Below are 138,115 nucleotides of genomic sequence, written 5' to 3'. Positions count from 1 at the left end.
GAGAACAAAGGCGTCTCAGGTGAGATGAATGGGGGGTCTGCAAACGGAGCGTCCGTGTTGCAAAACTTGAACTCCGGAAAGTTATAAGAAAGACCGTCTTTTATGTCCAGTAAGGTTTGTCGGTCGTACACAAGGAGACAAGTGCTGCTCGTGAAAAAATAAAGGAAAAGTAAAATTAAACACAGAAAAAAGCTGTTGCTTGGGGGAGCTCGCGACGAGGCTGCCATACTCGGCGCCATCTTGTTAAAGAGTACTTAGCGTAAATATTAAGCAACCTAACTAATAGGGTTCCAACTCCCAGCATCAACAAAAATAAATAAATAAAAAATAGGGAACCACCCCTCACGCTCCACCTCATGATGCTTAATCGACGTAATCAACCTTAATTTGATGCAGTGTGAAAAAAAATGCACAGAAATCAATTATTTTTCAAGAAATATTAAATAGATTCAACATCTTTCTTCAACAAAATTGCAGACTGCACAGATGGTACCTTCCCAAAGGAAAAAGTACTATAGCTTACTAGGGTATTTAAATTAGACTTAATAGTTACTATATACAGTAATTGACTTCTATTCATTTTACATCAAATTAAAACTTTGGGTGTCAGATAATTATTTATTAAAAGCTTGACATTTTAAATGAGAATAAGAAAGAAAAGTATGTCTTTGTGCCCCCCTTTTCCCTGTTAATGCCCTATCGGCCCCCCTGGCTAAACTTTGCTAGATCCGCCCCTGCACAGTGACCAGCGTCAGCTCCTGGTGTAGAAAGTAATATTAAATAAATTCTAACAACAGCTGATCAAGCTTAAACGTGCTGCTGTTGTTCAGCCGCTGGTTTCCTCTTTCTGGTGCAAAGTGGGCCAAAAACAAACAAGAGAGATGGACTCACGACAGAAAAGCCGATCAGCTGATCGTTAAGCAGTTTCATGATTGAAGTAGCAGCAAGAAGAGGCAGTCGCTCCATATATCGCTTGTTAAGCTTAACGCAGGAATGCTTTACAAACATTCAGAGATGGACTTACACACTTGCTTTACTTCTCTCGGGGATAACTTTGTTGGAGATGAAATGCCGGGTAGCTAGCGAAGCTCCAAATGCTATCCAGACCACCAACAGGTCCCGCATGCCACAGCGCTCTATCACGTGATGCATACTGCTCCGACGTGCTAACGTTCTGAGGTGAGTTACGGCGTGTTGCAAGTTTTGTGAGGTGCTTTCGTGATATTTAATGGATCGGATTACATTTTTTATTTTTCTCCGATATCCGATCCAGTAATTTAGGTCAGTATCGGACCGATACCGATACGTAATATCTGATCGGTCCATCTCTAGTTACAACTGACCCACATTACAACTATCCCCGGTCTCCCCCCCCCCCCCCCCCCCCCCCACACACACACACACACATATATATATATATATATATATACATATATATATATATATATATATATATATATATATATATATACATATATATATATATATATATATATATATATATATATATATATATATATATATATATATATATATATATATTCATTATTCATTCAAAACAGCCCAGAGCATGATGCTGCCACCACCATGCCTCACAGCTGGTACTGTGTTCTTAGGTTTGAAAGCCTCACCACAATGGCACATACCTAAAATATGTAACCCTAACCCACAAATAGCTCAAACTGTGTCTCATCTCACCATGAAATTTTTCTCCAGAAGACATTTGGGTTGTCCATGTAAGCAACTACAAATTTTAGTCAAGCTCAACGGTGTCGATTTTGGAGCAGGTGCTTCTTAGTCCATGGCAGGCTTGAGCTTTGGTTGTTCCTGGGAGGTTTCTGCAAATCCAAACCAATTTCCTGACATCTGCAGGTGACATTTTAGTTATTCTTTCAGATCTTGGCAATTTTTTTGACACATCCAAATAACTTTTGTACAATTATTTAAACTTATGGTCTTGGAATCTGCAGGTGTTTAGAAATGGCTCCAACAGACATTTGAAAGTTGTGTAAATCTACAATCTCCTTAGATCTTCACTGAGTTCTTTGTACTTTCCTTTTGTTCTGAGTGTTGGTCAATCCAATGAGAGCAGTCAAACAAATCCTTGTTATGCTGGCAAAGAGAAACTACCAGTTGTATTCAATCATGATCACTATAAGGAGTTAATAGGACTTATCCATTTAAAGACATTTCATAACCTTCAGCACCATTTAGTGAAAGATTTGAGTGTGTATATATTTGAGCCTTTATGTATACTTTTGGCTCTGTGTGGACTAGAGAAAATCCAAAATAAATTCCAACTTCTGCACAAAGTTCCCGTATATCATTACAGTTCCATATAATCATTCCACCCTGGAAAAGAAACAGGTCACAGAACTGAAAACCCCCAATTTTCAGTGACATTCACGTCCATGATGTGTGTATGAAACTGCTGACCAGAAGCATATATGTCCTTCCCAACAGTATGTTGGATTATTTTTAATGCTAAATATACAAACACAAAAGCAAACAAAAGATGCCCCCTGCACACACACACACACACACACACACACACACACACACACACACACACACACACACACACACACACACACACACACACACACACACACTTAATAAAGATAAAAGGAAAGCAAATAGCTCCACTTGTTTGATACACTACATGGTCAAAACAAACAAATTTCTGTTAGATCAAAATCTTCAAAAAGTTCAAAAAAGGTCCCAAGACATTTCCAGATATCTTTGTCTTCTCCAGAGCTTAACATTCAGTCAGTGAGCTGTAACCTCAAAATAATTTCATCAGCATGAATTAAAAAAAGGAGAAGAAGCAGACATTATATAAACAATCCAAGAGAGAAGTTACTCCATCTGGGTAGTAAGTTTTTGTTGTTGTTGTTTTTTGTCATCTTAACCTAAACTGACTTTTATATTTATTTATGCAGTTTTTGCAAGTTTCCCAACTCTGTGAAAAGAAAAAAAAAATAGTGGAGCAGTACTCCTCAAGCCTGACATATAAATATAAATGCGGTGCCTTTGCGCTTAAAGACGGAAGATGATCTCATCAGGGATTACTTAAAAAAAAAAGTTTAGTGGTCTTGATAGAAAGCTGAATAAATAACAAGGAAATAGTAACAATAAGGACAGTATACAGCCTCATACCAACTAAAACTATATTTAAAACTATTATCTAATCTATATTTGGTGTTATATGTGCAGCGGTGACTTTCGATCCTAGTTATTAGGATCATGTGACACCCCTATGTGGTCACGTGATATCTTTTGTTGACGTTTCTCGCTGTATTTTACATGCAATATATCCATGGGCTTATCCAGAAGCTGGTGCAATGTCATCGCCTCGCTAGCAAGCAGCAAACTCCGGAGGGTATAAACTTGCACTGGGCTGCCGGCGAATAGCTTCACTAATGCTACCGAGTATCGACAGCACTGGCGAAGCAAAGAGAGCCGAAGAGATGCTTTTGTTGTCGGTTTAAGACGATACGGAGGGACTGTTTTCACCTCGACAGGAAGAGGGACACCGCAGTTCGTGGAGTTGTTGTGCAGAAACCTTTCTTTTTGAGGTAATTGAGCGTATTTACAGTACTATTTACACTATTAAATAGTGTGAAATGTAACTGTGTCGATGAGTCAGTGCCTCAAATGTAGGAAATTGCTGTCTTTTTTCCCCCTCGGCTGCATTATTTGCATTCATCAGAGCCCTTTAAGGATTGACAAGAAGATTGACCAATCGGGAGAGCCAGAAGGCCCGGGATGGGCCAATCAGAGACGATGTCGAGGAGGTCCACGTCTTTAACTCCCTGTGCGTGGTTATTGTTTGCCAGAAAATACTAATAAGGAACTAGGTCAATGCGATAATTGAGCCCTGACTTATTATAGTCAATGAGACAAGTTCCCAGTTCCTTCACAGAAGGGTCAGTTTTATTCTGTTTTATTCGTGCTGTGCTGTGAAATAAGATTCTAATGGGACAAAAGTGTACTGTGAGACTGCGAGGACATCCTGGTTTAGGAGTTCATGTCTATCGATCGCGCTTTCTGGACTGTGTGTGTTTGTAAATGTGGTATTGCAGATGTGCGCATTCTCGTGTGTTTTGGAGCTGTCACAAATAGCTCTCTGTCTGTGATCTTATTACTCCTATAATAACCTATTGGGGAATTTCCATTGACTATTTATGTAAATGTAAATGACCTGGTTTTTTTTCTTATCACCTCTTTGCCCATGTCCCTCTGGTGTCTGAACAAATTTCTAGACTCTTATCATCTATTTTGTATTTATTATAGCTGTTCATATTTATTACCGATCACAGTTTGTGGAATTTCCTTTTAGCTTCTCTTGTTTTGGTTTTCCTCATGGTTCTCAGAAATTATTAAAGATCATGCTTTTGATGATTGCTCAATTTCACTTCTCTTTTCGAATCTGCTGTTAAATAGAAACTCAGAAAGAAGTCATTACAGTTTAGTAGAAGGTAAATCTGGAATGAAAACCTGACTCGCTCTCTTTCTGTCTCCAGCTCCAACAGAAGGCAGCTTGAACTGTGTCCTATGTACCCTTCAAAATGGCCATTTTCCAACAATTTGGACTACTGCTGTGGAAAAATTATCTTCAGCAGGTGAGTTAAAAGAAGGTGTACCACTTCTAACCTGCCTCTATGTCCTTTTTAGGTGCTGATATTCTTCGCAGCACCATTGTGTATTGTCAGAAGTAGCAGTGTTTACAGAGGGGCCGCCTGGATTTACAGCACTGAATTGATAGCAATATGAAAGCTCATAAATACAGTAAACTGACTAACAGTTAGTTTCATGAACTTAAGATGTTACCCAGTGGGTTGAAACCTGTTTAAGCTCAGAAATAGACAATATGTTTGTACAGTTTCTAGACTGGTCAGCTTATTGGTGGCTATCACATGCGTTTCCTAGCCTTATATGGCTGTCTTCGGGAGAAGTCATGGTGTATATCTTTAGTTATTTCAGTTTTTTTTTCTTTCAACATAGATCATGAGACAAAAATCATTACAGCTGAATTTTTCTATTGTGTTTATGGGAACAGCATGTGATTACATTCAAGGCCTGTCAGTTTACAGAAGACTGGAAATCATTTTTGCAATACAGAGTGCTTGATTTATACTGGCACAGGCTATTGGTACAGTTCTGTTTGTGCATTGTGCTCTGTAGCTCTTGTACACTTTTGAACATTAATACCAGTTGATGATTTCACAATCCTGCACATTTTGAGAAATGGCTTTTGCTTTCTGCTGCATAGCTTGTGTGCTCTGAGGGCTGTTTCTCCATCACCTATTTGTCTTTCACCTGCTGCTCCAGCTGTTGCCTTGATTCCGTTTGCAGAACACAGGCGCACTATATAATTTAATCTGTCTTACAAAATCTCATATATGATCATATTTGACTTTTACAATGAAATTCACAGACACAGTAGCTTAGGCCTGTTAAAGCCCACAGCAAAGCCCATACATTTCTGGTTCATCCTGTTTTTTATTTTGTGGTCATCACCCCCATGTTGATTTTGACATTATTTTCTAGTTAAGTCTTTTAAAACTTGTAAGCAAGCGAGTTGTGTAAGCAAGACAGATTTCCCACAACTATATGCAGTCATGAAACTAAGTACACACCATGATTCAGTAGTTTTTAGAACCTCTTTTAGCAGCAGTAACCCAAAGTAATCATTTTCTGTATGACTTTATCAGTCTCTCACATCATTGTGGAGAAATTCTGGTGTATTCATTACAATGTTGCTTCAGTTCATTGAGGTTTGTGGGTGTTTGTTTCTGCACAGCTCTCTCAAAGAGCCTGCTACAACATTTCAGTCAGGCTGAGGTCCGGACTTTGATTGGGCCATTGCAACATATGACTTTTTTCTTTGTCAGCCGGCAGCAACCTGCCAACCAGTTTTGGCAGGTTGCTGCTCCACACCAGCAAACTGCCAAAACTGCTGTTGTTACAAAGGTGATCATACTTGCTGATGATCAGTTAATCCAGTACATTTTATTAGCAGCATCTGGCTGCTTCCTACCCATGGGAGCAGTAAGGGGACACTACAGTTCACACTGACTTTTTTGCATGACTATATTTTACTCTGTGCTTGCATTCATTCTCCTAAGTAGCAATTTGGATTTATTGCTGAAAGGGGAGGGTGTAATATTGAGATTGAGATTAATGTCCTGAAACTGTCCAATGCACTTTGTACTTCAATCACTCAGCTGTGAAATTGTCTCATTTCACTCCATAACAGGTTAATAGGAATAAACCGATGCCCCAAACCCCATCCTGATTCAAATGATTAGTAGCTTGCATTATCATAGAGAGGTTTTTGCAGAGCGGTTGTACATGTTAATGTCACAGTATTTTTCCATTTTGGATGACCTAAGGGAGAGTTTATTTATTTCCCAAGATGTGTTGCCTTTATTAAAAATGATCAGTACTTTGTGTTTCTGTATGCACTTGATACCAGTGTTAATACTCTCCCTCACTCTGCTCCCCAGAAACGACAAATCCTTGTAACTCTGGTGGAGATCCTTCTTCCCCTGCTCTTCTCCTGCATCCTCATTGTATTGCGCCAGAAGGTGTCTTTCAAGGATTACCCAAATGCTACAATCTATGAGAGCTACTCAGTAGAAACACTACCAAAAGATTGGAAAAACTTACAGCTGACATATGTGCCCGGCAACTCCAGCGTGGTGCGTCAGGTGGCAGAGGATGTGCAAAGAAGCTTGTTCCTATCCTCAGGTGGGGAACGAATGTCGTATAACATGTAAAGATTTGTTTAAGAAGGAATTTTAATCCAAATGTAGATCTGTGAAAAGTAGGTCAGAAAATATATTCCATCTGCAGTTGATCAGTCAACAGCCAAGATTTGATTGGCACCAAAGATGATCAAAGGCATTTTTTTGTAAAAATACATCTAGATTTGAATCAGAAGGTATTCACGTGTCCGTCTTTGTGTTTAGCTCTTTCTGAATGTGATCATCCATCAGCCTGTTTGTCTCATTAAGGTATAGTTTGACATTTTGGGAAACCTTCCTGAAGATTAGATCAATACCAACTCCACTGTCTGTCTGGTAAACACAAGGTTACAGAATGCAGCATGTTAGTTTGGCTTTGCGTAGAACTAAAAACAGGAAAAGAGCATGAAATCTACCCTCACCTCTCAACTAAAGCCGACTTATAAACATTAAAATGCGTCTTTCCCATAATTCCAGTCTTTATAGTGAGCCGACCTAACAGGTTTCTGCCTTTAGTATTTATTTTAGTACAGTTTCTTGTCAGATGAAGTAAAAAAACAAATGTTTGCAGGAACATTTATTGCCAGTAAAACAAACCCTTTAGCCCTGACACCATTTGTAGTTGAGGACAAACCTGGGAATACTTGTTCTTCCAGAAACAATCCTCAGAAGGGCCACACCCTGCTCACGACCAAACGGTGTCAGCTTAGAGTTTAGACAAGGAAATGAAAAGGACACACACTGTAGCTCACATGGCTGCTCCCCCGGGGACACGTCTTTTTAAAAACTCAGGCGCTAACACACATCTGCCCTGTGTGACCAGTTATTCAGATAAACATGCAGACAGCCTGACAGACAGGTGTACAAACAGGCTTTTTGCATATTTGTTTTCATTTTGACTGACAATTGGCACGACGGGCAAATGGCTGCCGTGTGAGGTGAGCGGAGAGATACACAGGTAGCCAGAGATCTGTGGAACTGCTTCCCTGAACACAGCTATTTGAGATCTAAGCTCAGCTGTTAATAAATAATTTAACTAGTCTTAGCACTCAGAGGGGAAGGTGAAGAGGGGGTGATCAAGGCTGAATCACTGATATTTTGTTTTTCCTGCTGTAATTCTACAATGTTGTGCCTAAAATGAGGGATTCTTTTAAACAGATAACACATTAATTAATAATTAGAGATAAATAATGGAATTATTTGTGACTCCGGTCATGAAATTGTTTATTTTCCAAAATATTGTGAAATGGTGTGTTACAAAACTATTTTTCCTTCCTGTCATCATTTAAGAATAATGCTTCCCTTTTTAAAATTTGCAGATAATCTACTTCTTTTAAAGCTTTAAACACATAAGTGAACAGTTTTACTCAAGACAACAATTAATAAAACCTAATCTTACTTTATCAGTTAAATCACTGTTTTTTGAAAATATGCAATTCCAACATCTTTATGTCCTCAGTGATCTGTTTTCAGGGTTATTGAGGTTGTCTCTCGTACACACTGTTTTACCTTCAGTCTCATGTTCTCACGCTCCAAGCAGACCCTCCTATAAAAAGAAGAAAGAAAATGGTTCTTTCTGCCAAGTTAAGTCTGAACATCTGGCCTTTTCACATTTCAGCATCACCATGGACACATAAACATCATATTATGCACCTGAGGAACTGAAAACGGGTGGCTTACTGTCATTAGGGAAATACCCGTGTGTTCGTTCGTGTTAATATCCTATTGTTACAATCTGTTTGCTAGAAGCTACAGAAAGTCTTTCTAATGCTGGTAAAGTGAACTGCTCTTAGGAGTAGCAGTGGGCGATATAGCCTCAAAATTATATCTGGATATTCCAAGAAAATGTGCAATATTATTGCAAATTCGATGATTCTGACAAATTTTATTGATGCAGGCAGCAGCTTTTGTAAGTAATTAAAGGGAATTTTCCATCTTTCTTTTGCAGTGAGCATTGATGACAGACTGCCAAATTTGTAGTGTGAATCTATTGAAACAAGGTGCCAGCAGCAGCAGCCACAGGATTATGGTGTATTAGTAGTCACACAGCATTATATCCAGTGACAAATGCAAGCACAGAGTAGCCTACGAAGAGTTCTCCTGTAATTCTGGAGGAGATGCACAATATTGTCACATAATAAAACTGCAAAATATTCTCTTCCCGGGATGTTTTATCTTTGTAAACAGCTGCTTAAAGCCCTGGTTTTCAACCATGTAACCGCATCACTAATTTAAATCCACCATTTGCTCTTCCTGACATATGGACTGAAACTTGTGATGGTTGGTTGAGTCATTGGTTACTTTTGGGTTGTACACCACCAGCTGCTAGCATCATACTCGATGGTGTGTTTTTTGCCAAGTGGTGAAACACATTTGTTGTTTCCACCTTTAACTGGAACAGTTTCCTTGCATATTTTACTGGATAAATACTGTTTTCTGTTGGAGGTTGTTGAAGTAGCTTCCTTTTTAGGAAGAGGTACATGGATCGATCCGAATACTTGCAGTACTGGCCTTGTATTTACTTGTTATTGAATTGATACCAAAAACTGCATGATCGCACAGCACTAGGTACTAAGTCTTCAACATAGGGTGACACATGGCTCTTGTTATCTTGTCTTGTTATTGTGAACTAGGGAACATAAACATAGCTATTGCTATTGCAACCTCAATATGACACATTTAAATCACGTAAGAAATATTGCTGGTATTATCGCAGATAATATAATATGGTGCAGTCCTATTTGGAGAAGACCTATGCTGGATATTTGTTGACTATATTTCCTGGTTTTCATTGTACAAACTGACCAATCACAGCAAGACTTTTTGGGGACTAGATAGTAGCATTTCAGAGGGTGTAAAGCGGTGCAGAGAATAAGATATAGATGTGTCTATATGTCTATATGTGTATATCTATGTCTATATGTCTATATATATGTCTATGTGTCTATCTATCCGTCTGTCTGTCTGTCTATCTGTCTATCTGTCTGTCTGTCGTGTTTTATGGTGTTTTTATGGGCCGATGGATTTTTTTTTTTTTTTTTTTTTTAGGAAGGGTATATATAATGAAAGGTGTTGGATTGGCCAATTGGTCATGATCGACTCTGGGCTGGACCAATTACAGCCGAGGAGGCCGGATGCACCCTCTCCCTTGTTTAGCAATCACGTGATTTTCGCGCATTGCATGCCGGGAACTCGTGGCAAAACAATCCAAGTACCGCATCAAATGCAAGCATTTGCAGCACCGCAAAACGTTCATTCTCCGGTTCCAATGCCTTCTTGTTTTTTCTTTGACACACAAAAAGGAATGTACAAAAACAAAAGGAGAATAATGCCGGTCCGTACAAAGACAGACTCGACGAAAGGACAAAGAAAAGATATGAGGAAAAAATCAAAGGAGTGAAAGGGCAGTGTTGGGAAGGTTACTTTTAAAATGTATTCCGTTACAGAATACAGAATACATGCCCCAAAATGTATTCTGTAACGTATTCCGTTACGTTACTCAATGAGAGTAACGTATTCTGAATACTTTGGATTACTTAATATATTATCGTGCTTTTTACAACAACGTGAATGTACTATTGCTGTGTGATTTATTACTATTACTGAAGGTCCGCGACTCCGAACTGTAGTAGAGGGACCTCTGACTAATACGGCGGGGTCCCTATCGGCTCGTAGCCGAAAAATAGCTTTACTTTGTTGTGTGGGTCAACTTTGCTAGCAGAGACAGAGAGAGGCGTTGAAAGACTGCTCCAACGGAACTTATTGTTTTCGGAGGAAAACACGAACACGGTGTACAGTCGAGTCTTAATAGCTTACTTACAACTGCGCTCGTCAGGCACTCTTCTTGGCTGCAGTGGTTATTATTATATTTACATGCTTCCAGCTCCCGTTTTTCCTCGATGACAACTCGTACCTTTCGACTCCCCTTTTTCTCCCTCCTCGCGCTCACAGACACATAACGTGTATGGCAGTCCATTCTCCCTGCAACACGGACTATACTGCCCATGATGCTACATTCTTTAGAGCTATGCTTGTAGCATTCTGCCTGTTAGCTTAGCACAACAACAACAACGAAAAGGCGCTCTCTCACCCAGGAAACACACAGTCGCAGAAAGAGAGAGAGAGCGTCGCCCTGTAACCATGGCAACCGTAACGCTGCCGCCTGGAACAACAGAACGTAGCTGTCAAACAAAACCCAAACAGTCCTGACCCGCGACAATATGAAACAGGAAAGTACCGCAGTGTAATCCATTTATTTCAACAAAGTAACTGTATTCTGAATACCACCTTTTTAAACGGTAACTGTAACGGAATACAGTTACTCATATTTTGTATTCTAAATACGTAACGGCGGTACATGCATTCCGTTACTCCCCAACACTGTGAAAGGGTTAGACCCTTACGAGCACACAGAGTGGACAAAAGACATTAGCGTGCTGCCCAACTTTCACCACGCTCATATTTATAATTATACGGTTCTTGGAGTGAGTGCATGCACTCATGAAGTTTAGTAACTTCAGGTCACTGCAACAAGCCCAGGTACAGTTTACCGACGGATGGGTACAGGACCTTGAAATGCACCGTGTAGAACGAAAGACGATCGTACGAACAGAGGTAAGTTTACCAGTCTCACAAATCGTCTTCATAAATACACATTCGTTAACCGTTTATTAATATAACCTTTGAGCTCAACGGTAATTAATTAGTAGTGGAAATAATTTCTGGTAGCATTACAGAAATGTAGCAGTGACAATAATATTGTATGCTGTAATCGTACTGGACAATTAGTGATACAAAACAACTGTTTATGTTTTTGTCAATGTACCATGGTAATAACAGAAGCGAAACGCAATATTGTGTCAGGACAATTCACTATTTATGCACAATAAACACAATAAACAAAGGAGCATAGCGCAACAATTTCTGTTCAGCGCCAGACTTGCTTGTAACCTATATCACCAATTATGTTAAGAAAAATGACGTATTAACTACTACAAAACTCTGACCTTTGTGGGAATGCTTGGAGCAGACTAACCTGTGAGCTGGAGTGTTCTGAGACGTTATATTTGGTATATCCAGACCATCCGTCGGCTCTTACTTCGGAAACATGGCTTAAAAAATTTCTCTTCAACGACTTAGTTGACCTGGATGACTGAGAACCTTCACAGACTTCAATGACTTAATCCCATAAAAAAAAACAAAACGATCTCTTTACCCGTCGGCTTCCCGTGGCTGTCATGCGACCGGCTATTGCAGTTAATAATACAACAGCTTCTTGTCATTTTTTGGGTTTCTTTTTATCGCTGTGTAACTGAGTTCAATTGAAAGCCTGCGTGCGCTAGTACCTCTTGCCACAAGTTCCCAGAATCCTTTGCGGTTTTAACCCTGAATGACGTCACATTTTCAATCTTTATCCTGGTGGGCCGGTCTCTAGTCAAAATGCCCGGGCCGATTTTTTTGTCCCAGTCCAGCCTTGTTTACACGGGTGCACATAAGTGGTCCGCATGTGCGCATTCGCTGTCAAAATAAAAGACGCGCACCAGATAAGAAGTTGCAACGCAAGTTTGCGTCCATATAAAAAGCACAGTTTTTGTCTGCTAGAGTGGGATTTTCACGGCACATTCCGCACCACATCTCTGTGCGTTCATCATTTGTTTGAAGCCAGCTCACCTCCTGCAACCACTTTTCCGAGAATACGTGCTTCTTTTGTGGTTTCTTTTGTGGAGGAACACCAAAGTAATTGCTTAAAGGAGCTTGCTTCTTCGACATCTTTAAGAGTTCTAAACAAATGTCTGTCCTCCCAGAAAATATTATGTATGCAAACACCCGTTGCAACTTCATATCTTGTGCTCTGTTTTTTTTTTTTTTGGACAGCGAATGCGCACCTGCGCTTCTTCTGGGCTATATTCTCAGCAGCATATTGTAGCGGGTCAGAGCTGTTCAGGGTTCTGTTTGTACAGTTATGTTTTGTTTATGTTGCCATAGTGACGGGTGACGCCCTCTCGCAACGGTGTGTCCTTCCGGGGTCAGAGGGCGTCCTGTGTGTTGTTGTTGCTGTTGCTGTGCGGTTGCCGCGCTGAGCAGTTAGCTAGCGGCAGTGTTCTTCTGCAGTTGTCAATAAACGGCTGTGCTCCCTGGCTAGCTCACGGGAAGCAAGACCAAACGACACCTCCATCTCCTTGTCTGAGCTCGCCACATTGGTGTCAGAAGTGGGATGATGGTGGCACCCCATGTTCTGACCCGAGTGACTTTTCCCCCGCCGGTTGTGACTGGCCGGTGCGCCAAAAGAAGGCACCTGGACATTTGCAGGACTTTGTGTGGGGTAATGGGGTCGTTGGGGACGACTGACCCCTTAGGTGGGGGCTATGTAGCGGGTCAGGGCTGTTCGGGGTTCTGTTTGTACAGTTATGTTTTGTTTATGTTGCCATAGTGACGGGTGACGCCCTCTCGCTGCAACGGTGTGTCCTTCCGGGGTCAGAGGGCGCCCTGTGTGTTGTTGCTGTTGCTGTGCGGTTGCCGCGCTGAGCAGTTAGCTAGCGGCAGTGTTCTTCTGCAGTTGTCAATAAACGGCTGTGCTCCCTGGCTAGCTCACGGGAAGCAAGACCAAACGACACCTCCATCTCCTTGTCTGAGCTCGCCACATTGGTGTCAGAAGTGGGATGATGGTGGCACCCCATGTTCTGACCCGAGTGACTTTTCCCCCGCCGGTCGTGACTGGCCGGTGCGCCAAAAGAAGGCACCTGGACATTTGCAGGACTTTGTGTGGGGTAATGGGGTCGTTGGGGACGACTGACCCCTTAGGTGGGGGCCATGTAGCGGGTCAGGGCTGTTCGGGGTTCTGTTTGTACAGTTATGTTTTGTTTATGTTGCCATAGTGACGGGTGACGCCCTCTCGCTGCAACGGTGTGTCCTTCCGGGGTCAGAGGGCGCCCTGTGTGTTGTTGCTGTTGCTGTGCGGTTGCCGCGCTGAGCAGTTAGCTAGCGGCAGTGTTCTTCTGCAGTTGTCAATAAACGGCTGTGCTCCCTGGCTAGCTCACGGAAGCAAGACCAAACGACACCTCTGTCTCCCCCTTGTCTGAGCTCGCCACATTGGTGTCAGAAGTGGGATGATGGTGGTACCCCATGTTCTGACCCGAGTGACTTTTCCCCCGCCGGTCGTGACCGGCCGCTGCGCCAAAAGAAGGCACCTGGACATTTGCAGGACTTTGTGTGGGGTTAGGTGGGGGCTATGTAGCGGGTCAGGGCTGTTCGGGGTTCTGTTTGTACAGTTATGCTTTGTTTATGTTGCCATAGTTACGGGTGACGCCCTCTCGCTGCGACGGTGTGTCCTTCCGGGGTCAGTGTGTTGTTGTTGTTGCTGTGCGGTTGCCGCGCTGAGCAGTTAGCTAGCGGCAGTGTTCTTCTGCAGTTGTCAATAAACGGCTGTGCTCCCTGGCTAGCTCACGGGAAGCAAGACCAAACCACACCTCCGTCTCCTCCTTGTCTGAGTTCGCCACAATATTAAACATATCAGGTCCCCATAAGGAGAATCATGTGCTAACGGCTGTCTAAATGACTCGGGTAAAGTTTGTAGCATGCATGCTTGTTGTTTTTGTCTGCTTCCACTTGTCTTTGCACTAGGATGATGTCGGTGTAAATGTGCAGTCATATTCGTTGTGTCTGTGAAGGTTCTCAGTCATCCAGGTCATCGTAGTCAAAGGAGCTTGCAAAGAAAAGCGTCTGGACTTCTTTAAGTTGCTTGAAGACGTTTCACCTCTCGGATGAGAGGTGAAACTTAAAGAAGTCCAGACGCTTTTCTTTGCAAGCTCCTTTGACATATTCGTTGTGTTCCCACTAGTGCTGTCAGCGTTAATCTCGTTGAAATGACGTTAACGCCACAACACGGAAAATCTCCGTTAACGAGCTACCCCTGATCGCCTGTGCCTGGGGTTAGACGGCCAACACCTTAACGAGCTAACTGCGCTAACACACTAGTTCCCACCCATGTAATTGAGCATTGCGTGGCACATCCAACATACTGTTTTACTTTAGTCCGTGACGCGCTTACCTTCAGGGTCATACGTCACATGAAAACCAAAATAATTCCAAATGCCAGATCTGAATGAGGGTGGGGGAGGTTCAATTTGCCATGTTGCAAGGAGAGCTTAACTTCTGTCTCGCTAGCTTGCCCTGCGCTCTTCCTTCTGATGATGCTGTCTGTGTTGAGCGCTCAGTGGATCTGCGCTTGACAGTGCAGCCTAGGTGGAGTAGTCGAACGCAGATTCACTGAGCGCTCAACACAGACAGCATCGTCAGAAGGAAAGTTGATAAAATAAATTACAAATGTTGTATTGTTCGATACATATGCGTACCGAACCGAAAGCACTGTATTGAACGGTTCAATATCGATACGAATATCGTTGCACCCCTAAAAAAAAAAATATAAATATATATATATATATATATATCCCATAGCAGCTGGATAGCGTAGTGGTTAGACTACACGCCTTTGGAACAGGACGTCGCCCGGATCAACAAGGTCCGCGTCAGGTGTTGAGGAACCAGGGCACCCTGACGAAAAGTGGGCTACTGGAACAAGAAGGCATCGGTGGGCAAGAGACGAAAACAGGGCGTTGTTGGAATGCTACTACGCAAGTAACCCCGGCGGAAGGGGCTACATGAATAGGATGTGGTGGTCCCCGTGGTAATCGGAGCACTAGGTGCGGTGACTCCCAAGCTAGGCGAGTGGCTCCAGCAGATCCCGGGAATAACATCGGAGATCTCTGTCCAGAAGAGCGCAGTCCTGGGAACAGCTAAGATACTGCGCAGGACCCTCAAGCTCCCAGGCCTCTGGTAGAGGACCCGAGCTTGAAGGATAAACCGCCCGCAGGGGCGTGCTGGGTGTTTTATTTTATTTTTTATATGAGTTCAACTTGAACTCCAGAATAAACCTGAGGATTTGAAGGGCTAGTTAACCCAAATTCCTAAACCTTACAATTTTGTCAAAGACCATTAAGTGGTAAACTATCAGCACAGCTGCACTGTCATGGCTCGCACTCTCACTTCAAGTGGTAATTGACAAACCTGCTGTTCTAGTACTTTGCACTAACCAGCTAACTGTTCCAAACTCTAACCATTACCTTTAGCTACTTGTTTTGTACTGTTTAGTGTAATTTAGCCAACAAGTATGGCTATTACATGGCTAATTATTGATTCATTTTAAAAAATACTACACCTAAACTAACGCTTACTCTTTAAACTGTCTCTACTTGCTTCGAATAATCCGATTTTTCACTAATACAACTGAGCTAACCCAAAATCTTCCCATGTATCTATTTCTAATGCTGCTAGATGGGAATTACTGAGTTATACTAGTGGTAACCATTTGAGGAGCGTGAAGGATGTCAGGTGAATATGTGAACTGTGTCTTTTGGCTGATTGCCCTTCCTCTTTATCTCTGTGCAAGTGTTTATTTTATGATCATGAACCAGATTTAACCCCGAGACCTGTGTGTAATCCTGACGCTCTTTGCCAGGCGCAGAATACCTTCATGCTTGCTTGATAAGTGCAATAAAGAGTTCAGCAATAAAACCGATTTAATCAACAGTGAAACTACATAAGAAAAGGTGGTTTAGTCTTATTTATGGTGCTGTGACATCTTTTTTTGTGTTTTGAACCCCACATGTTGCTCCAATTTTTTTAAAGTGATCTGTCATCTGTGTCCCCCCCCCCCCCCCAAAAAAAAGAAGCATATTCCAGTGCACACTTGTCTTCTGGGGGACTGATCGGTTCTATTAATAATATTTGTGACAGAATTTGGTATGCTGTCCGCATCGTGAGCAATTTCATGCCTGTCGGCAAGAAAGGCAAGCCGCAAGGTCAAGGAGCGAGACAGGCGTGAAAACACCTGTGTGCATGAGATGAATACCAAAACACAATTCATCTAATGTTCTTCGTCTGTGTGTGTGTATTTGTCCCTGTTCCAGTGCGTGGTTTTGAGACAGAGGAGCAGTTTGAGAACTTTGTGAGGAATGACCCTCAATCAAGAAATGTGCTGGCTGCTGTAGTTTTTGAGCATCACTTCACGCATGATGATGAGCCCCTGCCCCAACAGGTAAAATGCAGCGTACACACTGACAGACAATTCCAGAAGATTACTTTGTTTTTACAGCGTTTTACCCGCAGTACCTGTTAAGGCACATTTATCTTCTTCCTGAAATTCATTCATTTGCCTTACCTGTTGAGAGGTGGTAGTTGAAAAGTCTGACCAAACAACCTTTAGTTTTTATAGTGAAACCTGATGGTGGAAAGATGCATTTAGAGGGTCACGCAGTCTAGCACTGTAGGAAAAGCTTCAGCTGACTCTGATGAAAAAGCCTGACAGGCTTAAAAGGCTTGAAAGCTTCACATCGCTCACTGTAAAGCCTTCAAGAGACGTACTCCTACATTTTAGGGTGAATCATTTAAGAACAAAATGTCTCTTCAGTCGTACTGGATTACGCTTCCTCTGTGCCTGTCTCCCTGTGTGTCAGCCACATCACTTCAGTACAGCTTGCCAGATTAAACCTTAAAAAAATACAGGTGACAAAAGGAAGCGTGAGACATGCACATCTCTTTAATGCTCACCTTTTACTGGCAGTTTTCTCTTTCTTTGTATAATGGGATTCACAATCAAAGCAGTGAACTGTTAGGCTAAAGGAAGGCACTCGTAGATGTCAGCTATTCTTTCATTTCTTTGCAAGAAACTACAGCTACATCCACATGTTCACGGGTATTTTGGTAAGCATCATCTGTGAGTAATAATGACATAAACGACGTTTCAGATCACTGAAAATGGAGCTTTTGAAAAAGTTAAGCCAGGGTAAACATTTTCAAAAGCTGTGTTTCTGTATTTACGTGCAGAGAAGAAAAACTGAGACTTTGACTTGCAACATTAAAAGTGTATGTTTTTATGTCTTTTTCTCATGTCAGACTGTGCCATGTCATTGTTTCTGTGCTTCTGATTGGCCAACATTTCCTCATGGTTACGGTTATATTGCCACTTTTGAGAATCGTGTGAGAGTTCTTTCTTTTTTTTGCGTTTTCATGTCAATGGAGGAACTTAGAAAAATTTCTGTTTCAAAAAATACCTTATCATGGTGATGTAGCCTAACACATTGACAGATGGGTGGATGGTAACTTGGGGACAGGCGAACAGACACACTGCACTGTAAACACACATCTGTCATAGCTTCGCCTTAGTTTTTATTTTTCTTTAATGTACAAAAGCTCTATATGCGCTTTATTTTGAAAACAAAGCACTCCTAAATTAGGATAGTTTTGACCCCTCAGTGTATATCAATAAAAACATGGTTTGAAAGCCTGGGTTTTTCCAAGGCTAGCCCCAGTAAGCTGTATAGGCAGAGATCATCCTCACTAAATTCAGATGCACACCCAGTCATTTTATTTTGGAAGCATGCCTGAAATGTGAGAGTGTAGGAGCCAAAGATGATTATGTTTAACATAGATCAGTTTCTAATATTACTTAGTTTGAGTCTGCCCCATCTAGTGGTTGAAATTGGTGTCGAGAGGACATAAAGGCAGGTGATGCTACCTGGAGTGGGGTGGCTGAAACAGGAATACACAATCTTCGACCTCACAGATCTCCTCCTCAGATATTGGCCTCTACTTGCGCTGCTTTTGATTTCAGACAATCCTTAGTTAATCTTTGTAATCCCTGTTCAAGTTTAGTTTGAAATCATGGATACTGTATGTGTTTATTACTTCAAATTAATAGCGCTTTATCTCAGTAACAGCGCTGCTCTGTGGACTTTGGATTATTTTGAATGTGAAAAGTCAGGCGTTTGCTAAGCCACTACAAGTCGTTTTCAGAAGGACATTAAATAACCAGTACAGACAGAAATCTCTCAATGGCTATATATTACTTGAAAATGGAAAAATTGTTAAGGACAAAACCACTGGAGGTGCTACAGTTGTTAAATTCACTGCACGACTTGAGTGTATTGCTTAGCGTATCACTCTACTCTTCATTAACGTCTGTTCTCTTTTTGCGCTCTGACATGCAGGTGAGCTACCACTTGCGCTTTACTTTTTCGCCACGCAACGCCCCGATCTCGGAAAAGTCTGAGCTGAACCCCAACAATGACTTAGACTGGCACACACACAGTCTATTTCCCCTTTTTCAACTGCCAGGACCAAGAGAGAAGCACTTCAAGGAAGGGGGAACACCTGGTGAGAATTCCTATTGTTTTAAAATGCTGTTTTAAAATGTTATTTTTAAATGACACCTAAAATAGTAGGTATTTATTTTTCTACTTAGAGATTATGCCTGATAAAAAGCTCTTAATTCTTCGACTTTGAGTGGAGAGACAGCCCTGCCTGATCAGGCTACATTTCCATGGCAACCATACCCCTGCACATGCTCAGCATAATCGGCGTTATCTAGTTTTTGGCAGGGCACAGTGTGCCCACCAATCACTTATGGGGCATTTTCAAGGCGTTAAGAACCCTTCAGGAGGCATGAGTTGCTGTTAATCTCATTTTCACATTTGCCCGTCAGCTGGTTTAAATAATACAGTAACAATGGAGGTTGCATTTTCCAGTGTGTCCCAGCAGCCTTTTATTTCTCCTTAAAATGTTTTTGTCCTTAAAAATTGTTTGCAGCTAAAATAGAAAGAGGAGGTATACTCCAAAGCCCTTCTGACAGCATAATAAAAGTGACATGCTTTTATCATTTAGAGTCACATGAATATGGATTTCCAGCCTCCACGTGCATAATAACTTGTGATTGCAGCTTCAAGTTTGTTACTCAAGGCTGCTTGTCCATTCTCATGTCAGCTTCTAGAAGGAGGTTGGAAAGCTTTGACCTTGTGGAGCAGGTCACATTTTAAGTGGGCTTAAAATGCCCACTGAGTCATTTCATAGACGCTGATTACTGATGGTGTAATGGTGGTGTTAATATATTCTATTAAGTGCTGCTGCTTATTTTCTTATTTTAAGGTTATTACAGAGAAGGCTTTCTGGCAGTGCAGCATGCAGTGGACCGAGCCATTATGCACTCTTACAACAGAACCGCTGCCTCGCACCTGCTGCGTCCTATCAGAGTGGTCATGTCACGGTTCCCCTACCCTGCTTTTAAATATGACGTCTTCATCCTGGCTATTCAGAACCAGCTGCCCTTACTACTGGTGCTAAGCTTCACCTACACCTCCCTCAACATAGTACGAGCTGTGGTGCAGGAAAAAGAAAGGAAGCTCAAGGTATGTTTTACGAGCCTCTGTATGAGCTGGAGGAGTAATAAAATTGCCAGACTCTTTTAACCTGTGCTTTTTTTTGTGCATTCTAGGAGTACATGAGGATGATGGGTCTCAGCAACTGGCTCCATTGGAGCGCTTGGTTCCTCATGTTTTTACTCTTCCTCTCCATTTCGGTGTTTTTTGTTACTCTGCTCCTCTGTATCCAGGTGAGCCAGTGTTAAAAAACTGTCTTTGCTTACTGCACATTCCCGCCTGTGATGCCTTTAGCATAGCAAAAGAAACCATGGTACACATACCAGACTAAAGGTAAGAAGTGTAACGTATATAAACGCCGAAAGTGTCAGCTTCAGGTGATGATGAGCTTGTCCTGATGTTTCTAAACAAAACAAAATAAATAAATGGAAGAAATGGAGATTCTGAGTTCATCCAGTTCTCAAGAGATGCCAGGAATTTCATGGTTTGATCCAGGAGTTGTATCACAGCCACTTTCATGCATATTTCAGCATGTCAGTGGGGCAGTTTGAGGTCTTGTTGGCAGAGTTGTAACCACATCTGAGAAATTAGTAAAATAATGTCTGACCTGGAGGAGCATCTGGGTGTCTGAGGTAAAAAAGCATTATTTTACTATTTGTATATTGAGTGCTGCTTTGCATTTTGAGCTATGAGCATGGCAAAGAGAAATGGCAAACAATTCACAAAAATGAAAAGGCAGCCCACATTTTCATGCACTGAGCTGATTCTTTAAAGGGGATCAAACTCATTTTAGTTAACAGGCTCATACATCCCAATTAAATCTCAAGTGGGCTTTTCCACTAAAGCCAATACAGAATAACCTATAAAAACATTTATAAGTTGAAAGGCTGCAAAAGGCTGTAAAAGTGACACAGCTGATCTATGCTTACACAGGACACATTGCTTCCTGGTAGAAAATGCAGTAAAAAGCCCATAAATGATGCCCTCCAGCCCAAAAAGCTGTGAAGCAGCTATTAGGCTGGATGGGACCCTTTGGCTGGCCTATGTTTGACACCCTCGGTTTAAAGATTATAAATGTTGTGATTACTCAGACCCAATCTCGTATTTTAGGTGAGCCCCAACGGAGCGGTGCTGACCAGCAGTGACCCCACGCTGGTCTTCGTCTTCCTGCTCGTCTTCACCGTGGCCACTATCAATTTCAGCTTTATGATCAGTGCCTTCTTCTCACGAGGTGTGTGTTTCTGTCACTCCACTCATTTCTAAATGATAATATAATAATAATAATGTCTCTTTTTGACTGCTGCTGTCTTGCTTTGTAATGTATGTGCGAGAAAGAACTTTTCACTTCATTTCCTGAAATGCACGGTGTGTCTCTGAGACCAAAGTTTCTGCTTTGTTCCTTTAACTTTGTCTGCAGAATGCACACAGCAGTAAAAAAGAAAGCTATGTTTTATTTGTTGATTTGCACAGAATAATTGGATTTCTTTAGCGGTTGAGTATAGCACTTAATATTTTAATGGTTTTTAGTTTGTTTTTGCCGTTTCTTGGTGATCAGAAGTGTTGTGTTCCCTTTTAAAAAAGAGCAAGTCACTTTCAGTTCTTTCCATCTTCAGTCGAGTGAAATTCAAGCTCGCCTGCTCGGCCTGGACAACCTCCCCAATAAAGGAAACTATTTAAATCTCTCCTTTCCCATGATCCCTTTCCTTTGCTCTCTTCCTCATTCAAAGCTCCTCATTCAGACTAGCAGCCTCCTCTTTCAGCTTTCTACAGCGAAGTATCTTGAGCTCCAAATGCTTCTCTGCTTCAGTGTCTTGCAGTATTTTCAAAGAGCACTTATTTGCTTGTTTTTACTTTGATTTTTTTTACAATTTCCACTTGCTCTCATAAGAAACATGAATTCTATGACGGTAATGCCTAGGCTTTTAATTGAAGGAAACACCTTAAAAACCTCCATTTAGTTGTTTACACTGATGTTTTGACTTCTCTCACATTCAGATGTACTGCGTCTCTGCTCTGAGTAATGAATATGATGTGCTTAGTCACCTGCCCTGACAGTTTTCATTTGGTGCTTGAACATGAAAAGGTGCCCTGCCTTTTCTCTCTGAACAATGCTCTAATTGTAACATTTGACAACCTTATTAAAATCATTAAAACTAATCTCATTGAACTAAAAAAAAACCCAAAATAAAAATAACTCTGTCATGTTGTTTTCCTTCTGACCCTAGACAATGAAATCATTATATATTGAACCCCAGCTGGGTTCAAGGGTTTTGGTTCTAAGTGTTGACTTGGAGGCGGTAGAGGAAGAAGGGGGAGACGAGGCTTTTGCAGAAAATTGGCAAGAAAAAAAAGGATCCTTGAGTGACCTACACGGCAATTTTTATAAACAAAACAACAACAAAGATGGGCTGTTTTTCTCCCCTCGCTGTCTTTGTACGCGCAGCTGTGTGCACATACCCAGTGATGTGGTTTTTAAGAATAGATGATGGTACTTTGTAAATGCATGTTCCAAGCAGGCTCAAAATGTCACATTGTCTGTAACAAGTGGTTTTTGATGAGGTCTGTCAGGCTGTCTACAAATGGAAGTGCATTACTCTGCTTTCTTCCCCATTTTGCTCATCTCTCTTTTGTCCTATTTAATGCTTTCTTGTAGCTGCACTCAGGCTCGTCTGCCTATCAGAGAAATGGGTTTCTCAGCAAATGTAGTTCTTCTCTCAGTTATTTTCTCCGTCAGCTCTTGTCTACGTGTCTGTTTGAGTTTATCAGGTAGCATTTTGCAGTGTACCTCTTGGGTAACTCATGAGTGGACTGCATAGCTGACTGTTTTTATATATTTATTTAAAAAAATAAATAAATAAATAAATATAAATATAAATATAAATATAAATATATATATATATATATATATATGAGTGCTCAGTGAATACCTCAGGCAGCAGAAACCCAAGAAAGAGGAGGGAGACGAGGAACCATCATGGAAGGACAGGCCCCTGCACGGTATGTACCACCGGCAGATAGAGGAGGTGGCTGATATCCAGAAATCCTACCAGTGGCTGGACAAAGCTGGACTGAAAGACAGCACAGAGGCACTAATCATGGCAGCACAAGAACAAGCTCTGAGCACAAGATCCATAGAGGCTGGGGTCTATCACACCAGGCAAGACCCCAGGTGCAGGCTGTGTAAAGATGCCCCAGAGACAATCCAGCACATAACAGCAGGGTGCAAGATGCTAGCAGGCAAGGCATACATGGAACGCCATAACCAAGTGGCCGGCATAGTGTACAGGAACATCTGTGCCGAGTATAACCTGGAAGTCCCGAGGTCAAAATGGGAGATGCCCCCAAGGGTGGTGGAGAATGACCGAGCTAAGATCCTGTGGGACTTCCAGATACAGACGGACAAAATGGTGGTGGCTAACCAACCGGACATAGTGGTGGTAGACAAACAGAAGAAGACGGGCGTAGTGATCGATGTAGCGGTTCCGAATGACAGCAATATCAGGAAGAAGGAACACGAGAAGCTGGAGAAATACCAAGGGCTCAGAGAAGAGCTCGAGAGGATGTGGAGGGTGAAGGTAACGGTGGTCCCCGTGGTAATCGGAGCACTAGGTGCGGTGACTCCCAAGCTAGGCGAGTGGCTCCAGCAGATCCCGGGAACAACATCGGAGATCTCTGTCCAGAAGAGCGCAGTCCTGGGAACAGCTAAGATACTGCGCAGGACCCTCAAGCTCCCAGGCCTCTGGTAGAGGACCCGAGCTTGAAGGATAAACCGCCCGCAGGGGCGTGCTGGGTGTATTATTTTTTTTTAATATTTTGTAAGATGACTGTTGAGTCTGTTTCTTTCTCTTCTGTGTGTTCTTAGCCAATGTGGCGGCAGCAGCGGGGGGCTTCATCTATTTTCTCAGCTATTTGCCTTATTTGTTCCTGTGGCCGCGCTACGACTTACTGAGCCATTCCCAGAAAGTGTCAGCTTGCCTTATCTCCAATGTGGCCATGGCCATGGGCGCACAGCTTATAGGAATGTTTGAAGGCAAAGGTGAGACTTTGATGCGGCAATGTGGCATTCCCAAAATTTGTGATTATTTGTGCACAGCTTTGAAAACATGGAATTTTAATATTAATATAGGTTAATTTTGTCCGTGCCTTGCTCCTCAGGTACAGGAATCCAGTGGTCAAACCTGTTTGACGCTGTTACGGTGGACGATGATTTCTCCATGGCTCAGGTTCTGTGCTTGCTGCTTTTCGATGCTGTGCTGTACGGGATGGTGGCCTGGTACATGGAGGCGGTGTTTCCTGGAGAGTATGGCGTGCCTTTACCATCGTACTTCTTTTTACTGGTATGTTTTAAAAAGGCGTTACTGATGATGTGACAGTAAACGATGAATAGATGAGGGGATATAAGCATGAATGGCTATTTGCGAGCCAAAATTATGAAACTTTTCTGTCTCTCCTTTATTGGCAGCATTAATACCAAGTAGTATTTCAAACTTGAAAGAAACACTGCAACAAATGTAGTCCAATGCAAACACGATGCCGATCATTTTGTTTTTGCAAGTTCAGCGTAATTTGTCTGATTTATTACATTTCACGCTGTGCTCATTAACACATTCACCTTAGTACTTCCCTGGCTATGAGCTCTGCCAAGTTAAACGGGTATTTTCATGCTACCAAAGTCTGCAGGTGGGTGGCGTTAGGCAGCACTAGGGAGTGTCAGTGGTAATTGTTGAGATCTGTTATATCCAAGAGCTTTTCTCTGATAGAATGAAGCTGCTCTCAGTGAAAGTGGTTGTCACATACGGGGGCAGAAGAGTTTCCAAAATAGAGGTCTCAACATGTCGACCAGAGGAAGCCTTGGGTTCAGCTAGTTAGAATAACAGGAAATGTCTGAGTATCTAGAGCCAAAACAAATAAGGTTTATCTATATAACAACTATGAGCGATCACGAAATGGCGTGCCTTTATAGACATGCGCGCCTACACAAAAATAAACTCCTGCTAACCTTTTTCCCAGTTGTCAGGAATTTAAGGGACTGCCAGAAGGGTGTGGATTAGATGTTGACGCACTTTCCTCCATGTCCATTGTGTGAGTGGGTGTCAGATGGTGTTTCTGCTCCGTAAAAAGGGGAGGTTTGACTCCGGTCTTTAGGAAGTGAATCAGGAGGTGGTTTGGCTGGGAAACAATCTCTTCATGCAGAGTGTACATGAACAATAATAATGTTGGCTCGATCTCTCTTTCTTGTGATTAAGTGAATGATTGTGTTCCTCTTCCTTCCTTATGTCAGTGGATGATTACCTGATTCAGTGATAAGTCAGAACACACTGTGTGTGTGTGTAATATACGGTGCTATATTACACACACACACCGTGTGGTTAATATAGGATGCTATATTTGATGTTCTCCTAGTAAAATTATACTGTTAGATATACTGGAAATGAATAGTGAAAATATGGGGTAAAAGTTTTGGAAGAAATGCTGGTTTACTCCCCTTGTCTTCCCTGACTGTCTTCCTCTGCAGCCTTCATACTGGTGCAGCACCCCTCGCATGGCTTTGGTAAATGAGAAGGAAGAAGAAGAGGATGCTGAAAAGGCCATGAAAGGAGAGTTTATAGAAGAAGAACCTGCTGGACTCGTGTCTGGGATAAAGATTAAACACCTCGCTAAGGTGAGCAGCAAAACACTATGATCCAGAGAGTAATCATGACCACTTTAGCGTACGCTGCAGATGCCCCAGTGGAAAAGAAAGGCCACTAATAACTCCACCGTAGTACTCAGTGTTACTACTAAAAGGTAAATGGACAAAAAGGTTACGCTTCATGCATTCCATTTCTGCTCATGTCACGCGTTTTAACAGGAATTCAAAGTGGGCAACAAGACACGTCAGGCCGTACGAGACCTTACAGTGAACATGTTCGAAGGACAGATCACAGTCCTGCTAGGACACAATGGTGCTGGGAAGACCACAACATTGTCTATGCTAACAGGTTAGACGCCTAAATGCACATGTAAACAAGCAATAAATACACGCACACACATTAAACATGCCCCCTAAATGAAAAATTTAACTACCTTCCTTCATGTTTCAGGCCTGTTTCCTCCCACCAGCGGCAGGGCTTATATCAGTGGTTACGACATCTGTCAGGACATGGCTCTGATCCGACGCAGCCTGGGACTTTGTCCCCAGCACGATGTATTGTTTGATAACCTTACAGTACAAGAGCACCTGCTGTTCTATGCACAGGTATTTACACACTTATGCACTTTTATGTAAAAATACATCTCTATGTACTACACATCCACTATAGCTTAATGTTTCCACTTGCTGTTATACACATTATAGTACGAGGTGTTCACACTGATTCCATTAAAGTGAGTTTAATTGGTTTTGTTTATTAAAAACATTAAAAGCAGCACAAAGCATGTTTTTATTGTACTTTTATTACCCTTTTTTTTTTTTTGTCTTTTTCCTCACACAAAAACTTTGTATGAGTTGAGTAGCAAGTGAACTTCTCCATTTTCTGCACTTTCCTGCTGTCTCCCAGCCTCTCAGTTTGTATTAACGTAAATTAGCTGCAGAAAAAAACAGATGACAGCCTGATCCATTTGTTGTCTACTTTATATCCAGCTGAAAGGCTACTCCAAAGACAAGATTCCAGATGAGGTGGACCGGATAATCCGTATCTTAAACCTCGAGGATAAGCAACATGCTCGTTCCAAGACCCTCTCTGGTGGCATGAAGAGAAAACTTTCTATTGGGATTGCTCTCATTGGAGACTCCAAGGTCTGGAATTAAAAAAACAACAACAACCAAAGAACATTAGAGTCATTTGAGTAAAATGTGTAAGTATGGGCGGACTACTGCAAACCTTCTTTTCCTTTCTGCCCATCTGCAGGTTGTCATGTTAGATGAGCCCACATCAGGTATGGATCCATCAGCACGACGTGGCACCTGGGACCTTCTGCAAGGGGAGAAACGCGGCCGCACCATCCTGCTCACCACACACTTTATGGACGAGGCTGACCTGCTCGGTGATCGAATTGCCATCATGGCAGGAGGAGAGCTGCAGTGCTGCGGCTCACCACTCTTTCTCAAGAATAAATATGGTTAGTGAAAGCATACTGTACTCTCAGATGGATTCTTGAAAGGCAGTTTTTCTTTCCTAGACTAGCGGTGGTATTACAAAAGCATGCATTGAAATTTTGCTGTTTTGTTTCAACAGAAATACTGCACGTGGACCAACTCACATGCAGTTTAACTATTCTTGGGACTGATTCTGTAAATGTCTTATGTAATATTTTTAACCAGGTGCTGGATACCACATGGTGATCGTCAAGGATGCTCTTTGTAACGTGTCCGAGATCACCCGCCTTGTTCACATGTATGTTCCCAATGCCACTCTGGAGAGCAGCGCTGGAGCTGAGCTCTCTTATATTCTTCCCAAAGAAAGCACCAGCAGGTGAGCATTGATCATACGCACAAAAACACAGCGTGCGGACTGACCTCTTTGTAAGAAAGACAACAGGCTAGAAGTCACACCGGGTGAAATGAACAACTACTATTAGACTGAAAAAACTGAAAGACTCGGGGTTAGACATACAGGGACATTGGAGTTATTTCATTCAAGTATACAAAGAAAAACAGCAACTGAATAATAAAATAGTCATATAATAAAAGATGTAATAAACTGTAGTATTTTAACACATTATGCGCAATAAAATGTAGTTATTTAGGAAATTGTTCTGCTCTCACATGTCTTTTTATTGCAGACGATTATGTATGTATGGGGAAGGAAAAGAACAAAGAAAAAATGGAGTGAGGGAAAAGCATGGAAATATTACTTTGAACTGTTAGAAATGGGTCAACAGATTATACAATACCACAAATTGAATCAGTGAATGTATTTAATAACTCAAGCCAGCTTTTCATTAAAAATGTAACTCATTTTCACTTGACTACTGGTGACATGATTATATTAAATAAAGGTAGCAGCAATTTTGGCTCTGTGTTTTGTTTTGTTTTTTTAATTTTATAATCAAACTCTTTGTTGCTTTCTATCAGGTTTGAATTGCTGTTTGCTGAGCTGGAGATGAACAGAGAGGAGCTGGGCATCGCCAGCTATGGCGCTTCAGTAACTACTATGGAAGAGGTTTTCCTCAGGTAGGAAATATAGGACAAGTGACAGTTTTTCTCTCCCTTAAAGTCATTTTTCTCTCGGGTATCACAGAAAATTAGTCTCTGATCTGTAAAAATACCATTTTTGTAAAATTAAAAGCTTTAAAATGACGGATCACAAAGGCAATAAAATATTTTCTGGGGAGAATTTTAGTGAAGATGGGGATAAAACTGGTTCAGAGCGTATTTAAGTAGTAGGTTTAATTAAGTTCAACTGACTCTGATCACATGGGGGACATTATGTTTGCTATCAAATGTTTGCTCTAAAGTCTATGAAGATTCAGTGAATTTTGGAGAAGGAAGTGGTTTTCTTCCGGACGTTTTCAACAGTAGGAGTTGAGCCTGCACAGAAAAAATGAATGCTATCAGAACCTCCTTCCACAACACACTGCTCCTTCCATGTCATCAGCTTCCAATGTAATCTAAAACAGAGTATGCTGTTGCAAAAATGGGTTAAAGGACACTATGGATGCCAGCAGCATCATGTATCGCGTGACAATGATATTTCTCTATATAGTGTCGTCATCAGTCAGGTATCACTTGGAGCCAAACGGTGTGCAGACCTTTCCTCCTTCTTTTACGTAACGTAAGATAGTGTTACATTCACAAGCAGTAGTGTAAGACTAAATGTCTTCTAGTATATAAAACAGTATGGACGTGATAGAAAAGGTTATAGTTGCTTCTAGTCGTAGGTATAGGGTGTTCAGTGCCTGAATCTTTTACGCTTTACTGAAAATCGTTTTTGGAATTTGTGGAACTTTAGACGCCACCTTTGATAGAAATAAAATATAAAAAAATTTGCTTGCAAACTCAACTCTTCCTGATCCACTGCAGTCCCAGCCGCCTTATTCAGTTATTTTTTTCTTCCCCCTGGATTTAATATGCGTATCTGTGGCAACGATCACAAGACCGCATCCACTGCGGAAGGCTTACGCTGTGCTACTTCAGCTGGCACGAGTTTAACATTTGTATTTGCTGCTGTTCAGGCCTCATTATTTATGATTCATACTGAGAATCCAGCAGCGTGTTCTGGCCATTGACACGTTGCACCAAAGAAAAGCTGCTGTTGGAGCGTTTGGTCGTTTAGCTTCTTTCGTTCATTCATATTTTACAGCCGAGTGTAATAACTCCATTACACAATGCTGCCAATTAATTATTATCAAACTATAATTATTCACAACAAATAAATCACCTTTTAATAGTGTTTTCCTGAGATTTTGTTGCTAATTTGTTATTGAGTTGGTGTTGAGTTGAAAAGCTTTAAAATGTAACTTCTGTGTTTTTTCTTTTTTTTTCTTACTTGTGAAAGTACATTTCACAGATAAGTGGCATATTAAGAATATAAAACTAAACTGCACGCTCACAAAGGCACTCTGTGAGCCTCTCATTGATTATTGAATTATAAATAGGCCCAGAAATATTTTTTCCCTGCTGTCTTCACCGCACTGTGCTGAAATGAATTAAAATGTTACAGATTGAATAGATTCTTCTCTCCTCATACATGTTTCTATCATAAACAGTTGATATTTAATGTTAAACTATCTAAACTATCTAAATTTTATTTTTATTTTTTGTGTCAGCTATAAAACCAATGGTGTTTTGTTTTGTTTTTTCTTTGTTGTTTTTTTCAGTGGATAAAATGAGATTTATTTGTGTTTCCAGAGTTGGAAAGCTGGTGGACTCTAGTTTGGATATCCAGGCGATCCAGCTGCCAGCCCTGCAGTACCAACATGAGAGACGCTCTCATGACTGGACCATGGATGATGCCAGCAGCATCAGCGGCTTGACTGATGTCACTGACTTCACAGACAGCGGCACACTCATCTCAGAAGACTGCTCCAACATTAAGCTGAACACCGGGGTAAGACAGAGGAATAAAAGCGATGCTCAGCGTCTTTTTAGCGAATTTGCTCTGTTGATTGAAGCTCCCATTTTCTCCTGTAACAGGTCAGACTACACCTGCAGCAGTTCTATGCCATGTTCCTAAAGAGGGCGCTGTACAGCTGGAGAAACTGGAAGGTGATGGTGGCTCAGTTCCTGGTCCCTCTTGTCTTCACTGTTGTGGCTTTATTTGTGGCACGCACCCTTCCCAGTCATAATGACGCTCCGAAACTGAGTCTGGGACTCAGTCGCTATGGTCCCACCAGGGTTCCCGTTTCTCTGCAGTCTGGGGCAGGACCCCTGGCTTCTGCCTGGGCAAGCGTATACGGTTCCCAGCTCTCTGCCCAGCTTGGCGAACTTACCAATGCTACTGGTAAGCGTAACGAGGAGGACAAATGCTTGGTGTTGCTGCTCACTTTTGGTATTTACTGATCGTAAGCCTTCGTTCTCCCTGTAGACTTCAACGATTACATCCTAACTCAGGCGGACGAAGAAGGAGGCAGCTTTAACGAGCACTGCGTGGTGGGCGCTGTTTTTCGAGGTAGCAGCAACCACTTTGCAGAAGCTACAGCCTACTTTAACAACGAGGGCTACCACACACCTGCCACAGCACTCATGATGGTGGACAATGCCCTGTTCAAACTTCTAGCAGGGCCGAATGCTTCCATCCAGGCAGGCAATTATCCCATGCCACGCAACCTGTCTGAGAGTGCTCAGAACCAGCTCTCAGAGTGAGTAGAGAAAGGATGGGGTAGTATTTGCTAGCAGTGGGAATCAGCAGATATCCCATGATGCGATATTATCACAATACGTCCTTTAGGATTCAATATTATTGTGATTTCTAATATTTTGTTAATCCGAAGCATCACAATAACACATATTGCGATTTTTCACATTTTTTTTTCAACTGCAGATTAAGATAAAAAAAGTTCAACTTTTGACGATATCTGAAGTCAGTCTTCCATCAGTGTTTGATTTGGTCATTACATGCACTCTGTTTCTATTAATACAGCAATTAACTGTCATAAATTGTTGAAAATCACATATCTGTTGCTGTATACATAGACAGGAATTCCCATTTAACTATTATAGTTGTGCTTCAGCAAGTCTAATGAGTCGAGTCCCCTCGAGTTGTGCTTATTGACAAAGATGGCAACACGCTGGCAATCTGTTTGCAGATTTAGAACGATTATTCGCAACACTTCGACAATCTCCCTGAGAGTGAACGCAGTCAGTCCAAGTCAGACTGCAGTAATTTTGCCTCCTGCCACAGGCGACCTGTACAATCACGAGTGAACAGCTAAAGGCAACCATTTAGTCGCCACAATTTGCAATCGATCACAAAATGTGAAAAACAAAAAACTATATAATCACCACGCAGCCACCATTTTTCTTCTTTTTTTGGAGATGCAAGGAGGTTGTTTTCCTATTTTGACTTGTGGGACTGAGCCGTTAGCTGGCTCTGAATTAGGACGTAGTGTTGGCTGGTTTTTCAGTTGAGCCAGTTTAATGTTTCCTCTGCTCTGGATGTTGGTGCATGAGATGAACCTTGTTGTTCATAGTATTTTAATTTGATTTTTTTTAATTAAAAATTTTCAATTCTATGCTGGATCAGTTGAGACTGAGCCTAGTATTTGCTCAGTCTCAAAAACTTCAAACATTCAGACTAATTAATAGAAGTTAGTTTAAGAGCACAGTTCCAAGCAACTTAAAAATCACAGAAATTAGACAGATAGAAGTTAGATTTTCTCAATTTAGTCATTTTTGTATGTGATGCGTACACCTAGGGCTTTCCTTGAATCAGAATTTTAGATTTTTCTAAAAACAACAACAAAAAAAACAATCAGCACATGTGTACTCCTGTTCAAATGAAGCTCTTTCCTTTCACGCAAAGAAGGTGTGAGTGAGTAAACAGCTGAAACCAATTCACAGCACTTCCCAGTATGAAGTAACTAACATCTCTCCTCTCCAGCTTCAAACAGTTTTCTCGTGTTTGATGTTGCAGGATGGTTGCTCTACAATATTTTTAATTTCACTGTCACGAGGCTCAAACATTCAAAGTGTTGCTGTGTTTTTTCTCTAGTCGAGCTCATTAATACCCTTTACTGTTTGGAAAATAACCCTGCAGTGATGAGGGTGAGCCAAAGTGACACATCATTGTTACATGAAGCAGATTTGCTTCCTTTCTTTTAGGGTGACTAAACCCATGTGTAGCTGAAAACCTTGGGTGTTTTTTTCACTGTGGACTTAGAAAAAATGATCTCTCCACTGCTTGTCCACCTACAGCAAATGAGGCAGACACAGACAGTGGAACATTTTGCTGCTGGGTATCATCCCTAAAGTGTTGGTAGAGACCAACACACCACCACACCAGTCTTAACAGGGTTAAGATTTCTGGTTTCTGAAATATAAATCAGGCATTTAAATTGTATTCAAGTTATGTTATAGCAGTAAGACTTGGGACATAGAAAGACGCCCTGTCTGCAACCTTTTCCCACCTCTTTTCCATCTTGTGGTGTAATCGTCGCACTCTTTCATTCCATTTTATGTAGGAGTAAGACAGGGTTTGCCATTGCTATCAACCTGATGTATGGGATGGCCTCCCTGTCCAGCACTTTTGCCCTGCTGCTTGTAACAGAGTCCTCCATCAAGTCCAAGCATGTGCAGCAGGTCAGCGGCGTCTACCTGGCAAACTTCTGGTTTTCAGCCCTGCTTTGGGACCTGGTCAACTTCCTGCTGCCTTGTCTCCTCATGCTGGTCAGTATGACATCTGTTACTACTGCAATACTCAGACAGGATAATAAGGCAGATTGATTGGTTTCAATATAGGGTTTTGTGAATCTGTTGTATGCATATATGTGTATATTTCTTTCAGGTGGTGTTCCAGGCTTTTGGAATCAGTGCTTTTCTAGAGGACAACCACCTTATAGATGTGTTGTTGTTACTTCTGCTGTACGGCTGGGCTGTGGTGCCTCTTATGTACCTGCTCAGCTTCCTCTTCTCCACTGCTGCTACTGCATATACGCGCCTCACCATCTTCAACATGATCTCAGGCACTGCTACCTTTCTGGCTGTCACCATCTTGACGATCCCAGGTGAGAGCGGTTATGGATGGTCACCAGTCAAAATACGACAGCCCCTCTTTTTCATACTGCTAGTTGTTTTTTAGGTACACTTGTTTACAAATGAGCAAATTTTAAATTAGCCAATCACATGGCAGCAACTCAGTTCATTTAGACATTCAGACACATATTCAAGGCGACCTGCTAAAGTTAAAAACAAGTATCATAACAGGGACGAAAGGTGATTTAAGTGACTGAATGTGGCATTGATGTTGGTGACAGACAGACTGCTACATCAGCAGAAGACCACATCTGGTGCCACTGTTATGAAGAGGAAAGTCAGGGTGTAGTTCACACGGGCTAACCAAAATTAGACAATAGCAGATTAGAAAAACATTGCCTGGCCTGATGAGTCCCATTTTCTGCTATAACCTTCAGTGTGTTGGGTTTAAAATTCAGAGTAAACATGAAAGGATGGATCCTTCCAGCCTTGTATCAACGGTTCAGGCTGCTGGTGATGTAATGAAGTGGAGGATATTTTATTGCTCCACTTAGCATCAACTGAGCATCATTTAAACACCACAGCCTGCCTGAGGACTGTTGGTGACCATGTCCATCAATTTATGACCACAGTGTTGGCTGCTAGCAAGGTGTACCTATTAAAGTGACCAGAGCTTTTACGGCTCAATATTTTTTCCATTAACAAACTCAATATTTTTAATAAACTCAGACCAGCAGTAGGGCTGGGCCATATTATACCGTTCACGGTAATACCGGTATAATGTTAGGCAACAATAGGAAAATGAAATATCGCGATAGAATATGAGTAAAACGCGCATGCGCAGTGCCTTTGTTTTCATACGCACATGGCCGATTGTTGAGTGAAACAGATGAACCAGAATTGGTTTGTAAAAATGGTGCAACTTCAGTGATGTGGAACTGGTTTGGTGTTTGTCCGTCAGATACACGACAAAGCACATTTTTTTGCAGAACATGCAAGCGGCCGTCGTTATTGTCGTATTTGTCGGACTAAGATGCTCTTAAATCTGGGAGTAATCTGGGTCCTAAACTCCTTATTCTTCAGTTCAAACGAACACTGCAACTTTAATAAAACGATCAGCATTGCTGCTTTACCAGGTGTAACTATGAAGTTTAACTTCCAGGCATCCATTAAAACAAAATTTATTACATTTAACAGAGTTAGAAGTTAGCGGGAAGCTAGCGGAAGTTAGCTCGCTAGTTACCTAAGCATGATATTGCATGTTCTGACTGAGAGATTTCTGAAAAAAATCAAACGTATAGCTCTGCTATCACTTCCAACATAAATGAAGACAGGAAACTAAACAGCAGTGACGTTTGTAGGGTTACTGAAGTTGGGCTAGCTGGTATATAATGATGTGCTACGTGATCGCTAGCGACACAGCTATGTTAGCATAACATAAACAGGGAAGCTGGAGGACGAACACTAACACTTTTCCACTTATAAAAGTTAACGTTAAGGTTCCTCATGGTTAGAGACAAATGCAATCGCATGGCAGGGTGCTGTAAACAGACCAAACTTCAGTCAGGAGAACAACTGAGATAATCCATCCACAATACGAGGTTAGTCATTAATATACTGCAACAACATGGGAATAGCGCAGCTGCCAGAGAATTCAACATTAATGAATCAATGGTACAGAAGTGGAGGAAGCAAGAAGAATGAGTTTAATAAAGTTTGATTTATCTGACTGCTTTGTTTCGCTTGATGTGCCTTATAATCCCGTGCACCTTATGGTCCGAAAAATACGTATTGCATACTGCAGTTTAATTTTGCAAAGCACCTCTTTTTAACTTCAGTGGATATTATATATGGTTATGCTCAGGATATGTCAGCCCATTTCTACTGGAAATGCCTTTTGGTTAAACTTTCAGCAAGGAATTTGTATTTGCACTGTTACATTTTTATAAAGCTTTAATGTACATAAAAACCAGCTTCTTATTTAAGTGAAAATAAATGGAAGGTTTTCTTTTTGCGCTAGTAATGTTGTGGAGTTGTATTTTGTCTCGCATCAATTATATCGTCAGTTATATCGTTATCGCAAATTTTCAAATATATATCGTGATAAATATTTTTGGCCATATCGCCCTGCTCTAACCAGCAGTATGTAATGTGCCAACTTCATGTATTTAAAAAATCACTTAGTCCTTCTTTTTGGCATTAGGGCTCATCTCCCAGCAGCAGTGCTTCTGGCTTGGCTCTGTCCTTCACTGAATACAATAGACAGTTTAAGTATGTGTGGGAAGTCAGTGAAGAATCATGTTTTATTACCTCCTACTGGTAAACTGGATTAACTTTGTGAAAAGGAGTGGGTTTGTGAGACGTACTTGTGATGAGAACCCTGGATCTCTACACACTCGTTTAGGTCCTCGTGGGGAAAAAAGATGAAGAATGCTTAAAAAATAAATCCATCCCGTTAAATATATTTTTATTATAATATTTCCTGTCTAGAGTTGGAGTTGCAGCACATGTCACACTTGCTGGATAAGGTGTTCCTGATCTTCCCAAACTACTGCCTGGGAATGTCCTTCAGCCAGTTCTACCAGAACTATGAATATATCTCGTTTTGCACCTCCAGTTTTATGACTGAATTAATCTGCAAGCAATATAGTAAGTACTGCCTAAAAGATTAATCGCTTGATTTTTATTCTTAAAAGTTATTTTATTTGTGCCGCGAGTACAGAAGTTTACTTGTGAAGTGCAGAGGTAACCTGGTGATTCTCTGTTTGTAGACATCACATACCAGCGAAACTACTTCTCAATGTCAGAGCCCGGGGTGGGACGATTTCTCGTGGCCTTCTCCGTGCAGGGTGTGGTCTTCATCATTCTGCTGTTTGTCATCGAGCTGCAGTGCATCCACACTCTCTGGAGACTTTTCACCTCACTGTTCAGGAGGAGCAAAAAGGTAGATGAATTAAGAGGGTGCTTAAAAAGACTAAAATATTTCTTCATGGTTAATTTGCAAACATTTCTGCTACTAGTGTGGTCTATATTATGTTGCATTTGAAATGCGGTCAGTTTGAATTGTGTTTTTTATTTTTTCCAAGGGAACAGTTTTGAGTCTTGGAGGAATTAAATATTGATTAGTATATTAATCTGCTTCACCAGAATAGATACCCTTGAGGCACTTGGTAGTTCTAAAATGGATTACCACCTCTGCATTCATCCTCACAAGGACATAATATTTGGAGCTGTAAAATCCATGCAAAGCTGAACAGTTGGACTTTAGGGATTATTTGACATTGAAAAATTGCATATGAAATTATCATTTGTGTTGCTAATTTAAGAAAACACCTCAGAGCTAAAACTAGAAGTAAAAGTGATTAGGTGATTGTAAGAAAAAAGATTTATTTCATTTGTGAAACAGTCACAATCTCGGTCATTTTCTCTTTTCTCGTGTTGAAGATTAACTGATCTTTCTTTGCAGTGGAAGGCTGTAAACTCTGGTGTCAGGCTGGTCGGACACAAAAGGCTTTTGAAAGATGTCATGTTTGAGTATACGGGTCAGGGTTATGACTAATGATCGCAGAAAACATTCTATTTTTAATATTTAGTGCTTACGTTTGAATTTGTGAAGTGGTGCGCATGCGGAATTTCTCAAGGGTGCACTGTGACACTATGCATGGCTATTGTGGTGGTCCATGGAGATAATATTATTAGTATTGGGTGCAGCTGAGGCTCAGAAGAGAGAGCGTGACCTTTACTAATTAGAAGTTTGGTAGTTTGATACATGGCTCCTCCAACCTACCTGAAAAAGAATCCTTGGGCCAGATATTGAAAGGGCCTACGCATAGACAAAGCCACGTGAATGAAGCTTGTTGTAAGAAAGCACTGACTGTGCTCAAATTGCCATATTTACGCTGCTACAATGATAAATGCATATATTAATTATGGCCACTATGGGTTTTTGCTCATACTGATCATCTATAGCTTCAGACTGCTTTAAATGCTCAGTTTCAGATTGTTTTTAGGTCACTCAGCTAAAGGTCAGATTAAACCATGGCGAGGTGTCCATTGTCCATCTCTCTTATAATGCCAGTATTTTATTAATGGGCATGTTATTCTGAAGGTCCAGCTCTAAAATGATTGTTTTGTTGTGTTTCCCACAGACCCACTCATGTCAGCGATGCACACTGCAAAGACAGCTGCACAATGTTTCCTAAAATAGCTACTTACCAAATCCTAAGACCCTATATGCTCTTTTTAAGGGAATCAGTTGAAACATGTTTCTGCAGTGTAACTGACCTAAAACGGACTTGTCTTATCCAAAATGGCACATAGAAAGCTATTTCACATAGAAACTGTGTGCATAGAAATGCAATTATCTGATCCCTTTTAATATCAGGTGGATATCATGTCATTTTTTGGTGTGTTTTTTAGGTACCCATGGCAACAGCACTGCTCCCAGAGGACCGAGATGTTGCCGATGAGAGGAAGCGGGTTCTGGAGTGCCAGCCGATAGTAGAGTCTATGGTTGGTAGCCCCCTCATTCTGCAGGAGCTCAGCAAAGTAAGTGGCTTAGCTGTATTTTGCTTATTTGCAAAGGTCTTGACTTATTTTTTAAATACTTGGACTGAGTGTCCCAATTTTGAAATACATGTAAAACTGTTATCTCCTCTTCACAGGTGTACAGCAGCGGGGAGAGTCTCCTGGCTGTGGACAGGCTGTCTCTCGCTGTAGGAAAAGGGGAGTGTTTCGGCCTGCTGGGCTTCAATGGAGCAGGAAAGACCACGACTTTCAAGATGTTGACAGGCGATGAGAGCGTCACGTCTGGAGATGCCTTCATTGATGGATACAGCATCCGGAGAGACATTAAGAAGGTAAGAGGGAGGGAGATGGGAGAATCCACAAAATCTAGAGTGGCGAACTACACTGCTTTCAACACACACAAATATTTAAAAAGAAGATTTATCTCTGTATAACAGGTGCAGCAGCGCATAGGGTACTGTCCTCAGTTTGATGCAGTATTGGACCACATGACAGGAAGAGAAACTCTGAGTATGTACGCCCGGCTCAGAGGAATCCCAGAGAAGTACGTGTCTGGCTGCGTGGAGAATGTCCTGCGCTCGCTGCTGTTGGAGCCTCATGCTGATAAACTGGTCCGCAGCTACAGGTAGGTAGCTCTTTGGTGGAGGGAGGATACACATGTTATCCTGAAGAATGCTTGAAAAAGTTTTTCTAATAATGTGGCGTAATGCACATATGCAGCGGCGGTAATAAGCGGAAGCTGAGCGCAGGAATGGCTCTGATTGGTGGGCCTCCTGTCATCTTCCTCGATGAACCTTCGACTGGGATGGACCCCGTTGCCAGGAGGCTGCTGTGGGACGCTGTTACACGCACACGGGAGTCTGGCAAGGCTATAATCATCACTTCTCATAGGTACATGCTAAAGAATATGGTAGATAGCAGCTGATTTGCTCCATCTAGTTAAGCTTACACCTACCTAACTTTCCCACCGATATGTTCGTTCATCAGTATGGAGGAGTGTGAGGCCCTGTGCACCAGGCTGGCAGTGATGGTCAACGGTCAGTTCAAGTGCCTCGGGAGTCCCCAACATCTAAAGAGCAAGTTTGGCAGTGGCTACACGCTGCTGGCTAAAGTCCATGTAGAAGCTGAACTGGAGCACAGCGACCTGCTGCTATTTAAAGACTTCATTGAAAGCACCTTCCCAGGTCAGAGCCTCGTGATAGAAGAGTTGTTTCAATATTTCTAAATCTAACTATAAATACTTCTCATAAAAAATGTGAGTTACTAGAAGTAAGTTCTCAGGGATTGAAAATACCAAGATCATAAATAATTATATATATCTTAAGCTTCAAGCATGGCATTGCATGTTGAGGAAATTCTACCTGTTGTGGCTGTTTGCTGCCACTTGGTGGTGTTATGACTATATCCAATAACAAAAATGTATGCTACTCTTTCTCAAAAGACAGAAGCCATAATATCCAAAGACCTTACTCTTAATAAACTATACAATGAAGTTCCTTTTCTTCGTGGTGAAGCCTTTTAAATCCTTTTAATGAGTCTGTATTTGACCAATGCGGTCAAACCGAAATATTCCAAAAGGGTAAACAACACACAAGCGGCACATTTACAGTTTACTGAAACACTCAAGTGGGACGATAAGCTCATCAGATTAAGCTATTATTTTCAAAGTAAAAGAATAACAAAGCAAATGTAACTGTCAGTTTTCTTCCACAACAGGAAGTCAGCTCAAGGATGAACACCAGGGAATGGTGCATTACCATTTGACTGACAAAACACTAACCTGGGCACAGGTACAGTTACTTTTGATTTTTTACCCAGCATCTGTTTGTCTATACTTTAATTGATCGTATTATGTTCTATTTTCTTACGTTTACCCCTGACCTATCCCTGGATAAGTGAAAAAAAGATGAATGCACAAATGATGGAAATTATATTTATTTTTGTTTTTAGTCATCTGTGAGTCAACTTTGAAGTAGATCGCTCACAAATAAAAAAATAAGTCCCTGCACTTGTGCTGTGTTATATCTCCCTCTATTGGACAAAATAGTAACTACATTGTTTAAGTCAGTTTTTTCTAGTCCTCTTGTAACTTGATCAAGGTTTCAACTTGACATTTTCCACGTCTTGATTGCCGTGTTTTAATTTTAAAGTCTGTATTCATATCATAACTTTAACATACAAACTTGCTGTGATACATGGTGCACAAAATGCCTTGGAAAATACTGAAAAACAAAAAAATGTATATATAAAAGCTAACCGGTATTTGGATGTGCATGAAAAAGTAGATTTCTTTTTTTTTGTCTGTGTGCAAATTAAAGGTATTAAATGTGATCTTCACTTTTCCATGTCCTCTCTTTCTCAACTCCCATCTAGGTGTTTGGCACTTTGGAGGCAGCCAAAGAGAAATACCACATTGAAGACTACTGCGTGAGTCAGATATCACTGGAGCAGGTGTTCCTTAGCTTTGCCCAGTTTCAGCACTGCACACAGAGCGAGAGGAACTAGGTGAAGAATCTGTCCATCCCATCGCCCATTTCCTACACTACGTGCACACGGCCCTTACGCAGGGACTTGCCTCGGTTACATCGCCAGGCGTGGAGAGGAGAACACAGTTCATCTCCAGCGCCGTTTTTAAACCTTGAACACGAACACACACTCTGCGGGTCAGTGGCAAACATCAACTTCAGCGTTTCTTTTATTGTATCACCCGGATGTGTCTTTCTTTGGTCACTCATGCCATTTGCTGTTGTTTAAAAGTAGAAGAACTGATTCTGATTACGACACGATTACACTGACTCTTTTTAGCGAGGTCAAACAAAGAAAACTGCATCACTCAATAGATACTACCACTACTATGAAATGTGTGTGACAGGGATTATTTGTGTGTTTTAATTGAGTGTACAGTCTGTCATTTTGTTATTTATGATTTTTATTACTTTTTGTGTGTGTTCAAAAATGTGTGCTTTATTTCGGTGACTGTCAATCATTGCAAGAGAACGGACCACTCCAGTTGATTTTATTGTGTAACTGTCGCACACCTTTGAGCCCTATCTAACAAATGAGGGTTCCTGTTTCTTTATGTCGCCCTTATGAAGAAGGACTGTTTTTGTTTTTTTCCTTAAGAGCCTCTTAATGTTGTTGCCAGATGTACATAATGCGATGTGTTCATGGTACTAAAACCATTTACTCATTTAAAGCCTGTTTTGGAATCATTAATGGATGCATGCCTAAAATAGGACTTGCAAAATGCACGAAACTGGGAGAGCAGAGAGCTGCTAGTGAACAATAGAAGGCCGTCCAGACTGAGGATTAATCCACAGGGTACATTTAGTCTCTTCTTAGAGCATTTACTACATCTCAATTTTCAGCTCCTGTTAGGTAACTATTCAGTTTTCTGCCCAACAAAAGTACAGGAACAGTGTGTTACTATGTGGATATCAGCTTCAGTGCTTACGTCGAAGCTGTTTATAAAAAAAGAAAAAACCCACAAAGTGACGCTGGAGATTTTACTCGTGCCATTGTTCTGGTGAAACTCAAAGTCTTTCAATTAAAATTGGCCTAGAACACCGAGACTGCAATGACCTTTTATTGTTTTTTTCCATCAGCTGTGCAATTCACATGCTGCACCTGTGCATGTGTAAAGACAGCGACAGATAAAATGGGAGCCCACTTCCTGGATTCATCCCAGAGTCTGCAAAACAGATTGAAGACTTTTAATGTCTCCAAAAACGAATTCTTACTCAGTATCCTGCTGTTGCAATCTGGGATAACCACACCGAGTCCTTTACTTGACATTGCTGTCCTCAAAGAAACACTTCCGAGAAATGAAATGAATGTATACCGTCTTACACACAAAAAGCTCTCTGACAGCTGTATTAACAGCTTGATATATCCGCAGTGCTTTCTTTATGCTAAACAAGAAACTGATATTCCTAAAAACCCCACAGATGTGTTGCTTAGAGGTTTTCAAAGGTTTTTACATTATAATTTCTGTGTATTTGCACAAATCCTCTTTCATTATGTGTGTGACTTGAAATAACAGCATTGTTAGACAAGTAGAAAAATGATAAACATTTAAAAGGTTTGCGCTGCTGATATTGAAGAATGTTTAACGCTGAAATGTGGTGTATCAAATTTAAAAAGGGAATTTACATCATTGTAATTGTGTACTGTACTGTACCATGCCATGGGACTGACTTTGTCAACTCTAAATGTATCGCTACTCTTTTTAAATTAAATAATGCTCTATGCAAAAGGATGCAAAGCCCAGTGTGGGATCCTGTTTTTATATTTCAGTTTGTTCAGCATTTGTCCTGAATGGTTTTGCCACCAGAGGTAAGTGGTGAAGGGTTTTGAGTTTATTTTGTTGTTGACCTCTTCCTGGATTAACCACACTGTGACAGACAAGGATGGGCAACCACATCATCCCCAGAAAGCTAACTCTCCCTTTAGGCCCCACAAAAAACCCCAAAACAAAATGCACACAAAACAAATGTATGTTAGAAATGGGTTTATGTAAATCTAAGCCAACCTAAAGCTGGACATCATGGCATACCTGCACAGAGAAGCAGGAGAACTGAGGTAGGCTAGAGTGAGAGAGTGGATAGCACCAGGTGTTCGAGTGTTTTACGATGCCCAACACCACTGGAGGAGAGCAGCGACAGACCAGTAGGAATGTAATCGAGTATTCATGAAGTACTTTAAGTATTTTCTTTTTTTTTTTTTTAAATCTTATGCTACTTCAAGCTTTTACGCTACTATGTTTTGCTCTTTGTTCCATTTATTTTGAAGTTTTTATTTATTTTTTATTCTTTTTAGATTAATTGCATTGTTATAACTCAAACTACCCAACAATATATAACTAATTAAAATTATTAAAGACCACAGGGCTACACATGAGCCTGAAAATGATGCCTATTGTTTTCTGTGTTGATTTTATTTCCGATTACGTATTCTCATTCTTGCTCACCCTGTTCCATCCCATTTCAGAAATCCTGGAAATACTCCTTCCCTGCTACATTTATAATTTAATGTTTGCACATCCTGATGTCCAGCAGCCTGTTTGGAGAGTCACGTGACAATCCTCATAGGGGAATGAATATATATATATGCAGCATAATTTGGATAATGGAGACCACTGTAAGGTCCTTCTTTAGTTTCCAAGTAAGCATTTTGACCTCCACCAGGTTAGTCTTCTGGAGCCTTTAGTGACCATATTTGTATGAGCCTCATTAACAAGCTGCCACCCATGAACTGTTTGGATGTATCTGCTACTTACTTATTGTTATGCGACAAACTAATTAAATATTAGAATTCCACTCCCCAAACTTAGATCAGAATCAGAATCAGCATACTTTATTAATCCCAAAGGAAGGATGAGCTGTATCACACAGCAAGCGATATATTTTTTTAAATCAGATAACTGTGTTAAAATGTTCCAAAAGCCACCATGAGCATAAACAAGGTGGAGCCCCAGGGGACAGAGGTGGCGCCTAACAGACCTCAATCTTCTACATGTCTCTGTGTGATAAATAGCAACCCGGTAACTGAAACATTGCTGACCCTAAAAAACATAGCTGTGGCTTTTTGAAGGGTGAGGCAGCTCTCACTTGCTCTGGCAAAACAAGTTCCTGTAATTAAATCACTGGGGGAGTTACCTAATGCACAGATGAGATATGCATCTCAGGGGCGGGAACATGGATGCTAAACCTATCATGGGAGTCCCTACAAGGAAGCTCTAGCAGTTTTCACATAAGTAACACAGAGAAAAACCACTGACACCAGACGGAGATGGCACTTTTTGTAGATTTTAACTTTTCCAGTTCCACCACCGTGCTGGCTGCTGCTGTTCTCTTGCTTGTTCTTTATCTCCTATCTGTCAATTACATTTCTAAGGAAAGAAGGAAGGAACCCCCAGGACCGAGACCTCTGCCTCTGCTAGGCAACCTGTTGCAAATTGACCTCAAGAGACCCTACAAAACTCTGCATGAGGTAAATCAGGCTGTCTTCTCGTTCAAAAGGAGCAGCTTTAATGAAAGATTGCAATGTATTTAATGCTATTTCAGTTGTCTTTTGCTTAATTTTTATTCTTCCAGCTTTCAAAGACATATGGGTCAGTATTTACAGTTTATTTAGGAACCAACAAGGTTGTGGTCTTGGCTGGGTACGAAGCAGTCAGAGAGGCACTGGTTAACTATGCAGTGGAGTTTGGAGAGCGCAACGTCTCCCCGATATTTAAGGACCTGAACAGAGGTCATGGTATGAAATTCTTTCATAATACCATTTATTCTGTTTCATTTTACTATCACAAATAGTCCGGTCAACATATGATACCTGGCTTCTCAGAAATAACCAACAGCACTTATAGCTGCTGTGACTCACATGACTTCATGAAATACAGGTTTCCTCTCCATCCAGAATTTAAAAAAAAAAGTTTATATAAGTTTAGTGCTACATATTCCTTTAATGTTGAATGTCTTCCGTGAGGATGTGACCCTGTTTGTGTAGTAAACTATGCAATACAGCACTTTTATTATGAAATTGCTTCAATCGTCCAGGTAAGGAAATCCCAAAAAGTTGATCCTGTTCATCTCGACAGCGTTTTCTGTGGGATAAACGTTTTGTCACTCATCCAAGTGACTTCTACAGTCTCAGCTGACTGCAAGATTCCCCAGCTTTATAAATAATGTTCATTGACCAATGATCATGAATCTGACATTTTTAGTCAGCGGTGCTAATTTCAATACAATAGAGTCACATGTACAATTTTAAACTATTTAGGGGAAAAAAAGACAAATGCAAATGTACTGTAATTTAGTAAAAACACTACATCCAGATGAACAGAATTGACTTTTTGGGGGGTACAAAATGTGATATATTCAAAAACAAAAACTACTTCAAAAGTTAAAAATTTTAAAAATACTCGTTTTCAGCCCTTCCTTACTGGTGGTTTAAGCCTTGTCAGCATGTTTCTATTTCCATATCATAAAAATCAGTTAATTGAGTTTTTAAAATAAAGGATTTTATGTTTTGTAGGAATTTTGTTTGCAAATGGAGAATCGTGGAAAGAGCTGAGACGTTTTGCCCTCGCCACCCTCAAAGACTTTGGGATGGGCAAAAGACTTACTCAGGGTAAAATCCTGGAGGAGTGTGGCTATCTGATTCAAGTGATTGAAGATCATAAAGGTATGGCAAAAGTACACGAACCATGAACTGCAATTTAAATGATTTTTTTTTAAATTAGCACACCTCTAAATGTTATATTGTGCATGTCTGTTAGCCCATGTATGGATTTATTTATTTTAGATTTTTTTTTTCTTGTGTATCAATTTTACAGGAAATGCTTTTGATACAGCTCTTCCAATAAATTATGCAACAGCCAACATTATCTCCTCTATTGTGTTCGGAAGCAGATTTGACTACGGTGACCCTGTATTCAAGAACATGGTGAAGCGAGCCAATCAAACCATATGTGTCTCAGGTTCTGCATCAGTCCAGGTTGGCTTTTTGACAGATTCGATGAGTTGGTGAAGTTGGCCACGATCACATACATTCATATATGGAAGTAGAAAATTCTGTGAGACTAAAATCTTATAAATTAAATTAAATTAGCAACAACAAACAGGCCTCATGACCTGATGTTTACTACGTGCTTCGTATCTTAGGCTCCCATTCTACTTTTGAATACTCTAGGTCCCACAAGTAAACCAGCAGTGCTATGTGGTCCTATGAGGTCTATAAGATTAGACTGGGCCTGATTGTTCAAGACTTTGTAAGTGAAAGGATTTTAAATTCAACTTTGGATTTAACAGGAAGCCAGTGAAGACAAGCGAATATGGGAGAAATATGCTTGCAGTCAATACTCTCGCTGTAGCATTTTGGATCAACTGAAGGCTTTTCGGGGAGTCAGGATGGCCTGATAACTGATCCATCTCATGTCTGTCTTATCTGACTTTGCCGATTGTTGTCCGGCCTCCACCTCGTGACCTGCCTGGCTGAACAGGGATCCCAGGGGCTAAAGTCCCCATCGATATGGCTCTCTGGAAGGCATACACAACTCCCTACAATAACAAGGCTCTAAACATTCAGTGAAGAAACACAGGCTAGAGCCAAAGCTGTAGCGCTGCCATTAGCAAATCTGGCTCTGTGGTGCATTGGAAATCTGACTATTTGCTTTTTCACAATCTTTTTTTTTTTTAATTTTTATTATTGTTATTAATGCTCATTGATGCAAAGGCAGTAATTCTTAATCATGAGATACAATAAAATGTATATATGACACGATATGCACCGATAGTCATTAAGAAATTAGATGGTAAAGCTACTTGAAAATATCAGATATCTTTAGATGCACAGCAACAGTAACTTTGTTATTTTTGATTTAAATTATTTCTGTGAGGGGAATTTTAAAATAGGTCAAGTCATCGCTGCTTTCATAAAAATGAAAACCAGGATTTGGTGAAACAATGTGTAATAATAATGTGTGGGACTTTAATCTTTTTTTTTTAAAAAATATTTAAACTATAACATGTGTCATATGACAAAGTAAAATGTATTTAATTTTATTTCTAATAATTCAGTGTATTTACTTGGAATAAGCTTTAAGGTTGTTGTTTTTTTTTGTTTGTTTTTTTTTCTCCTGCAGCTTTTTAACATGTTTCCTCGGCTGTTCGGTTGGATAAAAAATCGCCAGGTGGTGTTAAAAAATGTTGAGATGAATGTCACAGATATAAAGAATTTAATTAAGCATCTGAAAGAGACTCTGGAGCCCGGACTGTGCCGAGGGCTTGTGGACTGTTTTCTGATTCGGAAACAGAAAGAAGAAGTAAGACTGTGTGTTGTTTTTTTTGTTTTTTTTAAATTATGATAATATTATTTACACTTTAGGTTTGATAGCAATAAGCAATGTGAGTGTTATTTCTTTTAGGACTCCTGTGTTTTGGATACTCACTACAATGAGGAGAACTTGACATTCACAGTGAGCAACCTGTTTGCTGCTGGCACTGACACCACAGCAGCCACACTGAGATGGGGTTTGCTGTTAATGGCTAAATACCCACACATACAGGGTAAGGAACTGGACAAGACATGCAAGTCTCACCTCAAAAGAATGTGGGTGATAAGAAATACCACACTGTTAATTTGGGTTTCACCCAGGACTGTATAGGCGTTGGTTGAATAACAATGGTGTTCACCTTGGGGTGTCGGTCAGAACACACAGGACGCACAAATAAGGTTATTCCTTATTTGCTGTTATTCTTTAACACAACAGCACAGTGATGCAACCACAGGCTTACAGGGGTGGTGTACAACTCGTAGGTGGGGTCTGTGTATGGGCTCAATACTAAAGTAATAATGGTATTTCTGGTATAGCACAACTTTATCCTTTCAGTAGCTGCCAAAAGTTAAGGGACCTAGCTTAGGATATTCATATAGAGATCCTCCAGCTTCAAACTGCATTACCCTTCCAGGACCTGAAGCTCAGCAAAGCACCCCAAACCCATCTATTCTCTGACTGGATTGTTAAATTTATGATTGACACGACATTGACCAATCAGGTGAAAGGCAGAAAAATTGGGACAAAATTCCTACTCATAAGAAGAAAGTCACACATAGCCAGGGAACTTAAGTGTAGAGTTTAATACGCAGGTTTTTGCTTTGTATCTGTAACCTCTACGGTGGGCCTGAGAGGCCAAACGGACTGCAACTTAAGAAAACACCAGCAACAAGAAAAACGCTGCAAAAGCACACAAAAAATAACGGAAATAGGAAAAACGACAACGGAAATAGGAAAAAACAGATTTCCAAAAGCACAAGGGAAGTGTTTCTGGGGAGACAATAACCCGACGGACCAGTTGCAGGAACCAAATTATGCTAAGAATTGCGCTGGGACACACTTAGAAGAAGTGAAGGATCTATCGGTTTTGTGAGGAAAGAAAAGATGAGAGGTAAGTGTGTTAGCCTAACTATTAGTCTGAAAATACGTCAGCAGTATTATATGAATCATGATAAAACACACCATTTTTTCGGTTCCTGCAACTGGTCCGTCAGGTTGTCTCCCCAGAAACACTTCCCTTGTGTGTGTGTGTGTGGTTTTTTTTTTTTTTTTTTTTTCCTATTTTTGTTTTCTTGTTTCCTATTTCCGTTGTGTTTTGTGTGCTTTTGCAACGTTTTTCTTATTGCTGGTGTAAGTTGCAGTCCGTTTGGCTTCTCAGGGCCACCGTTGTAACCAGACCTTAACAAACAAATTTGTAACTGTGTAAATATTTTTTTACAAACACAAATCTTTTTTACACACACACTTACACACTTACAAAACTCAGTTCACAACTACACATTTGATTTAAGAGTACAAAATATTTATGCCCACAATTTGAGCCCATATGTGTGGTCTGTAAACAAAACATATACAGAATGCTGATTATAATAAGGATTCAATCAAGATGTCTACTCACAGTTCTTTAGAGACGCACACAACTCACACTATGCCTAGACGTCCACTGTTGAGTCAGTTTACAAGGTGCCTCTTGCTATGTGTTAGCTTAACCTACATGCTCTGGACCATGTTCTCAATAGTTCAACTCTCTCGCCACAAGGGGGCTCTCGAACACAGTCGACAGCCTTTCCAACACACATAGTTGATATTTATATAAGGTGATAACACATAAATACGTATATAGAGTTCAGTGTCCTGTTGGGCTACAAGTTATGGGTTTACTGACATGTCAGCATGTGATATCAGAGGGAAAAGGCAAAACAACCACCACCACTACCAGTCAGTGGTAAATAAATACACAGCATTTCATATGCAAACAATGTGCACCATAACAATATTCTGTGTATAATTTTAGATTTTTTATTTATTTTTACACGTTTTAGCAGATCTGTTAAAACTAATGTGGACAAATTTGTTTCTTTATTTTGTCTCTGCAGAGCAGGTCCACGAGGAGCTGAGCCGGGTAGTAGGAAGCCGACAAGTTTGTGTAGATGACCGGAAAAACCTGCCGTACACTGATGCAGTCATTCACGAGACTCAGAGACTGGCGAATATTGTCCCCATGTCTGTTCCTCACCAAACTAGCCAAGATGTCACCTTCAAGGGATACTTTATCAAAAAGGTCAGCTGCTGTACCTAAATATATTTTAACATCTTGATTTACTTCTGATAACCTGAACTAGTTCTGTAGATGTACATCTACATGAGAAATCTTCTGTTTCCCACAGGGAACTATTGTGTTTCCCCTTCTCACCTCTGTCCTGTATGATGAGAGTGAATGGGAGAGCCCACACACTTTTAACCCTTCACATTTTCTGGACAAAAAGGGTCAATTTGTCAGGAGAGATGCCTTCATGCCCTTTTCTGCAGGTATGACAACTTTGTCAGGCTTTTTTGAGAAAATTCTCACTAGCGCAGACATGATTCGTTTAAATGAGTGTAAACTCTTTGCATTTGCAGGTCGCAGGATGTGTCTCGGAGAAGGTCTGGCTAAGATGGAGCTCTTCCTCTTCTTCACCTCCCTCATTCAGCGCTTTCATTTCACTCCTCCACCTGGAATCACAGAGGGTGAACTGGATCTCACACCAGCTGTGGGATTCACCACCCCTCCTTCATCTCATATGCTGTGTGCTGTCAGTCGCCAGTAAGAGACACATGGAACTTGACATTATAGCATTTACTTGTGACAATAGCATAAACATTGTTTTTATCATCCTAACCCAACAGGAAACAGATGTCAGCATTCTGAACAACAGACAAAGGCAGATGTCAAGGAAACTGATTTTTCTGACTACTTTTTAGTTTTACTCCCTACAGTTTCAAACAAATATCTGTACTTTCTACTTATTACGTTTTCAAAACAAGCTCATTACTTTGGCTGTAATGCATTCGGGGGGGAGTTATTATCTCGTCACTGCGGACCTTTGTTTGTTTATTAATCACCAGTGGATAAATAAAAAAAAAAAAAAAAAGACGACACGTGTCAAAGTCAGGGATTAAAAGTGATTGTTTTTTAAATGGCCTGCATTTGTATAGCGCTTTACTCAGTCCCTAAGGACCCCAAAGCGCTTCACACAACATTCAGTCATTCACCCATTCACACACAGGCAATGGCAAGCTACGTTGTAGCCACAGCTACCCTGGGGCGCACTGACAGAGGCGAGGCTGCCGGACACTAGCGCCACCGGGCCCTCTGACCACCACCAGTAGGCAAACATGGGGTTAGTATCTTACCCTCCTGGCATGCAGCCAGGAGGCAACCTGGGATCGAACCACCGATTTTCTGATTAGTGGCTGACCTGCTCTGCCACCTGAGCTACAGCCACCCTTTTTTTAAGTGTCAGTTAATTTCCAATGCAACTTTCCTCTCAGCTCAACAAACATCACAAACACACAAAGTGTTTGTGTGCAGTTTGTTTCAAAGTGTGTTGCTAGCTAAAGGTCCAGCTGCTGTATTTCACAGGGAGAGAACAGAAAGAGAGCCAACTTCACTCAGAGATGGAGAAAGATAAGAAAGACAGGACAGGAGAGGAAGAAGAGAGGTTAGATTCAAAGGTAACGACTGCTCAGAGACTTTTACAGTCTCGTGTGCTATGTTAGTGTTTTCAGTTTTATTTCCCCGGTCTCGTTGTGTGTGATTTCTCCTCCTCCTCTGTCTCATTCCCTCATTATCCCTCTGTGTATTTAAGCCCTTTGTCGTCCTGTTTGTTGCTGGATTGTCTGCAAACTGCATTTCCCATGTTGCAGGGCTTTAGTGTCATTATTCTTTATTTTATTTTATTTTTTTAGGTTTCTCCCAGTTTAGGTTTTGCTAGCTTACTCATTGCCACCCTTTGCTTTTGTTTGTATTCTGCTCTGCCGTAATAAAGGCTTACTCTCAATTCAAGTCCGTTATCAGTGACTGCATTCGGGTCCAGTCTTTCTCCACTCCTCTCCGTCTGCCACAGCAGACATGCCAATTGTGAGTTATGATTGTTTTCCACACACTGAGGTATTGCAACCAATTTTAGGGTTCTCCAACCTACTGAATCTCACATTAACCCCCGACTGCACACATTTTCCTGTTTAGAAAAACAATCTAGGTAAGAGAAAAATCCTCCAAAGAGCTATTTTTACTTTCATACTTTGAGTACATTTCAGAGCCTGTATTTGTTTGTTTGTTTGTTTGTTTTTTAAATTTTACTTGAGTAAAGAAGTTGAATCAGTAATTCAGTTTTTACTGGAGTTTTTTTTTTTTAGCAGTAGTATTTCTACTTAAGAACAAAATTCTATACTTTTACCACCTCTACAAGGGAACCCTTTATTTCAGTCACTTCTAGCAAGTAAAAGGAGATTATAATACACAGAATGAGTTCTGTCATTCAAAATTTTCATCACCGACCAGAACTTTGTTTGAATGTGTGCTTTTGGTGATTAACACGGCAAAATGTATTTGTGCATCATGTCACTGTTTTTGTTTTTCACTGTTATTTTAAGAGAGTAATTTGGTAGAGGTTTATTCTTTCAATTGCAACAAACTAAAGTCTTTAGATTTTCAGTGTGGTTTTTGCATGCGGTTAAACATATCATGAATATACAGAAGACACACTTTAACCAAAAGAGTGCAGATATTACAAAAGGCATGTAAAAATACAGCATGTTGGATCAAGCTTTAGATCATATAGGTATTCTTGGATTGTACTCTTATTTATATAATCTTTAAATCTTCTTAGCCAGCTATTTTAGAGCAACAACCAAAGTTGTGGCGGAAACTGAGCTCTATAATGAACACTCACAGTCCAAGCCATTAAGGTTCAGATTTAGGGTTGATAAGCCCAAAAGAATTTGAATTTGTGTTTAAAAAAAAAAAAAAAAAAAAAGTAATCAGCTCAGTATATTGTCATGGTCTGCCGTCCCTGCCTGACGACCTGCCGTGGCCATGAATGTGTTTGCTCACTGTGGTGTAATCTATATTGATGTACATCATGCGCCACTAGGCGGCAGTACTTACCCACTAAACAGGAAATTGGTAGCATGTAAAATAGTGATGGTAAATTTGATTCTTTTTACTGAATCGAGTGTTAATGAGTCACTCACCAAAGTGAATCGATTTTTTGAGTCATTTGATTCACTGAGTCAGTTGACCAGAGTGCAAAAATTTTACATTTTCACTCAAACTTAATTTGTTTCCCTTTTCATGTAAATCCCACTGCTAAGATGAATGATTTAAAAAAAAAAAAACAACAACTATTCTATAGAGAAAAAAGAGCAAAAACATTTCTAAAATTAAGCAATTTCCTATCAAAATTGCTTAATAAACATTTATTTTGTTTATTTGTATTTTATTAGTATTTTCCTTAAGTGTGTCAAATATATATTTTCTCATCTAAATGTCCACTGCGTTCTGAGCCAGGGGGCGGTGATGCGCCTTAACATTGGTTGCCAACCAAGAAGAAGAAGAAGCTGTGAGCCAGGAGGGAGAGGGTGAGTGAGTGATTCGTTCGCTCTATGATTCAGCACAGGAGGGAGGGGTGAGCGAGTCCTGAGTGATTCGCTTATGCTTACGATTCAGCACAGGAAGGGAGGGGGTGAGTAGCTCAAATGTGTTGTTAGCATGTTAGCAGCGCGATGCTACTCTGAACCGAGGAGCTATTTTCTTGATGTGAGCTTCTACTCAGGGTTTTTTCTTCCAGTTCAGAGCAGAAATGCTTTTGTTACGAAACTGGCTGTTGTTTCCCCCCATTTTAATTATAAGCTAGATATATTTCTACTAATGGAATTAGTTTGCTAACAGCAACAGGGATGAGTCAGTTGGGCTTGTGAATCATGATTCACGAGTCAGTAAAGTGATTCTCGAGTATTGAACGATTCGTTCACGAATCGAACATCACTAATGTAAAACAGCACGACAGTAAGCTGTATTAAAGAAAGATTGTTGTTGCTCCACGTTATCGCTTGAGCGGGAGTTTTATTCAAGAGCCCAACACAACACTCACCGTCCCTCATTTTCACTTGTGAGTTGATGGGTGTGTGTGTGTACAGCGGTGTCCGGGGTTTCTGGAGACGTCAGGCCCGCAGAGTTTCCTGCCGTTAAGCCAGCCACACCTGAAAGTGAATGAAACTCACCTGTTACTGATCAGCCTAATCTGAAGAGCTACTTAACAGACGAGCTGAGCTTCACTCGATGCTGGATCGTTGTGAGAAATCATTCAGTTCCCAGCTACTTTGTGATAGTGTTTCGAGTGGAGGGGATTGCGTGTATTAACGGCAGTGTGTTTATATCCAAAGTGTTGCGGAAACGAGTGGAGGAAGTGGAGCATGTTGTTCATAGTTACTGAAAGGAAAAGGACAACCACCACGAACACTGGAGAAGTCATGCACGGGAGCGAGCACACGAAGAGAGAAACACACGCGGAAGATTGTTGCACTTGTTGTCATTTTCTTCCCTGTAAATAAACACATTGTACTCTACAGGAAGTCTTGCATTTGGGTCTTGCTTTCATAACTCTGACATACATTCCTGCTTTATGTAACTCTTTGCTTAGACTGTAATTTATTAAATGTGTTATTGATTGATTGATTGAATCTTTATTTTGAACATGTTGAAAAAGTATAAAAAAAAATAGAATTAAAAGAGACAAATGAACAAAGCAAACAAAAGGAAAACGAGCAACCACAACTCCAAATAACGTCCATGTTCAAAAAGGAGCAGGAAGAAGCATAAGCTTATTTAATCCCACCCCTTTTCCACTATCTAGTATCAATAGACTACAGAAATACCTCCTTGCAATTACATTATGTTATGTGTAATTTTTTTTTATTTATTTATTTATTTTTAAATATATACACATATATGTTTCTATCTATCCATACATACGTATATACACACATACGCACATATACACATTTTCAATAACCCCATTAACACCTCAAGGATACACAGCCTACAATTATATATATATATCCATACCAACAAACCCGTGCATGCACACACACATGAAAATATTAGACAAGAACACCCTATCAAATCTCTACCTTTTCCCTGTACCCTGTAAAAACCATATCCTTAAACCGCTTTTTAAACTGCGCCATGCTTGGACATTGCTTCATATCTTTACTTAGTCTGTTCCACAGCTTCACTCCACACACAGAGATGCAAAAACTTTTTAATGTTGTACGGATACGAGGATGTTTTAAATTTAATTCCCCCCTCAAATTGTATCCCCGTTCCCTTTTAGAAAACATTTTTAGAATATTGTCAGGAAGCAGGTTATTTATTGCTTTATATATAATTTGTGCTGTGAGAAAATGAACCAGATCTGTGAATTTTAGAATTTTTGATTTTAAGAATAGTGGATTTGTATGATCTCTGTAACCAGTTTTATGGATTATCCTTATGGCCCTTTTTTGTAATATAAAGATTGATGATAGCGAACATTTGTAAGTATTGCCCCAAACCTCTGCACAGTAATTCAAATACGGTGCAATCAGGGAACAATAGAGAATGTGGAGTGATTTGTGGTCCAGAATGTGTTTTACTTTACTCAAGATTGAGACACTTCTTGAAATTTTGTTATGTATATGATTTATATGAGACTTCCAGTTTAATTTATCATCTATAATCACACCAAGAAACTTATGTTCAAGTACTCTTTCAATTTCCACACCATCTACATGAATCTGCACTTGTGCATTTCTAAGGGAATTCCCAAATAAGATAATTTTAGTTTTACTTAGATTTAGCGATAGTTTGTTCCTGTTAAACCATTTTTTAATTTTGCACATTTCTGAAGTAATTGTATCCAGCAGCTCCTTTAGATTCCCCCCAGAACAAAAAATATTTGTGTCATCTGCAAATAATACTAATTTTAATATATCAGATGCCTTACAAATATCATTTATATAAATAATAAATAATTTTGGACCCAGTACAGAGCCTTGTGGAACACCACAAGCAATGTCCAAGCATGATGAGGAATGGACACCCAGCTTCACAAATTGTTTCCGGTCACTTAAATAATTTTTCACCCATTGCAGTACAACCCCCCTAATCCCATACCGTTCCAGTTTATTAATTAATATGTCATGATTGATTGTGTCGAATGCTTTCTTGAGATCCAGAAATACTCCAGCTGCATACTGTTTCTGATCTATAGCATTCGTAATCTCCTCAATTGATTCGATTAATGCCAGAGATGTTGATCTTTTTGATCTGAATCCATATTGACTGTCAGAGAGTAATTTATATTTATCTAAGAATTTGTCTAATCGTTTATTAAACAGGTTTTCTAGGATTTTGGAGAATTGTGGTAGTAAAGAAACAGGCCTGTAATTTGTGAAGTGGCGTCTATCCCCGGTTTTATACAGCGGCACAACTTTAGCTATTTTCATTTTGTTTGGCACTTTTCCCGTCTGAAATGATAAGTTGCAAATATATGTTAGAGGTCCTACAATTCCTTCAATGACCTTCTTGACGATTTTCATGTCAATATCATTACAATCAGTAGATGTTTTATATTTACACATGTGTACAATGTCAATTATTTCTTTTTCCTCCACTGATGTGAGGAACATTGAGTTAGGGTTCCTATCAATCAGGTTTTCACTACAGTCTACTGATGGCAGTGACTCAGGAATTTGTTCTGCCAGTTTTGGTCCAATATTTACAAAATAATGATTAAAGCTGTTGACCTTATCAGCAGTGTTTTCCATAATATTGCCATTATCGATAAAGTATTGTGGATAACTTTGTTGTCCAGAATTATTTTTAATGATACCGTTTAAAACATCCCATATTCCTTTCATATTATGTTTATTGTTGTTCAATATTTTACTATAATACTCCTTTCTACATACACGTATAATATTGGTCAACTTATTTTTGTATTTTTTATATTTATTTTCAGCATCTTTTGTTCTTTGTTTTAGGTATTCCCTATAGAGTGTATTTTTCTTTTTACATGCATTTTGTAAACCCTTAGTGAGCCATGGTCTATCTGAATATTTGTGCTTTCTGTTGTATTTTATTGTTGGACAGTTTTTATCGTACAACTCCATGAATATTCTTAAAAATATGCCATATGCAATATCAATATCAGCTTCTTTGTACACATTGTCCCAGTCCTGATTTAATAGATCGTTCTTAAATGCAGTCATCGTTTCTTCCGTCCTTACACGTCTGTATCTCAGTTGTTCTTCATGCTGATTTTTCTTATAATTAGTGTCATAAACTGCAAAAACTGGTAGGTGATCACTGATGTCATTAATTAATAATCCGCTCACAATGTTGTTTTCCATATTGTTAGTGAAAATATTGTCAAGTAAGGTGGCACAATGTGGTGTAATTCTGCTAGGCCTGGTTATTTTAGGATGTAAACTCAAACTGCACATAGTGTTTAGGAATTCGTCGGTCATTTTATGCTTTTTTGGATTCAACAGGTCAATATTAAAATCACCACAGATAAACATAACTTTTTGATTTGTTTTAGAGAATATTTCCTCTATGAAGTCATTAAATACTTGAATACTAGAGCCAGGTGTTCTATATATACAGCTAATTATTACATTTTTTTCTTTTTCCTTATACATTTCAATTGTTATACATTCTAGTAAATTATCAATTACAGTTGTCATACTTTCTACCACCTTGTAGTTTAGGTTTTTATCCACATACACAGCTACCCCCCCTCCACTCTTGTTCCTTCTATTTACAAAATTCACTTCATATCCCTCCAGTCCAAAGTCCATTCCTTTCTCCGCATTGATCCATGTTTCAGAAATGGCAATAATTCCAAATGGATTTGTCAACTCATTTAGATATTCCTTTATATTGTTGAAGTTGGCATACAGACTTCTGCTGTTAAAATGGATTATTGATAATTTATTTTCCGTGTTGATGGTGTGCTTAAACTGTTCATCAGTGAAGTAGCAGCAGTTACAGCTGATGTTGTAGAAGAAATTATTTTCCGGGTCTATATCCTTTTCTAAGTCTAGAACATTATGGTCTGTGTATCGAAATGTTCTCAGTTCCAGATTATCATAAAGAGAATTCCAATGAGTCATGTTGATATTGTTGCCGGATGCAGATGAAGTTCTTTTGGACTGTGCCATGTGTTGTGTTGTGTGTCACGTCACATGTGTATTCATACCTCCAGAGTAAGTTGACCTCAGTATTTGTCCAGCTCTTCCATATTTCTGATGACCAACACTTTGGCTTGTTCCGGTGTTCCATTGAGTTTAATGAATACTTTGCAGTTGGTGGTCCATGTATTTTGAATTTTTCCCTGTTTCTTCAAGTAACGTGCTTTCCTGGCAATGTCCGCATTTCTTTTTATCAGATGTTCGTTCATGAAGACATCGGATCCTTTCAGTTTCTTTCCTTGTTTTAACAGTGCTGTTTTCTGTTTTCAAATCTCACAATGATGGCTGGTTTGTCACTGTCATTTTTTCGGGGTAGAGGGTGGCAAGCCTCAATGTTGTTATAATCCACTTCCACACCTTTGGACCGTAGAAAGGTAACCACTTGATGCTCCGTGGAGTTGACATCTTCCTCTCCTGGCCCTCCTACATTGTCAGTGGCGACCGCCCGGGCGTATGACCGGGGTTTGATGCGAAGCCCCGTGATGATAACATCGTTCATCCGGGTGTACTGCTCCAAATCCGCCACTCTGTTCTCCAGGTACGCCAGCTGCCGATCCTTCTCGGCGTTCTGGATGCGGAGAGCCTTAACTTCCTCGACCAGGTCCAGGATGGCTTTCTGCTGCAGTTTGACAGTAGAAATCTCCTCTGTCATAAACTCCAGCGACTTCTTAATATCGTCTCCTTCCTCGGCTGACAGAACTTTTTTCGGGCCCATGCTGAGAGACGCTCTTGTAGCTTTTATCATTTCCAATAATCTACAGTCTCTTAACTTTTTTATTTTGGCTACTTTACTTATACTTGCCTTAAAATGTGCCTGTGGGATTATAATATTATTTTATGCCATGTTAGACCCTTAATTAAAGATTGTGAATTATTATGTAGTTTTAGTTTGCATTATTCTCCTGAATTAGAAGAAGGTGATAACTATTACATTTGTTAAACTGATTTGCATAGACTGCTGATTTATTGTGAATGAATGATATTGTTTTATGATGCATTATACTGCTGAGTTATAAGAAATACTGTTCGCAGAAAGTCATCGCCTTATTTGTCTGATTAGAAGAGAACAGAACATACTGGAGTTTTCTGCCCCATCTCAGCAGGAGCAGATAAACAGGGAGCCAAGGTCGTAGCTTAGGCGCCGTGTGAGAGAAAGAATGTGAATTTTTAGGCTTTTATGATTAGATGGGGGCCACTAGAGGCTATAAGAGTTTGATCAATGCTCCACCATTTTGAGATCTGATGCTGTCTGCGTACGGTGTCCATCTCCCACGTGTGTGATCATTAAAATCATCGTTTGACTTGACCCGGCCCGACCAGTGTTGTTATTTTGGTTTTTCCTCTTGTATCCATCCCCAATATTTGAATCCGTAACATGCCCATTTCAATAATGCAAATTATTTGTTTAGCAAATACTTAAGAGTATACCTGATGGACTTCCGGTTTAGGTGACTATGGCGTAGGTCGCACCGAGTGTAGCTCCTGCAGAGTCTAGTTATTATCTAGCATTTCCAGGCACATTTTGACGGGTTTTTTCTTTTTGTATAGTTCCGAGACAAGACTGTTTTTGCTTTTTGTGTTTACAATGTCGCGTAAGGTTAATAAGAGCGCAAGCACCTCTCAGCCGAACTTGCGGCCTGCTGCTAACACTGCATCCCCGCCTCGTGGTAAAACTTCGCCACTGCCTGGGTCACCCGACACGCCGCTCGTCGTTACGGAAAAATTCACGAAGGCTGAACTCCTCTCTGAACTTCGTGAAGAAATTTCAGCACTGTTTAAAAAGGAACTGACGGCAGCGTTTGCGGAGAATCTCACGTCTATCAGGTCCGACATACAGCAACTAAAAACGGACCTTTCCTCAGATATAACTACCATGCGGCAGGAATTCGCTGGCCTCAGGAGCACAGTTACGGAGATGGAACAGTCTCTCTCCACATGCACGGATGATATTGTCCACCTCCAAGCCAAAGTGGATGCGATGTCAAAGGAGTTGGCCAAATTGGAGAATAAATGCGAGGATTTGGAGTCCAGGTCTCGCCGCAATAATATACGCATTGTTGGTGTGCCAGAGGAGAACGTCCTGTCCGCTACAGATGTGTCCGTGCTGTTGATGGAGGCATTTCAGCTTGGGAAGGAGCCGCTTGTAGACAGAGCCCACCGAACTTTGGCCCCCAAACCTAACACCGGTGAACGCCCCCGTGCTATGGTTGTGAAGCTGCACTATTACGCGGACTGTGCTAGGATTCTCCAGAAGGCCAGGGAGCTGCAGAGGGTGCAGATAAATAATATGACCATTTCTGTGTTCCCCGACCACACCGCTAAGACAGCGCGGGCCCGTGCGGCTTTCAATGAGGTCCGTCGCCAGCTTCGCGGCATCCAGGGAGTCCGATTTGGGATCCTCTATCCGGCAAGACTGCGGATCACTTATCAAGGAATGCAGCGCGACTTCGTCTCGCCAGATGAGGCCAAGGAATATATTAAGACAATAACCACGCGATAAAAAATATAGCGGGACAATGTTTGTTTGTTTGAAATAGCGCATGATCCAAATCCAAACATCATTGTGGTAAGCTAAGTTTGTTACTCTGCCAAACACTTGTTTTGTTTTACCTGTCTAATAGTAAAATATAATTGGGTTATTTTTATTTTATTTGTGCCTTTTAATCTATTGAGAAATAACTCTGTTGGAGCTTTGGTTTGACACGGTTCGTTTCGTAGTCGGGAGCGTTTTTGTTCAGATTGCTCCGGGTGGGAGCGTGCACTGCCGTCTCCATCGTTTGGGGATGGGGGCTTTTGCTGTGCAGGGGGGAGGCGGGAGGGTGTGTTTGACGTGTTATTATTATTTTTATTCTGAAGCTGTACTTCTGTTGTTGTGGGTTTGCGTTGTGTGTTTGTGTGAGTGTGTTTTTCCCACTTGTTCTTTCTTTGGGGGTGAAGAAATAAGTATTTTCTCTTTTATCTTTCTGCAATGACCAGTACTTCAGGTCAGTCCTTAGGCAATTGTGGTATTAGATTTTTAACTTGGAATGTCAAAGGTATGAATAGCCCAATTAAACGATCTAAAATATTCTCGCATCTTAAACGTTTAAAGAGTGATGTAATGTTTTTGCAAGAGACCCATTTGCGAAATCGGGATCATCTTAGGCTCAGGTGCCCATGGGTGGGTCATACTTTCCATTCAATGTTTAATTCAAAAGCCAGGGGGGTGGCGATCTTAATAAACAGAAGGGTACAGTTTACAGCCTCTGAGATTAAAGCTGACAAAAACGGGAGATATTTGGTTGTTGTAGGCACCATGTACAATGTACCCGTCCTCTTAGTCAATGTGTATGCGCCAAATTTTGATAATCCAGGTTTTACAGATGCACTTTTGAGTAGTCTCCCTTCCCTTGATACTCATCTTTTGATATTGGGTGGTGACTTAAACTGTGTTATTGATCCTGCCTTAGATCGCTCGAATCCTTGGACCCCCAATCCTCTATGTCCAAGTCTATTTCAGAGTTTATGTCTCAGAATGGTTTTGTAGATCCCTGGAGGTTTTCTAACCCTACTACCAGAGCGTACTCTTTCTTTTCTCAGGTACATCAGTCCTTTTTGCGGATTGATTATTTTTTTGTGGACGGTTCCCTTATTCCAAAAGTACTGTCATCTACATATCATCCTATTGTCATTTCCGATCACGCACCACTTAGCGTTGACATCAAGCTCATAGCCCAGTCCTCTTTTTCCTCACCCTGGAGATTTAACTCTTTGTTGCTTTCGGATGAGGGGTTTGTTACCTTTATCAAATCCGCAATTGATGAATTTATGGTGTTTAACGACAGCGATACTGTTACGAGGTCATTACTTTGGGAATCCCTTCCGGCGCCCCCCGTGTGCGGCAGCCTGTTACAGCAGCTCTGCTCATTCTGAGTTTCTTTCTTTCTTATCTTTTTTCTCGTAATTTTTTTATAACTAACGTATTAGTAATTAGACTCTGCAACCATGTTCTACCGTTTTGTGCTAGTCCTGGTCGTTTTTCTCAGTTTATTTCTACTTTTTTCACCCGTGTCTGGGGACCCAGAGCAGAGATCCTTTGTTTACAGTAAGGATCAGCTGTTAGCGCTGAGTCCTGCAGCGGTACTGCCGGCGGACAGACCCGATATTCCCAGCGAGCTGAGGAGGAAAAGACGGGGGTGTCGTGCTGGGAAGGAGCGCCGTCGCCCGAGAAGGAGACGTTATCGACCATCTCTTCCTTCTGTAATTATTGGAAACGTAAGATCTTTGCCCAATAAGATGGATGAGCTCATGTCGCTAACCTGGTCACAGAGGGAGTACCGGCAATGTAGCATCATGATGCTAACGGAGTCGTGGCTAACATCGCTAACTCCGGACACAAGCGTGACACTACCGGGATTCCAGCTGCTGCGAGCGGACAGGACCAGAGACAGCGGTAAGAGGAAAGGAGGGGGACTGGCAGTTTTTGTGAACGACAGATGGTGTAACCCTGGGCACATCACTGTAAAAGAGCAACTCTGCAGCAGAGACATTGAGCTGTTAGCCGTTAGCATGCGTCCGTACTACCTGCCCCGGGAGTTCTCGCATGTTATCGCGATAACAGCGTATGTCCCCCCCTCGGCCAACGCGGATGCAGCCTGTGACTCTCTCCACTCTGTGGTCAGCAGACTGCAAACACAATCACCGAGAGCCCTTCTCATAATATCAGGGGACTTCAATCATGCCTCACTGGACTCCACACTGCCCACCTTCACCCAGTATGTGACCTGCCCAACCAGAGTCAATAAAACACTGGACTTACTGTATGCCAATGCAGAAGAGGCATACAGTTCATCACCTCTCCCTCCCCTGGGCAGATCTGATCACAACCTGGTGCACCTTGTCCCTGTGTATGAGCCCTTAGTGCGCAGGGAGCCACCAGCCACCCGCACAGTACAGAGATGGTCAGAGGAGAGCGAGGAGGCTCTTAAGGATTGTTTTGAGTCGACTGTGTGGGAGGTGATTTGTGATGACCACGGTGAGGACATCGACAGCCTTACTACATGCATTACTGACTATATAAACTTCTGTGTGGATAACACTGTACCTACCAGGACTGTACGGTGTTTCTCCAACAACAAACCTTGGATTACCCCAGAAATTAAAACCGTCCTCAAGCAGAAGAGGAGGGCCTTCAAATCCAGAGACAAAGAAGAGTTGAAAAGGGTGCAGAGAGAGCTGAGGGGACTGATAAGGAATGGGAAGGAGAGCTACAGGCAGAAGATGGAGAACCAGCTTCAACAAAACAACGTTGGTGAAGTCTGGAGAGGCCTCAGAACCATCTCGGGCCACAAACAGCAGAACTCTCTGCCTGGGAGGGATGTGAGATGGGCAAATGAACTGAATCATTTCTTCAACAGATTTGACTCAGCCATGAGGCAGTCTGCAACATCGGCTGCAGACTCACCCACCCCCACTGCTGCTGTTCCACCTCAGACACTTCACACCTCCTCTATTCACCCTGCTCACTCCCCCCCACCCCCAACAACAGCATCCAATACACACTCAACACAAGGCTCCAGCCTGTCTCTCTCAACCACCCAGGTTAGGAGGGAACTGAGGAGGATTAATGGCAAGAAGGCAGCGGGTCCAGATGGCATCAGCTCGAGGGTCGTCAGGTCCTGCGCGGACCAACTGTGTGGGGTGATGGAGCACCTCTTCAACCTGAGCCTGAGGTTGGGAAGAGTTCCACAGCTCTGGAAAACCTCCTGTGTTGTACCAGTGCCAAAGACTTCACGCCCCAAGGACCTCAACAGCTACAGGCCGGTGGCTCTGACATCCCACCTGATGAAGACCCTGGAGCGGTTGGTCCTGGCTCAGCTTCGGCGCCTAATAAGCTCATCACTGGACCCACTTCAGTTTGCCTACCAGCCTGGCATTGGAGCGGATGATGCCGTCATTCACCTCCTACATCGTTCCCTCGCTCACCTGGAGACCGCTGGAAGCACTGTGAGAATCATGTTCTTTGATTTCTCCAGTGCCTTCAACACCATTCTTCCCTCGGTTCTAAAGGACAAGCTGGTGAACTCTGGAGTGGACCATCACCTCACTGACCGACCACAGTATGTGAGGACTCAGGGCTGTGTGTCGGACAGGGTCGTCTGCAGTACGGGGGCCCCACAGGGAACGGTTCTGGCTCCGTTCCTCTTCACCATCTACACTGCAGACTTCTCCCACAATTCCACCCAGTGCTTCCTGCAGAAGTTCTCTGATGACTCTGCAATAGTCGGCCTCATCACTGATGGGGACGACAAGGAGTACAGAGGTCTGACCCAAGACTTTGTGGACTGGTGCCAGCTGAACTACCTCCAGATCAACGCCAGTAAAACCAAGGAACTGGTGGTAGACTTCCGCAGGCACAAGCATTCTCCACTGCAACCACTGAACATCCAAGGTATGGACATTGAGGCTGTGGACAGCTACAGGTACCTTGGTGTTCATCTGAACAATAGACTGGACTGGACTCATAACTCAGACGCCCTCTACAGGAAAGGGCAGAGCAGGCTGTACCTGCTGCGGAGACTCAGGTCGTTTGGAGTGGAGGGCCCACTCCTGAAGAAATTCTATGACTCTGTTGTGGCTTCTGCTATCTTTTATGGTGTGGTCTGCTGGGGCGGCAGCATCTCTGCTGGGGACAGGAAGAGACTGAACAGGGTGATCCGAAGGGCCAGCTCTGTTCTAGGATGCCCTCTGGACCCAGTGGAGGTGGTGAGTGACAGGAGAACGGCGGCTAAGCTGTCATCCCTGATGGACAACATCTCCCACCCCATGCAGCAGACTGTGACAGCACTGAGCAGCTCCTTCAGTGGGAGACTGCGGCACCCACGGTGTGGGACGGAGAGATTTCGCAGGTCTTTCCTCCCCACTGCTGTCAGACTCCATAATAAAGACTTTAACTGATCAAGCACACACATCCATACATATGCAATAATACTAAGTGCAATAATCCTTTCTGTCATCGTTGTATTTTTACTCAGTTGTATATAGTATTTGTATTTGTATTCTATTTTTATCTTATTGTATATTTATTTTATTTTATTCTACTGTATATAGTATTTTATTTTATTCTATTCTGTACAGTTGTGTACTGTATTTATTCTTATTGTATTCTAATTTTTGCCTCATAACTTTTGCACTGTCCACTTCCTGCTGTGACAAAACAAATTTCCCACGTGTGGGACTAATAAAGGTTATCTTATCTTATCTTATCTTATCTTATCTTATCTTATCTCTTAAGGCATATGTGCGTGGGCAAATAATTTCTTTCTCTGCCCATTCCACTAAAAGCCACAAAGCCAAACTTCAAACTTTGACTACACAAATTTGTGACATAGATAGACAGGTTGTTGACAGTCCCACTCCTGATTTGCATAAAAGACGACTTGACTTGCAGACCGAATTTGATTTACTTTCTACGGCAGATGCTGAACGTCTCTTACTTCGTGCGCGTGCGACTTATTATGAACATGGTGATAAGCCCAGAAGGCTTTTGGCCCATCAGTTAAAACGTCAGGCCTCTTCTCGATTAATTTCTCAAATTAAAGATGCGGCAGGCAACTTGGTCTCTGATTCAAAGGAAGTCAACGAGGTGTTTAAGACGTATTATTCCTCCCTATATGAATCTGAATCTGCTGCTGATGCCTCTGAGATGGATTCCTTTTTTAACGGTCTTATAATGCCCACTGTCGATCCTGTTATAGCTGAACAATTAGATGCCCCTTTTAGGTTGGATGAAATTGTGCATGCAATCAAGACCATGCACAATAGTAAGGCACCAGGACCTGATGGGTTTTCAGTTGAATTTTTAAAAACATTTGTAGACAAGTTAGCCCCACTACTTCTTTCAGTGTATAATGAATCTTTTGTACGTGGTCTATTGCCCCCTACATTGTCTCAAGCACTAATTACTGTTCTCTTAAAGAAGGGTAAGGATCCTACGTCTTGCACCTCGTATAGGCCTATTTCACTGCTGAATGTTGATGTTAAAGTCTTGGCTAAAATTTAGCAATTCGCCTTGAAAAGGTTCTTCCTACTATTATTTCAGATGAACAGAATGGCTTTATTAAAGGCCGCCAGCTGTTCTTTAATGTCCGCACGCTTTTGAATGTCATTCTTTCCCAACACTCGACCACTAATTCAGAAGTAGTTATCTCACTTGATGCTGAGAAAGCTTTCGATCGTGTGGAGTGGAACTTTCTCTTTGCGGTCTTGCAAAGATTTGGTTTCAAGGACAGATTCATTTCATGGATTCGACTGTTGTACAAGGCACCCCAAGCCAGTGTCTATACAAATGGTGTTTCCTCTGGCTACTTCTCATTGTCACGCGGCACGAGACAGGGTTGCCCCCTGTCCCCCCTACTTTTTGCTATTGTAATTGAACCCCTATCTATAGCTTTGAAGGCTCTTCCTCATTTTTGTGGTATTTCCCGGTCAGGCCTTGACGTAAAATTGTCTTTATATGCAGATGACCTGCTTCTATATGTTTCTGATCCCTTATCTAGCATACCATCGATTGTGTCTCTATTAAACAAGTTCGGCTCTCTGTCAGGTTACAAAATAAATCTTCTTAAAAGTGAATGTTTCCCCATAAATTCTTTAAGTCTTACACGTAAACAATCTGACATTCCTTTTAGACTTAGCCCTGCCGGCTTTAAGTATTTGGGAGTTAACGTGACTCGTACTTTGTCTTCTCTATACTCTTCCAATTTCTCCCCTTTAATGACTCAAATTCAATCGGATTTTCAGAGATGGAAATCGCTACCTTTGTCCCTAATTGGTCGGATCAATGCTGTAAAGATGAACATTTTGCCTCGATTGTTATTTCTGTTTCAGAGTATTCCTATATTTTTACCTAAAGCTTTTTTCAAAAAGTTAGACCAGCTAGTTACATCGTTTTTGTGGGGAGGGAAACACCCCAGGGTGAGGAAATCATTATTACAGAGACTGACATTTGATGGTGGTCTTGCCTTGCCTAACTTTTTATTTTACTATTGGTCCTCTCATGTTCACAAATTGACCCATTGGCTTGAATCTCAAGAACTGCTGTGGTGCAAACTGGAACGCCTGTCGTGCACTTCCTCATCCTTAGAAGCTTTATTGTTCTCTCCACTACCACTTAAGCCTTCTCATTTCACCCAAAATCCCGTGGTACAGTCTAGTCTAAGGGTCTGGTCACAATTCAGGAGTCATTTTAAGTACATCTCTGCGTCAGTACACATGCCCATCACGCAGAACCATCTGTTTACTCCTGGCCTCATTGATGGTACCTATGTACAGTGGAAGCATCATGGTATTAATACGTTTAAGGATCTCTATAAAGATGGTACTTTCTTAACTTTTTTAGACCTGTGTTCAGAAACAAATCTTCCGGCTACCAATCTATTCCGTTATTTTCAGGCACGGCATTGCACTTCTGCTCTCTTCCCCTCCTACCCTCTTCTTCCAAATGTCCAACCGTGGGAGGAATTCTTATCCCTTAAACCCAATAAGAAGTCAATTATATCTTTAATATATAAACAACTTATGGATTTAAATGTCCATTCAGTTGCTAAAATTAGGGGGGCTTGGGAGCGGGAGTTAGGAGTAATTTTTTCGGATCAGCAATGGGAGAAGGCAGTATCCAATGTCCGTTATAGTACGTCCTGTGCCAGGTTACAACTTATCCAGTTCAAGGTGTTGTACAGGGTTTACTATTCAAAGTCTCGTCTGTCTGAGATTTACCCACAAGTGATGGATCAGTGTGAGAGATGTCATGCCACCCCATGTGACCTAGGCCATATGTTCTTTCTGTGCCCAAGACTCCATGGCTTCTGGAGTCAGTATTCAGTTATTCTTTCCAAGGCTCTTGGGACCCAAATCTGCATGGACCCTTTTCTAGCTGTTTTTGGGCTTCCAGTCAACACTGGTCTAACCGACCCTACACACTTCAAAATATTAGCCTTTACATCACTTTTGGCTAGACGTTGCATCTTACTCCTTTGGAAATCTTCAAAGCCACCTTCAGTTTCTTTTTGGTTTAGAGATGTGATGTCATTTCTTAAATTGCAAAAGATAGGCCTTGTGGCGAAGGGAAATACAGAGAATTTTATCGTATCTGGGGCCCCTTCGTAGACTATTGCAAGTCATTACACGCTCTACCAGCTGATTAATATCATATCTCTTCCCCCCCCCCCCTTAGGTTTTGTCTTGTTTGTTTATTTAAGCGTGTGTGTGGGTGTGCCTGTGTGTGTGTGTGTGTGTGTGTGTTATCGTATCTGTTCATGTAAGAAAAACTAAAAAATATGTGAGGGGAACAGATTGTATTGTCATTGTAAACCACTGTACACTTGTCTCTCAATAAAAATATGAGAAAGAAAAAAAAAAAAAAAAAAGAGTATACCTGATAACCCAGGTGGTTTTGGAGAGTTGTTTATTGACATCAGAGTCTCTGGTAGCCTTCCTGGCCTTTTTATCAGCCATTGGAAAACAGCCTGATTTTAGTAAACGGCGTCGAGTGAGTTAACTGTCTTCCATGCAGTGTTTACTTTTGGCAAAGCCAGTCAAACCCCCCCCCCCCCCACCCTGCAGTCTGGCACAAAGCAAAGTGTGTTACCTGCAAGGACAGCACAGAGGAGAACCATCAACATCAGAGCAAATGGAACATTTTGGGGATTTTATCTTTTTCATTTTGTTCAGTCCCACCACAATGCTGGCAGCCGTTGTTTTCCTGCTTGTACTTTATCTTGTTTCTATCATTTTCATCTCTAAGGAAAAAGGAAATGAACCCCCAGGACCGAGACCTCTGCCCCTGCTTGGTAACCTGTTGCAATTAGATCTTAACAGACCCCACAAAACTCTGTGTGAGGTAAGGTAACTCTTCTCAAGATCTGAATCAAAAGAAGCCAGTTTAAACATATTACAATACCTAATGCTATGTTATGGCCCTAGCAGGGTCTCCTGTGAAATGTTAGGGGAACGTAACATGCTATTTAATTATTATTATTTTGAATGATTCTTCCAGCTTTCAAAGGAATATGGCTCTGTATTTACTCTTTACTTTGGAACCAACAAAGTCGTGGTCCTGGCTGGATATGAGACAGTCAGAGAGGCACTGGTCAACTATGCAGAGGAGTTTGGAGAGCGCAACATCTCCCCGATACTTAATGATATAAACCGAGGTCATGGTATGATTCTTTTATATTGTGGTTTATTAAGTTTAATTTCATGTTCATAAATCTGTGTTAGCCCAGGGAAATTGCAGGTTTTGTTATTTGTGATCACTAGAGATATAAGAAAACATGATCGAAACAGGCTACACAATTAACAGCATGTTTCCTCATGTTTTGCAACAGCTGACCAATATCTTGAAGTCCAGGTTTCTTTTCAATCAGAAAAATAATATTTCAAAATAATATTTTAAAGGTTTAGTGGTGCATATTCCTTTGTTCTCGATGTCTGCCATGAGAGTAAGTTCTGCTGTTTGTGACAACATTGTGTTGTACTTTGAGTTCAGTTGATAGTTGGCTTTATAATAACATTTCACCAATGACACAGATGGAAACGTCAGATCAAAAGTGATAAAATGACTCTGAAATAAAAAATTAAAGACCCGTAGAATTACGGTTGAAAACCTTAAAAACAGATGATTTTCTTTTTGAAGAAATGCTGATTTTATTTTATTTTTTTGCTCTGATCTTTGCTGTTTTGCTTGGTTAAGATCAGATTGAGCAACAGCCCCCTTCACTCTCACTGACCTGACAGATCACTCAACAGCAAATCCCTTTATCAATGTTTTACTTTGTGGATTTTACATTTAACACACATTAGCATGTTATATTACCAGCTAAAGTCACTTTCCCTTGCTTATCCAACTCAGAATCAGTGGTTGGTTGAGGTGGTTTGATGCTTTATATTTATTTTGTAATTATCTTTTTTTCTTGCTTTGTAAAAGTCGTCACTCTGCTGCCTTCAGACTTATCCATGTTTGAAATAATCAGCACATGATTGGGAAATCCTGGACTGACATATCGAGTTGATAACGACAGCAGTCATCTGACCTCTTACCCGATTGGTGATGTGAAAGAGAATTAACACAGGAAAAAACAAACAAACTTTGAAATGATAAATATGATAAAGTAGGACCTCAGCTGTGGAGCCCGAGAAGTACACGCTGAAATACAAAATTACATGAAACACATACTGTCAGTTCTTTATTTGAGTTAAGGCATGAATGCAAAATTGAGAACTCTGTCACAGAGACTACTGCTGAAACAGACAAAGGTCTGCGCTACAAGCCTGATTGTTCATTTGTGCCTCTGCTGAACTGATGAATGTCAGGCTCTGGCTGCTAGGCTGGAGCAGACATGCATTATACCTTATGTTTTGTAGGAATTTTGTTTGCAAATGGAGAATCGTGGAAAGAGCTGAGACGTTTTGCCCTCACCACCCTCAAAGACTTTGGGATGGGCAAAAGACTTTCTCAGGATAAAATCCTGGAGGAGTGTGGTTATCTGATTCAAGTGATTGAAGAGCATAAAGGTATGGCGATAGTGTGTGTACATGTAAGTGATGACATTGTGTGCTGAAGCAGTTTTGAACCCTGAACTTCAACTTAAAGGATTTTTTAAAATTTTTTAGCACACCTCTAAATTTTGTGCATTTCTGTTAGCCCGTGTACGAATTTATTTATTTTAGATTTCCCCCCCCCCTTGTGTGTCAATTTACAGGAAATGCTTTTGATACAGCTCTTCCAATAACTTACGCAACAGCCAACATTATCTCCTCTATTGTTTACGGAAGCAGATTTGACTACGGTGACCCTGTATTCAAGAACATGGTGAAGCGAGCCAATCAAACCATATGTGTCTCAGGTTCTGCATCAGTCCAGGTTGGCTTTTTGACTTGACGCTGTTTTTAAAATAAATTACACATAAGATTTAAATCCACTAATATTACCACTGTGCAAAGGATCGAGGTATAAATTGATACTGTTACAGCTTTAACAGCAATCAGCATCCGTTTTCATGCTGATTCAGATTTGATGATGTTACCGGCACCAGACCTAGGGGAATCTGGACCGGCAGCAAGCGGCACACAGGCTAGAGAGCACTGCGTAGCCAAATATGAGCAAACTGTGGATTAATAGAGAGGACATCGAAGTTAGCGTCTTGCTCAGGCTGGAGCTCATTTATTTCTCCACATATACACAATACAAATCACACTAGACCATGCATTCTTCCCATAAAATAACAGAGTTCATAAACAAAAATAAAGTTACAAAAAGCATTCTCTCAAAAGCAAAATAAATACAAACTAATTCAAAATGACTTTACATACTCACACTTAAACAAAACACTCACGGCCAAAGCATAACAACATACCAAAATAACCCATCTCACATTCACACAACCTTTCCCCACATTCGCGCCATATACGCTATTACTTTTGAACATGGCGTCTCCTGAACGCAACCAACATGGCGGCAGACGACTGCAAACATTGTTTCACCAACAAAAAGCTTTCCCCTTAATACATGTACTCAGTACTGCTTGGCTAACACTAAAACAAACACTACAACACATTTTCGGAAGTCGCAGGTTGCCACTGTCATAGCATATACTTATAGTGCTACGTAGCATTAAAGCATTATGCCGATGATACACTAATACTCATTACAACAAAATACCACAAAACAACATCATCACTCTCATCTCAAAATATAGCCGAACAGTTGTTACTCAACTTACATGACATTTAGAACCAGTTCGGTAACATAAAAGTTTGTTTGTCAGTACCTGTGGATTAATAGAGAGGACACCGAAGTTAGCGTCTTGCTCAGGCTGGAGCTCATTTATTTCTGAGCTGCGCATACGCAGAGCCTATAGCTAGTCTCTCTGGTAGTTCCACAGCAGTGCAAGAGCACCATCTACTGGCATAATGAAATATAACCAATATAACAACACATAACAATGTCAAAATAAGTCACAATAATAAACAAAAAATAAGGGGGTATTTGGTTTTCTTACAAAAATAAACATGTAGCTTTTTCAACCTGCTACACTCTCCCCTGCTTTAAGAGATGGCTCCGGACATCTGGAACCAAACTAACACACTTCATGGCGTTTGCCCAAAGTCTTTAAAGTCTAATAGTCAAAACTATTAGTTCCAGGAGTAATGTCAAAAGGTCTTTTGGTCACCAGTCTAACATGTCCATACTGGTGTGAGGTAATAACAGTCAGGAACAGCTGGGTAAAGTGACATGTGGCAGGGAACATATGCAAGCATCATGTTTGCTCCAGGTCTCCAGAGCTGATATGAAGGCTGTCCCATTTGGCTATATGTAAAAACCTCTTTCGGTTTCACAGCTCTGGTCGACCTCCGTATTGGTGGCACATCCCATTCTGGTGTCTCTGGGGCAGGGTCCCTGTTATCCACACAGCTCTCCGACCCTGTGTCCTCCATAAGATCCTCAGTTGCAGGTTCCTCCTGGGTTTCCACAGTTGGTGATGAAACAACAGGCATTGGGAAATCTGCTGGTTCTGTAGATACAGCTGGTGGGACTGCACTTCCCTGCTGCACTTCCACTGATTCCATTTCGTGTCTTATTGGCTGAAACTCAGGAGCTACAGCTCTCAGTTCACTGTGTGGTCTCGGCTGAGGCCTTTTGGGGTTAACTCTCCTCCACTGATACACAGGTATAGTTCTCAGGCTGTATGTGTACCCTTCCTCTTCATCCGAATGATCAGACTCATGTTCCACTGTTTCATTGGGGTTTGTCTCTCCCAGTCTTTGTGTTTGTCTTTTCTGACGTCCCTGCTGATCTTGCTCTACCGGCAAATCAGTCACAAGCAGCAGGAGGTTTCGATGCAGGACACGAAAGGTTTTGTCTCCTGTTTCTGATTGTACCCTATATACAGGTCCATCTCCAATCTTCTCAACAACTCTGTGAATTTTCTTTTCCCAGTAGGCACGGAGTTTGCCTGGACCACCCCGCTCGGAGAGGTTTCTGACAAGCACTCGATCTCCTGGTTGCAGTGCGATGCCTTTGATGTGCTGATCATAATGCTTTTTCCCCTTTGCAGAGGACTTTGCACTGTTTTCTGAAGCAATTTTATAGGCTTCCTGCATGCGTGCAGCCCACTTTTGTGCATACTCCTGTCTGGACTGTGACTCTTTTTCAGGTTTTAAATCAAAAAGCAGATCAACAGGCAAGCGTGGGGCTCTTCCATAAAGGAGGAAGAAAGGTGAATAGCCTGTTGCCTCATGTCTTGTGCAGTTATATGCATGGACTATATGGGGCAAATGATCCTTCCATTCTGCCCTTTTCTCCTCATGAAGAGTCCGTAGCATTTGTAGAAGTGTTCTATTTAGACGCTCAACAGGATTTCCCTGTGGGTGGTAGGGGGTTGTTCGAGAGTGGCCTATTCCTGCCAGCTGTTTGAGTCTTTGGAAAAGGTTGTTCTCAAACTCCCGGCCTTGGTCATGATGCTGCTTTTCAGGGTACCCGAAACGCGGGATAAAGTCAAGAAAGATTTTCTCAGCTGCTGTTTTGCCAGATTTATTCTTAGTCGGGTAAGCTTGGGCAAAACGGGTAAAGTGATCTACCAAGACTAAAATGTACTCAAAGCCACCTTTACTTGGTTCTAGATGTAAATAGTCAACCGAAATGAGTTCAAAGGGGGCACTGGTTGTTATCGAGCCCATTGGTGCTCTCTCTGGGACACTTGGCCGTTTCTGTTTGATACAAGGGCACTGGCGAATGACATAGTCCTCAATTTCACACTGCATAAAAGGCCAGTAAAACCTCTCCCTTGCTAACTGAATGACTTTGTCAGCACCAACATGTCCCATATCATCATGCAGGTGTTTCCGTACAGTTTGCTTAAGCTTACTGGGTAGAATCAGCTGTTTTCTTTGTCCAGTCTGTCTGTACAGTATTCCTTCCTCAAGTACAAGTCTGTTCCATTCATGTACTAGCCTACGTGTCTCTTGTCCTAGCTGTCTCTTATCTTTACTATTAGGACTCCATCTACTCTTTTTCAGATTTATCACCTCACAGATAGGGGGGTCCTCCCTCTGCGCAGCCCTGATGTTTTCTGGGGTGATGACAGGGGCACCTTCAGGGGGTGTGTCGTCAACACAGTGCAGTGCAGCCACCCATGGTACATCACCGTCTCTCATGGCTTTGTCTCCTTGCCAGATTGCAGAAACCACTTCTGGGGACAGTGTCTCAGTATACTCCATGAGGTGTTCCTGGAGTGGCAATGGATAGCGGGAGAGCGTGTCAGTGTCTGCGTTGGACTTGCCTGGTCTATACTTTACAGTGAAATGGAAGTCAGCTAATTCGCCCACCCACCGATGTCCCACAGCGTTTAACTTTGCTGTGCTCAAGATGTATGTGAGGGGATTATTATCTGTGTACACTGTGAAAGTGGGTGCATAGTAGAGGTAATCCCTAAATTTATCACAAATTGCCCACTTCAGGGCAAGGAATTCAAGCTTGCCAGAATGGAGATGGTAATTTTTCTCAGCAGGCGTGAGTGTCCTGGAACCATAAGCAATGACACAGAGCTTTTCCCCCTGTTGCTGATAAAGCACAGCCCCCAGGCCTTCATTTGATGCATCTGTGTGTAGAACGAAGGGCAAACTGAAATCTGGGTAAGCCAGGACAGGTGGACGGGTTAACATATCCACCAGACGTGACACCACAGTACGATGTTCTGCTGTCCATTGCACTGGTGTTTTGGAAGGAAGCTGACCACCATTTGTGCGCTTTAACTTGATTTTGGCTCTAGTTGAGCTACATTGCAGGCTAGGATCACTGGGACTCTCAATAAGCTTAAACAGTGGCCTCGCTATTCTAGAAAAGTCCTGAATGAACGTCCTGTAATACCCTAGAAACCCTAGAGTGCTCTGACCTCTCCCATGTTCTTTGGCTCTCTGTCTCTCAAATGTTCCACTGCTTCGAGATCTTTTGGGTCTATCTGGACACCTTCAGTGGTCACCAAGCGCCCAACATACCTGACCTGACGCTTAAACAGTTCACATTTTTTGGGACGTAGCTTCACACCATGCTCTCGCAGGCGGCAAAGCACATGCATCAGATCATCAACATGGTCATGAAAAGTCTTGGAAAAGCAAAGCACATCATCTAAATATGGTGAGCAGCACTCATCCCTCAGACCATCAAGGACCCCCTCCATGCATCTCTGAAATGCTGCTGGGGCGTTGGTAAGGCCAAATGGGAGGCGGATCCACTCGTACAACCCCCAAGGCGTGCTGAATGCTGTCAGGTGTCTTGATCTTTCATCAAGAAAGCCCTGGTGGTACGCACTACCCTGGTCGAGTATTGAAAACCATGAATAGCCCCCCAAATTATCCAGCAGGTCTTGGATGCGTGGTAGTGGGTGGCGGTCAGCAATGGTTTTACGGTTAAGGCCCCGAAAGTCAATACACAAGCGTAAGCTTTTGTCTTTCTTTCGGACACACACCACCGGAGATGAGTAGGGTGATGTGGACTTTCTGATCCAGCCGTTGTCCAGCAAATTCTGAACATATTCTTTTACCTCTTTATACAAAGGTTTGGGGACCGAATTGTAGGATGTCTGGACAGGCGTATCGTCTTTCAGATTAATTTTCAACTGCAAGCTTGGGATGCAACCAATGTCAGAGTCACTTTGGGCAAAAACATCTGACTGTTCATACAACATGTCTCTAACTACCCTCTGTCAGGTAGGACAAATCAACAGGTGGATGCCATCTCTGACCTTCATTGACTTCTGTCTGATGCTTTTCGTTACCTAGCTGAACTGAACACACTTTTACATTTGTATGGGCTGATGACCCTGCGTCAGCAGAGAGATACTTGACAGGTTTTACTTCAGTCACCTCTTCCAATGTACCTAAGACTGTTCTTTTGGAGAGAAAAATGTCATGTTTGGTAGGATTCTGAATGGGAATCTTAACAATTTTTGTCAACCCACTGGGGACATCTACCAAAGCTGGGAACAACTCCAAACCCTCAGGGCAGCTGTTCTCTAGATTTGGTTGGAAGAGTCGTGGGCCACCTCTTGGCCATTCTCTGACTCTACACTTTACTTCACAAATCTGTCCTGCAGGAATCATTACACCTTTTTTTCCTGTTCTCACACTACACTCAGGATCTATTTCATCAGGGGTGGGCATCTGAAGTGCTGAAACTAGAGCATCTACTGCACTGCTGCTGACACTTAAAGCTTCTTTGAGGAGCGCAGACAGGTCAGCCCCACCTCTCTGTTCTTTATTGGTTTTTAGGATTTCAGCTATTACGTTGCTGCCTAAAATAAGACAGTTAAGGTTGTGCTGACTGATAAGCACTGGCACTTGTATGGCGACATGCCCATAGTTCACACTCTGAATTTGAAGTTCCGTGTCTGCCCAACCATCAAATGGAACGTCTGTACCATTAGCTGCCGCTATTTCCAGAGGCTGGTCTGAAAGGAGGGACTCAAGTGGCTTGATCTTAATGTGGGGGATGTTTTTCTCTATCCATGCTCTTGATACCATAGTCACTTGGGCCCCTGAATCAAGCAGCATCTTAAGTGGTACTCCATTGATGGCACATGAGACCATACATCTGTTCCCAATAAGCTGTGCAGTGGGTTTCGCTGGTGGTGCAGGACTGGGTACATTTGATCTCACCACACTTGAAGTCTTAGCAAAACTGGTGTGTGCTGGGGACTCCTCGGCTTGTTCGGTCACTGGCAGCCCCTCTCCAGTGACCTCACCCCGTTTCCCGACACCTTACGCCGCAGGCAGCCAATAGCCCGGTGTCCTGGCTGGCCACACGCAAAGCAGTGGGGGGCAGCTCACTTTGCCTTGCTGTACACAATCACCACATCTGCCCCGGTTCTCAGCTGGAGGTGTTGGAGGGTGGTTCAGGGGCGAGCAGGAGTCTCCAGATGCCACACTATCAGTCTGGCTCACCACTTTAGTTAGCTGTCTAGTCAATGAAGACACTTGGGCAGTCAGTTCTCTAATAGCTGCACGGTTAGCCTGTAGCTCAGTGTTAACCTTCGCTTGCTCAGTCAAGTCCGTGTTAGCAAGCTGAGCGGCACTTACAGTCACAGGTCTGATTTTAGATGCTGTACCCAGTCGCCTCAGTCTCTCAGCTTCCTCGCTGATGGACTTTGTAATCTGTTCAAGCAAAAAGTCGTCACTAACCTGCAAGTCATTAAGAAAAGGTTTGAGGTCTTGTCTCACATAGTTGTTTTTTTCATTGAACCCTTGATAAAGTGTGTGAAGAAATGTGCCCTGCACAAGCTTTTTGTCATAGCTAAAGTCTGCACCAGGCTGTCGTGACTCAAATAGTACACGCTGTTTTAACCCTATAATTCTGTACAAAAACTGCTGTGCACTCTCTTTGTCTTGCTGCTTAGCATTACTTAGCTCTTGAAAGAGTTCAGCGCTATTCTTGTCTCGAATATGAGAGCGGAGAAGTTTCTTCAAACCATCAACTGTCAAATCATCTTTGTTGGTTAACATTTCCTTGAGAGTACCAGGCTTCATTATCTTTAGCAAGGTTCTGATTATTTCACACTCAGTAAACCCTTCTTGTAACCCCTCATCAATTTGTTTGCACAGACTACTGTAGGACATATCCGAGCCAAGATCTGAAATTTGTCCACCATGCAACTTGAATTCTCTGCGTGGAAACAAAGCTGCCACATCACTGAGACTCAAAACTTGGTCATATCCTCTGGACGGACGACTCACCCTGCCAGGGGAAACCCCAGCAACACTAGGCGCCGGTGACACTGAAGCTGGGATGTTGAAGTTCTTGGTGGGCGTATCAGTGTCTCTTAGCATGGATGAGGGAAAGGTGGAGATGTCTCTGTCCTGCGGTAGAATGGGCTGTGTGTGAGAGTCTGTGTTAGGGGATGTGGTCAGCTGGCATAGCCAGGTGTCTGTCAGGATGTGTGGGGTCAAGTAGGGCACTCCTGCTGCTGGTTAGGAATATCTTCCATCTCAAGCGGCACGGCCAGATGATCTCCAGCCCCTCCGACGTCCGTTGACAGCAGGTCACTCTCGATGTCGTCGAGGAGCAAGAGCTGGGCCATACCTTCATCCTCCAACGCTCTTAACTTTTCACCTCTGATGTACTCAACGATCAGGTCATACAGTTCTGGTTCACTTAAGCCATAGGTGTCAAACTCTGGCCCGCGGGCCAAATTTGGCCCGCAGCCTAATTACATTTGGCCCGCGAAGCCATACCAAATTATTATTAGAGCTGGCCTACTGGTATTATACAGCTAATATATATATTGTTTAGTATTAAGCTTTGCTCGTTCCATATTCAGTTTTTCAGCAAAACTTGTTTGAGTCCATAAGAAGAGATTCATTCTTAAATCTGGAGGAAGATTTTTTTTCAATAAATATTAATGTTAGCCCGCGACCTTGTTCCAGTTTTGAATTTTGGCCCACTGTGTATTTGAGTTTGACACCCCTGACTTAAGCCATCAAGATTGCGAGTCATACTGCCATCCTCCACTGAAGAAACAACAGTGCGCAGCTGGCTCACACTCAAATCACAAAGTCTTTTCTGGATCTTTACTATCAACAACCGCCGTGGGGTAACAGTGGCCATCTTGACGTTTTGACTGTGACCTGGGCTCCCTGGATGACGCACTCAATGCAGCCTTCCCTGAGACTTTGGACACCAGTTCTGGTCGTTTGGCACACACGTCACCACTAGACGATCCCGTTTTCTTACAAAAATAAACATGTAGCTTTTTCAACCTGCTACAATGACAATCACATACATTCATATATGGAAGTAGAACATCCTTTGAAACTATAAAATCTTATAAAAGCAGCCTAAATCAGCAACAACAAACAGGCCTCATGACCTGATTTCTACTACACGTATAAGGCTGCCAGGCACCAGCCGCTCCCACCCGACGACGGGCACCGGAACAGTCAGGACCTCCTCCACTTCCACGGCTTCGGGGAACGCCAGTTGGGGTGGCGGCCGGGACCCGATCCGAGCTGCCAGGTTCTCAATCCATCATACGCTCGATTCGATTCTGCAGTTCTTCCTGCTGCTCCCGCTGTTTGGCCATGTGTTTTGCAAATGTGGCTCTGTGGTGCATTGGAAATCTGACTGTTTGCTTTTTCACAATCTTTTTTCTTCTTATTTTATAAATTTGTTTGTTGCTCATTGAGCCAAAGAGAGTAATTCTTAATCATGAGATACAATAAAATGTATACAGTGGGGCAAAAAAGTATTTAGTCAGCCACCGATTGTGCAAGTTCCCCCACCTAAAATGATGACAGAGGTCAGTAATTTGCACCAGAGGTACACTTCAACTGTGAGAGACAGAATGTGAAAAAAAAATCCATGAATCCACATGGTAGGATTTGTAAAGAATTTATTCGTAAATCAGGGTGGAAAATAAGTATTTGGTCAATAACAAAAATACAACTCAATACTTTGTAACATAACCTTTGTTGGCAATAACAGAGGTCAAACGTTTACTATAGGTCTTTACCAGGTTTGCACACACAGTAGCTGGTATTTTGGCCCATTCCTCCATGCAGATCTTCTCGAGAGCAGTGATGTTTTGGGGCTGTCGCCGAGCAACACGGACTTTCAACTCCCGCCACAGATTTTCTATGGGGTTGAGGTCTGGAGACTGGCTAGGCCACTCCAGGACTTTCAAATGCCTCTTACGGAGCCACTCCTTTGTTGCCCGGGCGGTGTGTTTTGGATCATTGTCATGTTGGAAGACCCAGCCTCGTTTCATCTTCAAAGTTCTCACTGATGGAAGGAGGTTTTGGCTCAAAATCTCACGATACATGGCCCCATTCATTCTGTCCTTAACACGGATCAGTCGTCCTGTCCCCTTGGCAGAAAAACAGCCCCATAGCATGATGTTTCCACCCCCATGCTTCACAGTAGGTATGGTGTTCTTGGGATGCAACTCAGTATTCTTCTTCCTCCAAACACGACGAGTTGAGTTTATACCAAAAAGTTCTACTTTGGTTTCATCTGACCACATGACATTCTCCCAATCCTCTGCTGTATCATCCATGTGCTCTCTGGCAAACTTCAGACGGGCCTGGACATGCACTGGCTTCAGCAGCGGAACACGTCTGGCACTGCGGGATTTGATTCCCTGCCGTTGTAGTGTGTTACTGATGGTGACCTTTGTTACTTTGGTCCCAGCTCTCTGCAGGTCATTCACCAGGTCCCCCCGTGTGGTTCTGGGATCTTTGCTCACCGTTCTCATGATCATTTTGACCCCACGGGATGAGATCTTGCGTGGAGCCCCAGATCGAGGGAGATTATCAGTGGTCTTGTATGTCTTCCATTTTCTGATGATTGCTCCCACAGTTGATTTTTTCACACCAAGCTGCTTGCCTATTGTAGATTCACTCTTCCCAGTCTGGTGTAGGTCTACAATACTTTTCCTGGTGTCCTTCGAAAGCTCTTTGGTCTTGGCCATGGCGGAGTTTGGAGTCTGACTGTTTGAGGCTGTGGACAGGTGTCTTTTATACAGATGATGAGTTCAAACTGGTGCCATTCATACAGGTAACGAGTGGGGGACAGAAAAGCTTCTTACAGAAGACGTTACAGGTCTGTGAGAGCCAGAGATTTTCCTTGTTTGAGGTGACCAAATACTTATTTTCCACCCTAATTTACGAATAAATTCTTTACAAATCCTACCATGTGGATTCATGGATTTTTTTTTCACATTCTGTCTCTCACAGTTGAAGTGTACCTCTGGTGCAAATTACTGACCTCTGTCATCATTTTAAGTGGGGGAACTTGCACAATCGGTGGCTGACTAAATACTTTTTTGCCCCACTGTATATGACACAATATGCACTCACAGTCATTAAGAGAATACATGGTAACGCTACCTGAAAATATTAGATATCTTTAGATGCACAGCAACAGTAACTTTGTTAATTGTGATTTCAATGATTTCTGTGAGAGAAATTCTGAAATAAGTTAAGTCATTGGTGCTTTCACAAAAATGAAAACCAGGATTTAGTGAAAAATTGTGTAATAATACTATATTGACATTTTTAAGTATGTAAACTGTGTCATATGACAAAGTAAAGTGTATTTCATTTTATTTCTGATAATTACGTGTATTTACTTGGAATAAGCTTTGTTTTACTGTTTTTTCCACAGCTTTTTAACATGTTTCCTCGGCTGTTCGGTTGGATAAAAAATCGCCAGGTGGTGTTAAAAAATGTTGAGATGGCTGTCACAGATATAAAGAATTTAATTAATCATCTGAAAGAGACTCTGGAGCCCGGACTGTGCCGAGGGCTTGTGGACTGTTTTCTGATTGTGAAACAGAAAGAAGAAGTAAGACAATATGTGTTTTTTAAAATTATGATAATATTATTTACACTTTAGGTTTGATAGCAATAAGCAATGTGAGTGTTACTTCTTTTAGGACTCCTGTGTTTTGGATACTCACTACAATGAGGAGAACTTGACATTCACAGTGAGCAACCTGTTTGCTGCTGGCACTGACACCACAGCAGCCACACTGAGATGGGGTTTGCTGTTAATGGCTAAATACCCACACATACAGGGTAAGGAACTGGACAAGACATGCAAGTCTCATTATGTATGGTAATAACACATAAATAGAGTTCAGTGTCCTGTTGGGGTACAAGACCAAGGACTTCAGTTATGGGTTTACTGACATGTCAGCATGTGATATCAGAGAGATAAGGCAAAAAATTAGGAGTTTTGTCTTTGTTACTACCAGTCAGTGGTAAATAAATACACATGTCAGATGCAAACAATGTGCACCATAACAATATTCTGTGTATATTTTGGATTTAAATTTTTTTTTTTTTACACATTTTAGCAGATCTGTTAAAACTAATGTGGACAAATGCGTTTCTTTATTTTGTCTCTGCAGAGCAGGTCCACGAGGAGCTGAGCCGGGTAGTAGGAAGCCGACAAGTTTGTGTAGATGACCGGAAAAACCTGCCGTACACTGATGCAGTCATTCACGAGACTCAGAGACTGGCGAATATTGCTCCCATGTCTCTTCCTCACCAAACTAGCCAAGATGTCACCTTCAAGGGATACTTTATCAAAAAGGTCAGCTGCTGTACCTAAATATATTTTAACATCTTGATTCACTTCTGATAACCTGAACTAGTTCTGTAGATGTACATCTACATGAGAAATCTTCTTGGTTTCCCACAGGGAACTATTGTGTTTCCCCTTCTCACCTCTGTCCTGTATGATGAGAGTGAATGGGAGAGCCCACACATTTTTAACCCTTCACATTTTCTGGACAAAAAGGGTCAATTTGTCAGGAGAGATGCCTTCATGCCCTTTTCTGCAGGTATGACAACTTTGATAAAATGTACACTTCCACAGACGTGATTGGATTTAAATGAGTGTAAACTGCTCTTGCAGGTCGCAGGATGTGTCTCGGAGAAGGTCTGGCTAAGATGGAGCTCTTCCTCTTCTTCACCTCCCTCATTCAGCGCTTTCGTTTCACTCCTCCACCTGGAATCACAGAGGATGAACTGGATCTCACACCAGCTGTGGGATTCACCACCCCTCCTTCATCTCATATGCTGTGTGCTGTCAGTCGCCAGTGAGAGACACATGGAACTTGACATTATAGCATTTACTTGTGACAATAGCATAAGCAATAGCATCAAACAGATGTCAGCATTCTGAACAACAGGCACAGGCAGATGTCAAGGGAACAGATTTTTCTGACTACTTTTTAGTTTTACTCCCTACAGTTTCAAGCAAATATCTGTACTTTCTACTTATTACGTTTTCAAAACAGGCTCATTACTTTGGCTATAATGCATTTGGGGGGAATCATTATCTCGTTATTATCTTGTCACTGTGGACCTCCCAGCCCATTGTTCCTTCACTGGGCTGGTTTCAGTCATTATGCAAATGTACTGTTAATTAGATTGGAGAAACCTGCAGTCAGCTGACACTGAAGAAGTCACTTGGATGAGAGACGAAACGTTTCTCCCACTGAAAACGCTACTTTCAGATAAACAGAATCAACTTTTGGAGACTGCAGACCTTTGTTTGTTTATTAATCACCAGTGGATAAAAAAAGATGACATGTGTCAAAGTCAGGGATTAAAAGTGATTGTTTTTAAGTGTCAGTTAATTTCCAGTGCAGCTTTCCTCTCAGCTCAACAAACATCACAAACACACAAAGTGTTTGTGTGCAGTTTGTCTCAAAGTGTGTTGCTAGCTAAAGGTCCAGCTGCTGTATTTCCTTGCTGTAGGTTAGTGCAGGATAAACAGGTTAGTTTGTTGTACTGTGAAAAGTGAAGAACACACTGCTCTTTAAGAACAGAGAAAGACGAGAAAGAGCGGACTCGACAGCGGAGCTCCTTGCAAATAAACAGTGTGGTTTATTTACAAAGTGGTAAAAACAGTGAACAGCTGATCCAGGTACAATGAAAGTTGAGTGGGTGGTTTTCTCCTCTTCTTTTCGTCCGTGCCCGAGTAGAGAATAAACACCCCGTGTCCTCCAATAACCCTCGTCCCAGGTGATGATTAACCCTCGAAATTCCGAGAACACAACATCACGGGCAGGCCGACCGATGCCAGTCACTTCTAACAAGTAAAATCAAAGTATAATTGACAGAATGAGTGGAGTCATTCAAATTTTTGATTACCAACCAGAACTTTGTTTGAATGATTAACAGATCATATCAGTATTTTTGTTTTTCACTGTTATTTTTTAGAGAGTAATTTGTTAGAGGTTTATTCTTTCAATTGCAGGAGAATTGTGAAAAATGTTGTTTTCTGCAGATACATTTGGAATTGTGCATTTTCAATAACGGATCTAAAATGGCAATAAACGAAAGTCTTTAGCTTTTCAGTTTGCTTTTTGCACGCAGTGAAACACATCATGAACATAAAGAAGACACACTTTTACCAAAACAGTGAAGATACTACAAATGGCATGTAAAAATACAGCATGTTGGATCAGGTTTAGATAGGTATTCTTACATTGTACTCTAATTTATTCAATATTTAAATCTGCTTAGCCAGCTATTTTAGTGCAACAAACCTTTGGAGGAAACTAAGCTCTATAATGAACACTCACAGTCCAAGCCATTAACAGTCAGATTTATGGTTGACCAGACTTTAGTTAGAATTTGTTTTGTTTTGTTTTTTAGACAGTAATTTTTTAAAGGCTTTACCTTTTCCATTGGTGCAACCTTTTAATTTCTTTTTTTAAATTTACCTATGCTGTGTCTATGTTTAGTAGTTAATACCCAGGTAACATCCTTGACCACATTAGTTGTTCTTCCTGTTAAAAGCGGGTTTTTCCTTCCTACTGTTGCCAAAGCACTTGCTCAGGGAGTCATATGATGGTTGTAATACAATTAATTGAAAATTCATAACAGCACTTATCACAGCCTATAAACTATAACTAAGAACTATAACTCCTTCCCATTTGCACCGAAACACACCCACAAAGAAAATAAGTTTCTTTTTCTGTACTAAAGTGCAATGGTGAAAGTGAGGTTAAAGTAAGTAAGGCGTCGTCAAAGGAGCTTGCAAAGAAAAGCGTCTGGACTTCTTTAAGTTACTTGAAGACGTTTCACCTCTCATCCGAGAAGCTTCTTCAGTTCTAAGGTCAAATGGTGGAGAGTCCCAGATATAAACCTAGTGGGAGTAACCCCCCACAGAGGGACAAAAGGACCCCCTGATGATCCTCTAATCGCCTGAGCCAAGGTGTGGAACTGGGTGTGGGTCCCAATCAGCCAGAGTTTCGGGTGTGTTCATTGTGAAACCTGGCCCCACCTTATCATGCGAATTCCTGGGATCAGATGGCCCAGGATGTGAGTGGGCGTTAAGGCGTCTGGGAAGGGATCTCAAAACTGGATTATAGATGGCAGAGAGTTGGTGTCGTAAACCCCCGCCTCTGTTCAAAGATGGTCGCTCACAGTGGACATAGATGGCTTCTTTCACTCCTCTTTCAAACCATCTGTCCTCTCTGTCCAAAATGTGAACATTGGCATCCTCGAAAGAGTGTCCTTTATCCTTAAGATGCAGATGGACTGCTGAGTCTTGTCCTGTGGAGGTGGCTCTTCTGTGTTGTGCCATGCGCTTGTGAAGTGGCTGTTTGGTCTCTCCAATGTAGAGGTCTGGGCATTCCTCGCTGCACTGTACAGCATACACCACATTGTTAAGTCTGTTCAGACGTAAGTTCAGACTCTCCACCATTTGACCTTAGAACTGAAGAAGCTTCTCGGATGAGAGGTGAAACGTCTTCAAGTAACTTAAAGAAGTCCAGACGCTTTTCTTTGCAAGCTCCTTTGACTACGATGACCTGGATGACTGAGAACCTTCACAGACATAAGTAAGGTGTCGTGAAGAAATTGTGATCCCATTCTTGGAAGCACAAAGAAGAGGGGGAAGCACCGAATATGGATGATTTTGGAGAAGATTAGTCTTTCCTTCTAAAAGTTGCAGGGGATACATATTCTTTCAGACTTTGTGTCTCGGTATGCCTTAAAATGGGCCCCTTTCTATAAGGCAAGTCTTTTGTTTAGCAAATTCTTAAGAATCCACCAAATAACCCAGGTGATTTTGGAGAGGATAAAAGTTTCCTCAAGTGAAATACTTGATGGCTTGGAACATGAATCTTTGTTCTATTAGGATCTCTTTTTCTTTTTGATAGTTTCCACTGTAGCTTGGGGAAGTCTGCACTAAGTGCGCACATGTTTATTGACATCGATCAGAGTGTCTGATAGTGTTCCTTACAGTGGCTGGGAAGTGCAAATCACAAGTCCGCAACAAATTAACAAGTGGCTCTTGACGGAAAGGGATTGTCTGAAATACTGGAAGGGACTCAACGGTAGGGCTTTGGAGTTGACATAATGCCGCAATGTATTGTGGGAGCGCGGCGCCATATATCTGGGTCACGAATCAAAGCAAACACACTGTGCTGGAAGGACGGTTGCTAGAAACATGCTTAAAAGCAGTTTAAAAGAAAAGGGACGGTACAGAGACAGGTTGCGTCCGGATGCAAAGAGACGGTACTTGCAGAAAATAGCGTACATTGGAAATGTGGAACCGTATGAAATACGGCCGTGGAGTAGAAACCCTGACGACCTACCGCTATTGACGTAGCCTGATATATTTTCGTACCTTGTCTGTGGAGTCAGCGTGTACAAGGTGAACCGGTTTCGCAATTATAAATCTCTGGAGGGACACATTCAAATTAGTGCAGCATAAATTCATTCATGAGGGGGAAATTACAGTGAGAACATGTGGAGGCTGTTAGAGGGATAACATAGTGAGTTCAGTGCATTGATGTGATATTGTCCTGATGGATTTAGTTATTCTTTATGGTTAAAGAAATTGCAATGATTTATTAGTGCAATGATTATTATAAATAATCATAATTATAGATCTTGCTTCCATGTTTGTGTCCTGTGTCACTAAAAGTACATTTTATTGTAGTTTTATACATTGATTAATGACCTGCAAAATCTCCTTATCATATTAAGTGTCCATAACTGTCACTTAAAGTCAAACTTTATGCTTTCTCCATCTTGAAAGTGATTACATCCTTGCATTACATACTTTAGGTTCATTTTCTGCAGGCAGGTTTCTGAAAGAGAACAGGCAGATTTAGAATATAACATGCAGCGTTCTATAGATGGATCCATAAAAAAGAAGAAAAGTTACATGTATGTGCTAACTTTCTAAACACTTTGTTACATTTATGATAAATGGATTAGAAAGTAGATAAAACACATTTATGTCAGCCTTGGCTCATTAAAGTCCTTGTCTTTAAATTAACTTTGTATGTTTCAGGCACTCTCAAAGACTGAATGAACCAGCATTTCAGCCATGGGTCATGGTGAGCATCACAGGGAAGGTTGAAGCCGCCCACTGCACCTTTATGGCCAGAGTCACAGAGACCTGCAAGCTGTTTTCTATGCAGTGTTTACTTTTTGCAAATCCATTAAACACCCCCCATCAACATCAGAGCAAATGGAACATTTTGGGGATTTTATCTTTTTCATTTTGTTCAGTCCCACCACAATGCTGGCAGCCGTTGTTCTCCTGCTTGTACTTTAGCTTGTTTCTATCATTTTCATCTCTAAGGAAAAAGAAATGAAGCCCCAGGACCGAGACCTCTGCCCCTGCTTGGTAACCTGTTGCAATTAGATCCCAAGAGACCCCACAAAACTCTGTGTGAGGTAAAATAACTCTTCTCAAGATCTGAATCAAAAGAAGCCAGTTTAAACATATTACAATACCTAATGCTATGTTATGGCCCTAGCAGGGTCTCCTGTGAAATGTTAGGGGAACGTAACATGCTATTTAATTATTATTATTTTGAATGATTCTTCCAGCTTTCAAAGGAATATGGCTCTGTATTTACTCTTTACTTTGGAACCAACAAAGTCGTGGTCCTGGCTGGATATGAGACAGTCAGAGAGGCACTGGTCAACTATGCAGAGGAGTTTGGAGAGCGCAACATCTCCCCGATACTTAATGATATAAACCGAGGTCATGGTATGATTCTTTTATATTGTGGTTTATTAAGTTTAATTTCATGTTCATAAATCTGTGTTAGCCCAGGGAAATTGCAGGTTTTGTTATTTGTGATCACTAGAGATATAAGAAAACATGATCGAAACAGGCTACACAATTAACAGCATGTTTCCTCATGTTTTGCAACAGCTGACCAATATCTTGAAGTCCAGGTTTCTTTTCAATCAGAAAAATAATATTTCAAAATAATATTTTAAAGGTTTAGTGGTGCATATTCCTTTGTTCTCGATGTCTGCCATGAGAGTAAGTTCTGCTGTTTGTGACAACATTGTGTTGTACTTTGAGTTCAGTTGATAGTTGGCTTTATAATAACATTTCACCAATGACACAGATGGAAACGTCAGATCAAAAGTGATAAAATGACTCTGAAATAAAAAATTAAAGACCCGTAGAATTACGGTTGAAAACCTTAAAAACAGATGATTTTCTTTTTGAAGAAATGCTGATTTTATTTTATTTTTTTGCTCTGATCTTTGCTGTTTTGCTTGGTTAAGATCAGATTGAGCAACAGCCCCCTTCACTCTCACTGACCTGACAGATCGCTCAACAGCAAATCCCTTTATCAATGTTTTACTTTGTGGATTTTACATTTAACACACATTAGCATGTTATATTACCAGCTAAAGTCACTTTCCCTTGCTTATCCAACTCAGAATCAGTGGTTGGTTGAGGTGGTTTGATGCTTTATATTTATTTTGTAATTATCTTTTTTTCTTGCTTTGTAAAAGTCGTCACTCTGCTGCCTTCAGACTTATCCATGTTTGAAATAATCAGCACATGATTGGGAAATCCTGGACTGACATATCGAGTTGATAACGACAGCAGTCATCTGACCTCTTACCCGATTGGTGATGTGAAAGAGAATTAACACAGGAAAAAACAAACAAACTTTGAAATGATAAATATGATAAAGTAGGACCTCAGCTGTGGAGCCCGAGAAGTACACGCTGAAATACAAAATTACATGAAACACATACTGTCAGTTCTTTATTTGAGTTAAGGCATGAATGCAAAATTGAGAACTCTGTCACAGAGACTACTGCTGAAACAGACAAAGGTCTGCGCTACAAGCCTGATTGTTCATTTGTGCCTCTGCTGAACTGATGAATGTCAGGCTCTGGCTGCTAGGCTGGAGCAGACATGCATTATACCTTATGTTTTGTAGGAATTTTGTTTGCAAATGGAGAATCGTGGAAAGAGCTGAGACGTTTTGCCCTCACCACCCTCAAAGACTTTGGGATGGGCAAAAGACTTTCTCAGGATAAAATCCTGGAGGAGTGTGGTTATCTGATTCAAGTGATTGAAGAGCATAAAGGTATGGCGATAGTGTGTGTACATGTAAGTGATGACATTGTGTGCTGAAGCAGTTTTGAACCCTGAACTTCAACTTAAAGGATTTTTTAAAAAGTTTTAGCACACCTCTAAATTTTGTGCATTTCTGTTAGCCCGTGTACGAATTTATTTATTTTAGATTTTTCCCCCCCCTTGTGTGTCAATTTACAGGAAATGCTTTTGATACAGCTCTTCCAATAACTTACGCAACAGCCAACATTATCTCCTCTATTGTGTACGGAAGCAGATTTGACTACGGTGACCCTGTATTCAAGAACATGGTGAAGCGAGCCAATCAAACCATATGTGTCTCAGGTTCTGCATCAGTCCAGGTTGGCTTTTTGACTTGACGCTGTTTTTAAAATAAATTACACATAAGATTTAAATCCACTAATATTACCACTGTGCAAAGGATCGAGGTATAAATTGATACTGTTACAGCTTTAACAGCAATCAGCATCCGTTTTCATGCTGATTCAGATTTGATGATGTTACCGGCACCAGACCTAGGGGAATCTGGACCGGCAGCAAGCGGCACACAGGCTAGAGAGCACTGCGTAGCCAAATATGAGCAAACTGTGGATTAATAGAGAGGACATCGAAGTTAGCGTCTTGCTCAGGCTGGAGCTCATTTATTTCTCCACATATACACAATACAAATCACACTAGACCATGCATTCTTCCCATAAAATAACAGAGTTCATAAACAAAAATAAAGTTACAAAAAGCATTCTCTCAAAAGCAAAATAAATACAAACTAATTCAAAATGACTTTACATACTCACACTTAAACAAAACACTCAAGGCCAAAGCATAACAACATACCAAAATAACCCATCTCACATTCACACAACCTTTCCCCACATTCGCGCCATATACGCTATTACTTTTGAACATGGCGTCTCCTGAACGCAACCAACATGGCGGCAGACGACTGCAAACATTGTTTCACCAACAAAAAGCTTTCCCCTTAATACATGTACTCAGTACTGCTTGGCTAACACTAAAACAAACACTACAACACATTTTCGGAAGTCGCAGGTTGCCACTGTCATAGCATATACTTATAGTGCTACGTAGCATTATAGCATTATGCCGATGATACACTAATACTCATTACAACAAAATACCACAAAACAACATCATCACTCTCATCTCAAAATATAGCCGAACAGTTGTTACTCAACTTACATGACATTTAGAACCAGTTCGGTAACATAAAAGTTTGTTTGTCAGTACCTGTGGATTAATAGAGAGGACACCGAAGTTAGCGTCTTGCTCAGGCTGGAGCTCATTTATTTCTGAGCTGCGCATACGCAGAGCCTATAGCTAGTCTCTCTGGTAGTTCCACAGCAGTGCAAGATCACCATCTACTGGCATAATGAAATATAACCAATATAACAACACATAACAATGTCAAAATAAGTCACAATAATAAACAAAAAATAAGGGGGTATTTGGTTTTCTTACAAAAATAAACATGTAGCTTTTTCAACCTGCTACACTCTCCCCTGCTTTAAGAGATGGCTCCGGACATCTGGAACCAAACTAACACACTTCATGGCGTTTGCCCAAAGTCTTTAAAGTCTAATAGTCAAAACTATTAGTTCCAGGAGTAATGTCAAAAGGTCTTTTGGTCACCAGTCTAACATGTCCATACTGGTGTGAGGTAATAACAGTCAGGAACAGCTGGGTAAAGTGACATGTGGCAGGGAACATATGCAAGCATCATGTTTGCTCCAGGTCTCCAGAGCTGATATGAAGGCTGTCCCATTTGGCTATATGTAAAAACCTCTTTCGGTTTCACAGCTCTGGTCGACCTCCGTATTGGTGGCACATCCCATTCTGGTGTCTCTGGGGCAGGGTCCCTGTTATCCACACAGCTCTCCGACCCTGTGTCCTCCATAAGATCCTCAGTTGCAGGTTCCTCCTGGGTTTCCACAGTTGGTGATGAAACAACAGGCATTGGGAAATCTGCTGGTTCTGTAGATACAGCTGGTGGGACTGCACTTCCCTGCTGCACTTCCACTGATTCCATTTCGTGTCTTATTGGCTGAAACTCAGGAGCTACAGCTCTCAGTTCACTGTGTGGTCTCGGCTGAGGCCTTTTGGGGTTAACTCTCCTCCACTGATACACAGGTATAGTTCTCAGGCTGTATGTGTACCCTTCCTCTTCATCCGAATGATCAGACTCATGTTCCACTGTTTCATTGGGGTTTGTCTCTCCCAGTCTTTGTGTTTGTCTTTTCTGACGTCCCTGCTGATCTTGCTCTACCGGCAAATCAGTCACAAGCAGCAGGAGGTTTCGATGCAGGACACGAAAGGTTTTGTCTCCTGTTTCTGATTGTACCCTATATACAGGTCCATCTCCAATCTTCTCAACAACTCTGTGAATTTTCTTTTCCCAGTAGGCACGTAGTTTGCCTGGACCACCCCGCTCGGAGAGGTTTCTGACAAGCACTCGATCTCCTGGTTGCTGTGCGATGCCTTTGATGTGCTGATCATAATGCTTTTTCCCCTTTGCAGAGGACTTTGCACTGTTTTCTGAAGCAATTTTATAGGCTTCCTGCATGCGTGCAGCCCACTTTTGTGCATACTCCTGTCTGGACTGTGACTCTTTTTCAGGTTTTAAATCAAAAAGCAGATCAACAGGCAAGCGTGGGGCTCTTCCATAAAGGAGGAAGAAAGGTGAATAGCCTGTTGCCTCATGTCTTGTGCAGTTATATGCATGGACTATATGGGGCAAATGATCCTTCCATTCTGCCCTTTTCTCCTCATGAAGAGTCCGTAGCATTTGTAGAAGTGTTCTATTTAGACGCTCAACAGGATTTCCCTGTGGGTGGTAGGGGGTTGTTCGAGAGTGGCCTATTCCTGCCAGCTGTTTGAGTCTTTGGAAAAGGTTGTTCTCAAACTCCCGGCCTTGGTCATGATGCCGCTTTTCAGGGTACCCGAAACGCGGGATAAAGTCAAGAAAGATTTTCTCAGCTGCTGTTTTGCCAGATTTATTCTTAGTCGGGTAAGCTTGGGCAAAACGGGTAAAGTGATCTACCAAGACTAAAATGTACTCAAAGCCACCTTTACTTGGTTCTAGATGTAAATAGTCAACCGAAATGAGTTCAAAGGGGGCACTGGTTGTTATCGAGCCCATTGGTGCTCTCTCTGGGACACTTGGCCGTTTCTGTTTGATACAAGGGCACTGGCGAATGACATAGTCCTCAATGTCACGCTGCATAAAAGGCCAGTAAAACCTCTCCCTTGCTAACTGAATGACTTTGTCAGCACCAACATGTCCCATATCATCATGCAGGTGTTTCCGTACAGTTTGCTTAAGCTTACTGGGTAGAATCAGCTGTTTTCTTTGTCCAGTCTGTCTGTACAGTATTCCTTCCTCAAGTACAAGTCTGTTCCATTCATGTACTAGCCTACGTGTCTCTTGTCCTAGCTGTCTCTTATCTTTACTATTAGGACTCCATCTACTCTTTTTCAGATTTATCACCTCACAGATAGGGGGGTCCTCCCTCTGCGCAGCCCTGATGTTTTCTGGGGTGATGACAGGGGCACCTTCAGGGGGTGTGTCGTCAACACAGTGCAGTGCAGCCACCCATGGTACATCACCGTCTCTCATGGCTTTGTCTCCTTGCCAGATTGCAGAAACCACTTCTGGGGACAGTGTCTCAGTATACTCCATGAGGTGTTCCTGGAGTGGCAATGGATAGCGGGAGAGCGTGTCAGTGTCTGCGTTGGACTTGCCTGGTCTATACTTTACAGTGAAATGGAAGTCAGCTAATTCGCCCACCCACCGATGTCCCACAGCGTTTAACTTTGCTGTGCTCAAGATGTATGTGAGGGGATTATTATCTGTGTACACTGTGAAAGTGGGTGCATAGTAGAGGTAATCCCTAAATTTATCACAAATTGCCCACTTCAGGGCAAGGAATTCAAGCTTGCCAGAATGGAGATGGTAATTTTTCTCAGCAGGCGTGAGTGTCCTGGAACCATAAGCAATGACACAGAGCTTTTCCCCCTGTTGCTGATAAAGCACAGCCCCCAGGCCTTCATTTGATGCATCTGTGTGTAGAACGAAGGGCAAACTGAAATCTGGGTAAGCCAGGACAGGTGGACGGGTTAACATATCCACCAGACGTGACACCACAGTACGATGTTCTGCTGTCCATTGCACTGGTGTTTTGGAAGGAAGCTGACCACCATTTGTGCGCTTTAACTTGATTTTGGCTCTAGTTGAGCTACATTGCAGGCTAGGATCACTGGGACTCTCAATAAGCTTAAACAGTGGCCTCGCTATTCTAGAAAAGTCCTGAATGAACGTCCTGTAATACCCTAGAAACCCTAGAGTGCTCTGACCTCTCCCATGTTCTTTGGCTCTCTGTCTCTCAAATGTTCCACTGCTTCGAGATCTTTTGGGTCTATCTGGACACCTTCAGTGGTCACCAAGCGCCCAACATACCTGACCTGACGCTTAAACAGTTCACATTTTTTGGGACGTAGCTTCACACCATGCTCTCGCAGGCGGCAAAGCACATGCATCAGATCATCAACATGGTCATGAAAAGTCTTGGAAAAGCAAAGCACATCATCTAAATATGGTGAGCAGCACTCATCCCTCAGACCATCAAGGACCCCCTCCATGCATCTCTGAAATGCTGCTGGGGCGTTGGTAAGGCCAAATGGGAGGCGGATCCACTCGTACAACCCCCAAGGCGTGCTGAATGCTGTCAGGTGTCTTGATCTTTCATCAACAAAGCCCTGGTGGTACGCACTACCCTGGTCGAGTATTGAAAACCATGAATAGCCCCCCAAATTATCCAGCAGGTCTTGGATGCGTGGTAGTGGGTGGCGGTCAGCAATGGTTTTACGGTTAAGGCCCCGAAAGTCAATACACAAGCGTAAGCTTTTGTCTTTCTTTCGGACACACACCACCGGAAATGAGTAGGGTGATGTGGACTTTCTGATCCAGCCGTTGTCCAGCAAATTCTGAACATATTCTTTTACCTCTTTATACAAAGGTTTGGGGACCGAATTGTAGGATGTCTGGACAGGCGTATCGTCTTTCAGATTAATTTTCAACTGCAAGCTTGGGATGCAACCAATGTCAGAGTCACTTTGGGCAAAAACATCTGACTGTTCATACAACATGTCTCTAACTACCCTCTATCAGGTAGGACAAATCAACAGGTGGATGCCATCTCTGACCTTCATTGACTTCTGTCTGATGCTTTTCGTTACCTAGCTGAACTGAACACACTTTTACATTTGTATGGGCTGATGACCCTGCGTCAGCAGAGAGATACTTGACAGGTTTTACTTCAGTCACCTCTTCCAATGTACCTAAGACTGTTCTTTTGGAGAGAAAAATGTCATGTTTGGTAGGATTCTGAATGGGAATCTTAACAATTTTTGTCAACCCACTGGGGACATCTACCAAAGCTGGGAACAACTCCAAACCCTCAGGGCAGCTGTTCTCTAGATTTGGTTGGAAGAGTCGTGGGCCACCTCTTGGCCATTCTCTGACTCTACACTTTACTTCACAAATCTGTCCTGCAGGAATCATTACACCTTTTTTTCCTGTTCTCACACTACACTCAGGATCTATTTCATCAGGGGTGGGCATCTGAAGTGCTGAAACTAGAGCATCTACTGCACTGCTGCTGACACTTAAAGCTTCTTTGAGGAGCGCAGACAGGTCAGCCCCACCTCTCTGTTCTTTATTGGTTTTTAGGATTTCAGCTATTACGTTGCTGCCTAAAATAAGACAGTTAAGGTTGTGCTGACTGATAAGCACTGGCACTTGTATGGCGACATGCCCATAGTTCACACTCTGAATTTGAAGTTCCGTGTCTGCCCAACCATCAAATGGAACGTCTGTACCATTAGCTGCCGCTATTTCCAGAGGCTGGTCTGAAAGGAGGGACTCAAGTGGCTTGATCTTAATGTGGGGGATGTTTTTCTCTATCCATGCTCTTGATACCATAGTCACTTGGGCCCCTGAATCAAGCAGCATCTTAAGTGGTACTCCATTGATGGCACATGAGACCATACATCTGTTCCCAATAAGCTGTGCAGTGGGTTTCGCTGGTGGTGCAGGACTGGGTACATTTGATCTCACCACACTTGAAGTCTTAGCAAAACTGGTGTGTGCTGGGGACTCCTCGGCTTGTTCGGTCACTGGCAGCCCCTCTCCAGTGACCTCACCCCGTTTCCCGACACCTTACGCCGCAGGCAGCCAATAGCCCGGTGTCCTGGCTGGCCACACGCAAAGCAGTGGGGGGCAGCTCACTTTGCCTTGCTGTACACAATCACCACATCTGCCCCGGTTCTCAGCTGGAGGTGTTGGAGGGTGGTTCAGGGGCGAGCAGGAGTCTCCAGATGCCACACTATCAGTCTGGCTCACCACTTTAGTTAGCTGTCTAGTCAATGAAGACACTTGGGCAGTCAGTTCTCTAATAGCTGCACGGTTAGCCTGTAGCTCAGTGTTAACCTTCGCTTGCTCAGTCAAGTCCGTGTTAGCAAGCTGAGCGGCACTTACAGTCACAGGTCTGATTTTAGATGCTGTACCCAGTCGCCTCAGTCTCTCAGCTTCCTCGCTGATGGACTTTGTAATCTGTTCAAGCAAAAAGTCGTCACTAACCTGCAAGTCATTAAGAAAAGGTTTGAGGTCTTGTCTCACATAGTTGTTTTTTTCATTGAACCCTTGATAAAGTGTGTGAAGAAATGTGCCCTGCACAAGCTTTTTGTCATAGCTAAAGTCTGCACCAGGCTGTCGTGACTCAAATAGTACACGCTGTTTTAACCCTATAATTCTGTACAAAAACTGCTGTGCACTCTCTTTGTCTTGCTGCTTAGCATTACTTAGCTCTTGAAAGAGTTCAGCGCTATTCTTGTCTCGAATATGAGAGCGGAGAAGTTTCTTCAAACCATCAACTGTCAAATCATCTTTGTTGGTTAACATTTCCTTGAGAGTACCAGGCTTCATTATCTTTAGCAAGGTTCTGATTATTTCACACTCAGTAAACCCTTCTTGTAACCCCTCATCAATTTGTTTGCACAGACTACTGTAGGACATATCCGAGCCAAGATCTGAAATTTGTCCACCATGCAACTTGAATTCTCTGCGTGGAAACAAAGCTGCCACATCACTGAGACTCAAAACTTGGTCATATCCTCTGGACGGACGACTCACCCTGCCAGGGGAAACCCCAGCAACACTAGGCGCCGGTGACACTGAAGCTGGGATGTTGAAGTTCTTGGTGGGCGTATCAGTGTCTCTTAGCATGGATGAGGGAAAGGTGGAGATGTCTCTGTCCTGCGGTAGAATGGGCTGTGTGTGAGAGTCTGTGTTAGGGGATGTGGTCAGCTGGCATAGCCAGGTGTCTGTCAGGATGTGTGGGGTCAAGTAGGGCACTCCTGCTGCTGGTTAGGAATATCTTCCATCTCAAGCGGCACGGCCAGATGATCTCCAGCCCCTCCGACGTCCGTTGACAGCAGGTCACTCTCGATGTCGTCGAGGAGCAAGAGCTGGGCCATACCTTCATCCTCCAACGCTCTTAACTTTTCACCTCTGATGTACTCAACGATCAGGTCATACAGTTCTGGTTCACTTAAGCCATAGGTGTCAAACTCTGGCCCGCGGGCCAAATTTGGCCCGCAGCCTAATTACATTTGGCCCGCGAAGCCATACCAAATTATTATTAGAGCTGGCCTACTGGTATTATACAGCTAATATATATATTGTTTAGTATTAAGCTTTGCTCGTTCCATATTCAGTTTTTCAGCAAAACTTGTTTGAGTCCATAAGAAGAGATTCATTCTTAAATCTGGAGGAAGATTTTTTTTCAATAAATATTAATGTTAGCCCGCGACCTTGTTCCAGTTTTGAATTTTGGCCCACTGTGTATTTGAGTTTGACACCCCTGACTTAAGCCATCAAGATTGCGAGTCATACTGCCATCCTCCACTGAAGAAACAACAGTGCGCAGCTGGCTCACACTCAAATCACAAAGTCTTTTCTGGATCTTTACTATCAACAACCGCCGTGGGGTAACAGTGGCCATCTTGACGTTTTGACTGTGACCTGGGCTCCCTGGATGACGCACTCAATGCAGCCTTCCCTGAGACTTTGGACACCAGTTCTGGTCGTTTGGCACACACGTCACCACTAGACGATCCCGTTTTCTTACAAAAATAAACATGTAGCTTTTTCAACCTGCTACAATGACAATCACATACATTCATATATGGAAGTAGAACATCCTTTGAAACTATAAAATCTTATAAAAGCAGCCTAAATCAGCAACAACAAACAGGCCTCATGACCTGATTTCTACTACACGTATAAGGCTGCCAGGCACCAGCCGCTCCCACCCGACGACGGGCACCGGAACAGTCAGGACCTCCTCCACTTCCACGGCTTCGGGGAACGCCAGTTGGGGTGGCGGCCGGGACCCGATCCGAGCTGCCAGGTTCTCAATCCATCATACGCTCGATTCGATTCTGCAGTTCTTCCTGCTGCTCCCGCTGTTTGGCCATGTGTTTTGCAAATGTGGCTCTGTGGTGCATTGGAAATCTGACTGTTTGCTTTTTCACAATCTTTTTTCTTCTTATTTTATAAATTTGTTTGTTGCTCATTGAGCCAAAGAGAGTAATTCTTAATCATGAGATACAATAAAATGTATACAGTGGGGCAAAAAAGTATTTAGTCAGCCACCGATTGTGCAAGTTCCCCCACCTAAAATGATGACAGAGGTCAGTAATTTGCACCAGAGGTACACTTCAACTGTGAGAGACAGAATGTGAAAAAAAAATCCATGAATCCACATGGTAGGATTTGTAAAGAATTTATTCGTAAATCAGGGTGGAAAATAAGTATTTGGTCAATAACAAAAATACAACTCAATACTTTGTAACATAACCTTTGTTGGCAATAACAGAGGTCAAACGTTTACTATAGGTCTTTACCAGGTTTGCACACACAGTAGCTGGTATTTTGGCCCATTCCTCCATGCAGATCTTCTCGAGAGCAGTGATGTTTTGGGGCTGTCGCCGAGCAACACGGACTTTCAACTCCCGCCACAGATTTTCTATGGGGTTGAGGTCTGGAGACTGGCTAGGCCACTCCAGGACTTTCAAATGCTTCTTACGGAGCCACTCCTTTGTTGCCCGGGCGGTGTGTTTTGGATCATTGTCATGTTGGAAGACCCAGCCTCGTTTCATCTTCAAAGTTCTCACTGATGGAAGGAGGTTTTGGCTCAAAATCTCACGATACATGGCCCCATTCATTCTGTCCTTAACACGGATCAGTCGTCCTGTCCCCTTGGCAGAAAAACAGCCCCATAGCATGATGTTTCCACCCCCATGCTTCACAGTAGGTATGGTGTTCTTGGGATGCAACTCAGTATTCTTCTTCCTCCAAACACGACGAGTTGAGTTTATACCAAAAAGTTCTACTTTGGTTTCATCTGACCACATGACATTCTCCCAACCCTCTGCTGTATCATCCATGTGCTCTCTGGCAAACTTCAGACGGGCCTGGACATGCACTGGCTTCAGCAGCGGAACACGTCTGGCACTGCCGGATTTGATTCCCTGCCGTTGTAGTGTGTTACTGATGGTGACCTTTGTTACTTTGGTCCCAGCTCTCTGCAGGTCATTCACCAGGTCCCCCCGTGTGGTTCTGGGATCTTTGCTCACCGTTCTCATGATCATTTTGACCCCACGGGATGAGATCTTGCGTGGAGCCCCAGATCGAGGGAGATTATCAGTGGTCTTGTATGTCTTCCATTTTCTGATGATTGCTCCCACAGTTGATTTTTTCACACCAAGCTGCTTGCCTATTGTAGATTCACTCTTCCCAGTCTGGTGCAGGTCTACAATACTTTTCCTGGTGTCCTTCGAAAGCTCTTTGGTCTTGGCCATGGCGGAGTTTGGAGTCTGACTGTTTGAGGCTGTGGACAGGTGTCTTTTATACAGATGATGAGTTCAAACTGGTGCCATTCATACAGGTAACGAGTGGGGGACAGAAAAGCTTCTTACAGAAGACGTTACAGGTCTGTGAGAGCCAGAGATCTTCCATGTTTGAGGTGACCAAATACTTATTTTCCACCCTGATTTACGAATAAATTCTTTACAAATCCTACCATGTGAATTCATGGATTTTTTTTTCACATTCTGTCTCTCACAGTTGAAGTGTACCTCTGGTGCAAATTACTGACCTCTGTCATCATTTTAAGTGGGGGAACTTGCACAATCGGTGGCTGACTAAATACTTTTTTGCCCCACTGTATATGACACAATATGCACTCACAGTCATTAAGAGAATACATGGTAACGCTACCTGAAAATATAAGATATCTTTAGATGCACAGCAACAGTAACTTTGTTAATTGTGATTTCAATGATTTCTGTGAGAGAAATTCTGAAATAAGTTAAGTCATTGGTGCTTTCACAAAAATGAAAACCAGGATTTAGTGAAAAATTGTGTAATAATACTATATTGACATTTTTAAGTATGTAAACTGTGTCATATGACAAAGTAAAGTGTATTTCATTTTATTTCTGATAATTACGTGTATTTACTTGGAATAAGCTTTGTTTTACTGTTTTTTCCACAGCTTTTTAACATGTTTCCTCGGCTGTTCGGTTGGATAAAAAATCGCCAGGTGGTGTTAAAAAATGTTGAGATGGCTGTCACAGATATAAAGAATTTAATTAATCATCTGAAAGAGACTCTGGAGCCCGGACTGTGCCGAGGGCTTGTGGACTGTTTTCTGATTGTGAAACAGAAAGAAGAAGTAAGACAATATGTGTTTTTTAAAATTATGATAATATTATTTACACTTTAGGTTTGATAGCAATAAGCAATGTGAGTGTTACTTCTTTTAGGACTCCTGTGTTTTGGATACTCACTACAATGAGGAGAACTTGACATTCACAGTGAGCAACCTGTTTGCTGCTGGCACTGACACCACAGCAGCCACACTGAGATGGGGTTTGCTGTTAATGGCTAAATACCCACACATACAGGGTAAGGAACTGGACAAGACATGCAAGTCTCATTATGTATGGTAATAACACATAAATAGAGTTCAGTGTCCTGTTGGGGTACAAGACCAAGGACTTCAGTTATGGGTTTACTGACATGTCAGCATGTGATATCAGAGAGATAAGGCAAAAAATTAGGAGTTTTGTCTTTGTTACTACCAGTCAGTGGTAAATAAATACACATGTCAGATGCAAACAATGTGCACCATAACAATATTCTGTGTATATTTTGGATTTAAACTTTTTTTTTTTACACATTTTAGCAGATCTGTTAAAACTAATGTGGACAAATGCGTTTCTTTATTTTGTCTCTGCAGAGCAGGTCCACGAGGAGCTGAGCCGGGTAGTAGGAAGCCGACAAGTTTGTGTAGATGACCGGAAAAACCTGCCGTACACTGATGCAGTCATTCACGAGACTCAGAGACTGGCGAATATTGCTCCCATGTCTCTTCCTCACCAAACTAGCCAAGATGTCACCTTCAAGGGATACTTTATCAAAAAGGTCAGCTGCTGTACCTAAATATATTTTAACATCTTGATTCACTTCTGATAACCTGAACTAGTTCTGTAGATGTACATCTACATGAGAAATCTTCTTGGTTTCCCACAGGGAACTATTGTGTTTCCCCTTCTCACCTCTGTCCTGTATGATGAGAGTGAATGGGAGAGCCCACACACTTTTAACCCTTCACATTTTCTGGACAAAAAGGGTCAATTTGTCAGGAGAGATGCCTTCATGCCCTTTTCTGCAGGTATGACAACTTTGATAAAATGTACACTTCCACAGACGTGATTGGATTTAAATGAGTGTAAACTGCTCTTGCAGGTCGCAGGATGTGTCTCGGAGAAGGTCTGGCTAAGATGGAGCTCTTCCTCTTCTTCACCTCCCTCATTCAGCGCTTTCGTTTCACTCCTCCACCTGGAATCACAGAGGATGAACTGGATCTCACACCAGCTGTGGGATTCACCACCCCTCCTTCATCTCATATGCTGTGTGCTGTCAGTCGCCAGTGAGAGACACATGGAACTTGACATTATAGCATTTACTTGTGACAATAGCATAAGCAATAGCATCAAACAGATGTCAGCATTCTGAACAACAGGCAAAGGCAGATGTCAAGGGAACAGATTTTTCTGACTACTTTTTAGTTTTACTCCCTACAGTTTCAAGCAAATATCTGTACTTTCTACTTATTACGTTTTCAAAACAGGCTCATTACTTTGGCTATAATGCATTTGGGGGGAATCATTATCTCGTTATTATCTTGTCACTGTGGACCTCCCAGCCCATTGTTCCTTCACTGGGCTGGTTTCAGTCATTATGCAAATGTACTGTTAATTAGATTGGAGAAACCTGCAGTCAGCTGACACTGAAGAAGTCACTTGGATGAGAGACGAAACGTTTCTCCCACTGAAAACGCTACTTTCAGATAAACAGAATCAACTTTTGGAGACTGCAGACCTTTGTTTGTTTATTAATCACCAGTGGATAAAAAAAGATGACATGTGTCAAAGTCAGGGATTAAAAGTGATTGTTTTTAAGTGTCAGTTAATTTCCAGTGCAGCTTTCCTCTCAGCTCAACAAACATCACAAACACACAAAGTGTTTGTGTGCAGTTTGTCTCAAAGTGTGTTGCTAGCTAAAGGTCCAGCTGCTGTATTTCCTTGCTGTAGGTTAGTGCAGGATAAACAGGTTAGTTTGTTGTACTGTGAAAAGTGAAGAACACACTGCTCTTTAAGAACAGAGAAAGACGAGAAAGAGCGGACTCGACAGCGGAGCTCCTTGCAAATAAACAGTGTGGTTTATTTACAAAGTGGTAAAAACAGTGAACAGCTGATCCAGGTACAATGAAAGTTGAGTGGGTGGTTTTCTCCTCTTCTTTTCGTCCGTGCCCGAGTAGAGAATAAACACCCCGTGTCCTCCAATAACCCTCGTCCCAGGTGGTGATTAACCCTCGAAATTCCGAGAACACAACATCACGGGCAGGCCGACCGATGCCAGTCACTTCTAACAAGTAAAATCAAAGTATAATTGACAGAATGAGTGGAGTCATTCAAATTTTTGATTACCAACCAGAACTTTGTTTGAATGATTAACAGATCATATCAGTATTTTTGTTTTTCACTGTTATTTTTTAGAGAGTAATTTGTTAGAGGTTTATTCTTTCAATTGCAGGAGAATTGTGAAAAATGTTGTTTTCTGCAGATACATTTGGAATTGTGCATTTTCAATAACGGATCTAAAATGGCAATAAACGAAAGTCTTTAGCTTTTCAGTTTGCTTTTTGCACGCAGTGAAACACATCATGAACATAAAGAAGACACACTTTTACCAAAACAGTGAAGATACTACAAATGGCATGTAAAAATACAGCATGTTGGATCAGGTTTAGATAGGTATTCTTACATTGTACTCTAATTTATTCAATATTTAAATCTGCTTAGCCAGCTATTTTAGTGCAACAAACCTTTGGAGGAAACTAAGCTCTATAATGAACACTCACAGTCCAAGCCATTAACAGTCAGATTTATGGTTGACCAGACTTTAGTTAGAATTTGTTTTGTTTTGTTTTTTAGACAGTAATTTTTTAAAGGCTTTACCTTTTCCATTGGTGCAACCTTTTAATTTCTTTTTTTAAATTTACCTATGCTGTGTCTATGTTTAGTAGTTAATACCCAGGTAACATCCTTGACCACATTAGTCGTTCTTCCTGTTAAAAGCGGGTTTTTCCTTCCTACTGTTGCCAAAGCACTTGCTCAGGGAGTCATATGATGGTTGTAATACAATTAATTGAAAATTCATAACAGCACTTATCACAGCCTATAAACTATAACTAAGAACTATAACTCCTTCCCATTTGCACCGAAACACACCCACAAAGAAAATAAGTTTCTTTTTCTGTACTAAAGTGCAATGGTGAAAGTGAGGTTAAAGTAAGTAAGGCGTCGTCAAAGGAGCTTGCAAAGAAAAGCGTCTGGACTTCTTTAAGTTACTTGAAGACGTTTCACCTCTCATCCGAGAAGCTTCTTCAGTTCTAAGGTCAAATGGTGGAGAGTCCCAGATATAAACCTAGTGGGAGTAACCCCCCACAGAGGGACAAAAGGACCCCCTGATGATCCTCTAATCGCCTGAGCCAAGGTGTGGAACTGGGCGTGGGTCCCAATCAGCCAGAGTTTCGGGTGTGTTCATTGTGAAACCTGGCCCCACCTTATCATGCGAATTCCTGGGATCAGATGGCCCAGGATGTGAGTGGGCGTTAAGGCGTCTGGGAAGGGATCTCAAAACTGGATTATAGATGGCAGAGAGTTGGTGTCGTAAACCCCCGCCTCTGTTCAAAGATGGTCGCTCACAGTGGACATAGATGGCTTCTTTCACTCCTCTTTCAAACCATCTGTCCTCTCTGTCCAAAATGTGAACATTGGCATCCTCGAAAGAGTGTCCTTTATCCTTAAGATGCAGATGGACTGCTGAGTCTTGTCCTGTGGAGGTGGCTCTTCTGTGTTGTGCCATGCGCTTGTGAAGTGGCTGTTTGGTCTCTCCAATGTAGAGGTCTGGGCATTCCTCGCTGCACTGTACAGCATACACCACATTGTTAAGTCTGTTCAGACGTAAGTTCAGACTCTCCACCATTTGACCTTAGAACTGAAGAAGCTTCTCGGATGAGAGGTGAAACGTCTTCAAGTAACTTAAAGAAGTCCAGACGCTTTTCTTTGCAAGCTCCTTTGACTACGATGACCTGGATGACTGAGAACCTTCACAGACATAAGTAAGGTGTCGTGAAGAAATTGTGATCCCATTCTTGGAAGCACAAAGAAGAGGGGGAAGCACCGAATATGGATGATTTTGGAGAAGATTAGTCTTTCCTTCTAAAAGTTGCAGGGGATACATATTCTTTCAGACTTTGTGTCTCGGTATGCCTTAAAATGGGCCCCTTTCTATAAGGCAAGTCTTTTGTTTAGCAAATTCTTAAGAATCCACCAAATAACCCAGGTGATTTTGGAGAGGATAAAAGTTTCCTCAAGTGAAATACTTGATGGCTTGGAACATGAATCTTTGTTCTATTAGGATCTCTTTTTCTTTTTGATAGTTTCCACTGTAGCTTGGGGAAGTCTGCACTAAGTGCGCACATGTTTATTGACATCGATCAGAGTGTCTGATAGTGTTCCTTACAGTGGCTGGGAAGTGCAAATCACAAGTCCGCAACAAATTAACAAGTGGCTCTTGACGGAAAGGGATTGTCTGAAATACTGGAAGGGACTCAACGGTAGGGCTTTGGAGTTGACATAATGCCGCAATGTATTGTGGGAGCGCGGCGCCATATATCTGGGTCACGAATCAAAGCAAACACACTGTGCTGGAAGGACGGTTGCTAGAAACATGCTTAAAAGCAGTTTAAAAGAAAAGGGACGGTACAGAGACAGGTTGCGTCCGGATGCAAAGAGACGGTACTTGCAGAAAATAGCGTACATTGGAAATGTGGAACCGTATGAAATACGGCCGTGGAGTAGAAACCCTGACGACCTACCGCTATTGACGTAGCCTGATATATTTTCGTACCTTGTCTGTGGAGTCAGCGTGTACAAGGTGAACCGGTTTCGCAATTATAAATCTCTGGAGGGACACATTCAAATTAGTGCAGCATAAATTCATTCATGAGGGGGAAATTACAGTGAGAACATGTGGAGGCTGTTAGAGGGATAACATAGTGAGTTCAGTGCATTGATGTGATATTGTCCTGATGGATTTAGTTATTCTTTATGGTTAAAGAAATTGCAATGATTTATTAGTGCAATGATTATTATAAATAATCATAATTATAGATCTTGCTTCCATGTTTGTGTCCTGTGTCACTAAAAGTACATTTTATTGTAGTTTTATACATTGATTAATGACCTGCAAAATCTCCTTATCATATTAAGTGTCCATAACTGTCACTTAAAGTCAAACTTTATGCTTTCTCCATCTTGAAAGTGATTACATCCTTGCATTACATACTTTAGGTTCATTTTCTGCAGGCAGGTTTCTGAAAGAGAACAGGCAGATTTAGAATATAACATGCAGCGTTCTATAGATGGATGCATAAAAAAGAAGAAAAGTTACATGTATGTGCTAACTTTCTAAACACTTTGTTACATTTATGATAAATGGATTAGAAAGTAGATAAAACACATTTATGTCAGCCTTGGCTCATTAAAGTCCTTGTCTTTAAATTAACTTTGTATGTTTCAGGCACTCTCAAAGACTGAATGAACCAGCATTTCAGCCATGGGTCATGGTGAGCATCACAGGGAAGGTTGAAGCCGCCCACTGCACCTTTATGGCCAGAGTCACAGAGACCTGCAAGCTGTTTTCTATGCAGTGTTTACTTTTTGCAAATCCATTAAACACCCCCCATCAACATCAGAGCAAATGGAACATTTTGGGGATTTTATCTTTTTCATTTTGTTCAGTCCCACCACAATGCTGGCAGCCGTTGTTCTCCTGCTTGTACTTTAGCTTGTTTCTATCATTTTCATCTCTAAGGAAAAAGAAATGAAGCCCCAGGACCGAGACCTCTGCCCCTGCTTGGTAACCTGTTGCAATTAGATCCCAAGAGACCCCACAAAACTCTGTGTGAGGTAAAATAACTCTTCTCAAGATCTGAATCAAAAGAAGCCAGTTTAAACATATTACAATACCTAATGCTATGTTATGGCCCTAGCAGGGTCTCCTGTGAAATGTTAGGGGAACGTAACATGCTATTTAATTATTATTATTTTGAATGATTCTTCCAGCTTTCAAAGGAATATGGCTCTGTATTTACTCTTTACTTTGGAACCAACAAAGTCGTGGTCCTGGCTGGATATGAGACAGTCAGAGAGGCACTGGTCAACTATGCAGAGGAGTTTGGAGAGCGCAACATCTCCCCGATACTTAATGATATAAACCGAGGTCATGGTTTGATTCTTTTATATTGTGGTTTATTAAGTTTAATTTCATGTTCATAAATCTGTGTTAGCCCAGGGAAATTGCAGGTTTTGTTATTTGTGATCACTAGAGATATAAGAAAACATGATCGAAACAGGCTACACAATTAACAGCATGTTTCCTCATGTTTTGCAACAGCTGACCAATATCTTGAAGTCCAGGTTTCTTTTCAATCAGAAAAATAATATTTCAAAATAATATTTTAAAGGTTTAGTGGTGCATATTCCTTTGTTCTCGATGTCTGCCATGAGAGTAAGTTCTGCTGTTTGTGACAACATTGTGTTGTACTTTGAGTTCAGTTGATAGTTGGCTTTATAATAACATTTCACCAATGACACAGATGGAAACGTCAGATCAAAAGTGATAAAATGACTCTGAAATAAAAAATTAAAGACCCGTAGAATTACGGTTGAAAACCTTAAAAACAGATGATTTTCTTTTTGAAGAAATGCTGATTTTATTTTATTTTTTTGCTCTGATCTTTGCTGTTTTGCTTGGTTAAGATCAGATTGAGCAACAGCCCCCTTCACTCTCACTGACCTGACAGATCGCTCAACAGCAAATCCCTTTATCAATGTTTTACTTTGTGGATTTTACATTTAACACACATTAGCATGTTATATTACCAGCTAAAGTCACTTTCCCTTGCTTATCCAACTCAGAATCAGTGGTTGGTTGAGGTGGTTTGATGCTTTATATTTATTTTGTAATTATCTTTTTTTCTTGCTTTGTAAAAGTCGTCACTCTGCTGCCTTCAGACTTATCCATGTTTGAAATAATCAGCACATGATTGGGAAATCCTGGACTGACATATCGAGTTGATAACGACAGCAGTCATCTGACCTCTTACCCGATTGGTGATGTGAAAGAGAATTAACACAGGAAAAAACAAACAAACTTTGAAATGATAAATATGATAAAGTAGGACCTCAGCTGTGGAGCCCGAGAAGTACACGCTGAAATACAAAATTACATGAAACACATACTGTCAGTTCTTTATTTGAGTTAAGGCATGAATGCAAAATTGAGAACTCTGTCACAGAGACTACTGCTGAAACAGACAAAGGTCTGCGCTACAAGCCTGATTGTTCATTTGTGCCTCTGCTGAACTGATGAATGTCAGGCTCTGGCTGCTAGGCTGGAGCAGACATGCATTATACCTTATGTTTTGTAGGAATTTTGTTTGCAAATGGAGAATCGTGGAAAGAGCTGAGACGTTTTGCCCTCACCACCCTCAAAGACTTTGGGATGGGCAAAAGACTTTCTCAGGATAAAATCCTGGAGGAGTGTGGTTATCTGATTCAAGTGATTGAAGAGCATAAAGGTATGGCGATAGTGTGTGTACATGTAAGTGATGACATTGTGTGCTGAAGCAGTTTTGAACCCTGAACTTCAACTTAAAGGATTTTTTAAAAATTTTTAGCACACCTCTAAATTTTGTGCATTTCTGTTAGCCCGTGTACGAATTTATTTATTTTAGATTTTTCCCCCCCCCTTGTGTGTCAATTTACAGGAAATGCTTTTGATACAGCTCTTCCAATAACTTACGCAACAGCCAACATTATCTCCTCTATTGTTTACGGAAGCAGATTTGACTACGGTGACCCTGTATTCAAGAACATGGTGAAGCGAGCCAATCAAACCATATGTGTCTCAGGTTCTGCATCAGTCCAGGTTGGCTTTTTGACTTGACGCTGTTTTTAAAATAAATTACACATAAGATTTAAATCCACTAATATTACCACTGTGCAAAGGATCGAGGTATAAATTGATACTGTTACAGCTTTAACAGCAATCAGCATCCGTTTTCATGCTGATTCAGATTTGATGATGTTACCGGCACCAGACCTAGGGGAATCTGGACTGGCAGCAAGCGGCACACAGGCTAGAGAGCACTGCGTAGCCAAATATGAGCAAACTGTGGATTAATAGAGAGGACATCGAAGTTAGCGTCTTGCTCAGGCTGGAGCTCATTTATTTCTCCACATATACACAATACAAATCACACTAGACCATGCATTCTTCCCATAAAATAACAGAGTTCATAAACAAAAATAAAGTTACAAAAAGCATTCTCTCAAAAGCAAAATAAATACAAACTAATTCAAAATGACTTTACATACTCACACTTAAACAAAACACTCAAGGCCAAAGCATAACAACATACCAAAATAACCCATCTCACATTCACACAACCTTTCCCCACATTCGCGCCATATACTATTACTTTTGAACATGGCGTCTCCTGAACGCAACCAACATGGCGGCAGACGACTGCAAACATTGTTTCACCAACAAAAAGCTTTCCCCTTAATACATGTACTCAGTACTGCTTGGCTAACACTAAAACAAACACTACAACACATTTTCGGAAGTCGCAGGTTGCCACTGTCATAGCATATACTTATAGTGCTACGTAGCATTAAAGCATTATGCCGATGATACACTAATATTCATGACAACAAAATACCACAAAACAACATCATCACTCTCATCTCAAAATATAGCCGAACAGTTGTTACTCAACTTACATGACATTTAGAACCAGTTCGGTAACATAAAAGTTTGTTTGTCAGTACCTGTGGATTAATAGAGAGGACACCGAAGTTAGCGTCTTGCTCAGGCTGGAGCTCATTTATTTCTGAGCTGCGCATACGCAGAGCCTATAGCTAGTCTCTCTGGTAGTTCCACAGCAGTGCAAGAGCACCATCTACTGGCATAATGAAATATAACCAATATAACAACACATAACAATGTCAAAATAAGTCACAATAATAAACAAAAAATAAGGGGGTATTTGGTTTTCTTACAAAAATAAACATGTAGCTTTTTCAACCTGCTACACTCTCCCCTGCTTTAAGAGATGGCTCCGGACATCTGGAACCAAACTAACACACTTCATGGCGTTTGCCCAAAGTCTTTAAAGTCTAATAGTCAAAACTATTAGTTCCAGGAGTAATGTCAAAAGGTCTTTTGGTCACCAGTCTAACATGTCCATACTGGTGTGAGGTAATAACAGTCAGGAACAGCTGGGTAAAGTGACATGTGGCAGGGAACATATGCAAGCATCATGTTTGCTCCAGGTCTCCAGAGCTGATATGAAGGCTGTCCCATTTGGCTATATGTAAAAACCTCTTTCGGTTTCACAGCTCTGGTCGACCTCCGTATTGGTGGCACATCCCATTCTGGTGTCTCTGGGGCAGGGTCCCTGTTATCCACACAGCTCTCCGACCCTGTGTCCTCCATAAGATCCTCAGTTGCAGGTTCCTCCTGGGTTTCCACAGTTGGTGATGAAACAACAGGCATTGGGAAATCTGCTGGTTCTGTAGATACAGCTGGTGGGACTGCACTTCCCTGCTGCACTTCCACTGATTCCATTTCGTGTCTTATTGGCTGAAACTCAGGAGCTACAGCTCTCAGTTCACTGTGTGGTCTCGGCTGAGGCCTTTTGGGGTTAACTCTCCTCCACTGATACACAGGTATAGTTCTCAGGCTGTATGTGTACCCTTCCTCTTCATCCGAATGATCAGACTCATGTTCCACTGTTTCATTGGGGTTTGTCTCTCCCAGTCTTTGTGTTTGTCTTTTCTGACGTCCCTGCTGATCTTGCTCTACCGGCAAATCAGTCACAAGCAGCAGGAGGTTTCGATGCAGGACACGAAAGGTTTTGTCTCCTGTTTCTGATTGTACCCTATATACAGGTCCATCTCCAATCTTCTCAACAACTCTGTGAATTTTCTTTTCCCAGTAGGCACGGAGTTTGCCTGGACCACCCCGCTCGGAGAGGTTTCTGACAAGCACTCGATCTCCTGGTTGCAGTGCGATGCCTTTGATGTGCTGATCATAATGCTTTTTCCCCTTTGCAGAGGACTTTGCACTGTTTTCTGAAGCAATTTTATAGGCTTCCTGCATGCGTGCAGCCCACTTTTGTGCATACTCCTGTCTGGACTGTGACTCTTTTTCAGGTTTTAAATCAAAAAGCAGATCAACAGGCAAGCGTGGGGCTCTTCCATACAGGAGGAAGAAAGGTGAATAGCCTGTTGCCTCATGTCTTGTGCAGTTATATGCATGGACTATATGGGGCAAATGATCCTTCCATTCTGCCCTTTTCTCCTCATGAAGAGTCCGTAGCATTTGTAGAAGTGTTCTATTTAGACGCTCAACAGGATTTCCCTGTGGGTGGTAGGGGGTTGTTCGAGAGTGGCCTATTCCTGCCAGCTGTTTGAGTCTTTGGAAAAGGTTGTTCTCAAACTCCCGGCCTTGGTCATGATGCCGCTTTTCAGGGTACCCGAAACGCGGGATAAAGTCAAGAAAGATTTTCTCAGCTGCTGTTTTGCCAGATTTATTCTTAGTCGGGTAAGCTTGGGCAAAACGGGTAAAGTGATCTACCAAGACTAAAATGTACTCAAAGCCACCTTTACTTGGTTCTAGATGTAAATAGTCAACCGAAATGAGTTCAAAGGGGGCACTGGTTGTTATCGAGCCCATTGGTGCTCTCTCTGGGACACTTGACCGTTTCTGTTTGATACAAGGGCACTGGCGAATGACATAGTCCTCAATTTCACGCTGCATAAAAGGCCAGTAAAACCTCTCCCTTGCTAACTGAATGACTTTGTCAGCACCAACATGTCCCATATCATCATGCAGGTGTTTCCGTACAGTTTGCTTAAGCTTACTGGGTAGAATCAGCTGTTTTCTTTGTCCAGTCTGTCTGTACAGTATTCCTTCCTCAAGTACAAGTCTGTTCCATTCATGTACTAGCCTACGTGTCTCTTGTCCTAGCTGTCTCTTATCTTTACTATTAGGACTCCATCTACTCTTTTTCAGATTTATCACCTCACAGATAGGGGGGTCCTCCCTCTGCGCAGCCCTGATGTTTTCTGGGGTGATGACAGGGGCACCTTCAGGGGGTGTGTCGTCAACACAGTGCAGTGCAGCCACCCATGGTACATCACCGTCTCTCATGGCTTTGTCTCCTTGCCAGATTGCAGAAACCACTTCTGGGGACAGTGTCTCAGTATACTCCATGAGGTGTTCCTGGAGTGGCAATGGATAGCGGGAGAGCGTGTCAGTGTCTGCGTTGGACTTGTCTGGTCTATACTTTACAGTGAAATGGAAGTCAGCTAATTCGCCCACCCACCGATGTCCCACAGCGTTTAACTTTGCTGTGCTCAAGATGTATGTGAGGGGATTATTATCTGTGTACACTGTGAAAGTGGGTGCATAGTAGAGGTAATCCCTAAATTTATCACAAATTGCCCACTTCAGGGCAAGGAATTCAAGCTTGCCAGAATGGAGATGGTAATTTTTCTCAGCAGGCGTGAGTGTCCTGGAACCATAAGCAATGACACAGAGCTTTTCCCCCTGTTGCTGATAAAGCACAGCCCCCAGGCCTTCATTTGATGCATCTGTGTGTAGAACGAAGGGCAAACTGAAATCTGGGTAAGCCAGGACAGGTGGACGGGTTAACATATCCACCAGACGTGACACCACAGTACGATGTTCTGCTGTCCATTGCACTGGTGTTTTGGAAGGAAGCTGACCACCATTTGTGCGCTTTAACTTGATTTTGGCTCTAGTTGAGCTACATTGCAGGCTAGGATCACTGGGACTCTCAATAAGCTTAAACAGTGGCCTCGCTATTCTAGAAAAGTCCTGAATGAACGTCCTGTAATACCCTAGAAACCCTAGAGTGCTCTGACCTCTCCCATGTTCTTTCGCTCTCTGTCTCTCAAATGTTCCACTGCTTCGAGATCTTTTGGGTCTATCTGGACACCTTCAGTGGTCACCAAGCGCCCAACATACCTGACCTGACGCTTAAACAGTTCACATTTTTTGGGACGTAGCTTCACACCATGCTCTCGCAGGCGGCAAAGCACATGCATCAGATCATCAACATGGTCATGAAAAGTCTTGGAAAAGCAAAGCACATCATCTAAATATGGTGAGCAGCACTCATCCCTCAGACCATCAAGGACCCCCTCCATGCATCTCTGAAATGCTGCTGGGGCGTTGGTAAGGCCAAATGGGAGGCGGATCCACTCGTACAACCCCCAAGGCGTGCTGAATGCTGTCAGGTGTCTTGATCTTTCATCAACAAAGCCCTGGTGGTACGCACTACCCTGGTCGAGTATTGAAAACCATGAATAGCCCCCCAAATTATCCAGCAGGTCTTGGATGCGTGGTAGTGGGTGGCGGTCAGCAATGGTTTTATGGTTAAGGCCCCGAAAGTCAATACACAAGCGTAAGCTTTTGTCTTTCTTTCGGACACACACCACCGGAGATGAGTAGGGTGATGTGGACTTTCTGATCCAGCCGTTGTCCAGCAAATTCTGAACATATTCTTTTACCTCTTTATACAAAGGTTTGGGGACCGAATTGTAGGATGTCTGGACAGGCGTATCGTCTTTCAGATTAATTTTCAACTGCAAGCTTGGGATGCAACCAATGTCAGAGTCACTTTGGGCAAAAACATCTGACTGTTCATACAACATGTCTCTAACTACCCTCTGTCAGGTAGGACAAATCAACAGGTGGATGCCATCTCTGACCTTCATTGACTTCTGTCTGATGCTTTTCGTTACCTAGCTGAACTGAACACACTTTTACATTTGTATGGGCTGATGACCCTGCGTCAGCAGAGAGATACTTGACAGGTTTTACTTCAGTCACCTCTTCCAATGTACCTAAGACTGTTCTTTTGGAGAGAAAAATGTCATGTTTGGTAGGATTCTGAATGGGAATCTTAACAATTTTTGTCAACCCACTGGGGACATCTACCAAAGCTGGGAACAACTCCAAACCCTCAGGGCAGCTGTTCTCTAGATTTGGTTGGAAGAGTCGTGGGCCACCTCTTGGCCATTCTCTGACTCTACACTTTACTTCACAAATCTGTCCTGCAGGAATCATTACACCTTTTTTTCCTGTTCTCACACTACACTCAGGATCTATTTCATCAGGGGTGGGCATCTGAAGTGCTGAAACTAGAGCATCTACTGCACTGCTGCTGACACTTAAAGCTTCTTTGAGGAGCGCAGACAGGTCAGCCCCACCTCTCTGTTCTTTATTGGTTTTTAGGATTTCAGCTATTACGTTGCTGCCTAAAATAAGACAGTTAAGGTTGTGCTGACTGATAAGCACTGGCACTTGTATGGCGACATGCCCATAGTTCACACTCTGAATTTGAAGTTCCGTGTCTGCCCAACCATCAAATGGAACGTCTGTACCATTAGCTGCCGCTATTTCCAGAGGCTGGTCTGAAAGGAGGGACTCAAGTGGCTTGATCTTAATGTGGGGGATGTTTTTCTCTATCCATGCTCTTGATACCATAGTCACTTGGGCCCCTGAATCAAGCAGCATCTTAAGTGGTACTCCATTGATGGCACATGAGACCATACATCTGTTCCCAATAAGCTGTGCAGTGGGTTTCGCTGGTGGTGCAGGACTGGGTACATTTGATCTCACCACACTTGAAGTCTTAGCAAAACTGGTGTGTGCTGGGGACTCCTCGGCTTGTTCGGTCACTGGCAGCCCCTCTCCAGTGACCTCACCCCGTTTCCCGACACCTTACGCCGCAGGCAGCCAATAGCCCGGTGTCCTGGCTGGCCACACGCAAAGCAGTGGGGGGCAGCTCACTTTGCCTTGCTGTACACAATCACCACATCTGCCCCGGTTCTCAGCTGGAGGTGTTGGAGGGTGGTTCAGGGGCGAGCAGGAGTCTCCAGATGCCACACTATCAGTCTGGCTCACCACTTTAGTTAGCTGTCTAGTCAATGAAGACACTTGGGCAGTCAGTTCTCTAATAGCTGCACGGTTAGCCTGTAGCTCAGTGTTAACCTTCGCTTGCTCAGTCAAGTCCGTGTTAGCAAGCTGAGCGGCACTTACAGTCACAGGTCTGATTTTAGATGCTGTACCCAGTCGCCTCAGTCTCTCAGCTTCCTCGCTGATGGACTTTGTAATCTGTTCAAGCAAAAAGTCGTCACTAACCTGCAAGTCATTAAGAAAAGGTTTGAGGTCTTGTCTCACATAGTTGTTTTTTTCATTGAACCCTTGATAAAGTGTGTGAAGAAATGTGCCCTGCACAAGCTTTTTGTCATAGCTAAAGTCTGCACCAGGCTGTCGTGACTCAAATAGTACACGCTGTTTTAACCCTATAATTCTGTACAAAAACTGCTGTGCACTCTCTTTGTCTTGCTGCTTAGCATTACTTAGCTCTTGAAAGAGTTCAGCGCTATTCTTGTCTCGAATATGAGAGCGGAGAAGTTTCTTCAAACCATCAACTGTCAAATCATCTTTGTTGGTTAACATTTCCTTGAGAGTACCAGGCTTCATTATCTTTAGCAAGGTTCTGATTATTTCACACTCAGTAAACCCTTCTTGTAACCCCTCATCAATTTGTTTGCACAGACTACTGTAGGACATATCCGAGCCAAGATCTGAAATTTGTCCACCATGCAACTTGAATTCTCTGCGTGGAAACAAAGCTGCCACATCACTGAGACTCAAAACTTGGTCATATCCTCTGGACGGACGACTCACCCTGCCAGGGGAAACCCCAGCAACACTAGGCGCCGGTGACACTGAAGCTGGGATGTTGAAGTTCTTGGTGGGCGTATCAGGTCATACAGTTCTGGTTCACTTAAGCCATAGGTGTCAAACTCTGGCCCGCGGGCCAAATTTGGCCCGCAGCCTAATTACATTTGGCCCGCGAAGCCATACCAAATTATTATTAGAGCTGGCCTACTGGTATTATACAGCTAATATATATATTGTTTAGTATTAAGCTTTGCTCGTTCCATATTCAGTTTTTCAGCAAAACTTGTTTGAGTCCATAAGAAGAGATTCATTCTTAAATCTGGAGGAAGATTTTTTTTCAATAAATATTAATGTTAGCCCGCGACCTTGTTCCAGTTTTGAATTTTGGCCCACTGTGTATTTGAGTTTGACACCCCTGACTTAAGCCATCAAGATTGCGAGTCATACTGCCATCCTCCACTGAAGAAACAACAGTGCGCAGCTGGCTCACACTCAAATCACAAAGTCTTTTCTGGATCTTTACTATCAACAACCGCCGTGGGGTAACAGTGGCCATCTTGACGTTTTGACTGTGACCTGGGCTCCCTGGATGACGCACTCAATGCAGCCTTCCCTGAGACTTTGGACACCAGTTCTGGTCGTTTGGCACACACGTCACCACTAGACGATCCCGTTTTCTTACAAAAATAAACATGTAGCTTTTTCAACCTGCTACAATGACAATCACATACATTCATATATGGAAGTAGAACATCCTTTGAAACTATAAAATCTTATAAAAGCAGCCTAAATCAGCAACAACAAACAGGCCTCATGACCTGATTTCTACTACACGTATAAGGCTGCCAGGCACCAGCCGCTCCCACCCGACGACGGGCACCGGAACAGTCAGGACCTCCTCCACTTCCACGGCTTCGGGGAACGCCAGTTGGGGTGGCGGCCGGGACCCGATCCGAGCTGCCAGGTTCTCAATCCATCATACGCTCGATTCGATTCTGCAGTTCTTCCTGCTGCTCCCGCTGTTTGGCCATGTGTTTTGCAAATGTGGCTCTGTGGTGCATTGGAAATCTGACTGTTTGCTTTTTCACAATCTTTTTTCTTCTTATTTTATAAATTTGTTTGTTGCTCATTGAGCCAAAGAGAGTAATTCTTAATCATGAGATACAATAAAATGTATACAGTGGGGCAAAAAAGTATTTAGTCAGCCACCGATTGTGCAAGTTCCCCCACCTAAAATGATGACAGAGGTCAGTAATTTGCACCAGAGGTACACTTCAACTGTGAGAGACAGAATGTGAAAAAAAAATCCATGAATCCACATGGTAGGATTTGTAAAGAATTTATTCGTAAATCAGGGTGGAAAATAAGTATTTGGTCAATAACAAAAATACAACTCAATACTTTGTAACATAACCTTTGTTGGCAATAACAGAGGTCAAACGTTTACTATAGGTCTTTACCAGGTTTGCACACACAGTAGCTGGTATTTTGGCCCATTCCTCCATGCAGATCTTCTCGAGAGCAGTGATGTTTTGGGGCTGTCGCCGAGCAACACGGACTTTCAACTCCCGCCACAGATTTTCTATGGGGTTGAGGTCTGGAGACTGGCTAGGCCACTCCAGGACTTTCAAATGCTTCTTACGGAGCCACTCCTTTGTTGCCCGGGCGGTGTGTTTTGGATCATTGTCATGTTGGAAGACCCAGCCTCGTTTCATCTTCAAAGTTCTCACTGATGGAAGGAGGTTTTGGCTCAAAATCTCACGATACATGGCCCCATTCATTCTGTCCTTAACACGGATCAGTCGTCCTGTCCCCTTGGCAGAAAAACAGCCCCATAGCATGATGTTTCCACCCCCATGCTTCACAGTAGGTATGGTGTTCTTGGGATGCAACTCAGTATTCTTCTTCCTCCAAACACGACGAGTTGAGTTTATACCAAAAAGTTCTACTTTGGTTTCATCTGACCACATGACATTCTCCCAACCCTCTGCTGTATCATCCATGTGCTCTCTGGCAAACTTCAGACGGGCCTGGACATGCACTGGCTTCAGCAGCGGAACACGTCTGGCACTGCCGGATTTGATTCCCTGCCGTTGTAGTGTGTTACTGATGGTGACCTTTGTTACTTTGGTCCCAGCTCTCTGCAGGTCATTCACCAGGTCCCCCCGTGTGGTCCTGGGATCTTTGCTCACCGTTCTCATGATCATTTTGACCCCACGGGATGAGATCTTGCGTGGAGCCCCAGATCGAGGGAGATTATCAGTGGTCTTGTATGTCTTCCATTTTCTGATGATTGCTCCCACAGTTGATTTTTTCACACCAAGCTGCTTGCCTATTGTAGATTCACTCTTCCCAGTCTGGTGCAGGTCTACAATACTTTTCCTGGTGTCCTTCGAAAGCTCTTTGGTCTTGGCCATGGCGGAGTTTGGAGTCTGACTGTTTGAGGCTGTGGACAGGTGTCTTTTATACAGATGATGAGTTCAAACTGGTGCCATTCATACAGGTAACGAGTGGGGGACAGAAAAGCTTCTTACAGAAGACGTTACAGGTCTGTGAGAGCCAGAGATCTTCCATGTTTGAGGTGACCAAATACTTATTTTCCACCCTGATTTACGAATAAATTCTTTACAAATCCTACCATGTGAATTCATGGATTTTTTTTTCACATTCTGTCTCTCACAGTTGAAGTGTACCTCTGGTGCAAATTACTGACCTCTGTCATCATTTTAAGTGGGGGAACTTGCACAATCGGTGGCTGACTAAATACTTTTTTGCCCCACTGTATATGACACAATATGCACTCACAGTCATTAAGAGAATACATGGTAACGCTACCTGAAAATATAAGATATCTTTAGATGCACAGCAACAGTAACTTTGTTAATTGTGATTTCAATGATTTCTGTGAGAGAAATTCTGAAATAAGTTAAGTCATTGGTGCTTTCACAAAAATGAAAACCAGGATTTAGTGAAAAATTGTGTAATAATACTATATTGACATTTTTAAGTATGTAAACTGTGTCATATGACAAAGTAAAGTGTATTTCATTTTATTTCTGATAATTACGTGTATTTACTTGGAATAAGCTTTGTTTTACTGTTTTTTCCACAGCTTTTTAACATGTTTCCTCGGCTGTTCGGTTGGATAAAAAATCGCCAGGTGGTGTTAAAAAATGTTGAGATGGCTGTCACAGATATAAAGAATTTAATTAATCATCTGAAAGAGACTCTGGAGCCCGGACTGTGCCGAGGGCTTGTGGACTGTTTTCTGATTGTGAAACAGAAAGAAGAAGTAAGACAATATGTGTTTTTTAAAATTATGATAATATTATTTACACTTTAGGTTTGATAGCAATAAGCAATGTGAGTGTTACTTCTTTTAGGACTCCTGTGTTTTGGATACTCACTACAATGAGGAGAACTTGACATTCACAGTGAGCAACCTGTTTGCTGCTGGCACTGACACCACAGCAGCCACACTGAGATGGGGTTTGCTGTTAATGGCTAAATACCCACACATACAGGGTAAGGAACTGGACAAGACATGCAAGTCTCATTATGTATGGTAATAACACATAAATAGAGTTCAGTGTCCTGTTGGGGTACAAGACCAAGGACTTCAGTTATGGGTTTACTGACATTTCAGCATGTGATATCAGAGAGATAAGGCAAAAAATTAGGAGTTTTGTCTTTGTTACTACCAGTCAGTGGTAAATAAATACACGTCAGATGCAAACAATGTGCACCATAACAATATTCTGTGTATATTTTGAATTTAAATTTTTTTTTTTACACATTTTAGCAGATCTGTTAAAACTAATGTGGACAAATGCGTTTCTTTATTTTGTCTCTGCAGAGCAGGTCCACGAGGAGTTGAGCCGGGTAGTAGGAAGCCGACAAGTTTGTGTAGATGACCGGAAAAACCTGCCGTACACTGATGCAGTCATTCACGAGACTCAGAGACTGGCGAATATTGCTCCCATGTCTGTTCCTCACCAAACTAGCCAAGATGTCACCTTCAAGGGATACTTTATCAAAAAGGTCAGCTGCTGTACCTAAATATATTTTAACATCTTGATTCACTTCTGATAACCTGAACTAGTTCTGTAGATGTACATCTACATGAGAAATCTTCTTGGTTTCCCACAGGGAACTATTGTGTTTCCCCTTCTCACCTCTGTCCTGTATGATGAGAGTGAATGGGAGAGCCCACACACTTTTAACCCTTCACATTTTCTGGACAAAAAGGGTCAATTTGTCAGGAGAGATGCCTTCATGCCCTTTTCTGCAGGTATGACAACTTTGATAAAATGTACACTTCCACAGACGTGATTGGATTTAAATGAGTGTAAACTGCTCTTGCAGGTCGCAGGATGTGTCTCGGAGAAGGTCTGGCTAAGATGGAGCTCTTCCTCTTCTTCACCTCCCTCATTCAGCGCTTTCGTTTCACTCCTCCACCTGGAATCACAGAGGATGAACTGGATCTCACACCAGCTGTGGGATTCACCACCCCTCCTTCATCTCATATGCTGTGTGCTGTCAGTCGCCAGTGAGAGACACATGGAACTTGACATTATAGCATTTACTTGTGACAATAGCATAAGCAATAGCATCAAACAGATGTCAGCATTCTGAACAACAGGCAAAGGCAGATGTCAAGGGAACAGATTTTTCTGACTACTTTTTAGTTTTACTCCCTACAGTTTCAAGCAAATATCTGTACTTTCTACTTATTACGTTTTCAAAACAGGCTCATTACTTTGGCTATAATGCATTTGGGGGGAATCATTATCTCGTTATTATCTTGTCACTGTGGACCTCCCAGCCCATTGTTCCTTCACTGGGCTGGTTTCAGTCATTATGCAAATGTACTGTTAATTAGATTGGAGAAACCTGCAGTCAGCTGACACTGAAGAAGTCACTTGGATGAGAGACGAAACGTTTCTCCCACTGAAAACGCTACTTTCAGATAAACAGAATCAACTTTTGGAGACTGCAGACCTTTGTTTGTTTATTAATCACCAGTGGATAAAAAAAGATGACATGTGTCAAAGTCAGGGATTAAAAGTGATTGTTTTTAAGTGTCAGTTAATTTCCAGTGCAGCTTTCCTCTCAGCTCAACAAACATCACAAACACACAAAGTGTTTGTGTGCAGTTTGTCTCAAAGTGTGTTGCTAGCTAAAGGTCCAGCTGCTGTATTTCCTTGCTGTAGGTTAGTGCAGGATAAACAGGTTAGTTAGGACGAGAAAGAGCGGACTCGACAGCGGAGCTCCTTGCAAATAAACAGTGTGGTTTATTTACAAAGTGGTAAAAACAGTGAACAGCTGATCCAGGTACAATGAAAGTTGAGTGGGTGGTTTTCTCCTCTTCTTTTCGTCCGTGCCCGAGTAGAGAATAAACACCCCGTGTCCTCCAATAACCCTCGTCCCAGGTGATGATTAACCCTCGAAATTCCGAGAACACAACATCACGGGCAGGCCGACCGATGCCAGTCACTTCTAACAAGTAAAATCAAAGTATAATTGACAGAATGAGTGGAGTCATTCAAATTTTTGATTACCAACCAGAACTTTGTTTGAATGATTAACAGATCATATCAGTATTTTTGTTTTTCACTGTTATTTTTTAGAGAGTAATTTGTTAGAGGTTTATTCTTTCAATTGCAGGAGAATTGTGAAAAATGTTGTTTTCTGCAGATACATTTGGAATTGTGCATTTTCAATAACGGATCTAAAATGGCAATAAACGAAAGTCTTTAGCTTTTCAGTTTGCTTTTTGCACGCAGTGAAACACATCATGAACATAAAGAAGACACACTTTTACCAAAACAGTGAAGATACTACAAATGGCATGTAAAAATACAGCATGTTGGATCAGGTTTAGATAGGTATTCTTACATTGTACTCTAATTTATTCAATATTTAAATCTGCTTAGCCAGCTATTTTAGTGCAACAAACCTTTGGAGGAAACTAAGCTCTATAATGAACACTCACAGTCCAAGCCATTAACAGTCAGATTTATGGTTGACCAGACTTTAGTTAGAATTTGTTTTGTTTTGTTTTTTAGACAGTAATTTTTTAAAGGCTTTACCTTTTCCATTGGTGCAACCTTTTAATTTCTTTTTTTAAATTTACCTATGCTGTGTCTATGTTTAGTAGTTAATACCCAGGTAACATCCTTGACCACATTAGTTGTTCTTCCTGTTAAAAGCGGGTTTTTCCTTCCTACTGTTGCCAAAGCACTTGCTCAGGGAGTCATATGATGGTTGTAATACAATTAATTGAAAATTCATAACAGCACTTATCACAGCCTATAAACTATAACTAAGAACTATAACTCCTTCCCATTTGCACCGAAACACACCCACAAAGAAAATAAGTTTCTTTTTCTGTACTAAAGTGCAATGGTGAAAGTGAGGTTAAAGTAAGTAAGGCGTCGTCAAAGGAGCTTGCAAAGAAAAGCGTCTGGACTTCTTTAAGTTACTTGAAGACGTTTCACCTCTCATCCGAGAAGCTTCTTCAGTTCTAAGGTCAAATGGTGGAGAGTCCCAGATATAAACCTAGTGGGAGTAACCCCCCACAGAGGGACAAAAGGACCCCCTGATGATCCTCTAATCGCCTGAGCCAAGGTGTGGAACTGGGTGTGGGTCCCAATCAGCCAGAGTTTCGGGTGTGTTCATTGTGAAACCTGGCCCCACCTTATCATGCGAATTCCTGGGATCAGATGGCCCAGGATGTGAGTGGGCGTTAAGGCGTCTGGGAAGGGATCTCAAAACTGGATTATAGATGGCAGAGAGTTGGTGTCGTAAACCCCCGCCTCTGTTCAAAGATGGTCGCTCACAGTGGACATAGATGGCTTCTTTCACTCCTCTTTCAAACCATCTGTCCTCTCTGTCCAAAATGTGAACATTGGCATCCTCGAAAGAGTGTCCTTTATCCTTAAGATGCAGATGGACTGCTGAGTCTTGTCCTGTGGAGGTGGCTCTTCTGTGTTGTGCCATGCGCTTGTGAAGTGGCTGTTTGGTCTCTCCAATGTAGAGGTCTGGGCATTCCTCGCTGCACTGTACAGCATACACCACATTGTTAAGTCTGTTCAGACGTAAGTTCAGACTCTCCACCATTTGACCTTAGAACTGAAGAAGCTTCTCGGATGAGAGGTGAAACGTCTTCAAGTAACTTAAAGAAGTCCAGACGCTTTTCTTTGCAAGCTCCTTTGACTACGATGACCTGGATGACTGAGAACCTTCACAGACATAAGTAAGGTGTCGTGAAGAAATTGTGATCCCATTCTTGGAAGCACAAAGAAGAGGGGGAAGCACCGAATATGGATGATTTTGGAGAAGATTAGTCTTTCCTTCTAAAAGTTGCAGGGGATACATATTCTTTCAGACTTTGTGTCTCGGTATGCCTTAAAATGGGCCCCTTTCTATAAGGCAAGTCTTTTGTTTAGCAAATTCTTAAGAATCCACCAAATAACCCAGGTGATTTTGGAGAGGATAAAAGTTTCCTCAAGTGAAATACTTGATGGCTTGGAACATGAATCTTTGTTCTATTAGGATCTCTTTTTCTTTTTGATAGTTTCCACTGTAGCTTGGGGAAGTCTGCACTAAGTGCGCACATGTTTATTGACATCGATCAGAGTGTCTGATAGTGTTCCTTACAGTGGCTGGGAAGTGCAAATCACAAGTCCGCAACAAATTAACAAGTGGCTCTTGACGGAAAGGGATTGTCTGAAATACTGGAAGGGACTCAACGGTAGGGCTTTGGAGTTGACATAATGCCGCAATGTATTGTGGGAGCGCGGCGCCATATATCTGGGTCACCAATCAAAGCAAACACACTGTGCTGGAAGGACGGTTGCTAGAAACATGCTTAAAAGCAGTTTAAAAGAAAAGGGACGGTACAGAGACAGGTTGCGTCCGGATGCAAAGAGACGGTACTTGCAGAAAATAGCGTACATTGGAAATGTGGAACCGTATGAAATACGGCCGTGGAGTAGAAACCCTGACGACCTACCGCTATTGACGTAGCCTGATATATTTTCGTACCTTGTCTGTGGAGTCAGCGTGTACAAGGTGAACCGGTTTCGCAATTATAAATCTCTGGAGGGACACATTCAAATTAGTGCAGCATAAATTCATTCATGAGGGGGAAATTACAGTGAGAACATGTGGAGGCTGTTAGAGGGATAACATAGTGAGTTCAGTGCATTGATGTGATATTGTCCTGATGGATTTAGTTATTCTTTATGGTTAAAGAAATTGCAATGATTTATTAGTGCAATGATTATTATAAATAATCATAATTATAGATCTTGCTTCCATGTTTGTGTCCTGTGTCACTAAAAGTACATTTTATTGTAGTTTTATACATTGATTAATGACCTGCAAAATCTCCTTATCATATTAAGTGTCCATAACTGTCACTTAAAGTCAAACTTTATGCTTTCTCCATCTTGAAAGTGATTACATCCTTGCATTACATACTTTAGGTTCATTTTCTGCAGGCAGGTTTCTGAAAGAGAACAGGCAGATTTAGAATATAACATGCAGCGTTCTATAGATGGATGCATAAAAAAGAAGAAAAGTTACATGTATGTGCTAACTTTCTAAACACTTTGTTACATTTATGATAAATGGATTAGAAAGTAGATAAAACACATTTATGTCAGCCTTGGCTCATTAAAGTCCTTGTCTTTAAATTAACTTTGTATGTTTCAGGCACTCTCAAAGACTGAATGAACCAGCATTTCAGCCATGGGTCATGGTGAGCATCACAGGGAAGGTTGAAGCCGCCCACTGCACCTTTATGGCCAGAGTCACAGAGACCTGCAAGCTGTTTTCTATGCAGTGTTTACTTTTTGCAAATCCATTAAACACCCCCCATCAACATCAGAGCAAATGGAACATTTTGGGGATTTTATCTTTTTCATTTTGTTCAGTCCCACCACAATGCTGGCAGCCGTTGTTCTCCTGCTTGTACTTTAGCTTGTTTCTATCATTTTCATCTCTAAGGAAAAAGAAATGAAGCCCCAGGACCGAGACCTCTGCCCCTGCTTGGTAACCTGTTGCAATTAGATCCCAAGAGACCCCACAAAACTCTGTGTGAGGTAAAATAACTCTTCTCAAGATCTGAATCAAAAGAAGCCAGTTTAAACATATTACAATACCTAATGCTATGTTATGGCCCTAGCAGGGTCTCCTGTGAAATGTTAGGGGAACGTAACATGCTATTTAATTATTATTATTTTGAATGATTCTTCCAGCTTTCAAAGGAATATGGCTCTGTATTTACTCTTTACTTTGGAACCAACAAAGTCGTGGTCCTGGCTGGATATGAGACAGTCAGAGAGGCACTGGTCAACTATGCAGAGGAGTTTGGAGAGCGCAACATCTCCCCGATACTTAATGATATAAACCGAGGTCATGGTAAGATTCTTTATATTGTGGTTTATTAAGTTTAATTTCATGTTCATAAATCTGTGTTAGCCCAGGGAAATTGCAGGTTTTGTTATTTGTGATCACTAGAGATATAAGAAAACATGATCGAAACAGGCTACACAATTAACAGCATGTTTCCTCATGTTTTGCAACAGCTGACCAATATCTTGAAGTCCAGGTTTCTTTTCAATCAGAAAAATAATATTTCAAAATAATATTTTAAAGGTTTAGTGGTGCATATTCCTTTGTTCTCGATGTCTGCCATGAGAGTAAGTTCTGCTGTTTGTGACAACATTGTGTTGTACTTTGAGTTCAGTTGATAGTTGGCTTTATAATAACATTTCACCAATGACACAGATGGAAACGTCAGATCAAAAGTGATAAAATGACTCTGAAATAAAAAATTAAAGACCCGTAGAATTACGGTTGAAAACCTTAAAAACAGATGATTTTCTTTTTGAAGAAATGCTGATTTTATTTTATTTTTTTGCTCTGATCTTTGCTGTTTTGCTTGGTTAAGATCAGATTGAGCAACAGCCCCCTTCACTCTCACTGACCTGACAGATCGCTCAACAGCAAATCCCTTTATCAATGTTTTACTTTGTGGATTTTACATTTAACACACATTAGCATGTTATATTACCAGCTAAAGTCACTTTCCCTTGCTTATCCAACTCAGAATCAGTGGTTGGTTGAGGTGGTTTGATGCTTTATATTTATTTTGTAATTATCTTTTTTTCTTGCTTTGTAAAAGTCGTCACTCTGCTGCCTTCAGACTTATCCATGTTTGAAATAATCAGCACATGATTGGGAAATCCTGGACTGACATATCGAGTTGATAACGACAGCAGTCATCTGACCTCTTACCCGATTGGTGATGTGAAAGAGAATTAACACAGGAAAAAACAAACAAACTTTGAAATGATAAATATGATAAAGTAGGACCTCAGCTGTGGAGCCCGAGAAGTACACGCTGAAATACAAAATTACATGAAACACATACTGTCAGTTCTTTATTTGAGTTAAGGCATGAATGCAAAATTGAGAACTCTGTCACAGAGACTACTGCTGAAACAGACAAAGGTCTGCGCTACAAGCCTGATTGTTCATTTGTGCCTCTGCTGAACTGATGAATGTCAGGCTCTGGCTGCTAGGCTGGAGCAGACATGCATTATACCTTATGTTTTGTAGGAATTTTGTTTGCAAATGGAGAATCGTGGAAAGAGCTGAGACGTTTTGCCCTCACCACCCTCAAAGACTTTGGGATGGGCAAAAGACTTTCTCAGGATAAAATCCTGGAGGAGTGTGGTTATCTGATTCAAGTGATTGAAGAGCATAAAGGTATGGCGATAGTGTGTGTACATGTAAGTGATGACATTGTGTGCTGAAGCAGTTTTGAACCCTGAACTTCAACTTAAAGGATTTTTAAATTTTTTTTAGCACACCTCTAAATTTTGTGCATTTCTGTTAGCCCCTGTACGAATTTATTTATTTTAGATTTTCCCCCCCCTTGTGTGTCAATTTACAGGAAATGCTTTTGATACAGCTCTTCCAATAACTTACGCAACAGCCAACATTATCTCCTCTATTGTGTACGGAAGCAGATTTGACTACGGTGACCCTGTATTCAAGAACATGGTGAAGCGAGCCAATCAAACCATATGTGTCTCAGGTTCTGCATCAGTCCAGGTTGGCTTTTTGACTTGACGCTGTTTTTAAAATAAATTACACATAAGATTTAAATCCACTAATATTACCACTGTGCAAAGGATCGAGGTATAAATTGATACTGTTACAGCTTTAACAGCAATCAGCATCCGTTTTCATGCTGATTCAGATTTGATGATGTTACCGGCACCAGACCTAGGGGAATCTGGACCGGCAGCAAGCGGCACACAGGCTAGAGAGCACTGCGTAGCCAAATATGAGCAAACTGTGGATTAATAGAGAGGACATCGAAGTTAGCGTCTTGCTCAGGCTGGAGCTCATTTATTTCTCCACATATACACAATACAAATCACACTAGACCATGCATTCTTCCCATAAAATAACAGAGTTCATAAACAAAAATAAAGTTACAAAAAGCATTCTCTCAAAAGCAAAATAAATACAAACTAATTCAAAATGACTTTACATACTCACACTTAAACAAAACACTCACGGCCAAAGCATAACAACATACCAAAATAACCCATCTCACATTCACACAACCTTTCCCCACATTCGCGCCATATACGCTATTACTTTTGAACATGGCGTCTCCTGAACGCAACCAACATGGCGGCAGACGACTGCAAACATTGTTTCACCAACAAAAAGCTTTCCCCTTAATACATGTACTCAGTACTGCTTGGCTAACACTAAAACAAACACTACAACACATTTTCGGAAGTCGCAGGTTGCCACTGTCATAGCATATACTTATAGTGCTACGTAGCATTAAAGCATTATGCCGATGATACACTAATACTCATTACAACAAAATACCACAAAACAACATCATCACTCTCATCTCAAAATATAGCCGAACAGTTGTTACTCAACTTACATGACATTTAGAACCAGTTCGGTAACATAAAAGTTTGTTTGTCAGTACCTGTGGATTAATAGAGAGGACACCGAAGTTAGCGTCTTGCTCAGGCTGGAGCTCATTTATTTCTGAGCTGCGCATACGCAGAGCCTATAGCTAGTCTCTCTGGTAGTTCCACAGCAGTGCAAGATCACCATCTACTGGCATAATGAAATATAACCAATATAACAACACATAACAATGTCAAAATAAGTCACAATAATAAACAAAAAATAAGGGGGTATTTGGTTTTCTTACAAAAATAAACATGTAGCTTTTTCAACCTGCTACACTCTCCCCTGCTTTAAGAGATGGCTCCGGACATCTGGAACCAAACTAACACACTTCATGGCGTTTGCCCAAAGTCTTTAAAGTCTAATAGTCAAAACTATTAGTTCCAGGAGTAATGTCAAAAGGTCTTTTGGTCACCAGTCTAACATGTCCATACTGGTGTGAGGTAATAACAGTCAGGAACAGCTGGGTAAAGTGACATGTGGCAGGGAACATATGCAAGCATCATGTTTGCTCCAGGTCTCCAGAGCTGATATGAAGGCTGTCCCATTTGGCTATATGTAAAAACCTCTTTCGGTTTCACAGCTCTGGTCGACCTCCGTATTGGTGGCACATCCCATTCTGGTGTCTCTGGGGCAGGGTCCCTGTTATCCACACAGCTCTCCGACCCTGTGTCCTCCATAAGATCCTCAGTTGCAGGTTCCTCCTGGGTTTCCACAGTTGGTGATGAAACAACAGGCATTGGGAAATCTGCTGGTTCTGTAGATACAGCTGGTGGGACTGCACTTCCCTGCTGCACTTCCACTGATTCCATTTCGTGTCTTATTGGCTGAAACTCAGGAGCTACAGCTCTCAGTTCACTGTGTGGTCTCGGCTGAGGCCTTTTGGGGTTAACTCTCCTCCACTGATACACAGGTATAGTTCTCAGGCTGTATGTGTACCCTTCCTCTTCATCCGAATGATCAGACTCATGTTCCACTGTTTCATTGGGGTTTGTCTCTCCCAGTCTTTGTGTTTGTCTTTTCTGACGTCCCTGCTGATCTTGCTCTACCGGCAAATCAGTCACAAGCAGCAGGAGGTTTCGATGCAGGACACGAAAGGTTTTGTCTCCTGTTTCTGATTGTACCCTATATACAGGTCCATCTCCAATCTTCTCAACAACTCTGTGAATTTTCTTTTCCCAGTAGGCACGGAGTTTGCCTGGACCACCCCGCTCGGAGAGGTTTCTGACAAGCACTCGATCTCCTGGTTGCAGTGCGATGCCTTTGATGTGCTGATCATAATGCTTTTTCCCCTTTGCAGAGGACTTTGCACTGTTTTCTGAAGCAATTTTATAGGCTTCCTGCATGCGTGCAGCCCACTTTTGTGCATACTCCTGTCTGGACTGTGACTCTTTTTCAGGTTTTAAATCAAAAAGCAGATCAACAGGCAAGCGTGGGGCTCTTCCATAAAGGAGGAAGAAAGGTGAATAGCCTGTTGCCTCATGTCTTGTGCAGTTATATGCATGGACTATATGGGGCAAATGATCCTTCCATTCTGCCCTTTTCTCCTCATGAAGAGTCCGTAGCATTTGTAGAAGTGTTCTATTTAGACGCTCAACAGGATTTCCCTGTGGGTGGTAGGGGGTTGTTCGAGAGTGGCCTATTCCTGCCAGCTGTTTGAGTCTTTGGAAAAGGTTGTTCTCAAACTCCCGGCCTTGGTCATGATGCTGCTTTTCAGGGTACCCGAAACGCGGGATAAAGTCAAGAAAGATTTTCTCAGCTGCTGTTTTGCCAGATTTATTCTTAGTCGGGTAAGCTTGGGCAAAACGGGTAAAGTGATCTACCAAGACTAAAATGTACTCAAAGCCACCTTTACTTGGTTCTAGATGTAAATAGTCAACCGAAATGAGTTCAAAGGGGGCACTGGTTGTTATCGAGCCCATTGGTGCTCTCTCTGGGACACTTGGCCGTTTCTGTTTGATACAAGGGCACTGGCGAATGACATAGTCCTCAATTTCACACTGCATAAAAGGCCAGTAAAACCTCTCCCTTGCTAACTGAATGACTTTGTCAGCACCAACATGTCCCATATCATCATGCAGGTGTTTCCGTACAGTTTGCTTAAGCTTACTGGGTAGAATCAGCTGTTTTCTTTGTCCAGTCTGTCTGTACAGTATTCCTTCCTCAAGTACAAGTCTGTTCCATTCATGTACTAGCCTACGTGTCTCTTGTCCTAGCTGTCTCTTATCTTTACTATTAGGACTCCATCTACTCTTTTTCAGATTTATCACCTCACAGATAGGGGGGTCCTCCCTCTGCGCAGCCCTGATGTTTTCTGGGGTGATGACAGGGGCACCTTCAGGGGGTGTGTCGTCAACACAGTGCAGTGCAGCCACCCATGGTACATCACCGTCTCTCATGGCTTTGTCTCCTTGCCAGATTGCAGAAACCACTTCTGGGGACAGTGTCTCAGTATACTCCATGAGGTGTTCCTGGAGTGGCAATGGATAGCGGGAGAGCGTGTCAGTGTCTGCGTTGGACTTGCCTGGTCTATACTTTACAGTGAAATGGAAGTCAGCTAATTCGCCCACCCACCGATGTCCCACAGCGTTTAACTTTGCTGTGCTCAAGATGTATGTGAGGGGATTATTATCTGTGTACACTGTGAAAGTGGGTGCATAGTAGAGGTAATCCCTAAATTTATCACAAATTGCCCACTTCAGGGCAAGGAATTCAAGCTTGCCAGAATGGAGATGGTAATTTTTCTCAGCAGGCGTGAGTGTCCTGGAACCATAAGCAATGACACAGAGCTTTTCCCCCTGTTGCTGATAAAGCACAGCCCCCAGGCCTTCATTTGATGCATCTGTGTGTAGAACGAAGGGCAAACTGAAATCTGGGTAAGCCAGGACAGGTGGACGGGTTAACATATCCACCAGACGTGACACCACAGTACGATGTTCTGCTGTCCATTGCACTGGTGTTTTGGAAGGAAGCTGACCACCATTTGTGCGCTTTAACTTGATTTTGGCTCTAGTTGAGCTACATTGCAGGCTAGGATCACTGGGACTCTCAATAAGCTTAAACAGTGGCCTCGCTATTCTAGAAAAGTCCTGAATGAACGTCCTGTAATACCCTAGAAACCCTAGAGTGCTCTGACCTCTCCCATGTTCTTTGGCTCTCTGTCTCTCAAATGTTCCACTGCTTCGAGATCTTTTGGGTCTATCTGGACACCTTCAGTGGTCACCAAGCGCCCAACATACCTGACCTGACGCTTAAACAGTTCACATTTTTTGGGACGTAGCTTCACACCATGCTCTCGCAGGCGGCAAAGCACATGCATCAGATCATCAACATGGTCATGAAAAGTCTTGGAAAAGCAAAGCACATCATCTAAATATGGTGAGCAGCACTCATCCCTCAGACCATCAAGGACCCCCTCCATGCATCTCTGAAATGCTGCTGGGGCGTTGGTAAGGCCAAATGGGAGGCGGATCCACTCGTACAACCCCCAAGGCGTGCTGAATGCTGTCAGGTGTCTTGATCTTTCATCAAGAAAGCCCTGGTGGTACGCACTACCCTGGTCGAGTATTGAAAACCATGAATAGCCCCCCAAATTATCCAGCAGGTCTTGGATGCGTGGTAGTGGGTGGCGGTCAGCAATGGTTTTACGGTTAAGGCCCCGAAAGTCAATACACAAGCGTAAGCTTTTGTCTTTCTTTCGGACACACACCACCGGAGATGAGTAGGGTGATGTGGACTTTCTGATCCAGCCGTTGTCCAGCAAATTCTGAACATATTCTTTTACCTCTTTATACAAAGGTTTGGGGACCGAATTGTAGGATGTCTGGACAGGCGTATCGTCTTTCAGATTAATTTTCAACTGCAAGCTTGGGATGCAACCAATGTCAGAGTCACTTTGGGCAAAAACATCTGACTGTTCATACAACATGTCTCTAACTACCCTCTGTCAGGTAGGACAAATCAACAGGTGGATGCCATCTCTGACCTTCATTGACTTCTGTCTGATGCTTTTCGTTACCTAGCTGAACTGAACACACTTTTACATTTGTATGGGCTGATGACCCTGCGTCAGCAGAGAGATACTTGACAGGTTTTACTTCAGTCACCTCTTCCAATGTACCTAAGACTGTTCTTTTGGAGAGAAAAATGTCATGTTTGGTAGGATTCTGAATGGGAATCTTAACAATTTTTGTCAACCCACTGGGGACATCTACCAAAGCTGGGAACAACTCCAAACCCTCAGGGCAGCTGTTCTCTAGATTTGGTTGGAAGAGTCGTGGGCCACCTCTTGGCCATTCTCTGACTCTACACTTTACTTCACAAATCTGTCCTGCAGGAATCATTACACCTTTTTTTCCTGTTCTCACACTACACTCAGGATCTATTTCATCAGGGGTGGGCATCTGAAGTGCTGAAACTAGAGCATCTACTGCACTGCTGCTGACACTTAAAGCTTCTTTGAGGAGCGCAGACAGGTCAGCCCCACCTCTCTGTTCTTTATTGGTTTTTAGGATTTCAGCTATTACGTTGCTGCCTAAAATAAGACAGTTAAGGTTGTGCTGACTGATAAGCACTGGCACTTGTATGGCGACATGCCCATAGTTCACACTCTGAATTTGAAGTTCCGTGTCTGCCCAACCATCAAATGGAACGTCTGTACCATTAGCTGCCGCTATTTCCAGAGGCTGGTCTGAAAGGAGGGACTCAAGTGGCTTGATCTTAATGTGGGGGATGTTTTTCTCTATCCATGCTCTTGATACCATAGTCACTTGGGCCCCTGAATCAAGCAGCATCTTAAGTGGTACTCCATTGATGGCACATGAGACCATACATCTGTTCCCAATAAGCTGTGCAGTGGGTTTCGCTGGTGGTGCAGGACTGGGTACATTTGATCTCACCACACTTGAAGTCTTAGCAAAACTGGTGTGTGCTGGGGACTCCTCGGCTTGTTCGGTCACTGGCAGCCCCTCTCCAGTGACCTCACCCCGTTTCCCGACACCTTACGCCGCAGGCAGCCAATAGCCCGGTGTCCTGGCTGGCCACACGCAAAGCAGTGGGGGGCAGCTCACTTTGCCTTGCTGTACACAATCACCACATCTGCCCCGGTTCTCAGCTGGAGGTGTTGGAGGGTGGTTCAGGGGCGAGCAGGAGTCTCCAGATGCCACACTATCAGTCTGGCTCACCACTTTAGTTAGCTGTCTAGTCAATGAAGACACTTGGGCAGTCAGTTCTCTAATAGCTGCACGGTTAGCCTGTAGCTCAGTGTTAACCTTCGCTTGCTCAGTCAAGTCCGTGTTAGCAAGCTGAGCGGCACTTACAGTCACAGGTCTGATTTTAGATGCTGTACCCAGTCGCCTCAGTCTCTCAGCTTCCTCGCTGATGGACTTTGTAATCTGTTCAAGCAAAAAGTCGTCACTAACCTGCAAGTCATTAAGAAAAGGTTTGAGGTCTTGTCTCACATAGTTGTTTTTTTCATTGAACCCTTGATAAAGTGTGTGAAGAAATGTGCCCTGCACAAGCTTTTTGTCATAGCTAAAGTCTGCACCAGGCTGTCGTGACTCAAATAGTACACGCTGTTTTAACCCTATAATTCTGTACAAAAACTGCTGTGCACTCTCTTTGTCTTGCTGCTTAGCATTACTTAGCTCTTGAAAGAGTTCAGCGCTATTCTTGTCTCGAATATGAGAGCGGAGAAGTTTCTTCAAACCATCAACTGTCAAATCATCTTTGTTGGTTAACATTTCCTTGAGAGTACCAGGCTTCATTATCTTTAGCAAGGTTCTGATTATTTCACACTCAGTAAACCCTTCTTGTAACCCCTCATCAATTTGTTTGCACAGACTACTGTAGGACATATCCGAGCCAAGATCTGAAATTTGTCCACCATGCAACTTGAATTCTCTGCGTGGAAACAAAGCTGCCACATCACTGAGACTCAAAACTTGGTCATATCCTCTGGACGGACGACTCACCCTGCCAGGGGAAACCCCAGCAACACTAGGCGCCGGTGACACTGAAGCTGGGATGTTGAAGTTCTTGGTGGGCGTATCAGTGTCTCTTAGCATGGATGAGGGAAAGGTGGAGATGTCTCTGTCCTGCGGTAGAATGGGCTGTGTGTGAGAGTCTGTGTTAGGGGATGTGGTCAGCTGGCATAGCCAGGTGTCTGTCAGGATGTGTGGGGTCAAGTAGGGCACTCCTGCTGCTGGTTAGGAATATCTTCCATCTCAAGCGGCACGGCCAGATGATCTCCAGCCCCTCCGACGTCCGTTGACAGCAGGTCACTCTCGATGTCGTCGAGGAGCAAGAGCTGGGCCATACCTTCATCCTCCAACGCTCTTAACTTTTCACCTCTGATGTACTCAACGATCAGGTCATACTGTTCTGGTTCACTTAAGCCATAGGTGTCAAACTCTGGCCCGCGGGCCAAATTTGGCCCGCAGCCTAATTACATTTGGCCCGCGAAGCCATACCAAATTATTATTAGAGCTGGCCTACTGGTATTATACAGCTAATATATATATTGTTTAGTATTAAGCTTTGCTCGTTCCATATTCAGTTTTTCAGCAAAACTTGTTTGAGTCCATAAGAAGAGATTCATTCTTAAATCTGGAGGAAGATTTTTTTTCAATAAATATTAATGTTAGCCCGCGACCTTGTTCCAGTTTTGAATTTTGGCCCACTGTGTATTTGAGTTTGACACCCCTGACTTAAGCCATCAAGATTGCGAGTCATACTGCCATCCTCCACTGAAGAAACAACAGTGCGCAGCTGGCTCACACTCAAATCACAAAGTCTTTTCTGGATCTTTACTATCAACAACCGCCGTGGGGTAACAGTGGCCATCTTGACGTTTTGACTGTGACCTGGGCTCCCTGGATGACGCACTCAATGCAGCCTTCCCTGAGACTTTGGACACCAGTTCTGGTCGTTTGGCACACACGTCACCACTAGACGATCCCGTTTTCTTACAAAAATAAACATGTAGCTTTTTCAACCTGCTACAATGACAATCACATACATTCATATATGGAAGTAGAACATCCTGTGAAACTATAAAATCTTATAAAAGCAGCTTAAATTAGCAACAACAAACAGGCCTCATGACCTGATTTCTACTACACGTATAAGGCTGCCAGGCACCAGCCGCTCCCACCCGACGACGGGCACCGGAACAGTCAGGACCTCCTCCACTTCCACGGCTTCGGGGAACGCCAGTTGGGGTGGCGGCCGGGACCAGATCCGAGCTGCCAGGTTCTCAATCCATCATACGCTCGATTCGATTCTGCAGTTCTTCCTGCTGCTCCCGCTGTTTGGCCATGTGTTTTGCAAATGTGGCTCTGTGGTGCATTGGAAATCTGACTGTTTGCTTTTTCACAATCTTTTTTCTTCTTATTTTATAAATTTGTTTGTTGCTCATTGAGCCAAAGAGAGTAATTCTTAATCATGAGATACAATAAAATGTATACAGTGGGGCAAAAAAGTATTTAGTCAGCCACCGATTGTGCAAGTTCCCCCACCTAAAATGATGACAGAGGTCAGTAATTTGCACCAGAGGTACACTTCAACTGTGAGAGACAGAATGTGAAAAAAAAATCCATGAATCCACATGGTAGGATTTGTAAAGAATTTATTCGTAAATCAGGGTGGAAAATAAGTATTTGGTCAATAACAAAAATACAACTCAATACTTTGTAACATAACCTTTGTTGGCAATAACAGAGGTCAAACGTTTACTATAGGTCTTTACCAGGTTTGCACACACAGTAGCTGGTATTTTGGCCCATTCCTCCATGCAGATCTTCTCGAGAGCAGTGATGTTTTGGGGCTGTCGCCGAGCAACACGGACTTTCAACTCCCACCACAGATTTTCTATGGGGTTGAGGTCTGGAGACTGGCTAGGCCACTCCAGGACTTTCAAATGCTTCTTACGGAGCCACTCCTTTGTTGCCCGGGCGGTGTGTTTTGGATCATTGTCATGTTGGAAGACCCAGCCTCGTTTCATCTTCAAAGTTCTCACTGATGGAAGGAGGTTTTGGCTCAAAATCTCACGATACATGGCCCCATTCATTCTGTCCTTAACACGGATCAGTCGTCCTGTCCCCTTGGCAGAAAAACAGCCCCATAGCATGATGTTTCCACCCCCATGCTTCACAGTAGGTATGGTGTTCTTGGGATGCAACTCAGTATTCTTCTTCCTCCAAACACGACGAGTTGAGTTTATACCAAAAAGTTCTACTTTGGTTTCATCTGACCACATGACATTCTCCCAATCCTCTGCTGTATCATCCATGTGCTCTCTGGCAAACTTCAGACGGGCCTGGACATGCACTGGCTTCAGCAGCGGAACACGTCTGGCACTGCGGGATTTGATTCCCTGCCGTTGTAGTGTGTTACTGATGGTGACCTTTGTTACTTTGGTCCCAGCTCTCTGCAGGTCATTCACCAGGTCCCCCCGTGTGGTTCTGGGATCTTTGCTCACCGTTCTCATGATCATTTTGACCCCACGGGATGAGATCTTGCGTGGAGCCCCAGATCGAGGGAGATTATCAGTGGTCTTGTATGTCTTCCATTTTCTGATGATTGCTCCCACAGTTGATTTTTTCACACCAAGCTGCTTGCCTATTGTAGATTCACTCTTCCCAGTCTGGTGCAGGTCTACAATACTTTTCCTGGTGTCCTTCGAAAGCTCTTTGGTCTTGGCCATGGCGGAGTTTGGAGTCTGACTGTTTGAGGCTGTGGACAGGTGTCTTTTATACAGATGATGAGTTCAAACAGGTGCCATTCATACAGGTATGAATGGCATCACTGCTCTCGAGAAGATCTGCATGGAGGAATGGGCCAAAATACCAGCTACTGTGTGTGCAAACCTGGTAAAGACCTATAGTAAACGTTTGACCTCTGTTATTGCCAACAAAGGTTATGTTACAAAGTATTGAGTTGTATTTTTGTTATTGACCAAATACTTGTTTTCCACCCTGATTTACGAATAAATTCTTTACAAATCCTACCATGTGAATTCATGGATTTTTTTTTCACATTCTGTCTCTCACAGTTGAAGTGTACCTCTGGTGCAAATTACTGACCTCTGTCATCATTTTAAGTGGGGGAACTTGCACAATCGGTGGCTGACTAAATACTTTTTTGCCCCACTGTATATGACACAATATGCACTCACAGTCATTAAGAGAATACATGGTAACGCTACCTGAAAATATAAGATATCTTTAGATGCACAGCAACAGTAACTTTGTTAATTGTGATTTCAATGATTTCTGTGAGAGAAATTCTGAAATAAGTTAAGTCATTGGTGCTTTCACAAAAATGAAAACCAGGATTTAGTGAAAAATTGTGTAATAATACTATATTGACATTTTTAAGTATGTAAACTGTGTCATATGACAAAGTAAAGTGTATTTCATTTTATTTCTGATAATTACGTGTATTTACTTGGAATAAGCTTTGTTTTACTGTTTTTTCCACAGCTTTTTAACATGTTTCCTTGGCTGTTCGGTTGGATAAAAAATCGCCAGGTGGTGTTAAAAAATGTTGAGATGGCTGTCACAGATATAAAGAATTTAATTAATCATCTGAAAGAGACTCTGGAGCCCGGACTGTGCCGAGGGCTTGTGGACTGTTTTCTGATTGTGAAACAGAAAGAAGAAGTAAGACAATATGTGTTTTTTAAAATTATGATAATATTATTTACACTTTAGGTTTGATAGCAATAAGCAATGTGAGTGTTACTTCTTTTAGGACTCCTGTGTTTTGGATACTCACTACAATGAGGAGAACTTGACATTCACAGTGAGCAACCTGTTTGCTGCTGGCACTGACACCACAGCAGCCACACTGAGATGGGGTTTGCTGTTAATGGCTAAATACCCACACATACAGGGTAAGGAACTGGACAAGACATGCAAGTCTCATTATGTATGGTAATAACACATAAATAGAGTTCAGTGTCCTGTTGGGGTACAAGACCAAGGACTTCAGTTATGGGTTTACTGACATTTCAGCATGTGATATCAGAGAGATAAGGCAAAAAATTAGGAGTTTTGTCTTTGTTACTACCAGTCAGTGGTAAATAAATACACATGTCAGATGCAAACAATGTGCACCATAACAATATTCTGTGTATATTTTGGACTTAAACTTTTTTTTTTTTTACACATTTTAGCAGATCTGTTAAAACTAATGTGGACAAATGCGTTTCTTTATTTTGTCTCTGCAGAGCAGGTCCACGAGGAGCTGAGCCGGGTAGTAGGAAGCCGACAAGTTTGTGTAGATGACCGGAAAAACCTGCCGTACACTGATGCAGTCATTCACGAGACTCAGAGACTGGCGAATATTGCTCCCATGTCTGTTCCTCACCAAACTAGCCAAGATGTCACCTTCAAGGGATACTTTATCAAAAAGGTCAGCTGCTGTACCTAAATATATTTTAACATCTTGATTCACTTCTGATAACCTGAACTAGTTCTGTAGATGTACATCTACATGAGAAATCTTCTTGGTTTCCCACAGGGAACTATTGTGTTTCCCCTTCTCACCTCTGTCCTGTATGATGAGAGTGAATGGGAGAGCCCACACACTTTTAACCCTTCACATTTTCTGGACAAAAAGGGTCAATTTGTCAGGAGAGATGCCTTCATGCCCTTTTCTGCAGGTATGACAACTTTGATAAAATGTACACTTCCACAGACGTGATTGGATTTAAATGAGTGTAAACTGCTCTTGCAGGTCGCAGGATGTGTCTCGGAGAAGGTCTGGCTAAGATGGAGCTCTTCCTCTTCTTCACCTCCCTCATTCAGCGCTTTCGTTTCACTCCTCCACCTGGAATCACAGAGGATGAACTGGATCTCACACCAGCTGTGGGATTCACCACCCCTCCTTCATCTCATATGCTGTGTGCTGTCAGTCGCCAGTGAGAGACACATGGAACTTGACATTATAGCATTTACTTGTGACAATAGCATAAGCAATAGCATCAAACAGATGTCAGCATTCTGAACAACAGGCAAAGGCAGATGTCAAGGGAACAGATTTTTCTGACTACTTTTTAGTTTTACTCCCTACAGTTTCAAGCAAATATCTGTACTTTCTACTTATTACGTTTTCAAAACAGGCTCATTACTTTGGCTATAATGCATTTGGGGGGAATCATTATCTCGTTATTATCTTGTCACTGTGGACCTCCCAGCCCATTGTTCCTTCACTGGGCTGGTTTCAGTCATTATGCAAATGTACTGTTAATTAGATTGGAGAAACCTGCAGTCAGCTGACACTGAAGAAGTCACTTGGATGAGAGACGAAACGTTTCTCCCACTGAAAACGCTACTTTCAGATAAACAGAATCAACTTTTGGAGACTGCAGACCTTTGTTTGTTTATTAATCACCAGTGGATAAAAAAAGATGACATGTGTCAAAGTCAGGGATTAAAAGTGATTGTTTTTAAGTGTCAGTTAATTTCCAGTGCAGCTTTCCTCTCAGCTCAACAAACATCACAAACACACAAAGTGTTTGTGTGCAGTTTGTCTCAAAGTGTGTTGCTAGCTAAAGGTCCAGCTGCTGTATTTCCTTGCTGTAGGTTAGTGCAGGATAAACAGGTTAGTTTGTTGTACTGTGAAAAGTGAAGAACACACTGCTCTTTAAGAACAGAGAAAGACGAGAAAGAGCGGACTCGACAGCGGAGCTCCTTGCAAATAAACAGTGTGGTTTATTTACAAAGTGGTAAAAACAGTGAACAGCTGATCCAGGTACAATGAAAGTTGAGTGGGTGGTTTTCTCCTCTTCTTTTCGTCCGTGCCCGAGTAGAGAATAAACACCCCGTGTCCTCCAATAACCCTCGTCCCAGGTGGTGATTAACCCTCGAAATTCCGAGAACACAACATCACGGGCAGGCCGACCGATGCCAGTCACTTCTAACAAGTAAAATCAAAGTATAATTGACAGAATGAGTGGAGTCATTCAAATTTTTGATTACCAACCAGAACTTTGTTTGAATGATTAACAGATCATATCAGTATTTTTGTTTTTCACTGTTATTTTTTAGAGAGTAATTTGTTAGAGGTTTATTCTTTCAATTGCAGGAGAATTGTGAAAAATGTTGTTTTCTGCAGATACATTTGAAATTGTGCATTTTCAATAACGGATCTAAAATGGCAATAAACGAAAGTCTTTAGCTTTTCAGTTTGCTTTTTGCACGCAGTGAAACACATCATGAACATAAAGAAGACACACTTTTACCAAAACAGTGAAGATACTACAAATGGCATGTAAAAATACAGCATGTTGGATCAGGTTTAGATAGGTATTCTTACATTGTACTCTAATTTATTCAATATTTAAATCTGCTTAGCCAGCTATTTTAGTGCAACAAACCTTTGGAGGAAACTAAGCTCTATAATGAACACTCACAGTCCAAGCCATTAACAGTCAGATTTATGGTTGACCAGACTTTAGTTAGAATTTGTTTTGTTTTGTTTTTTAGACAGTAATTTTTTAAAGGCTTTACCTTTTCCATTGGTGCAACCTTTTAATTTCTTTTTTTAAATTTACCTATGCTGTGTCTATGTTTAGTAGTTAATACCCAGGTAACATCCTTGACCACATTAGTCGTTCTTCCTGTTAAAAGCGGGTTTTTCCTTCCTACTGTTGCCAAAGCACTTGCTCAGGGAGTCATATGATGGTTGTAATACAATTAATTGAAAATTCATAACAGCACTTATCACAGCCTATAAACTATAACTAAGAACTATAACTCCTTCCCATTTGCACCGAAACACACCCACAAAGAAAATAAGTTTCTTTTTCTGTACTAAAGTGCAATGGTGAAAGTGAGGTTAAAGTAAGTAAGGCGTCGTCAAAGGAGCTTGCAAAGAAA

General features: G+C 42.0%; 2 protein-coding genes and 3 pseudogenes across 5 annotated transcripts; all 5 read left to right on the top strand.

Moving 5' to 3' along the window:
* The first annotated feature begins 3,276 nt into the window (after positions 1-3,276).
* On the top strand, positions 3,277-50,757 carry abca3b (ATP-binding cassette, sub-family A (ABC1), member 3b). Its single transcript, XM_080904917.1, is given in 41 exon segments — positions 3,277-3,578; positions 4,527-4,625; positions 6,513-6,756; positions 16,718-16,845; positions 18,797-18,962; positions 19,731-19,990; positions 20,077-20,193; positions 21,071-21,191; positions 23,823-23,996; positions 24,116-24,297; positions 25,476-25,622; positions 25,812-25,941; positions 26,044-26,198; positions 26,583-26,738; positions 26,851-27,061; positions 27,264-27,414; positions 28,017-28,115; positions 29,793-29,991; positions 30,078-30,384; positions 30,469-30,742; positions 32,564-32,768; positions 32,887-33,106; positions 35,565-35,723; positions 35,846-36,018; positions 37,494-37,622; positions 37,739-37,933; positions 38,039-38,226; positions 38,322-38,492; positions 38,589-38,785; positions 39,318-39,391; positions 39,975-40,103; positions 43,488-43,592; positions 43,697-43,859; positions 44,637-44,786; positions 44,938-45,098; positions 46,246-46,425; positions 46,528-46,669; positions 48,534-48,718; positions 48,825-48,966; positions 49,057-49,240; positions 49,324-50,757. Coding segments are annotated over 40 exon segments (6,549 nt in total). The 5' UTR covers positions 3,277-3,578; positions 4,527-4,571; the 3' UTR covers positions 49,346-50,757.
* A 16,357-nt stretch (positions 50,758-67,114) lies between these two features.
* On the top strand, positions 67,115-81,421 carry LOC308411144 (cytochrome P450 2K1-like). Its single transcript, XM_080904916.1, has 9 exons — positions 67,115-67,594; positions 67,751-67,913; positions 69,118-69,267; positions 69,456-69,616; positions 79,910-80,089; positions 80,181-80,322; positions 80,658-80,842; positions 80,951-81,092; positions 81,167-81,421. The coding sequence occupies exons 1-9, from the start codon at positions 67,262-67,264 to the stop codon at positions 81,352-81,354; spliced, it is 1,644 nt and encodes a 547-aa protein (XP_080761042.1). The 5' UTR covers positions 67,115-67,261; the 3' UTR covers positions 81,355-81,421.
* A 4,329-nt stretch (positions 81,422-85,750) lies between these two features.
* On the top strand, positions 85,751-100,620 carry LOC308411145 (cytochrome P450 2K1-like; annotated as a pseudogene). Its single transcript has 9 exons — positions 85,751-85,959; positions 86,116-86,278; positions 87,483-87,632; positions 87,821-87,981; positions 98,275-98,454; positions 98,546-98,687; positions 99,022-99,206; positions 99,315-99,456; positions 99,531-100,620. The product of its transcript is annotated as a cytochrome P450 2K1-like (transcript).
* Positions 100,621-104,114: 3,494 nt separating this feature from the next.
* LOC308411147 (cytochrome P450 2K1-like) lies at positions 104,115-118,318 on the top strand (annotated as a pseudogene). The gene is made up of 9 exons: positions 104,115-104,323; positions 104,480-104,642; positions 105,847-105,996; positions 106,186-106,346; positions 116,320-116,499; positions 116,591-116,732; positions 117,064-117,248; positions 117,357-117,498; positions 117,573-118,318. The product of its transcript is annotated as a cytochrome P450 2K1-like (transcript).
* A 3,790-nt stretch (positions 118,319-122,108) lies between these two features.
* LOC308411146 (cytochrome P450 2K1-like) lies at positions 122,109-137,061 on the top strand (annotated as a pseudogene). The gene is made up of 9 exons: positions 122,109-122,317; positions 122,474-122,636; positions 123,840-123,989; positions 124,177-124,337; positions 134,714-134,893; positions 134,985-135,126; positions 135,463-135,647; positions 135,756-135,897; positions 135,972-137,061. The product of its transcript is annotated as a cytochrome P450 2K1-like (transcript).
* Positions 137,062-138,115: the final 1,054 nt, after the last annotated feature.

The sequence above is a fragment of the Rhamphochromis sp. 'chilingali' genome, assembly GCF_963969265.1.
Source record: "Rhamphochromis sp. 'chilingali' genome assembly, chromosome: 15".
NCBI lineage: Eukaryota > Metazoa > Chordata > Actinopteri > Cichliformes > Cichlidae > Rhamphochromis > Rhamphochromis sp. 'chilingali'.
Note: the sequence above shows the minus strand (reverse complement) of the source record. Positions and strands in the feature narration are given on the sequence as shown.

Coding starts and splice junctions, on each gene's coding strand:
- LOC308411144 (XM_080904916.1), top strand. CDS start 67,262: ATGCAGTGTTTACTTTTGGCAAAGCCAGTCAAACCCCCCCCCCCCCCA. Junction 80,843..80,950: donor AGGGATACTTTATCAAAAAG/GTCAGCTGCTGT, acceptor GGTTTCCCACAG/GGAACTATTGTGTTTCCCCT. Junction 81,093..81,166: donor CTTCATGCCCTTTTCTGCAG/GTATGACAACTT, acceptor CTGCTCTTGCAG/GTCGCAGGATGTGTCTCGGA.